Consider the following 138,278-nt stretch of genomic DNA (forward strand, 5'->3'; position numbering starts at 1 on the left):
TCTACCACTGAGCCACCTTCCCAGCCCCAGTCCTGTTGAGTTCTAAGGCCAAATAATGTACTCATCTATCAGGTTTGGGACTTACAGGGCAAGTTCTTTTTCTAGACTCAGTTATACCAACTCTAAATGTTTGGGTATATGGTGTTTTGTTTTTTTTTTTTTAAATCTCTCTGAAAGTCAAATGAATATTGCCTTTTAAACAAGTAGTTTAAACATACTATCCCAAACCAGTCCTTTGGGCTGATGCTAATTCATATGTGAAGGCAGATTTCCTCGCCTATTTCTATCCAGCACCCAGGCTGGTAAGTCATGATGGAGTCCCCATATAGCTCCATGCTTGGCATGTGTTTTTACCTCTTCCTGGAATGCTTTTTTTTTTTTTCTTACTGGTGTAACTCCCACTCATATTCAAAATTTAGCTCAAGCAACACCTTTTTTTTTTTTAATCCTACTCTTATGCCCCTACACATGCACATACTCACTGCATTCTCACAGGCTGTGTGAAGTTCCATTTGTTCATTCTGCCAACAGTCATTAAACAATTAATTTTTTCCTAACACATAGTAGGTTGCATTCAACAAATGTTTGTGGAATCCACAAATAAGGAAATGCTGACAAAGTAATAATTCACAAGCGGGGGAAATATGTGCTTTGAGAATCTAAGAGCAAAAAAAACAAAACAAAACAAAAACCAGGGAGTGTCTCTCCATCTTATGGGAAAGCTCTGCCTGCTAAGTGCAATCTCACCAGCCAATCACGAATGGTGTGATGTTCTTTAACTGTTACTCTGCTTCTGTGGGAAGTCATCGCTGTAGCTTTTAATGAAGATTCAGCTGGTCCCCAAGAGGCTAAAGATCCTATCATAATTTTGTGCTCCTGCAAATGAGCGCCTTGTAAGCTTTCAGTAACTATTAAATAGCACGACCTCTCTCACATCTTATTGTGTTGAGCTGAGGCCAGGGAGACAGTTTTCTTCATCTTTAGCTTGTCTGTTCCTTGGAAAGCCCTCGGCAGTTAGGGTAACTATGTCTTCCTAGACAAGCAGAAGTGAATAGAGAGAAATTGGTAGGTACTAGGTAGATCTAGACTCCTTTGGAGTCTACAGCCTCTAGTAGTTAGTAGGCTACTGTCAGGTGACAGAATAGTAGGAAGAGTCTCCAGGAGCAGTGTAGTGAGGTATGAAATTCCAAAACTGGCCACGTCAGTAGAGAACAACTGAACCACTTGGGGTTTGGATTTCCTCAAAGATCAGCAGAGGGTAAGGGAATTCTTTTTGATTATTTTTGTTGGAAGTCTTGGGGCTAGATGCTTTTGTGCAGAGTGAGCTCTGGGTATGTGCTGTGCATTGTACATTTTTCACATACTTGGGTTCTGCTAGTTTTCTGCACTCTTATGGCTAGCAGGTCTCCATCTATTTTATGTATGTGGTGGCTTTCCTTAAGGTTCTTAGACAGTCCTCCAAATGTATGCTTCTAGTAGCCAGTTATTAAGTGTCTTGAAAATATTCACTTCCATGTGTACATGCTTCTTATTTGTGCTGAATTTCTCCAGCTCAAATGCAGGATAGAGGAGATGCATTTTCCAGCTTCTTGCTTGTTCCTCAGAACAAGCAAGTCCACAGAACACAGCCATAAATGTAGGAGACTGTGGACTCTAATAAGACCAGTGTAATTGTGGAAACTGCTAAATTCCCAAATTAGCTTCTCCCTGTAGTAAGGGTATGTTACTGTATGATACCTGTTCTCTTCCTTGTGAGCCCTGACTCACCATTGAGGTTTTAGCTCTGGGAAAGAAGAGTGGATGAGATGAGGTGAAATGATCTGACTACATAGTTTGTAGAACTGAGTACCAGAGATTTGGTGGGATCAGTTCTCTAGCTAAATTTAATGAGGAGAAAGGGTACAAACACTGATCTCAAATTAACTTTTAATGTTGTCCAGTCAATGTGTCTACAACATTCATTTAACAAAGATTTATAGAACACATGTTCTGTAGAAGGTAGGGGACCACCCTCACTTTTCTCCTTCTTGTTCTCATTAAAAAAAAAAAAAAAAAAACAGGGGCTGGGAGGGTGGCTCAGTGTTAGAGCGCTTGCCTTGCATGCTTGAGGCCCTGGGTTCGATTCCTCAGCACCACATAAGCAGAAAAAAAAGCCAGATGTGGTTCAAGTGGTAGAGCGCTAGCCTTGAGCTGAAGAGCTGAGGGACAGCGCCCAGGTCCAGAGTTCAGGCCCCACGACCAGACCCCCAAAAAAAAAAAAACCAGATTCCTTTGTTCACCTGCAAAGCCCATTCCTTTTGGTTGTTTTCCCCTTTCCTCCACTTAGAGGTTTTTCTTTTAAATGTTTCTGCCTAGGAAAGCCCTCACAACCTCCAGAAAACCCATTTTAGTTGCTTTTGAGCTTTTCAAACAGCTGTCATTTCCATATCAAGAATCAGATTCAAGTGAGTCAATGTTCTTTACATTTGCCATGCTGCATGAGGAAATCCTGCCTGTTGGGAGGGTTGCTTCTCAGGCTCTCCACAGCCACAAATCTTTATAGACAATGCTTGGTGAGAGAGGTTCCCTAACTGCCTTTGCTGTCCTTATTTCTCCGCAGCTCCTGCTGTGAAACAAAACCTCTCTTTCCTCCCACTTCTTTGCCCTTGCATTTAAGCCCACTGCATTCTAAGCAGGTGTTCCACAGAGAATGGGTGTGTCTTGCACACACATTCCTAGCTGCCCACGTATGTCTCACTGCCTGACAAACACATCTAGATTGCTTTCTCTTAGTGAGACAAGATTCTGGTTGTTTCTGTTTTTTTCATTTCTTCCAGTTAATACAGTTGGATGTCCGTATTCTTCTTGATTCTTATTTTCCATCACCCGCTCCTGTCCCCAAGGTATTTTTCCTCTAAGCCTTCCCTCAAATTCTCGATATACCATTCCCAGGTCAACATCTTTTATATTGTTTTCGTTCTCATTAGAGAGGCAGAAAACCCAGTTTCCACCACCTACCAGCCAATGAAGTGGCCATTAAGAATAATTTGTAGGATCTTTGTAACTTGATTTCCTTTCAGCTTGCTCCTCTTCTTAGGACTTCTTCCAGCACAGGAGAGGCCAGCATTTTCTCCCCAGGCATTGTTTTAGCCACCACTAATCAGCACCACTTGTTTCTGTAGAAATTAGAGCTGATTATGTTAATTTCTCAAATACCACAGGTGCATAGCTTGAAGCTTTCAGCACACTCACTTTTAATCAAAGTGTCTTTCGTGTACGGGTTCAGTCATCTTCATTAAGCATTATGGTATTTAGTATCACTTTTAAGGTCTAATTCTGTTGTGTCTTCACAGTTTACAGTCAAACAAAGCTTTGTCAATTCCCATCAAAATGATGGGAAAGCAAAAAAAAAAGCAAATGGAAAAAATGACTGGAGGTCTTGTTTGGATATTGATAGTTCCTTTTTAGTGATTCTGCTCTACATACATATATATATATATATATATATATATATATATATATATATATATATATATATATATATTTTTTTTTTTTTTTTTTTTTTTTTTTTTTTTTTTTGGTCGGTCGTGGGGCTTGAATTCTGGGCCTGGGTGCTGTCCCTCAGCTCTTCAGCTCAAGGCTAGTGATCTACCACTTGAGCTACAGCACCACTTCCTGCTCTACATATTTTTGCCCTTAGAGGTACAAAGTGGTCCCAAAAATTGAAGCATCTCAAGCAAAAGTAATAGCAGTGCTCAAAGAGCCTGTGGTCAAAAGTAAAAAGTGTTGTCATGGGCTGTGAAGGTGGCTCAGTGGTAGAGTGCTTGCCTTGCATGCATGAGGCCCTGAGTTCAATTCCTCAGCACCACATAAGCAGGAATAAAAAGCCAGAAGTGGTGCTGTGGCTCACGTGGCAGAGCACTAGCCTTGAGCTGAAGAGCTGAGGGACAGCGTCAAGCCCAGAGTTCAGGCCCCATGACCGGCAAAAAAAAAAAAGTGTTGTCATTAAAAAATGTATATCTGGGGCTGGGAAGGTGGCTCAGTGGTAGAGCACTTGCCTTGCATGCATGAGGCTCTGGGTTTGATTCATCAGCACCACATAAGCAAAAAGCAAAAAGCCGGAAGTGGCTCAAGTGGTAGAGTGCTAGCCTTGAGCTGAAGAGCTGAGGGACAGCGCCCAGGCCCAGAGTTCAGGCCCCATGACTGGACCCAAAAAAAAAAAAATGTATATCTGTTTTTATATGTGTTTAATTGTTTTGCCAGTGAATGTCAGCTTCAGTCTTCATGGAAGTTACAGTCTTCATGGAAGTTCCTTTAAGGATAAACTCTGCAAACTATTGCAATGACTTCATTAACAATTGAGCTAGGTTAATGGCAATTCTTAGTCTCCTTTAAAGAGAATAATGGTACCCTCACAGTAAAGGGCTGAAGCAGGACTATTGTGTGTTGGGAGATTTCTGTGGTTCATGTACTGATACAGTATTAATGAGTGAGTTCACTTATAGAGTAAATCTCCTAAGTGGCTGAACTCTTGTTCAATAACTTTCATTATGTCATTTGAAAAGGTCCAAAAACATGCTGTTGCTCTGTTTTAGTGAATTGTTCTTGAAAAGATTTTTATTATGTGTATTCCAATACCTTCACGTAAGTCCTGAGCATTTTTTTTCTAACCTGTACTTTTTTTTTCTGATAACCATAAAAGTCTAATGACTGTTCCCTAAAATTGCTGATGTAATTTCTTGAGAAGAGTCTGCCTCCCCCCCCCCCACGCCCCCCCCCCCCCACAGTTATTTGGAGAGCTAGTCTTTTCTGAGTATCCTTGGAAACCAAGGGGATTCTTTCAAGTTTTGTTGTTTGTAGTCTGTTACACACACCATACACACATACACACACACACAATTTCTTTTCATATTTTCCTTCCAAATACCAATGGAATTGATATCCTTTCCTCCTAGAGTCTCTGATATAGACCCACCTACAACCTGCCTGAGGGTCCATCCAATTCACTGCTTGAGAATCATCGTCCTGGTCTTTGTGCTTTAAAATTTAATCAATGTTTTTCTTTTTATAGCTTGAGTGTTTTGTAGGTTATTCAGTAACTTCCTATTGAGATTATTTCTACCCTTTTAAAAAAAATTAGTGTATGCCCCACAGGTTAAAGAGGATCATCTTCTTATATAGAGTATATTTTCCTTCATTTCTTCCCTCCTTCCTTCTTTTCTCTCTCCTCTTGTTTCCTTTCTCTCCCTCTCCCTCTCCCTCCCCCTCTCCCTCTCTTCCTCCCCCTCTCCCTCCCCTTCTCCCTCTCTCTCCCTCCCCCCTCTCTCCCCCTTCCTCTCCCTCTCCCTCTCTCCCTCTCTCTCTCTCTCTCCCTCTCTCCCTCTCTCCCTCTCTCCCTCTCTCCCTCTCTCTCTCTCTCTCTCTCTCTCTCTCTCTCTCTCTCTCTCTCTCTCTCTCTCTCATCAGTCATGCAGCTTGAACTCTGGCCTGGGTGCTGTCCCTGACCTCCTTTTACTCAAGGCTAGCACTTTACCACTTTGAGCCACAGCACCACTTCTGGTTTTCTGGTGGTTAATTGGAGATAAGAGTCTCACAGACATTCCTGCCCAGGCTGGCTTTAAACTGCAATCCTCAGATCTCAGCCTCCTGAGTAGCTAGGATTACAGGCATGAGTCACTGACACCCAGCTTTCTTTCTTTTAACACAAATTTATTATCTTATAACTATTGGGGGTTCATAATCCTGCTGAAACTCAAGGTATCAGCAAAGCCACATAGCTTTCTAGAAGCTCCAGGGGTGAGTCTATTTCCCTTTGTTAGCTTCTAGAATCCATCTGCATTCCTTGACTCTTTTCAGAGCTAGCAATGGCCAGTCAGCTCTTCTATATATCTCATTAAAGAGCAGGATTTTTAGTCAGTGTTAGTAGTAATTTATCTCTGCTAGACTCTTGAACCACATTATACTCGTGTGTGTGTGTGTGTGTGTGTGTGTGTGTGTGTGTGTGTGTGTGGTACCAGGGCTTGAACTCAGGGATCCACTCTCATTTGGCTTTCTTGATCATAGCTGACACTCTACCACTTCAGCCATACTGCTAGTCTAGCATTTTGCTGGTTAACAGGAAATGGAGTCTCAGATTTCTTTGTCTAGGCTGACTTCAAATTAAGTTCCTACAGTTCTCAGCCTCCTGAGTAGCTAAGATTATAGGTGTGAGCCACTGGTGCCTGTCTTCAAACACATAGACTTTTAAGACAAATTTGAGTAAACAGTTCATCCTGCATAGTATCCAGTTAAGGCCAGAGTTTTCTTTCTACCTCTTTCTTTATACATGTCCATCTTTGAATCAAAAGAAAAAAATAATTCTTAAATTTAAAAAGTTATAAAGAGGGGCTGGGAAGGTGGCTCAGTGGTAGAGCGCTTGCCTTGCATGCCTGGGTTCGATTCCTCAGCACCACATAAGCAAAAAGAAAAGAAGCCGGAAGTGGCGCTGTGGCTCAAGTGGTAGAGCGCTAGCCTTGAGCTGAAGAGCTGAGGGACAGAGCCCAGGCCCAGAGTTCAGGCCCCACAACCGGACCCAAAAAAAAAAAGTTATAGAGTCTAAGGCTGGATTTTTTTAAATGCAGCTTTAAATCTATTCATACGGTCATTTTTAGAGAACCATTATGAAGATATTTTAATGAAACAAGATAGAAAATGGGGAACATGGGGCTGGGAAGGTGGCTCAGCGGTAGAGTGCATGCCTTGCAAGCATGAGGCCCTGGGTTCGATTCCTCAGCACCACATAAACAGAAAAAGCTGGAAGTGGTGCTGTGGCTCCAGTGGTAGAGCACTAGCCTTGAGCTGAAGAGCTGAGGGACAGCGCCCAGACCGAGTTCAGGCCCCATGACCCGCAAAAAAAATGGGGAACATCATATGTAGTAATAGTAGGATGGTTCAGTATACAGAATCATCAAATATTTTCTTATTCTAGGTTACAGTAAAGTGAAATTGAAAAGCAACAAGTAGCTCATACCCATAGTCCCAGCTATTTTTAAGGCTGGAATATTGCAGTCTAAAGTTGACTCACCAAAGTATGAGATACTATGCAAAAACAACAAAAAACTAAGTCAGGTGCCATTGGCTCATGCCTGTAATCCTAGCTACTGAGGAGGCTGAGATCTGAGGATTGCAGTTCAGAGCCAGCCCAAACAGAAAGGTTTATAAGACTCTTAATCTCCAATTAACCACCAGAATACCAGAAGTGGTAGAGTGGTAGAGTGCTAGTCTTGAGCAAAAGTAGCTCAGAGACAACACTCAGGCCAGAGTTCAAGCCTCAGGACCAGCAAAAACAACAATAGCAACAAAAACTAAAGCAAAAAGGACTGGGACATGTTTCAAGTGGTAGAATGCTTACCTAACCAGCACTAAGTCCTGAGTTTTACACCTAGTACTTTGCTGTCTATCATCCCCCCAAAAGAAAAATGTAAAAAAATGTATCATGTAAAGTATCTCAAGAAAACCTAATGGTTCTGGAAAATATAAGTGCTCATAATGAAAATATGCATTGAAAGACAGTGTTAGTCTTACATTCTCCCTCTTGGTATGCTTTGAGGACTTGTCTTCTTCCCTAACCATTGAACACAACCATTGTTCATGAGGCATCTGGACAATGTCTGGGGACTTTAGGCCCAGCCTCTTCAAGAACCCTCCAGTCCAAAGCTCCAGCAAAACTTTATCATACCATCTCCACTCCCTTCCCACCCTGGCTAGCTACCCTGATTAGGCCATGTGGACATATAAACAAACATGAGCATTCTAAATTCATAATAATATATTCTCTGAACAGAGTTTAACAGATACAAACCTGAAATTAAACAATAAAGCAATATGTTCTGAGTCACAAAACATCAGGTCCCAATCTAAAAAATATTACCAGTTGTCATATATACATACACAAAATAAATTAAAAGTATGTACATGCTTTCTACCACCTTCAAAAATTAGATCATAGAGCACTTTGGTAACTTCATGAATATGTTTTCATATTTTAAACATCTTTTTATAGCAGTAATTATACTTTAATGTTTTTGTTGTTTATTCTTTCCTCATACCATAATGTATTCTCATGTTGTCTAATATTTGTTTCTAATACAATGAAAGAAAAGGATTTTTAAATCTTAATGTATTATTAATTGCCCACTGAGGCATAACTTCCTAACTGTACAACAAATCTTTGCACTGGAAGGTAATTATTCAAAGTAAATATTCCTTAGTTACATACTTCAATTTTGTAAGCAAATTTACAAATGGAAGAGGTATGTCTTATTAGATAAATTTATAAATTAAAGAATATGGGTTTCAGTAGATGGCAGGGTAGAAATTTGTACTACTGTGGTGCTTATAAGCAATGATTATGGAAAGAACATGTTATTTTCATCAGGTATAACATATATTAAAGTTTTTGTAATTGTTATTATAAAGGTGATATACAAAGGGGTTACAGTTACAAAAGTCAGGTAAAGAATACATTTCTTGGGGGGTGGGGGAGATAGGAAGGGATGGGAAGGGGAAACAAAGGAGGAGGCAACAATGCTTGATAAGAAATGTACTCATTATCTTGCCCTGTAATTGCAACCCCTCTGTACAGTATTTTCACAATAAAAAAAGAATACATTTCTTTTTGGACAATGTGATCCCTTAAGGTTTTATTTTTAAAACTTAATCTCTACAATTAGTTAATTGTAAAATATTATTAAGTATCTGTTCTATTCTGGACACCTCAAGAAGCAGTAGAAATAGATGTTGTGTGAGGTAAAACAATCAAATAGGGGAAGCTGATATTGACTAGAAAATCATCCTTAAAATAAGTGATGATTCAGGTAAGTGCTCAAGAGCAGAAGAGTGTGCTATTGACTCCAGCCTGGACTGGAGTCGGCAGTGACTTCCCCTAGTTTGACAGATGAATAGGCACTAACGGGAAGGAAAGTTCAAAAGTCCCCAAAACAGGCGCATGCCAAGTAAAGACTGTGACAAAACTAATGTGTTGGAACACAGACAAAAGAAGGGAAACTGGACTTTGCAGGGCCTTACAAGCAAGTCATGGTAAAGATAAATTTGGGGAACTTTATCCTAAGAGCTGTAAGGAACCTGTAGAATAATCTGAAGCAAAAATAAGATGGCATCTGAATATCCCAGGGATATCCTTTTTTTTTTTTTTTTTGAATCCGGTCGTGGGGCCTGAACTCTGGGCCTGGGCGCTGTCCCTCAGCTCTTCAGCTCAAGGCTCTACCACTTCAGCCACAAAGCCACTTCCGGCTTTTTTTTTTCTTCTGCTTATGTGGTGCTGAGGAATCGAACCCAGGGCCTCATGCATGCAAGGCAAGCACTCTACCACTGAGCCACCTTCCCAGCCCCCGGCCAGGGATATCCTTAATACATTCAAAATCCAATTTAATTGTCTCTCAGTGTTTATTTCCTAATTTCTGAAACTGGCAGTACTATTCTTCTAGTCAATTTAAAACTGCCCTCTCTCCTTTTGTCATTTTGTTATCTAAAGTAATTATCATTTTATTTGTAAAATTCCTTAATTCTGTTTCCATGGTAACAAATCATTCCTGCTGTCATCATTTCATTTGAAACCCTCTACCTCTTGCCTGGGTATTAGAGTAGCCTTTAATTGTCTCTATCTCTCCTCTCACTATCACCTTTTCCCCAAAACAAATTGAAGGTAACTTCTCCCTTCCTCAGTATCCACTGTGACCCCTAATAATAAAGTCTCAGCCTCCTTTAGGTTCTTCCAGCATTTTGTTTGACTTCTTTGAATTCCGATTTTTAACAGCTTGAGTTGTGAGACAACTGTTCTCCTGTCTTCTGTTTCCTATGAAGAGTAGTTAGTGCCTTGCATATAAATAACACTGTTCAATAAGCCTTGATTGGGATGAATTGAGCAAAGCTAAATGGTCTCTGCTCTGCTTAGAACAAGCATTCACCAGCCAACTTGCACAGGTGGAGAGGACTAGAGTAACATTCCCTTTTCACATGTGAACAGTTAAAATCAGAAAAATCAAAGCTGAAAAAATGTAGTGACATTAGTGAAGTCTTAGAAAAGTTCTATGGAACGAGGTGCCAGAGGCTCAGGAGGCTGAGCTCTGAGGATTGTGATTCAAATCCAGCCCAGGCAAGAAAGTCCATGAGACTCATCGCCAGTTAACCACCAAAAAGCCAGAAATGGAGCTGTGGCTCAAGTGGTAAAGAGCTACCCTTGAGCAAAAAAGCTCAGGGACAGTACCCAAACTCTGACTTCAAACCCTAGGTCTGGCAACAAAAGAAAGAAAAAGACAGACAGAGACAGAAAGGAAAGAACGAAGGAAAAAAGAGAAAGAGGGAGGGAAAAAGGGAGAGAAAGAGAAAAGAAAGAGAAAGAAAGAGAAAGGAAGGAAGGAAGGAAGAGAAAGGCAAGAAGGAAGGAAGGGAGGGAGGGAGGGAGGGAGGAAAGAAGGAAGGAAGGAAGGAAGGAAGGAAGGAAGGAAGGAAGGAAGGAAGGAAGGAAGTTTGTAATAGGCCAGAGACCCACAAGGCGGCATAGGTACCTATTAGAGGAGACAAGAGGGCATGTAGGTATGTAGCCGTAGGCATGTAGCCTTAAGTACATGGTTAGAGGTGACAGAGTTTCTTGATTCCATGATTCATACTCTTCTAAAAATAGGGTTTTCTTCACTCTTGCTTTAAAAAGTAGCAGGCACTGGGCTGGGAATGTGGCTTAGTGGTAGAGTGCTTGCCTGACATGCATGAAACCTTGGGTCCAATTTCCCAGTACCACAGAAAAAGCCAGAAGTGACGTTGTGGCTGAAGTGGTAGAGTGCTAGCCTTGAGCAAAAGAAGCTTAGGGCCTGAGTTCAAGCCTCAGGACTGCCACAAAAAAAAAAAAAAAGTAGCAGGTGCCTAAGGAGAATCATCCCTGAATTGGCTGTACTACGTACTACTTACTGAAGGTGCTTCCCTTCAGTTGAAGGTCTAAAATGTGTTGATACAGGCTTGCTTTGAGCTTTGGGTCCTCTCATGGAGTAAAGGAGAAACGAGCTCTGAAGTCTTCAACTATTTCAAAATAACAGAGATCTTGGACTCCTGGACAAAATTGGCTTAGAATAAGAAGGCAAACAGATGCCATTTCACATATATAGAGGGCTTTGCACTGTTTTATGCTCTTTCCATTCCTGCCTCCCTTTCTTTTCTTCATCCCTCTCTCCCATTAATAGTCTTCACCTTGCCTTTTTGGTGAATGACTGAAACTGACAGGCCCAACTTGCTGGACCACTGGTTAAATCTGTGCTCTCTTCTTTTTGTCCACAGAGCCATGGGGGTGTTGATGTCCAAACGGCAGACAGTAGAGCAGGTACAAAAGGTGAGCCTGGCTGTGTCTGCCTTCAAGGATGGGCTGCGGGACAGGCCTTCCATTCGGCGCACGGGTGAGCTATCAGGGTCCCACCGTGGCACAATGGAAGGCTCTGTCCAGGAGGTACAGGAGGAGAAAGAAGCAGAGGCAGGCACCCCACTGGTCCAGGAAGAGAGCAGTGTCAAGCGTGCAGCCTGGGAGCGGCTCAGAGATGGGCGTGGAGTAGAGCCTGAAGAGTTTGATAGGACCAGTCGATTCACACCTCCTGCTTTTATCCGCCCCACCCGGAAGCTGGATGATGACAAGCCTGCAGACATCGTCTTGGAGCCCAGAGAGCCTGTGAGTGTATAGTTAGAGAAAAGACTTATACTCCTAGTCTTTCTAAGGATCAAGGAACAGGAGGACAAGGAGAGCTGATTGTGGTTGAGGTGAAATTCAAAAGTGGGAAGACAGAGTTGAATGCAGAACAGTCTTTAATTTTGTATTCACATACATGAGGAGGTTCACTGAGACATTTCTGCACATGTATGCCAATATACAGTGTATCCCAATAATCTTCAGTTTTTGTTTTCCAAAAGAGCAATGAGGATGTGGCCCCCAGGTAAAGTGCTTGCCTTGCATGTACAAGTACTGCAAAAACATTTCCATCAGAAGAGTATTATTTACATCTTGGATTAGTTATAGTGAAAGTCCCTTGGGGTGGTGGATAATTAAGAATGATAACATTTGCCAGGCATGGTGGCTCATGCCTGTAATCCTAGCTACTAAGGAAACTAAGATCTGAGGATTGCAGTTCAAAGCCAGCCCAGGCAGGAAAGTCCATGAGACTTTTATCTCCAATAAACCACCAAAAAACCAGAAGTGGCACTGTGGCTCAAGTGGTAGATCATTAGCCTTGAGCTGAAGAGCTGAGGGACAGTGCCCAGACCCAGAGTTCAAGCCCTACGACCAACAGAAAAAAAAAATGATAATGTGGTAGGTCTTCTGCTGACTTTCCCATGCATGGATGCTCAACTACAGATAGTTGAGGTGGTTGGAAATTTAAGAGGGAATTTAGGCAGGTCACAATGACTGGGGGTTCATATTGGTGCTAAGAAACTAGAAATGCTAAATGTACTACAATGCCTGAGATGCACTAGAAAGGCCTGAGCAGCTAGAAGAGCCATCTGGTTTATGTCCACTAGGAAGAAAACTGTCATTTTAAGATTACTTCAGTTGAAACTATTCCTCTAGGCTATTTCAGGGAGGTTCATTCCCATGTAAGTAGCTCTATGTTAACTGGCCATAGGTTCTTGTTGCCTGACTTTCCCATCCCTATTTACTTCTGCCATCTTTCACCAGGTTGTCAATGATGAAATGTGTGATATCTGCGAGGTCTGGACAGCTGAGAGCCTCTTTTCATGCAGAGTCTGCACCAGAGTTTTCCATGATGGCTGCCTACGCCGCATGGGCTATATCAAAGGAGACCGTGCAGCAGAGGTGACGGAGATGGCTCACACCGAAACAGGCTGGAGCTGCTACTATTGTGTGAGCCTGGACTTCAGGGACAGTGGGCTATTGCACAGCAGAGTACTTCTCACTTTTCTTGGAGGCCCAGTCTTATAACACCTGCTCTAATGTGTTCTAGGGCCCTAGAATTAAGATGGGTTTCTCAACTCAGTTCTATTGACATTTAGGTTTAGATAGATCTTTCTTCTGGGGGGCAAGGTGCATAACATGATGTTTAGCAGCATCTCTGGTCTTTATAATACTAGATGCCAATGCCAATATCACACACCCAGAAATGTCTCCAGATATTCCTAGATGAATTGTGGAGACAGAAAAATCATCCCCAGTTGAGAACCATGAAGTGAAGGGGGGGGGGGGGAGTACACTGGATAGAATGGGGCCTACTTGCTCAAAAGTAATTCTGCTTAGAACAGTGTTTTCTCTAACAGCCCTGTAGTTGTCATTCACTGTACTCAGCTGAGAAACCAACCTGAAGTCCAACCAACTTGCTTCAAATGGGAATAGAGTCCATCACAATAAAACTGCTTCATCCTGAGATCCCTACTTGACTTACTGCCTGACTTATTAGAAGCATTTGCTGTTTATCTCTGAAGTGATTTGTTGTTGTTGTTGTTCGTTAGTTAGTTAGTTAGTTACAGGGCTTGAACTCAGGGCCTGGGAGCTGTCCCTGGACTTTTCTGTTCAAGATTAGTGCTTTACCACTTTGGACCATTGCTCTACTACCTGTTTTCTGGTGGTTAATTGGAGATAAGAGTCTTACTGGATTTTCCTGTCCAGGCTAACTTTGAACCGTGATCCTCAGCTCTCAGCCTCCTGAATAGCAAGAATTACAGGCATGAGCCACCAGCACCCAGCTTCCTGAAGTGATCTTTAAGCTTTGATTCAGAACTTTTCAAATTATATATAAACACCTTCCAACTTTTTTTGTTTGTTTGTTTTTCATGGGGCCTGAACTCTGGGCCTGGGTGCTGTCCCTCAGCTCTTCAGCTCAAGGCTAGCACTCTACAACTTGAGCAACAGCACCAATTCCAGCTTTTTTTTTTTTTTCTGCTTATGTGGTGCTGAGGAATCAAACCCAGGGCCTCATGCATACAAGGCAAGCGCTCTACCACTGAGCCACCTTCCCAGCGCACCTTCCAACTTTTTTTTTTTGTCAGTTATGGGGCTTGAACTCTAGGCCTGGGTATTGTCCCTGAGCTCTTTAGCTCAAGACTAGCACACTACCACTTGAGCCACAGTGCCACTTCCAGGTTTTGTTTTGTTTTTTTTTTTTAACTGTTTATGTGGTGCTGAGGAATCGAACCCAGGGCCTCATGCATGCGAGGCAAGCACTCTACTGCTGAGCCACCTTCCCAGCCCCATCCTTCCAACTTTTAACAGAGGACAGAATCTAAGGTTTCATTGAAAGCCAGATACATAATCATTTCTTATCATACCTGAAGGAAATTTAGCTATTTTCTTTTGATCTATTATCGTGCATAGCTCTTCTGATTTCAGTATAAAGAGCATCTAATGACCTCCTTCTTCTTCCTTCTGTCTGCTAGAAAAACCCAGAAATTTACTACTTCCTAACTCTTTCCCTGTGGCTTGCCCATTAAAATGAAATCTAGAACAATTATTTTCAGATACTTAAACATTTCTTCCTAGAGTACACCACAGCAAATCCTGCTCTACAGATGACATTTTCTAGTATCAATCACCCCTTGTCCTGGGATGCCAACCTTTTATCTCACAGAAACTCTGCTCTTCAGTGTGCTACCATTGTGAGACTGAGTTACAGACATATCCTTCCTATCCCCTAGAAATACACTGTTCCCTCTGGGCTTCCTGCTAGAATCCTGCAGCTTTCCTACCACTCCACTAGGCTTTTTACAAAGGCTTCTTCCTTCCTTCTTTCCTTCCTTTCACAATCAGGCTGCTTCTACTGCTTCTTCTTTTTCACCTTTTTCTAGTTTGTTTTGTGCCAGTACTGGAAGCTTGAACTCAGGTCCTTCTGCTTTTGCTTAGATTTTGCCTCTCATGTGCTGGAGCTCTACCACCTGAGCTACACCTCCACTACTGGCTTCTTGCTATTGAATCAAAATAAAAGTCTTGGGGATTTGCTACCTGTGCTGGCTTCAGACTTCAACCCTCAGATCTGCATCTTCTGAGTAGCTATGATTATAGGCATGAGCTACCAGCAGTGTCCAGCTTAGAATTAATTTTTTAACTAAAATACTTTTTGAGCACCAAGACAGAAGCCAGGTACATAACAATGAATGAAGATGAAGTTGCCCTGGTTGATGGAGGAGTTTTACAACCTTGCCTACTCAGTAGTCCCTGTCCCCTGCAGCAGGTTCCTAAGGCACTTTCAAGCAATCCTTAGGCCAGAGACCCAGCAGTTGTCAGGATGTCTGAATTCTGGGCAAGATTCTGTCCCAAAGTTAGAAACAGGGACAAGTCTCTTCTCTTCTCTGGGGCCTAAGTCTCCTTGTTAGTGGGTGGGAGGCTGGGATCCAGTGATCTTGAGTAGCTTTTCCATTGAAATTTCCATGCCGGTTGATCCTTGGCTTTTCTTTCCTGTGTGACTCAGCTCTACTTTTTTTTTTTTTTTCCAGGACAATCTCAACCTGCTGCTTACTGAGGAGGAAATGTACAGCCTCACAGAGACCTTTCATCAGTGTAAAGTCATCCCTGGTAAGGCTGGCCAGTGCTACTAGGAGGGCAAGGGACCAGATTTTCCCCTCATCCTTTCAAGGATGAACATGAAAAGTATATTCTGAGATTTGGGGAGTATGGATAAATAAGTCTTTATTCTGGAGTTGTTGGCCATCAGTTACCCACCCACACCACAGTCAGAGCTACATTGGCTATATGACTAGAGATATGTATGTGGAAAGCACTGAGGGTGCCCCAGAGTTGGTACAGGTGCCCAGAGCTGAAGAAGGGTGGGCATGGCCAGCAAGGGTGATTTCCACAGATTGCTCCCTGATGCTGGAGGACTTTCTGCGCTACCGCCATCAAGCAGCAAAGCGGGGGGACAGTAACAGGGCCCTGAGTGATGAGCAAGAGGAGCAGGCAGCCCGCCAGTTTGCAGCTCTGGACCCTGAACATCGAGGCCACATAGAGTGGTCTGACTTCTTGTGCCATGAGTCCCTCCTACTTCTGCAGCAATTGCGTCCCCAGGTGAGGGGCAGCTGGGGTGAATGTCCATGGGTTACTGGGTGACAGAGGCCTGGGAAGCATGCTGGGCAGGTTGGTGGAGTCCTGGGAACTATATAAACAAGAGCAGGTATTAGGAATTGGGATTAAGTTCTACTCAGTGACAGATGATCAGTGCCCTGGCTGGGGAAATTGCCTGAGAAAGACTAGCTTGCACTGGACTCCCTTGAAAATGCTGGTGCTACCAAGAAGGCTCTGGGGACTTATGAGGGAGGTAGCAGTGGTTAGGTAAATAGAAGTCAGAGTCTCTAAAGCTTAACAGTTTACAAGATATTTTCACCTTTAAGATCTTAACTTCTGTCTTCTCCAGAATTCTCTGTTAAGGCTTCTGACAGTGAAGGAGCGGGAACGAGCCCGTGCCACCTTCCTGGCACAGAGCCGTGGAAATGCCATCAGTGAGGCAGAATGCCGCCGCGCCCAGCACTCTTGGTTCTGCAAACGTCCCACAAAAGCTCCTTCTTGCACTGTCAGGTCTGCTCCTTAGCAGTCCCTTCCCCACTCAGCCTTCCTCCTCCTGTTTGCATGCTGGTAATTCTGAGTGTGAAAGACGCCTTTGTGAACAGCCAGAAGATTCCTCCGTGCATCAGGCAGAAGACTATTCCTGTTAGCCAAGACATAAGACGGCCTCTACTCTAAATTCTGTTGCTCGGTATCAAAGTCCCTGAACACATATATTCAGAGCCATAGGTTCACTAAAATTTGGGAAGAGTTAAGCCTTTCATTGCCCTACTCCTAACCACATCTTTTGCCCAACAGCATCAGCCATGTGGGCCCCATAGCAGATAGCAGCCCAGCCAGCAGCAGTAAGCATCAAGATAAGGTCATGCTGCCTGCAGAACAGGAGTCCAGGTGAGTGGAACCTCCTTACCTGACTGGCTGTATCTTCTGTCTCCCTAACATACACTGATAATTAAGAGATGGACTCCTCCTCTGCACCTCCAAAATAGCAAGCACGCACTCCAAAATGTAGGCTCAAAAGGGCCAAGCCGCTGACCCACTGTCTTGGTAGCACGGTCAATAAGTCAGGCATGAACCAAGACTTCCTTGAGCTTTATCTAGGCCAAGTCTCACACTCTGCCTCACAAATGTGCTCTCTACTCCTGCAGGTCTGTGGACTGGCCCACCTTCCTGAGGGAGAATGTCATCTATATCTTAGCTGCTCGCCCCAACAGCGCAGCCATTCACCTGAAACCCCCAGGATAGCCTGGAGCAGAGAGGCTTGATTAAGGATGGTGGCATCTTCTCCCTTCTTTCCTTTCTTTCTTTCCTCTACCAACTTCTGGCACTGAGACTCATGGGGATGGGGCGCTGCCAGTATCTTAATTTGTCATTAAGTTTTATGGCATTGAATCACCATTCCCCTCACCACAGAGGCAGTAAGTACATTGCCACAGAGAGAAGCCTGAGGCCTGTGCAGCATCTGCTCTAGACCATCTCACTCTCCCCCACCCTCACATCACAGGCTAACTCTGCCACCACTCACCTACATGTGTGCACACACATGTCTGCATACATGCCTAGCTGCCTGTGACTTCCAAAGCCTGGTTCTTTTTAAGTTGAAAAAAAGGGCCAAAGTCCCTTTATGAAACTTCTGGTATAGATGAGGGGGTGGTTCTCTACTCATTCCTTCTATTGGCCAGTTCCAGTTTCAAATATATCAGATTCTGGCCAAGTGATTCTTAATAAAGGAGCATACCAGACTCACGTTCCTTCCTGGAAATACAGACAGGCCCCTCTGCCCACATTGAAAACCCCTCTGTGGCGAGCCACTGTTGGTGGTAAATGTATGCTCCTCTGATACGTTGTGGTGGGGAAAGAGTTGAAAAACCATCACTGCAGTTTAACTCATATTTAAATGCTAACTCCTAATGGCAGAAAAGGCAATAGCTTCCGGAATCCTAACTGGAAAAGAGAGAGGCAGCCTCACCCAGAGACCCACTTCTCAGCTCAGTCATCTTAAGTCCAAAAGTCTTTAGCAGAACAGTCAAAAACAAAGGTGAGCCTTCTTGGCCTGTTTTCCACGTGGTAGTTCATGGGTGAAAGCCCAAGGGACTTGAGTGGAATAAATACAGGGGCAGGAGTCGCAGCCCACTGTATTGAATGCTTCACTGAAGTCAGCCACCACAGAGCCAATCTAGGTAAGGTCTACATGAGAAGAAGAGAGGACAGGAATCATGCTTTTCGTGGTTCCAGCTCATCTCAGAAAAGGGTGTGAAAAACAGAGCCAGCCTCTTCCACAGCCCAAGAGAAAGCAGCTCTGCAGAAGCCTTAAGAAGGAACTCCTTTCAGTCATCCTGACAATGAGGCCAGGAGACAACTGGAGCTTAAGAAGAGGATTTGCATCTCAACAGCCTCACACAGAAGTCACAGTAAAGCCTCACAGAAAGAGGAAGGTTCTTTTCTCCCTGTCACTGAGATGTGGCCTCAGTTGCTGCTTCTCCCTTGCTGCTCACTACATATTCTTCCCCATCCATGCTGGGTGTAGCATGGGAGGACTTTGGGGTCAAGCTGAGGATGCCAAAAGTACACCAAGCTTGACCTGCAAGCCTCAGCTCTCCTCCAGTTCTCAAGTCAGTGCATGGTATGGGTATACCCTGACACCAGAGTCTACATTCTAGATTTCTGTCTCCAACTAAATGACTTGGACACAGCCAGATCTGACTAATAAGACTTACTAAAGAGGGCATTGGGCTCAGCCATGCAAAAGCTAACATATCTCCATTGCTCAAGGCACTTGCACTAAATTGAGTACTTACAGAACAAAGAGCATACCACTCAATGTTGAGATGTTCAGAGAAAACTAGGGAGTAAGAGCCCTATATAGTCTTCTTTAGGAACAGCCTGACCTAAAAGCAAGGTGATAAGCTGCTAGAGACGTTATATTTAGGACTGCAGTGAAGCACAGGAGACAAATGTGGGTCCATATGAAAGGCTCTGAACATTTTTAAATCACAGGGGTTTTTTCATTTGTCTTTGGTTTTTCTTATTGTTTTGTTTTGTGTGTGTGTGTATGTGTGTGTGTGCCAGTTCTGGGGCTTGAACTCAGGGCCTGGGCACTGTCCCTAAGCTTTTTTGCTCAAGAGTAACAATCTACCACTTGAACCACAGCTCCACCTCTGACTCCTTGGGAGTTAATTGGTGGATAATTAGACTTTCCTGCCCAGGTTGGCTTTGAACCATGATCCTCAGATCTTACTTAGCCTTCTAAGTAGCTAGATTTACAGGTATGAGCCACCAGCGCCTGGCTGCAGTTCTTTTTAAAACACTTCTCAGCCATGCTCCCAGGACTGATATGTGTGTGAATGTGTGTAGAGGAAGTGGAATTATTGAATCTAGTCAAAAAGAAAGGAAAAGAAAAAAGAAAGCTTATAGCACCTGGGTTTAAGGACTATATCTGAAGCAGCCAGGCTTGAGTTGTGTACTGAGAAGACTAAATCATGTTATATACCAGGGCTCTGGTATCACAGTCCTGATAAGTCTCCCTCCATACCAGTGACAATGGGGTCCTGGATCTCACAGACAAGACATTTTGAATACAGTCGATCTCTGGGCTTTGAGAGCTAAACAGGTCTTTTTTCCTGCCTTTACATCAGTCACAGGGACTAAAATCCTTCTTGCTCCTTGATACTTCATAGATCAAGGTGATGTCTATTGCTCTGGAACTGCTGCTTCTAGTTCTCTGAGGGTGAGTGGTGGTATCCTGTAGACTGAATCAGGCTGGCTGTGTCCCAAGCCCTGAAGAGCAGGCCCTGGAGTTCTTCAATAATGGGAGCAAGGCTACTTGGCATCACCTGTCTCCCTTACCAGTGCAGAAAGCTTCCTGGAGTGCTGCAAAAGGTTCAGGGGACACTGCCATCAGCAAAGAATGGAGTTCTCGATCCACAACAGTGCTAGACATCAGAAAAGCACAGAGGATCAGCCAGTCTCTTCTCTATAAACATTTAGCTTTTGTCAAAAGGAGGGCCATTGCTCCCCAGAGCTGCAGAAATACCACCTAACCCCTTTCCTAGAATTTCCCTTTGCCATGTCCTAACCCTGAAGCCCCTATGCAGTATTAATGGATATTCACTTTTGTCAGCCTAGTTGGGCCTATCCCTTTGTAAGCCTCTCCATCACTGTGTCTGTCTGAAATTCTGCCAAGTACAAAAATTAATGACTGGCTATAATAGATTATGAGAAAAATCTTCAGTCTTTTCCTCTTGGCTGCTGAAAATTGAGATCAGTGCTTTCCCAAGCACCACTTGCCTCAACCTCCAATCAATGAAGACTTGGGTTACACGTAGACTCCTCTCAAGACCTCTTACCATAAGCCTATTTTTTCATGCCCATCTTCTTCTCATTCAGATTAAATAAAGTGTATCTGCATGGCATGACAGATTGCAGGGACAGGGTCACTGAGGGAGCTGCTATGGCCACATTACTTCTCCAGGTCTGCTCCTTGGCTTCCTCTCCTGAGATCATCCTTCCCAACAGAACATTTGAGCAGTGGTCCCCATGGTACCCCAGTTTTCCCACTCCTAAGTACTGATCCAGCTCTCAAGTGCTCTTCTTTGAGGATAGCTATAGCAGAAGCCATGAAAATATTGCCTCTTTCTACCCTCCGCCCAAGCAATGGGCTGGCAGGGCAGACACCTGCTTATCTCTGGCCATGGTGCTCCCTATAGGAGGTCATCCTGGCCTAGGTTAAGTGGCCAAGTCTTGGGGTTCCCCCCACTTCTATTACCAATATAGAAAGCACAGAATCAAACTGCCTGGAAAGAGGGCACTTCTACTGGGGAGTAAGCCCCAAGAGTGTGTCTGTGCCTCTTAGCTCAAAGCACAACTTCAGCTGTTGCAGGCATCACAGTTAAATGGGACTGGTGCCAAGAAGCCCTGAAGCTAAGAGGTTCAGCAGAAGCCGTTGAGAAGGGACAAGGTCAGCCAGGACCACTCCAGAGCCAAGAATAACATAGGCAGCACAAAACTAGTAGCAAGCTCTAAGGTTCCTCCAGTTATGTCCCCCTCAGACCAGCAGGGTAGAGGCAGATACATAGTCGTGCACTACCTAATCTGTGATATAGTCTGAGAACTGTGTCATTAGGCAATTTCTTCATAGTTCAAATATCATAGCATGTAGTTACACAATACTAACACAGCTGTGGTGGGACTACCATCAAATTCGATCCATTGTTGGTTAAAATGTCATATGTCGTGCATGACAGGTCTGTACTTGGCACTGGAAGGCAGAACAGCCTTCATGCCAGAATTTCAGGACATCCTGTAATAATCGTCCCTTTTTAACCCACTAGTAACAGTGGAATAAAACTGGTACTTTCTCCTTGCCATTTAGTTTGAATTTGCCCAGGATATTTCTCTGGGCCACTGGCTAAGTCCAGAAAACATAGATTTCCTTGAGTGAATGTTACCAGTGTATCATGCTGATTCCTAACAGCCCAATCCTGAAATTAGATGAGGCTGGGCAGTTCTCCGCTGTTGCTTTCTTGCTACCCCTATTTTTGGCAACCCTGAAAAAAAAAATGAACAGGTTATAGACCAACACTAAGGAAAAGCTACTTCCTTCTGGGAGTGATGCAAAGCATGGAAAAGAGGGTCATTTCTCATCTGGACCAATGACTAATCAGCTCAATCATATTCCAGCTTGTATGTCTTTGGATTGGTCTTTCCATACCCAGGATGAACAAAGGCCTTCAGACTTAACTTCTAGTTGTTATGGGATAGCTATGACCTGTCTTCCAGTCAAGCACATGCTGGGGTAGGTGGAGCTGAGAATGCTCAAATAACAGGGAGAATCCACTGCCCTCTGGTCTGTCAGGCCCTTCCCATGTACTTTTCTGCAGAAGGTAAGGACAGAAAGCTGAGGGGAATGTCCCCAGGCCTGTCTCATCTACAGCTGCATGTTCCTCCCTGTGGCTCAGCCTTCACTGTACTCCAAGAAGGAGCTCCCAGAGGCTGGGCATAGCAGAAATCATAATAAAGAGATTGTGATGCTATTTCTGATTTTTCTGTGGTTTTCCTTCATTGGCTCATTTCTGGGTCTGCAGATAAGTCAGGCCACTGTGGCATCCAAGGACATAATGCAACTGTGGCTCTCTTTCTAGAACTTTCTTGACCCTGCCCTTCCTAAGAGTCAGGTGATAGCTGTGTCTAGGGGGTACCACACATACAGATAAAGTTTCAGCTATCTTTGTATCAACCACAGGTACAGAAAGTGAGGGGGCTCTTAAGGAAGGGGTCATAGCTGTTAAACTGAGGAAGAGGTTTCCCAGTGCATTTGCTATGTATTGTCCCTCTGCTCACCAAGGGCCAGATGGTTTTTTAAGTTTTAGCAAGGTTTTGTTTTAGTAAAACAGTTAAAGCATAGAGAAATAGAAACATTTTTTGCTCAGCATGCAGAAAATTGGAGTTAAAAGAATCCTTAGGAGCTGTTTTAGACACTTCTTCTGGTTCCTGATGAGCTGCAAAATAGGGACACTAGTGGACTTTTTTCTCCTAGTCTAGGAGTTCCTTAGCCTGAGAGTTTCCTCCCCATTTTTATAATTGTTTTACAATGATATAGTAGGTCTGGAAACTCATTTGGAGGACTATGAAATCCCCTTTCATGGCTTTATTTGATGAGAACAGCCAGACCCTGTAGCAGAAGCACTTCTAAGCTATAGATCTAGACCAGGGGTGTGGCACAAGAGGTAGAGCACCAGCCATGAGCAAGCAAACCAAGTAAAAGCACAAGTCCCTGAGTTCAAGGCCCAGTATAACACACACACACACACACACACACAGAATATGGACCTGACACAACCTCCAAAGTGACAGATGTCCCAAGTACAAGTAATTGTGAATATTTTGGAGCACTTATTATGCATTAAGAAGTCCTTAGTGCTTCATATAAATAAACTTCAACCCTAAGAGGAATCTTGAGGTGTAGCTCAGTTGTACAGCATGCACAAAGCCCTGGGTTCAAACTTTAACACTAAAAAACTGGAATGGAAAAACCTATCAGATTTGTATTACAGGTAAGAAAAGTAATCAAGGCTACATTCTTCGGGTGAGGAACAGATGCTGTATTTCCCAGTGCCACATCTTCACATCTAGAAAGGGAGGGAACTAGCTAGTTTGCCTTCAGCACCCATGTGCTTTGTCACATCATTGTGCTGCCTGTCAAAGTACACCTTAAGGGAACTGTTGCAGGTGGTCTAGCACCTCCCCTTCCACTTTGGGAAAAGACCTAAACAGGTGTTGAGGTCTGTAGTCATCCTAGATGATGTACTAAATGCACAACTTACCCCACTTGCTCCCTGAGATCCCAAAGCTCTCCTCCCTGGGGTTTTTTCATGTGGGTTGGGGAACCAATCAGACTCAGAGATAGCTCAATGACTTTACACTGGCCCTTTCTCCTTGTCTACAGGTTTAGTGCAGTGGGGTAGAAAACAGAGGCATGAATATTGAACCTTGGTGGACCAGAACAAGGTTTCCCTACCCTCAGCATCCTGACTGAAGCTTTAGTTTCTCCTAGCACCATTCCTTCCACCAACTACGATGTCCAGCAAAGCTAGCCTGGAGTCTCAGCTACACACACTTCCACACATTCTCTCCTTCCCTGGTTCAAGTGCATTCACTTTAGGGAAAATAATTCCCCAAAAGGAGGCAGTGGCTGCTAAATTTTCTAAAATGGAGACATTCATGTTCTCTCTCCACCCTGTTTATTTCAAGGCTTGCTTAGAGTTTGACCTTGCTGAACCTGTGTTTCATCCATAAAAATCTGAAGAACAATCCCTGTCCTGTTGAGTGAGGGTAGAATGAGACTGGTAAAAGGAGAAGGGAGGACCTGGGTGAGCAGCAAGATTTCTCTTTCTATCTGAAATTGTGTCATCTTTTACAATCCACAGTCGCAGGCTTTGCGGGGGGGTACCACCAAGTGGCCTCTGTCCACAGTGCTGAAGTCACAGGACAAGCCAGGAGGAGACTTTCAGTCCTTCTTTGTCTCTTTCTTATGTAAACATCAAGTGCAGAGATTTCCAAGCTTGCCCTAAAATTCAGATGGTATCATCAAAATGTTTTTCACTTAATTTATTTCAAATATTTTTTGTCTTTCAAAATTATAGCAGGTGATTTGGTAGTTCAGGAGAGAGAGAGAGGGAGGGAGCAGGAAAGAGAGGAGGGAGAGAGAGAGAGTTGTTTAAGTGAACTGCATGAGGTGGCTACCAGAAAGTGAATTGATGTAATCTGCGACTACAAGAAAAGAAGTTCAGCATCAGAGAAGAAAAGCAGTTTGTCTTGTTTATAGCTACACAAGCACTCCTGAGAAAAACTAGTGCCAGGCACCACAAACCAAAACCTGTCAAAGAAACATGATCCTAGTGGCTAGATTCAAATACAGCATTGGGGAAACTCATAAAGGCATGAATCCTGAGATCACAGGCATAAGGGATGCAAATGCCCAACATTTGGTAGATGAGGCTCATGAGGTTAATGTGTCCAGCACTAAGATGGAAGGTGGATACTATAGAAAGGCAGATTTCTGCCTAATGGAGCCAAAACAAACAAAAAACAAAAACTAGATGCCAAGGAGAGGTGTGAGGCTGTATATTCGTGTGACAGAACTGTTGAGTTGGAAATTAGATACATTACCAAATATTAAGTCTTCTTGAGATCTGAGATCCCAATCAACAATTAAGCACCTCCTCACCCATTTCTAGCCCTGAGCTGGTATAAGCTACAGGGAGAAAACCTATAGCTTTAGGAAACACATAGCCTGGCACTGGTGGCTCATGCCTGTAAGCCTAACTACTCAGGAGGCTAAGATCTGAGGATCACAGTTTAAAGCCTGCCCAGGCAAGAAACTCTGTGAGACTCTTATCTCCAATTAATCACCAGAAAACCAGAAGTGTCACCGTGGCTCAAAGCGGTAGAACACGAGCCTTGAGCAGAAAAGTTCTGGGACAGTGCCCAGGCTCTGAGTTCAAGCCCCACAACTGATAAAAGAAAAAGAAAATACATGACCCTGAGGTTTTGGCATTTAAAATTTGAGAACTTGAATTTCATTAGTTCACAGGTGAGTTTTTGGAAGTTTGCCCGTGGAACCTGATGTTGTTTGCCCTCTGCTGGTCATCCCTAGCACTGCTGTCTCATTCCAAAGCAAAAAGTAACCCCTTTAAATAAAATGGTTCTTGGGCTGGGAAGGTGGCTCAGTGATAGAGCGCTTGCCTTGGATGCATGAGGCCCTGGGTTCAATTCCTCAGCACCACATAAGCCGGGGGGAAAAAAGCCGGAAGTGGCACTGTGGCTCAAGTGGTAGAGCATTAGCCTTGAGCTGAAGAGCTGAGGGACAACGCCCAGGCCCAGAGTTCAGGCCCTCGACCGGACCCAAAAAAAAAAAAAAAAAGATAAAATGGTTCTAATTAGTGTAGGTTCAGAACATGGAAGAAGCCAACAAGTTAACAGTGAGTTAGACCCCTAGTCAGTACTCAGCCTGAAAATCAGAATTGAATCTTATGATGAATTCAAGGATCTGGTATCAACATCAGGGTTTAGTCATGACTAGGAAAAGGGGCTTAGGCTAAGGCTGAATTGGGGGAACCGTTTTGACCAGGAATCTAACCAGAGTCAGTGTCTCAATTGATGCCAAAGTTTGGACTCACTGTGGGACTAAATACTAGACTCAGATATCAGCATGAAGTATGTATCAGGTAAGATGCCAAGGGTCTGGCCATAGGAAGGAATCAGTCTGCATTCAAAGTAATAGGTTAACATAGCATTCCCAGGACTACATGGAAGTATCAGGTAATGAGCATCCAGTCACTGGAGAAATCAAACAGGAATACTGTCCAAGGAAGAAGTAGAAGGGATGAGGGGCAGAACAAGGAGTTGCTATTTCAAAATACCTGCTAACTTTAAAAGATGGCAATGGGCAGACTGAAGAACCCTTTTTCTCTTTATAAAGTAGATCTCAGTATTGTAGTTCTAGCTTCCTATTAAAGCCTCTTGGGTACTACCATATATAAATCATAGGTACAATTTGGGAAGAGAAGAGGCCAAAGAGCTAGCCAGTTGCTGCATAGAGCTAGCTGGCAGCTGTGGGGGTAGTCTTCCCTCCAGGATCCTGTTTCTACTGGCAACAGGGCCTGGCAGCCTCCCACACCCAGATCTTAGCAACCATGGGAGCCCCTGGCAACTGCTGCCATGGTGACAAGACAGGGAACTGAGAACAGGCTGGGGGAGAGCACTTCCTCAGGAGGCTTTGGGATGTGTGCAAGAGAGGAGCCTCCCCCTCCCATACACAGTCTGGGAGGGAACATGTGCTCCTGTCTAAACACCTCCTCACTGGCACCCACCCCCGCCCCTGCCCACAGGTTCCGGTTCTCTCAGGGTAAGGAAATGAGGGACACCTAGGGTTATGACGTCTCCATGGGAGGGAGGGTGAGTGGAGGTGTCTGGAGCTGACATGCTCATAGATGCGGGCATACACTGGCAAACATGATGTTAACATCTTAACAGACACACTATCAGCTCTTTGTCATGTAGACACATGCCTGCACAGCCATATAATCATACATGCATGCTGACACAAAATCACATACCTATGGCAAATGACACAGAATCAAGCTTACTACCATACAAGAATGATTATACAGATGCACTCTCTCACAAACTGAATCACAAATGCAACAGTATAAATAACTCCCAAACTCACACAGTTGTAGACACATTCATATACTCAGATATCTGTGAACACCAAGAGTTAACTTGGTTGAGTATTACCTACATGCCAAGCTTAGAACTAAGTATATTACATGTGTTAACTCACAACAACCCAATGAGGTATTGCTGTTGCCTATTCCCACCTACAAGGAGCAAAATGAGACACAGGTGTGGCAAGTAACCTCACAAGGTCAATAGACCGACTCTACATTCTAACAGACAATGCTACACTGTGCATCATGGTTCCTCACACATATGATGCCCAGCACAGTGAGACAGAGGGCTATGAACCCCTGAGGGTACAACCCTGGACCCCCAAAGGTCCAAGCCTACATTTTAGCATTAACAGGGGCCAGGTAAGGGATGGTGACTAAATTCTGCCTCTATGTTGGCACAGGCAAAGCTGGGGGACGCCAAAGCCAGAACTGCAATAGGAAGAAGCAGAGCCTCCCACAGCCCTTGTCCCAACTCAGGAGGAGGGGGAGTGAAACCCCCAGACCTGCGGAGCCAGCATCAGTTCTGGGCCCCTCAACACCTCCATGTCACACTATTCCATTCTATCACGGCCACTCTCTTCCCTTTTCATTCTTCCTGTCCCATGGCTTTGCTGCTCAGGCTACCTCCCCTTTACTCCTTGACCTCACTCTTCCTTTTCATCTCCTCATTCCCTCCCTCCTCTTTACCTCCCACCTTATTCCCTTTCTCTCTCCATTCCCCATCCCACCTCTCCACAGCCCCATATCCCCTTTACCTCCATGCTGATCACTCCATCTCCCCTCCCTCCTCAACCCTCTACCCCCCTTCTCATCATCTTCTTACCCTAATTCTCTTCCTTACTTTAAATTTGTAACTCTTAGAAGCCCTGTAGTGAGTACTGGAAAGGTGGTAGGTAATGAAGGATATGCAGACCCCAATCCCAGGACCCCTAAGCTCCTTTCCTGCTCTATGCTGTGGCCTAAATACTCCAAAGCCTCAGTTTACACCTCTGACCAGCTCACATGACCTCAACAGCATCTAAACTCTGAGAACCAGCAAAGAAGGAGGCAACTGAGAGCTTCTTCTCAGGCTTTTTCTGTCATCGAACCCCCTCCCCCTCTTCACCCCCAGATTACCCCCTCCCTACCCCCGTTCCCTCCAGCACAGATGGGCCTGGGAGACAGTAATGTGGGCGCCAGGCTCCGTGTCTGCTGGAGCGGCGGCTTCCGCTGGCAACCGCCTCCGCAGCCCTGCTTGCTCTGAGCATCAGGGACACTAGGGCTGAGATCTATTGATTTAATGACGAAGGGAGGGGCTGAAGGTGTTAAGAAAGGGGGTCATGAGTTGCCAAGATGAAGGGTTTAAGGGGAGCTATAATAAGGAGATCACAGATGTAGATGAAGGATTTAGGATGAGAGAGAATAATGGGGTACAGACAGGAGGCTATAGGAACAAGACAAAAGTGGAGAGACATTAGACAAAGGGAAAGAAGAGGATAAGACTGATTACAAGAGGGACCGGTAAATCACTGAGAGGAGGCTGCTCATTTGGAAGCTAGGATGACAGAATCATGTAGAGGAAAGAAAGAGGAGTTGGAAAGAATCATGGAGGTGCCAGGCCTGGGGACAGGTACCAGGTTACTGACAAGAAGACCACAAGGGTACTTAAAATTCTCCATCGAGCTATATTTTGAGATTTTTTAGGTCAAGTCAGGTCAACTCTAGCTCAAGGCAAAGTAAAACTAACTCAAGTCAGGTGTGGAAGTTGATTCACAATTGGATGGAAGAGCAGAAAGTAATATCCGGTGACCTTCTGGCTCTAGTCTTCTTTTCTCTCTGTCGTCTGTCTGTCTGTCTGTCTCTTCTCTCTCTCTCTCTCTCTCTCTCTCTCTCTCTCTCTCTCTCTCTCTCTCTCTCTCTCTCTCTCTCTCCATCCATCCATCCCTCTCTCTCTCCCTCTCGCTCTCTCTCCTTTCCTCTCTTACTCTCCAAAATGGAAAGAAATTCTAGTGTCACAGCCAACTGGTGGGCGCAGTTTTCCTTTAAGGCTGCCTTTGACGTTGCATGGGTTCCAGAAGGTTCTCCCTGGATTCAAGTGGTGGCCAGTACGTCCCACCTTCTCAAACCGCAGATTGGACTAATATAGTTGCCCCCGTCCCAGAGACGAACCAATAAAATCAAAGGGCGCGTGGTGTGGCCACCCTCTGCCCTTCTCACCAATCACACAGGGAGATGGCGAAGAGGTGTGGTTGATTGATCCCAAAGGGCACCAATCACACCCACACCAATCACTGCCCGGAATGTGAGCTGTGTGGCCGGGTGACAGGGGCGGAGAAGGGGCGGCTACCGCCGAGCCGCTCGTTGAAAAATGCCCAATCACAGTAGAGGCTGAGCTGAGTGACAGGCAGACAGTGCAATGGGCGGCGCCGAGGCGGAGTCGCGGGCGGGCTCCCGGTCCCGCTGTCTGCGGCCGGCGGGCAGGCGACTCCTGTCCCGAGTGAAGGCGGTGGAGCCGGAGCCGGGGGAGGGGGCAGCGGCTATCTGACGGACCGCGGCGACGCCCGCAGCTCCTCACCGGTGAGGGCGCCTAGCCAGGACTCAGGGGTCCCGGGAGCGGGGCGTCGAGAAGCCAGGGGTCTTGTCGGGGGTTGGGACACCGAGGGCCCCGTCGCCTTTTCTGCTGCCAGGGTGCGGGGGCTGGGGGACTCGGGGGCGGGAAGATGCTGGGTGTCCGCGGCCGGGCCGGGCTGTACCGGTTGCCGGCGTGTCAGCCGGGTCGGGTTGGGTCGGGTCGGGTCGGATCGGGTTGGGGCTGTCGTAGGCGTTTCTGAGCCGGTCGGCCAGTCAGCTCTGGTGACATCACCGACCCCCCTCCCCCGCCCAAGCCCCCTCCCCTCCCCTTCCCCTCTTCGCCTCTGCCCGCCGCGCCTTTTGTCCCGGCCCGGCTGGGTCTGCTCCGCCCCTCCCCTTCCCGCCCCTCTGCGGGGGAGGAGACTCCCCGTCAGTGACTTCATTGAGTAGCTTCTCGCGGATTGGGCTTGGGTCCTCCCCGGAGATTGGCGAGAGGAGCTCGGAGGCCCTCACAATCCCCCCTGTCACAGGTACACACACTGCCACTTACGAGCACACTCCCAGACTCCCTGTCACCTTGCCATACAGCCACGCACAGCCAGCCAGGCACGGCTGTACTGGAGAGCAGGTGGCCGCTGGACCCTCTCTCTCCCTTCACTCTCGGCACGTGGGGATCAGGTCCGGCTCCTGAGCTCCTGGAGCACCAGACAGGCCTTGCTGGGGCAAGGGCCTCTGAGAATCTGAGGAGGTGGCGTCCAGAACTGCAGCGTCCCAAGCAGGCTCCGCTGGAGCGATCAGAGGTGAGGGGCTTGGCTGGGCATGTTTAAGCGCACAGTGCTCTCCTGCCCACCCCCAGCAGCACCCCCACTACAGGCTCGAGGAGCTTTCCGGAGCTTCCCACACTTCTGGGGAGAAGACTTCTTAGCCAGCTTGATGTTTAAAATTCAGCTGGAGCCCTTAAAACTTCGAGCGTGGACGCTGAATGGGTTTGTAAAGTTTCGGTAAGTCCCTCTTGAGAAGGGCACTCATACCCATCCCAAGTCAATTTCTCCACCTCAGCTATGCCCTCCATTGTCTACTTGCTTCCTCCATCCCATCTTCATCTCATCAATTACATGCAAGCTCCACCCAGATACTTGAATGAATGGTACCCCTTATCATTCATCATTTCTCAAACCCTTTTTTCCACAAACATCTACAGTGTTCCAAATCCCTACAGTGCTCCCACTCCTCCCTTCAATAACTGGTTTTCCACCTCGGCCATTTACATTTGTCATCTCTCATCCTCTTCCATCAGCACCTCATTTTCTATATCAAGCATCTCCCCTGCCTGTTCTTCCGACAATTCCTCTTGCCATGTTGCCCTATTTTCCATTCCTGTCTTTACATTAGCATCCTCCTCATTCTTCATCAAAGGCAGTGCCATGCCATGGGGATCCTTTGTCATTCCACCACGTGGCTTGTAGGGAGGGAGGGAGGGTTGGAAAGGAGAAGGAGGAAAAAGAGGCAGGTCTGAAAGAGTTTGCCCTGTGTCTGTGGAGGCAAGAGAATTATGAGTTTATAATAGCTAGCAGGTGGGTGCAGGGAGGAAGCTGGCTGGGTGAAGAGGTAATGCAGGGTCAGCAAAAGAAGGCTGGGTAGACTGGTGAGCTGTTCCCCTTGTCTCTGCCTAGAAGCTGCTGGGGTTCACTAGGCATCCTGTTCGTATGCTAGGGTTCCTACCCAGTTCTTTGTGGGGGCAGAGACGGCAGACCACCCTAGCTCCCTCTCAGACAGCTTTTACTGCTGCTTCCGAAAATGGCTGCTCTCCCCCAGATGCTCTTTCTTCTTTGCCTCCCCCAACTCCAGTCTCCCCCACAGGCATGACATACTGGTGTGGGGAGATGGGGGAGTACCCGCCTTTATGGTACATTCTCTTCGTCAGAGTGAGGTGACTCCCAGTACCATGAGTCAACCTAGCCACCTGCAGCAGGCATTGTGGGAGCAGGAGCTAGGGTCATTGTCTCTACCTACCTAGGGCCTTAGAGGCAACCTCCTTAATAATCACAGATCTCACCCCTGCCAGAATACTCTACACCCAACTGCTGTGCAGCAGTCACAGGCAGAAAAGCAGGATCAGCTGTGGCTGCCAGCCCGGATATTGCTAGAAAGATTCTGGTTCTCCCAGCTTTGGAACAGAATTGCTATACCTCAGAAGGGCTAAAAAAGAAAAAAAAAATGGCTTCTGGCCATTTCCGGAAATTGGGCTGGATATAGGCAACATCCCCTTTCCTTCACATCCTGTACAATGCATTGATGAGAAGATTAGAGTGGAAGAATCTTTTTCATTTAACAGCTGCCCATCACCCCCCACTTAGAAGAGGTTATCAAGGGAGAGTGGGTCTAGCATTGGGACAGATCCTAATTCACAGGGGCAGAAAGGAAGGGACTTGCAGAGAAGATGTAGGAAATAATAGTAGTTAGTACCCAACTATCTCATAGCAACTAAAGTTGAATAAGGCACTAGCTCCCAGATGCTTTTATTCACTATACTGGTGCTTAGGCAGCAAAGACAAGTTCATACAATTTTGTGTGTAGACAGTGAGAAATGAGTAAAGGCAACTGTTGCCCTGGTTGAGGTAAAGACCAAGTCACCCCCTGCTAATGAGGGCGTTAAAAACAGCAGTTTCCAAAAAGTGAGTCATCCTGTGATCTGAGTCACATGTGAGGCTTAGCCTAGCCTGGGGGGTAGGGGCAGGGAGGCCTGGGGTCTCCAATCCAAAACAATCATACCCTGACTCAGCCTGGCTGGCTAAGACAGCTGGCCGAAGACCCAGGCCTGTGCCCAGTCCTGGGCCATTGCCCCAGCTGTCCTCAGCCTGGGCACCATGCCTGAGGTGTGGCGTAGGAGACCGCGAAGCTCAGGTGACCTCACCCAGCACACTGACCTTCTCCAGCTTCTGTACGTGAGTCTGTCAGTCCACAGTGCCACTTCACTAGGAAAGGCCTCTCGAGGGTCCTCAGTCTGGCCAAAGGGCCTGGGCCTCTGCCTAGCGCAGGGACTGAGCCACAGCCTTCAGCTTTCTGCTGAGAAATGCCCAGGAACTGAGGAAGGAATCTCTGAATCCTAAGATGTCAGAGCTGGAAATCATCTAGTCCAAAGCTTTCATTTTATAAATCAGAAGACAGAGACCCACAGAACAGGCATGGCCTGCTAACGATCACATCATTTAGGGAGTACAGGTTCAATAAGAACAGGGCTAGGTAGTAGAGGACAGGGGCACCAAGGATTGGCCCTGGGTTTCTTTCAGAAACAAGGAGACCAGCACCGGTCCAGTGGCTGTGATGGGAAAAGATTATTACAAGATTCTTGGGATCCCATCAGGGGCCAACGAGGATGAGATCAAGAAAGCCTACCGGAAGATGGCCTTGAAGTACCACCCAGACAAGAACAAAGAACCCAATGCTGAAGAGAAGTTTAAGGAGATTGCAGAGGCCTATGATGTGCTGAGTGACCCTAAGAAACGGAGCCTTTATGACCAGTACGGGGAGGAAGGTAAGAGGGCTGCAGTGCAGCTTCATCCGAGACCCCTGTGTTTGTCTGAAGCCCCGGGCAAACCAGTTCCCATAGAAAGAAACTGAGGCAGAGGAGGGGTGAGGGAGGCAAATGATCGTAGAAGAGACTACACACTACTTGGCTTACTTCTTCATATCCCCCTCAAGTTCAGGCCTTAGAGAGATTTGAAGCCAGAGCCAGAAGCCTTTCTCCTCCTCCTTTCCTTCTCAGCCTTATTAGTCCTGTCTTAAGTCCCTGCAGTTCCATTGGCTGATGGGAAAGGTTGATGAGAGGGAGCCTGTGGCTGAGGACAGAGCATTTACATTCATCAGCATAAAAGTCTGGCCCTTAAGCAGCCTGGGAATCAACCACCAGTGCTCTGAGTGGAAATGGTTGTCCTATTCCTTCCCCCATTCCTGTCCACTGAAGCCAGTAGAACAGAGGTGGAGTTTCACCTCCTAGAGGAAGTGGCAGGGATCCAAGAGAAGAATAGGAACTGCTGCTGGCACCTTACCCCCTCCCTGGGGCAGCAGTGGCCACGCACAAGGCAGGCAGCAGGAAAGGCCCAAATAAAGCCTCTTAAGAGGGTAGCCCCTCCCAGCACATCCCACGGGCATGATGTAGCTGCTAATTCTGGGCCTGCCCCTCAGGGCTGCCTGCCACCCGCCAGCTACAGGCACCTGTCAGGCTATATTAAGAGACATTGTCACAGCTGAGGACTCTCCTTCCTGGGAGAACTATCCTTCCTCCTCAGTGACATCTACCTTTCTTTCACATTCCTCTCTTCTTCATTCTCTCTACTCTATCCTCAAAATGAAATAGGCTAATGATATGTAATGTACCTGACACAAAGCAAAGCAGAACACATACAAAAAAATGTTCTTTCCTTTCTCCTCTCTGATTCTGTCCTCTGTTCGCCCCAGTCCTCCCACCTCCCTCTTCTTATTCTTCATGCTGGTAGCTGGATCCATTTTTCTCCCGCTGAGTCCTACACTTACTTGCCAACTCCCACACCAGGTAGCTGCTGGAATCCCCAGCATTCTCCAGCTAGGAAGTGTTTCTGTGATAGAAGAATGGGGAGTGTAGGGGTGGGGAAAAAGGGAAGCAATGCAGACACCAGGCCTCCATGTGACCTGTCTCAGAATTGCACTCATTCCGCCTCAGCCTCATCTTTGTTTAAAAAAGGGGATCCTGTCCCTTTTCCTTTTCCTCTGAAACTTCTCCCCTCCTTTCTGATCAAGCCTAAGTGAAAGGCAACACTTTAGACCTTTGGCCTGGACATTGTTATGTTTCAGATCCCTATCCCAAGAAGGCTCTAAGGATGCACCATGGACTTAGGAGTACCTCTAGAGCCTGGGGGAGAAAGAACAGCCTTGAAAATATTGCTTATATTTCTGTCCACCCTGCTCCCTCCTCAATAGCTAGCCAGAACAATTGTGCACAGACTATGTGCAACTCTGGTTTGGAACAAGCTGTTCCCAGCTTGGAAAGGGGGTGGTGGTAGAACAGGAATCCCCACAGTGAGAATTACTCCCTCTTGTCATTATCAGTTAACCTCCCTCCGTCCCTCTGAGAGTTCTTCCCAGCTTCCTGAACTTGCTTCATAATCAGCTCAATAGAGACAGAGAATATATGCTAAATCCTGAACAGTAAAGAAGCTACTGCCACCAGTCCTTAAACTGCCTGCCGCTTGACCTCTCTGATTAAACCTAAATCTTCCCTTTGGTCCCAGAAAATAAGAAACTAATTTAAACTCAGGCTTCTATGGCCAATTGAAATTCTAGATAAAATGTCTCAAGGCTAGAAATTATGGCTCAGTGTTAAGAATACTTGCCGAATATGTGTGAGGCGTGTGTGTGTGTGTGTGTGTGTGTGTGTGTGTGTGTGTGTGATATATATATAGCCTCACAAAGAAGAGTGCCCCTCCCTAGCATAGGCCCTATCCCAAGTCTGTGTATTCTGGATCAATTCTCAGTATTAATCTCTTCTCTACAACCCCTACTATTCCCATCATCACCACTACCACATTTGTTAAGGTATTATCCAGAATCTGAATTCCTTAATAGGACCTGACTCCAGAGAGAGCAACTGGGGTTACCACCTTAAGGTGCCAGACCATTGATACATAGAGGTTGCCTAACTTTAGGTGTGTGAGGTACAGGATGTAGCATTGTGTAACTCCAAGGAGCTTTAATCCCAGTAATGCTATAGTTAATATATAACTTAAAGAATGACACTTTCAGATAGTATAGAAATAAAGTTTTTGAAAACTTTTTCTAAAAAAAGCTGCTCCTTGGGGCTGGGAAGGTGGCTCAGTGGTAGAACACTTACCTTGCATGCATGAGGCCCTGGGTTGGATTCCTCAGCACCACATAAGCAGAAAAACTGGCAGTGGTGCTGTGGCTCAAGTGGTAGAGTACTAGCCTTGAGCTAAAGAGCTGAGGGACAGTGCCCAGGCCCAGAGTTCAGGCCCCATGACCAGACCCTCCCCACCCCCCCAAAATAAAAAAAACCTGCTCCTCATCTCCAAGTTAATGAGCTTTTCTGTTTTGTTTTTTTGTTTTTTAGTTCTTATGATTTCCCATTTGGGCAGTCAGGAAAAGAGTAAGCACTGCTGGGAGCAGAGTAAAAATGGGCTTCCTCATGGATAGTCTTCCTAGCTCCCTGTGTGGACAAATCATGTTTTGTTGTTGTTGTTGTTGTTTTGTTTGTTTTTATTTTGTCCAGTCGTAGGGGCCTGAACTCTGGGCATGGGCACTGTTGCTCAGCCGTTCGCTCAGCTGTTCAGCTCAAGGCTAGCACTCTACCACTTGAGCCACACCGCCACTTCTGGCTTTTTTTTTTTTCTGCTTATGTGGTGCTGAGGAATCGAACCCAGGACCTCATGCATGCAAGGCAAGCACTGTACCACTGAGCCACCTACCCAGCCCGACAAATCATGTTTGATTGCTCCTTGCCCTATGTGCCTTTGGAAATAGAGATTTGGGAGCCAGGTGTGACTTGTAATATGACACTAAGCTAGCCACTCAAGGCCTTATGAGACATGTCTAGGCCATGAGTAAGTGGAAACAATTACAAAACTGAAAATCACATCCTCTAGGATCTCTAGCCTTGGCTCTTCCACTTTATTGGGTAACCCAGCTTCTTTGAACCTCAACATGTACATGAATCTTGTTTTATTGTGTTGTATTGTAAGGGGGAGGGGTGTGTTGGGGGCTTGACAGTACTAGGGTTTCAACTCAGGCTTCATGATTGCTAGACTGATACCCTCCCACTTGAGCAATATCACCAGCTCTGTTTTGTTGGGTTTTTTTGTTGTTATTCTTTGTGTGTGCTGGAACTGGGGCTTAAATATCTCTTAGCTTTTTCTTTCAAGGCTGGCACTCTACCACATAAGCCACAGCTCCATTTCCTGCTTTTTGCTGGTTAATTGAAAATAAGAGGTTCATGGACTTTGCTGCTTGAGCTGGCTTTAAACCATAATTCTCAGATTTCAACCTCCTGAGTTGCTAGAATTACAGGTGTGAGCCACCAGTGCCTAGCTACCCTATTTTGATATATTTATTTTACTGGTTATTTTTTAGATAAGGTCTTATAAACTTTTTTGTCTGGGCTGGCATCCAACCACAATCTTTGTGCTCTCAGCCTCTCAAGTAGTGAGGATTACTGACATGAGCCACTAGTGTCCCAGCTGTATTGAGACACAGTCTCACTATATAGCCCAAGCTTGCCTTAAACTCACGATCCTCCTGTTTTAGCCTCAGTAACATGCCAATAGGTGTGTACTACCATGCCCAGCTACATTATTCCTTTTTTCTTTTCCTTTTTATTGTGCTGATCCTGGGGCTTGAACCCAAGATGTGGGTGCTGTCCCTAAGGTTTTTTTGCTCAAGGTTAGTGCTCTAACACTTGAGCCACAGCTCCACTTCTGGATTTTGGTGGTTAATTGGAGATAAGATTTTATGGACTTTCCTGCCCAGGCTGGCTTTGAACCATGATCCTCAGATCTCAGCCTTTTGAGTAGCTAGGATTACAGGTGAGAACCACCGGTACCCAGCTATATTATTCTTAAATAAATGATTAAGAGTAGAAATTAATCTTGCCAGAAGCCTTTCATACTATCATAGTCTGGCTCTCTGCAAGAGGTAAGGGCTGCTTCTTTCTCTAGGCCCATGAACTGAGCACTAGCTCAGTCAGGGGAGAGACTGGGATGGGGTCAGGATGTACCACACTGCCCTTAACTTCTCCTCCCCTCTAGGCCTGAAGACCGGCGGTGGTACATCAGGTGGCTCCAGTGGCTCCTTTCACTACACCTTTCATGGGGACCCTCATGCCACCTTTGCCTCCTTCTTCGGTGGCTCCAACCCCTTCGATATCTTCTTTGCCAGCAGCCGCTCCACTAGACCCTTCAGTGGCTTTGACCCTGATGACATGGATGTGGATGAAGATGAGGACCCATTTGGTGCCTTTGGCCGCTTTGGCTTCAATGGGCTGAGTAGAGGTCCAAGACGTGCTCCAGAACCACTGTACCCCCGGCGCAAGGTGCAGGACCCACCTGTGGTGCATGAACTACGGGTGTCACTGGAGGAGATCTACCATGGCTCCACCAAGCGTATGAAGATCACAAGGCGGCGCCTTAACCCTGATGGGCGAACTGTGCGTACTGAGGACAAAATCCTGCACATTGTCATTAAGCGTGGCTGGAAGGAAGGCACCAAGATCACTTTCCCCAAAGAAGGTGATGCCACACCCGACAACATCCCCGCTGACATTGTCTTTGTGCTCAAAGACAAGCCCCATGCACACTTTCGCCGAGATGGCACCAATGTGCTTTACAGTGCCCTGATCAGCCTCAAGGAGGTAGGGACCTGTTCAAGTGTTTTGTGTGTGTGTGTGTGTGAGAGAGAGAGTGTGTGTGTGTGTGTGTGTGTCCTTCCGTCTTGGTACTCCTTTCCCCCATTTCAGTCTTTTTCCTTCTTTTCCACTTTTCCTCACTCTCGGCCTCATTTTCTCCAGGCGCTGTGTGGCTGCACCGTAAACATTCCCACCATTGATGGCCGAGTGATACCATTGCCCTGCAATGATGTTATCAAGCCGGGCACCGTGAAGAGACTCCGTGGGGAGGGCCTTCCTTTCCCCAAGGTGCCTACTCAGCGGGGAGACCTCATTGTTGAGTTCAAAGTTCGATTTCCAGACAGATTAACACCACAGACACGACAGATCCTTAAGCAGCACTTACCCTGTTCCTAGGCTCTGCCCCTGCTAGTCCAGAGTCTACCACAGCAATACCCCCACACTTACCCCATCTCATGTACACCCAGTTTGATGTCCACTGGACACTGGCAACTTTCCCTAAAATGCAAAAGAAAAAAAAAAAGAAAAAAAGAAAAGAAAAGAAAAAAAAAAAGCCACTGGTTTTCAGGAAAAAGTTCCTGTCCCTGACCCCTTTCAGAGCTGGGCTGCTCTGGGGAAGTGGGAGGGAGGTGGGTAGAGCTAGCCCAGGCCAGGGGTCAATTTTCATGTCACTAGCTTTGAATCCAGTTCCCACTACAGTGGCTGGAGAGTGACTTGAGTGCTACTTGAAGATATAGTTTCCTTGTCCATGCCTGTAAATAGCATGTCCTCCTCCCCTCTCAGCCTTGCTAATACCTTTCATCTCCCCTCCCTTTGGCTTCCTTTCATTGGGGGAGGAAGAGGATGGAAAGGACACTGCTCTCCTACCCCTACCCCAGGTTCATAGTGTCCAAGGTTATTGCACATATATTCATACATATGAAGCACTCATCTAGAGCTGCCTGTGCCTCTCCAGGAGCTAGGAGGAGAGGAGATAGGATGGGAAGGTCCATAACCCATGAACAGGGCCATTGAGCACGAGACACTTTCATTTGGGGCAAGGAGGTGAACTGACCCTCAGCAGCCTCCCCAACAGCTGTCCAGCCTATATACACCATGGAGCTGGAGGTTCTGTCCTCCCTGCTGCGCTGAGGACTGAGGGAAGAGGGAAGGGAAGGGGAGCCTGAGGCATTGTGGCTAAGAGCTCGGGCAGGACTCATCTCCCAGCCTTCATCAGGGAGGGAAAGGGCTTTGGGGTCAGGTGGCAGCTATTCCCCACAAAGAGATTCAGGGTCACAGGTTTCTCCCCATACCTCTGAACTCAGGGCCTAGCCACCCCAAACTTCCAAATCCCATTTTTGTGGTATGTGAAACTACTTATTTCTTACCCTTCTTGGAGGCTGTGTGAGGATTTTTCAGCCCTTTTATGCCTGTGTGACTCCACCCCACTCCCTCAGTTGTACAAAAGTCAAATAGTAAAGGACCTGAGGGAAGACTGCTTCAGCTGGTCCTGGGGTGGTGTCTTTAGGTTTTCTCACTTTGACAAGCCCCTGAATGTTTTTATAGTAGTTTTTTTGTATTTTTTTGTAATGACAGTATTATGGAATAAAATAAAGTATTTTAAAAATATGGCATCTGAGCAGGAGCGATGAACCTGGGATGGGGGCAGGTATGTAGTGCCTCTGTCAACTTCTCTTCAGGATCCTGGCCACCTTTGAGAAGGCAAGCAGGCCCCCAATATAAGCTGAAATGGACTCTCACCTTTTTGAAGCTCAAGTCTCCTAGGAATTCCATAACACATACCCAAACCACAACAAAAAACACACCACTCAGCTATTGGAAGAAATCATTTGGAGCCAGGCTCCACCAGTAGCTCATACTTATAATCCTAGCTCCTCAAGAGGTTGAAGTCTGAGGATCAAGGTTTGAAGCCAGCCAGAGCAGGAAAATATCCTTCAGTTCATGCCCAGGACCAGCACCTCTAGTAGGAGATATACCCCCAAAGATAAAGCTTGAACAGCAAAAAGGGTACCTAGAAGTTCTTGGAGTCCTAGGCCCATTGCTGTCAGGGCCTGGCTGAGGACATGACTCCTTGGAAGGCATGGGACTAGTTTCTAGAATCTAGTTGCTAGTTTTCTTGAATCTCATTTTTTTCCTCTAGGATTCTGTCATACTATCTGGCCTGTCTGTCCCTGCTGTAACAAGCCTGGCCTTCAGAGCCTGAGTGACAATACACAGTGTGCCCTCATCCTTTTCTGTGAGTCTGGTTAAAGAGGAGCCCTGTGGTTGCAGGAATGCCTGTCTGTGGGCTGTCTGTGCCTGGCTGTCCTCCTGGGGCTGACTTTTCTCCCAGCATGACAGCCGTATGTCTGGAAATGGCCACAACTACCATACTCTCCTGAACTCTGTGTCCCCATTGCCATGAAGACTGCTGCCTTCAGCTGGACCTGGCTCCACACAGAAATGGGCACTGGCTTCACAGTGACCTTCCTGCCTCACCTTTCAACCTAGGATAGAGATACTAAAGCATTCATCCTCAACCTTTTACCTGAGGTACTTTTTTCAGGAGGCTGTCCCTCCTAGTGTCAAAACAGGGGTATTACAAGAATCAGTGGAAAGTAGAGCACAAAAGCTCAGGGACAGTGCCCAGCCCCTGAGGTTAAGCCCCAGAACTGGCACACACACCCCAAACCAACATGGAATATTCTCAAGCTAACCAAATATTAGGGTCTAAAACAATTATTAATGAACAGGGACTGAAATCATGAAATGTTCTCTGACCACCATGAAATGAAATTAGAAATAAGTATGAGAAGGGAGTTTAAGAAATACACCAGGCTTAGTGGTAAAATGCATGTCTAGCATCCATGGAGCCCTGGGTTCAATTCCTCAGTATCACATAAACAGAAAAAAACAAAAGTGGCTCTGTGGTAGAGTGCTAGCCTTGAACAAAAGAAGCTCAGGGACAGTACCTAGGCCTTGAGTTCAAGCCCCAAGACTAACAAAAATAAAAAAGAAAGAAATGCACCAACACATGAAAACTAAAGGAAACCATTGCTAAATAACCAATGGGTCAAAAAAAATCACAAGTAAAATTACAAAATATTTAGATGTGAATGAAGATGTAAATAAAACATACCAAATTTGTGGAATGCAACATAAGAAGTATATTTGTAACTGCCTACATTGGAAGAAAATGCAAGAAATGCAAGAAAAAGGAAGCATCTCAAATAAACAATTTTTATCTAAAAACAACAACTAGAAAATAAGCCTGGTGTCAGTAGCTCACACCTATAATCCTAGCTACTCAGGAGGCTGAGATCTGAAGATCATGTTTTGAAGCCAGCCCAGGAGGAAAGTCCAGGAGACTTATATCCAATTAACCACTAAAAACAAAACAAAAAAAAAAACAGAAGTGGAGCTGTGGCTGAAGTGGTAAGGTTCTAGCCTTGAGCAAAAAAGAGCTCAGGAACAGGGACAGTGCCCAGGCCTTTGGTTCAAGCTCCAGGATCAGCATGCATGCACACGAAAAAGAAGAGCAAAGTAAACCCTGAGAAAGGAGACAAAAGGAAGTAATTAAGACTAGCTAAGAAGGGAAGGGAGGGAAAGGGAAGTATGGAAAGATGGCCATTGGAAGCATCTACTTTTGACTCCATGAACAAGAAGATTCTGGTAACTGAAAAGACTAGAATCTCAAGAGAGAGGATCAGGAACCATGAAGGAGGTTGCATGAAGGCAACCACAAAGAAACCAAGCCAACAAAAGAAAAGCAGTGAGGAGAGTTCTAGGCCTGTGCCTAGGTCCTTAGGAGAAGATAGGGACACTGAAGACTCAAAATAGCCCTGGTAACAAATTACCAATTCAATCAGGCTTAATCCCAGTATGGGGATGGATGAGACAGCGATTACTATAGAGAAATTGTTGGTGAAGAAAGGCATTCTATCAGCTTCCCCAATCTGGGAAGGCAATAGTTAAGATGCCATCTTGACAGACTACCTATTATTGGAGAGTGAGTTTTACTGGGGAGTCTAAAAACAGGAATAATTAAGGCTCAAGGAATCTTGAGACAATTTGCCACAGTCTAGATGTAAGATGGTCATAAGAGATGGTTGAGAAGAAAGAAACTATCTGACAGGCCCCAGACTCACAGTTTGGAAACTGGAAGCCTAGGACATCAACAGTGCAGTTTGAGTGCTCAAAGCCCGGGAACCTACCGCTTAAGTGCCTGAAATTGGGGTGTCTGTGTTTGCGCACTGAAAGCAGCTCAATGGTGCTTAGGTGCCAGAGGTGGCTGCTCAAGACACTTGGCAGAGACACATGGTGGTGATCTGGAACACTCTGTAGAAGCACACGCACACTCTGGAGGCTTAGTAGTGATCTCCATTTGAGTTACTCTTAGGAAGTGAGTATTTATGGCTCACCTGATGGAGGCATCATTACAGGCCACTGAGGCACTCTGAAGGCTTGTATGCCAGAGGTCCTACCCTCCTTGACCAAGACTGACTCACAGCACCTGAGCCTGAGGCTTGTTAAATACTCAGCCTCCAAGGAATGAATTGATATATAGTATCCACATGATATATCAATAGACTGAAAGGGGAAAAACACATTTCAGTGGAAACAGAAACCGCATTTAATAGATCCAATCCTATCATGATTAAAAACTCATTTTGAAAACAGAACATTCTACAACATAATATGAAGTATTTTTAAATTCCCTTTTTAACCTGGATACTGGTAATTCTAGCTTCTCAAGAAGCTGAGATCCAGAGGGTTGTAGTTCAAGGTCAGTCTATAAAAACAACTAACAAACAGCAAGGCTGGCAGGGGTTGGGGGTGGCCTAAGTGGTAGAATACCAGCTAAGTAAAACAAGTTCAAACCCCAGGACCACCAAAATTAATAAATATACAAATAAAAAAAATTTTGAAATGTCTTTAAAAAAAAAAAAAAAGATGGGTACTAGTGACTTGAGCTCAGAGCCTAGGAACTATCCCTTAGCTTTCCTCCACTCAAGCATAATACTCTGCTATTTGAGCCACAGCTACACTTCTGGATCTTTTTGGTGGCTAATTATAGATAAGCGTCTCATAGACTTCCCTGCCCAGGCTGGCTTTGAACCATAAACCTGAGAGCTCAGCCTCCTGAGTAGCTAGGATTACAGGCGTGAGCCTGAGAGCTCAGCCTCCTGAGTAGCTAGGATTACAGGCGTGAGCCACCAGCGCCCGGCTTGCTGTTTTCATACTTGCTGACAATCTATTTGCATTATATTCATCCTCTTTCACCTTCATTAATTCAACCACATCTTGGTAGTACCCACACCCCCAACAGAATCTGTTTTCTTTGTCCTACAAAATGATGGTATTTGAAGCACTGAAAGTAAATGACTGCCAATTTAGATTAATCTACCCAGCCCAAAGTTGTCATTCATAGCTGAGAAATAAATAAAAATTTTTCATGATAAAAACAAAAGCAATATATGATACTAAACAAGCATTACAGAAAACACTCCAAGAATTTCTATGCAGAGACAAGATAAACATAACTATGACAAATAGGGAGAAAAATAAATACCATCAGATGAGTAGACAAGCAAATAAATGATGAATAGGAAAGAATCGAACACTGAAAACCAGCAAAATGGCAGGAAATACTAAGTATTTTTAATAATAACACTAAGTGGTGATGGACTCAATCCTCTAACCGAAAGAATAAAATGGCAAGATGGATTAAAGGACATGACCCACTGCCAGGCACTAGTGTTCAAGCCCCCAAGTCTAACTCCAGATAGTAAATTCACATCATCTTACACCGCCACCTAGTGGGCAAAAACAAAACAGACTGGTCATCTCTCAATACTAGGGATGGGCAAGGCAGAGACTGAGATTCTAGTTTCTGATTTCTTCCCTTGAGTTTCTCCTCACCAAGAATTTTGTTTGCTAAGAAAAATGGGTTCTAATAGCTGATATCCTCCTGGAAAGGAGAAATTAAGGTTAGCCCTTGACAGTGCTGAACTGAACAGGCTGGACTTACCTGTAAAATGCTCCCCCATTGCTCCTCTTCGCTCTGTATTGCTGCTGAAAGACAAGAAAAGAATGAGAGGCTGGGACCTAATTCTCATTCTCCTCTTTTCAGGCAAGTTGCAAGAATTCATTATATACAGATAATAAAGTTTCTACGTTGGATTAATGAATCTTGGTGTTCTTTTTCCCAAACATATTTAAAATGGATTAAATGTTTCCTTTTTCTTCTTTGAAAATCTTAGCTGGACCTGATGGCATGCACTTGTAGTCTCAGCTACTTAGAAGGCTGAGGCAAAAAGATCCAGAAGTTGAGGCCAGCTTGTCCTCAAACATAACAGACCCATATTAAAGAAAAAGAAAAAAAAGCTTGGGAATGGTGGTTTGCACCTGCAATACAATACAAAAATACAAATACTCAGCAAGCAAAAGCAGGAGGATTAAGAGTTTAAGAAGTGAGGGAAGGGGATAAGGCGTGCTGATATTCAACAGTAGCCATAGATATGATGTAGGTAGAAGGATCATGGTCCAAGGCCAGCCCCCAGGCAAAAAATACAAGACTAGGGTGGGTAGAAAGTGACTAAAGCACAAAATAGGGCTTAAATGGTAGAGCAACTGCCTAGCAAGCACCAGGCCCTAAGCTCAAATGCTAGTACAAAAAACTACAACTGGGGCTGGGAAGGTGGTTCAGTGGTAGAATGCTTGCCTTGCATGCATGAGGCCCTGGGTTTGATTCCTCAGCACCACATAAGCAGAAAAAGCTGGAAGTGTGGCTGAGGCTCAAGTGGTAGGGTATTAGTCTACAGCTGAAGAGCTGAGGGACAGCATCCAGGCCCAGAGTACAGGCCCCACAACCTACAAAAACAAAAACAAAACTACAACCAAAAAAAAACCCCACCAAGCCGGGCGCTGGTGGCTCACGCCACCAGCTACTCAGGAGGCTGAGATCTGAGGATCGTGGTTCAAAGCCAGACGAGGCAGGAGAGACTGTGAGACTCCTAACCACCAGAAAACCGGAAGTGGCACTGTAGAGCTCAAGTGGTAGAGCGCTCGCCTTGAGCTGAAGAGCTGAGGGACAGCGCCCAGGCCCAGAGTTCAAGCCCCACGACCAACCAAAAAAAAAAACCCACCAGCCTGAGTTCAGAATCAGCCTATGTAGAAAGACCTTACCTTAAAACAAAAATAAAAAGACGAGGGAGTCTTTACCCATTTCCTGCATAGGAAATAGGAAATGCTTCTTCTCTTACTCTATTAACTCTGTAAATCCTTGTTAAAACTTAAAAAAAAAAGTTTAATGTTTAGATCTGGGCAGCAGGAGCTCACACATATAATCCTAGCAACTCAGGAGGTTGAGACCTGAGAATTGTGGTTCAAAGCCAACCAGGAAGGAAAATCAATGAGGCTTTTATTTCCCATTAACACCACACACACACACACACACACACACACACACACACACACACGTGCGTGCGAGCACACATGCGCACGCCTGCGCGCGTGCGCGTCAGAAGCTGTAACACAAAAGCTCAAGGATAGTACCAAAGCTCTAAGTTCAAATTCCAGGACAAGAGACAGACAGAGACAGAGAGACAGAGGGAGAGAAATACAGAGACAGAAAGAGAGAGACATGGGGGGGTTTCAATGAAGTAGAATGTAAGTCAGTGGTAAAGTACTTGCCTAGCATGTATAAAGCTTTGTGTTCAAGGGCTGAGAAGGTGGCTCAGTGGTAGAGTGCTTGCCTCACATGCATGAGGCCCTCGTTTCAATTCCTCAGCACCACATAAACAGAATAAGCCAAAAGTGGCCCTGTGGTTCAAGTGGTAGAGAGCTGGCCTTGATCTGAAGAGCTGAGGGACAGTGCCCAAGCTGAGTTCAGGCCCCATGACCCACACACACACACACACACACACACACACAAATGGTTTTGCCGGGCGCTGATGGCTCACGCCTGCAATCCTAGCTACTCAGGAGGCTGAGATCTGAGGATCGCGGTTCAAAGCCAGCCCGGGCAGGAGAGACCGTGAGACTCCTATCTCCAATAAACCACCAGAAAACCGGAAGTGGCGCTGTAGCTCAAGTGGTAGAGCACTCACCTTAAGCTGAAGAGCAGAGGGACAGCGCCCAGGCCCAGAGTTCAAGCCCCACGACCGACAAAAAAAAAAAAAATGGTTTTGTGTTCAGTCCTCAGCACTAAAAGGAATACTGATTAAAAGCATACTATTGCCAGGCACCAAAGGCTCAAACTTGTAATCCTACACTGCTCAAGTAGCTGAGATCTGAGGATCACAGTTTGAGGCCAGCCCTGGCAGGAAAGTCTGTGAGACTTATCTCCAATTAATTACCATAAAAGCCAAAAGTAGCCAGGTGCCAGTGGCTCACACTTGTAATCCTAGCTACTCAGGAGGCTGAGATTTGAGGATCGCAATTCAAAGCCAGCCCAGGCAGGAAAGTCCGTGAGACTCTTATCTCCAATTAACTACCAAAAAACAGGAAGTGGCGCTGGGGCTCAAGTGGTAGAGTCCTCGCCTTGAGCTGAAGAACTGAGGGACAGTGCCCAGGCCCAAAAGAAAGGTGGGGGAGGGAAGGGGGGTGAAGAGGGGAGAGGAGGAGGAAGAAAAAGAAGGAAGGAAGGGAAGGAGGGAGAGAGGGAGCCAATAAAAATAAGGACTGCCAGTTCAAAGCCAATTGGGAAGAAAGAGAGAGAGAAAAAAGATGCTGTATGTAAGATGCTCGTAGAAAAAAAATGCTCTATGGAAGATGTCAGATAAGGGCACCTCATCGTGAGAGACTCAAAGATTTCCCAGAGGAATACTTTTCACTAACCATAGCAGAAAGGATGGGAGAGATAGAGAATTATAAAAGGATGACATTGATCAAGATGTATTATACTCAAGCTCACGCCTTAATCCTAGCTACTCAAGAGGCTGAGATCTGAGGATCATGGTTGGAAGGCAGCCCAAGCAAGAAACTGTGAAACTCCTATCTCCAATAAACTACTCAAAAAAGTCAGAAGTGGTGCTGTGGCTCAAGTGGCAAAGTGCTCAACTTAAGCAAAAGAAGCTCAGGGACAAACTGAGTTCAAGCCTTAGGACCAGCCAAAAAAAAAAAAGGGATACACCGACATGTTGATTGAACTGAAACACCTCGGTAAAACTACTTTAAAAAATGATAAATTTAGCACAAGGAAGAAGATATACAATGATATTTTATGTTTGCTTGTTTACTTGCTTTTCTTTTTTTTTGGCAGTAATGGGGTTTGAACTCAGGGCCTCTAACTTGAGCCATACCCAAGCCCTGTAACATTGTGTATTTTTTTGTTTTGTGTGTTTGTCAGTTCTAGGATTGAACTCAAAGGCCTGTGTGCTGTCCCTGAGCTTTTTTGCTCAATAAAAGCATTCTACCACTTGACTACTTCTGGCTGGTTCTGGTATTTAATTGGTGATAAGAGTCTCACTGAACCTTGATTCTCAGATCTCAGCTTCCTGAGTAGCTAGGATTACAGGTGTTATCCACCAGCGCCAGGTTTGCAATGGTTTTTGATAATGAAAAGTTTCATGTGATAGCTCTAGTTCCTCTTGAGAAGTGGCGATCTTCCACAAGTGCTGCGGTAGAGGAAATTAAGTTATGACAAGAAGATTTTAAAGTGATTTTGAATAGGATGGGTTTGCTAAGTAGAATAAATTTAGACAGAATAAATGACATAAGCTCCACGAGCAGGGAGCTTTGTCTATTTTGATTACTGATGTTTCCCAAGAACCTAGTAGTACCTAACACACAATGTGCACTTTTTAAATTTAAGAATGAATGCTTTTTTTTGGGGGGGGGGGGGTTAGTCGTGACGCTTGAACTCTGAGCCTGAGCGGGGTCCCTCAGCTCTTCAACTCAAGGCGAGTGCTCTATCATTTGAGCTACAGCACCACTTCCGGTTTTCTAGTGGTTGTGTATTTTTTTTTTTTTTTTGGGTCCGGTAGAGGGCCTGAACTCTGGGCCTGGGCACTGTCCCTCAGCTCTTCAGCTCAAGGATAATGCTCTACCACTTGAGGCACAGCGCCACTTCCGGCTTTTTTTTTTCGGCTTATGTGGTGCTGAGGAATCGAACCCAGGGCCTCATGCATGCAAGGCAAGCGCTCTACCACTGAGCTACCTTCCCAGCCCTCTAGTGGTTTATTGGAGATAGTTTCACAGACTTTCCTGCCAGGGCTGGCTTTGAACCGTGGTCCTCAGATCTCAGCCTCCTGAGTAACTAGGATTACAGGCGTGAGCCACCAGCGCCCAGCAAGAATGAATGCCTTTCAAGTGATGGGGAAGCTGACCACTATAATTGTAGACTATTAGTTTATGGTAGCACCAACTTATATGTGATATGATGTGTGTGGCGGGGGGGGGGGGGCAGGGGTACTAGGGTTTGAACTCAAGGACTTACATTTGTAAGGTGGACACTCTACCACTGAGCCAAACCTCTACCACCACCCTCTTTTTGCACTGGTTATTTTTGAGATAAGGTCTCACTTTCTGCCCCAGCGTGTACCTGGATCCACCCATTTACAATTCCTACTGAGTCAGGATGGGTACATACCACTATGATTAGCTATTGGTTGAGAAAGGGGTCTCTCAAACATTTTGCCTGCGCTGACCTCAAACTGACATCCTTCCTACCTCAGCCTCTCAAGTAGTGGGGATTATAGGCATGAGTCACCAGCACCCAGTTCATAGCAGTATGGCTAAGCTGCTTACTAAAGGGTAGATAAGGGGCTGGGAAGTTGGCTCAGTGGTAGAGCTCTTGCCTTGCATGCCTGAGGCCCTGGGTTCGATTCCTCAGCACCACATAAGCAAAAAGAAAAAAAGCCGGAAGTGGCACTGTGGCTCAGTGGTAGAGCGCTAGCCTTGAGCTGAAGAGCTGAGGGACAGCGCCCAGGCCCAGAGTTCAGGCCCCACAACCAGACCCTCCCCCCAAAAAAGAGTAGGTAAGGCAGAGACAGAGTTCAGATTTTACCAGATAGAATGATAAAAGGAGAATGAGATGAATGTGTTTAGGATGTGGACTATGTCATAAATTTGGCCCTTTTAAATCCTAGCAAGTGTGAGGCCCTAAGTTCAAACCCCAATACCCCAACACACCCACACACCCACACACACACAAGAAGAAAAAAAAGTTTAAGACCACACGCTGGACTTTATATGAAAAAGGAAAATTTTAATATAGCCTACAAAAAGCTCATATATTTTTTAATCCTTAAAACAACTTTATTTGGTAAGTGATAATATTTTGGTTTTGGGAGTAGAGATTGAATCCAGGACATCCCATTTGCTAAGTAAGTGCTCTATCACTTGAGCTCACCCCAGCCCTTTTTTTTCCCATTAACTTTATTGTTATTTTAAAGATGATGTACTGAGAGATTACTATTACGTAAGTCGGGTAATGAGTACCTTTCCATTCATACGGTGTCTTCCCTTCCCTCATCCTCCCCCAGTCCCTTCCCTCCTTCATTTTGTTTTTGATATGTCTCTCTACCTTTGCTCAGGCTGGCATATCTTGAACTCAAGATCAGCTTCTATCTCCAAATAGCTGGGATTACAGGTGTACACAATTATTTTCAACTAATTTATAGTATGTACCCAACTAACTTTATAATATACAATCACATAACTATATATAACTAATTATATGTAGTAAGTTTCCACTGTTAAGTAATATGACAACTATTTTATAGATAAGAAAAGTGAAGCACTGAAAGATTAAGTAGTTGGGGTTTCATAGGTAGGAAATAGCAGAAATAAGATACAGGTAGTTCAAGGCTATGCTAGGCTAAAAGGCTTAAAGAATATAATGACTAAAGAATAGTTTTGACCTCAGAAATGAAGACAATGGATTTCACTGTACAAAATGTATGTTATGAGAAAGGGCAACTTTTTTGGCCCTAAACTCAAGGAATAGGCTATTAGGCCTGGGTCTGTGTGGGGGAGGGGAGTTCTTTGTTCTGTGATGACCTCAGGATAAACTGCCACTGGGTAAAGAAAATGGAATGGCTGCTGGAGGATCTGCCTGGGACTGGAGGAGATATAGGACTTCCCTGGGGCCAGCTGACATACGTTCTGGCTTGCAGACACTGTGGCAGCAACACTTGCCTTCAGAGTCCAGGGGATCTGGTGATACTATTTTTGTTCATTGTTTGGCAGGTCCGAAGATGGTGGCAGCTTGGGAAGTGGCAACAGCTTCAGCCCTGGTGCTCTGGAGATATGATTCAAGGCAAGGTGGGTGACCAGTGAGCATGAATGTATAGTTGGATAAATGTGGACACTATAGGTATGGGATCATTGGCATAGATCTGGCCCCACATAGGTGACTAAGCTCTAGTTTTGAGGCTGTGTGTCTATATGATTTGAAACCAGGTAAGTGATCATTGTATCTAGACAGTTATGTGAAGAAATGGCTGGTCTCCAAATGAAGGCTGGGTAACCATTGGATGAAGATCTGGCTAAATGATTGATGACAACAGGTGAATCACTGTTCAATCCAGATGTACAGCAGAAACTGAGCAATTTGTGACATGCCATGTCTCTGAAAACTCTTCATGCCTGATAGTAGTGTTTTCTATTCTCCAGGGCCTACCATTTTTGTACCATTTGGCTTTCCTTAATTATTTGTGGAAGCAGAAATCAGAGGAGGAAGAGGAAGAGAGGGAAGGAGAGGAAGAATCATCTTTTGATCTACCGAAACTAAGTTCTCCTTCCAAAGAAGTTCCCAATGGAAAGCAAAGCACAATCCCACCCCAGCTGTCCTGTGGTTCTGAGAGCCTTCCCCAGGCCACAGAAACACCAGAGCGAATAACTACACAGTCCTCAAGCCCTTTTAGATCCTACCCTACCATCCAGATTCTGACCAACTTCCCAGTGAGGAACAAGACATCAGCAGGGAGCTACCTGCAGCAGAAAAGCCAGCTCTTCTGGGGTTTTCCCTCTCTGCATAGTGAGTCGTTGGAAACTATCTTCCTAAGCTCAGATGGTCCATCTCCCCTGAAGTTGTCTATTTGTCCTTCTGTTTTCTTCAACAAGCTTGCCTTCTTGCCTAAGTACAACTTGTCACTTCCCTATTATCACTCTCCAACCCAGTTTCCTACCCATGAAGCACATACTATGGAAGATCTGGAAGAAATGGCCCATAATTCTCAGCTAGTTTCATCTCCATCTACCCCAACATTATCTCTCCATAATTTTAAGCCCTTACCTATGGACCCCAAGAGGGTCCTATTTGGTGCTGAGGCAGACATACACTGGCTTATACAGCAGAAAGAGGTTTCTTGGGTCTCTGAGGATCAAGCCCTGCACCTAGAGCCTAAACTCCAAAGAATCATACCCTCTACACCTCTATCTTCATTTGAGGCTTACTGGAGTATACCACGGGACCCTAGCCTGCACCAAAACAATCCAGGATCACCTTCTGCCTCTCTGATGTATCCCTCTATCCCTCTGGGAACCCAGGCTAGGTTTGAGACCTCATGGAAGACCATAGGGCAAAATGAGCACCTGAAAATTTCTGAGCCAGCAATACTAGCACCCCCAGCTTCCCTACCAGAATTTCAGAGAGTCGATCCTAAAGAAAATATGTCTGTATCTAAGACCATCCAGGAAACCACAGAGCAAAAAGAGAAAACTCTGATCTTTGGGACCCCAATCCTGGCTCCTTGTCAACCCATAGTAGCCATGACAGAACCTCAAGGAACTAGCCCTCCTGTTTACAAAGCTCAGCTGGGAACCATGGGACCAACTAGTGAGAGCCCCCAAGTTTCTAAGCCCCTAACGCCCATCTCTTGCCAACCCCCAGTGTATCTGTCAGAATCCCAAAAAGCTAACCCTAGAGAACTTTCTGCTTCTAAAGACTTCTGGGAAACCATAGAATACCGAGAGAGCCCTCAGGTTTCTATGTCTCCAATACCAGCCCCAACCCTTCCTCTAGACTCTCTGTTAGAACTCCAGAAGAGTCTCCTAGAAGATCCATCTGGAGATGACCTTTGGTGGGAATGCAGAGAAAACTCAGGAACCCTCTGGACCTTTGAACCCCAAGCCTTGGATCTCAACACAAGTGTCTATGAAACTAGCCTTGTATGTGTCCCATCAGTATCTGCAACTTCACAGAAGGGAACACAGAGTAGAGAAAATGTTTGGGTCTCTGTAGAACCAGTTTCATCTACCAGCCTTCCTTCAGACTCTCTGTTGAAGTTTCTAGGAGTAGGTTCCCAGGAAGACCTGTCAGAGTCCAAAGCTTTGTGGAAGACCAAGGAGCAGAGAGAGAACCTCTGTGTGTATGACTTCACAGACTCTACCCAGAGAACACCTGTAGCCCCCTTTATAGAAACTAAATTGAAAGGTAATAAGCATTCCAGGAATTCCTGGGCTTCTGAATCCCCATCTCAGACACTCAGCCTACCATGTGCTCTTGCATTAGAGTCCCTCAGAGTTAGCCCCATGGTGATCCTGTTTGATTCTAATGCTAAGTATATGGATATACAAACAAGAACAAACTCCAGGGCCTCTAAGGTTCTAGCACACAGCTTACCCCAAGAGCTCTATGGAGCCAGCCACATAAGAGCTGGGTCTGACTCTGAGCCTGTTGGGAAAGATAAGGAACAGAGAGAAAACTATCATGTTCTTATGTCTCCCAACCAACCCTCAAATTCTATTTCAAAGTCCCACATAAGTGAGCCTTTTGGAGACCAGTCCAACTATAAACCTGAAGGGAACACAGTGAAGCAGACAAAGAACTGCTGGGCCACTGACCAACAAGCCCCCAGCTCACTGTCAGCAACTCCATTAAAGCTACACACTGACCGTAAGTTTGTGCAAGAAAGAGAGGTCCCCCAAGATCCCAGCCTCCCATTATTGAATAACTTGTGTTCAATATCCTGGCCTCCAACCCTAACCAAAGCTCTGAAGAGTGAGCCCACTGAGCTTGAAGTATGGAAAGGAAAGATATTCTCAGAAACTAAGGCAAAGGCCCTATCCTCCCAGGGAGAGGCTGTCCTAGAGGTGCTCACCCATCCTGGGATCCATGTCTGGCAATGGAGTAGAGAACTGGAGTGCAGGCTAAAGAGACTGCACCAGAGCCCTTTCAAATCTTCTAGCCCAAATCAGCCATGTTGCAGCTTCCCTACCCTGAGCTCCACTACTCCAGATTCTTCAGAATCCTCTTTCTATCACCCACAGATCAGGCGTCTTAATCTGCACTATTCGAGTTGTCATCCCCCCAAAATTCAGAGTACAGTACTTCAGCCTGTAGAAGTCCCCCATTGTCATCACTCCCACTCTTCCCAACTTCAGCTACAGGCTCCTGACCAGGGCAAAGCAAGAGTCTCAGAAAAAAGAATTAAAGGGAAGATGGTGACTCAAGTCCCAGCTCAGGGGCCAAGTGTTCACATAGAGGCTGATAAGAACAATCCAGGCCTGAGAGAGTCCTCTAACACTGGAGGTCCAGCCTCAGACAAAAGACAGAACCAAGTTTCAGCTCTATCTTTAGCCCAAAAGGCAGAGTTTCTCAGAAAACCTAAAGCAGGAGAATATGGAGGAGAGAAGGCAAGATTGGGCTTACGTAAAGTCATAGGGAAGAGTCACTCTTCCCAAGCCTGTAGGGTAACAGAGGCTCCTGAGAACAGATTTTCCCAAAGGTCTCAGCACAGAGATCAGGGCTCTCCTCACACTGCCCTGCCTCAGTATCTTGTCCTCAAGGATGCAAATCCCCAGAATAAGCGGAAGGCAGGTTTGGTAACTGGTGGTATCGAGAACTCTCACCACTGTAAGCATTGTCCTTGGGCCCACACAGAAAAGCATCTCCCAAGTTCCATATCCCAAGCTCCCCATACCAGGGGTTTCCAAAGTGTATTAGCCAAATTTCTGGGTATTCGTGGACCCCCGAGCCCAAATCCAGTCAGTAGAGAAAAGACTAGTAGTACTGGCACCTAGTATCACATGATTTGAGCTAAACCAGGTGAGGGATAAGAAACAGAAAAATTCCTAATAAAGAAGCTGAACCAGACAAATACAACTAGACCAGTGTCTTCTTTGGAGTCTAGGTACTAGGATATCAGTTCCCTATTAGCTTCTAACGATATCTCTTGAGGATCAAAGTGAGGCTCAGTGCTGCCCTTAAGAAGCAAAGACTTCATACCAAGTAACAGAAAAATGTCCACTCTGAACATCTAGTCTGGGTCTAGACAGCTATTCTTAGTCCTGGATATGATCTCCCTTCTTCATCCATTTGATCCACAAATCCTCCAATATCTTTCTGACCATTTCTTCTCAAGCCTGTTCTTTTTTCTCTGAGTTAGCTCATCCATCTCCAGTGCTTTTTCACTCACAGCCTTTACCAATTTTCCTACCGTAGTTTTAGATACTAAACTGTTGTTTAGAAACCACTGGAGTACTATAAAATAGTATGAATTTGTGGAACAGTTGACACATCTATGGAAAATGACTTATGTATATGGGAGGGGGAAAGTAAAGGAAAGGGTAAAATTGTCCAAACAAACAGGGAGAAATGTACTCATTACCTGACTTATGTAATGGTAAACCCCTCTGTACAACACATTAATAGTTAACATTAAAAACAAAGTTCCCCTAGCATCTGTTAGACCACACCTTGTAACTGATTCAACAGTGTGTACAATGATAAGCTTACAGACTGAAATGCTAAATGGACACTTCATTGTTATGCTGCTAGACTAACACTTTGTATTTAGCTGATAATTTGAAAAAGTTAATTTGTGATGCCTCTAATTTGTTGCCTCCACTTTTTTTTTTTGCCAGTACTGGGGCTTTAACTCAGGGCCTCAAGCTCTCACTTCTCCATTCAAGACTGGCACTCTACCACTTGAGCCACACCTCCACTTCTGGCTTTTTTTTTTTTGCAGATTAATTGGATAGTCTCTGCCTGGGTTGGCTCCAAACCAAGATCCTAGATCATCATAGTACTGACCCAGAAATACCCAAATGGTTTACTCTGATATACCTATTGAGTAGATTATCTATACATGTATTTGGACCAAACTACGCAAGTAGAGCTCTAGAGGTATAGCACAGTGGTGAAAGTGCTTGTCTAGGATGCACAAACCCTCAAATGTATCTTTTTGCAAGCCTAGTGGGCACCTTAATCTAGTCAGGGTTAAGAGAGCTCTATCTTAAAGTCTACATCAAACAAATAAAGGTGGAGTGACATATCTCTACATATACACCTACTACATGTATCAGGCTACAGCCCCCCACCCCCACCCCTCCACCAGTGACATTAAACATGGTGAGGCAATAGGAAATAATCATACTGACATTAATCAGTAGCATACGAAGGCTTAGCCTTACTTCCAAGACTTCAACTGGCAATGACAGGCAGCCCAAAGCCCTTCCCCCAAAAAGAAGCAGCAACAGTGGCCAGGACTCAGGCTCCATTTTGACCCAACGTTTATTGTCCTTTTACAACATGTCATTTTTTTTGGTTTAGAAACTGCTTGTGATTAGTTTTCCAACAGTAACTCAAAAGCATGTAAAATAAAATCAACCTACTCTCTATATAAACACCCAGCAACTGTGGGCCCTCACCCACCTACCCAGGTTGGCTAGGAGTAAGAGAGGGCTTGGGCAGCATTGAGTGAAGTGCAGATGCTTAACTGTAGGGTAGTGGCAGAGCCCTGGTTCACACCCCAAAGGTTGCCTGCACTGTCCCAAACTACAACAGAAATGGCATAGGCCCAAAGCCCAAATCCCTGGTAATTGGTAATTCACTCTCCGCTTCCCAAATGAAAATCACTTTTATTTTATCGCTTTTGTTTTGTTTTTGCAACAGAAACCCCCTGTCCAGAGTCTGACTATAGCTGAACTGTTCAGACTGTGGAATGAAGCAGGCCACGGGCACATCCCTGGTCCCTCCTGAGCAAGTGCCCCCACCCCCAGGGAACAAGGTCCAACTAGGCCAGCTTGCTACATGCTGGCTACCGTCACTTAGCCATACAGGTCATCGTCATTGTCTTCTGTGTATACACTGCCACCTGTGCCACCTCCACTGCCCTGACTGGGGCCAGCTCCACCTTGGTTTCCTGAAGGGAATCTGTATATATGAGAACAATCAAAAATGAAGGTTAGTCTCTATAAAATTTTCACAACTACCCCTTCTAGCCTTCTTAGGACTCACACCACCTTGTCTGTACCAACTGCCCATAGAAATTGCTCATTCATTGCCCCCAACTAAATTACCTGAAGCTGCCAAATCCTCGACTTTGCTGAAGAGTCTGAGCAAACATTTCATACTTCCGAATGTCATTGTCACTGACAGAACGGCGAGCAAAGCGCATGGCTTCCTCAAAGTGATCTCTGCGGATCTCTGGCACTGGATCATCCTCTTCTACTTCCTATAAAAATGGTGAGTACAGTCCACCAAACTAGTTAGGGTGCAATATGGACTCTTACTGGTTTACCCACTGTAGGTAGCTTCTGCCTCTCCAATCAGCCTAAGTAAAGGAAGTTGTCAGAATAAACTTTCAATCATTCAGTCACTGGTCTTTGCTTTAAAACTTGCCAGGACCTGGTGACTCATGCCTATAATCCTAGCTACTCAGGAGTTCAAAGCCAGCCCAGAAAAGTCCATGAGATCTCTTCTCTAATGAAACACACACAAAAAAAGGCTGATGTGGAGCTAAGGGTCTATCCTTGTGCAAAAAACTCACAGGGAAAACATTTAGGCCCTGAGTCCAAACCCTATGACCAACACACCCACACCCACACCACATACCCACACACCCACACCCACACACACACTCACAGGGACAACACCTAGGCCCTGAGTCCAAACCCTATGACCAACACACACACACACACACACACACATCACTTGTTCAATGTGTTCTTGCTGGGTGTCATCTGTAATCCTAGCCATTAGAAAGCTAATATAGGGAGGATCAGGGTACCAGTTCAGCCAGAGCAGAAAAGTCTGCTTCATCTCAATGGAAGAAGTTCAGCTTGGTGGCATACACCTGTCATTTTGGCTTCAGTGAAAAGCAAAAAATAAAACTGGCTAGGCACCAGTGGCTCACGCTTATAATCCTAGCTACTCAGAAAGCTGAGATCTGAGGATCAATGTCTGAAGCCAGACTGGGCAGTAAAGTCCCTGTGAGACTCTTATCTCCAATGAATCACTCAAAACTGGAATTGGCACTGTGGCTCAAGTGGTAGAACAAGCCTTGAGCAAAAGAGCTCAGGGACAATGGCCAGGCCCTAAGTTCAAGCCCCACAACTGACAAAAAAAAAAAAAAAAGGGAGAGAAAAAAAATTGTGCCGGGCGCCAGTGGTTCACATGTAATCCTAGCTCCTCAGGAGGCTGAGATCTGAGGATCACAGTTCACAGCCAGCCCAGGCAGGAAACTCCATTGAGACTCTTACCCCTAATAAACCACTAAAAAACCAAAAGTGGTCCTGTGGCTCAAGTGGTAGAGTGCTCAGCTTGAGCTGAAGAGTGCAGGGAAAGCACCCGGGCCCAGAGTTCAAGCCCCACGGCTGACAAAAAAAAAAAAAAAAGGAAAAAAAAATTGGGATCCGGGTACACATCTCAAGTGATATCTCAAAAATAACCTGAGCAAGCTGGGCATCAATGGCTTATGCCTATAAGCCTAATTATTCTGGAGGCTGAAATCTGAAGACTGAAGTTCAAAGCCAGACTGGACAACAAAGTCTGTGAGCCTCTCCATCTCTAATTAATCATCAAAAAGCTAGAAGTAGAGCTATGGCTCAATCTGCTAGAGTACTAGCCTTAAGCAAGTAAGTTCAGGGGGGACAGCACCAGAGCAGAGTTCAAGCCAAGGACCAGCACATACATAACACACACACATAACACACAAAGCAAAAGAGAACTGGAAGTAAGACTCAATGGTACAATACTTAACTACTGTCAGGAAGACAAACAAATGCAACCTGTCAATGCCTAATAGAAAAGGGAATACTATAGGTACAAGATTCAATTCACATCAGTGGTTGTCCCTGATGTGTTCCCAAGAAAGAGAGACGATTCTGACTACAGTGGTCTGAGGCAACTTTTGGAAACAATAGAATTTACTCTATCTCAATTTTAGAAGTAATCACAGAAATTCCATGGAAACAATTTTAAAAGGTGCATGGGCTGGGAAGGTGGCTCAGTGGTAGGGTGCTTGCCTCGCATGTATGAGGCCCTGGGTTCGGATTCCTCATCACTACATAAGCAGAAAAAGCCAGAAGTGGCACTGTGCCTCAAGTGGTAAAGCACTAGCCTTGAGGTTAAGAGCTGAGGGACAGTGCCCAGGCCCAGAGTTCAGGCCTCACAACCGACCAAAAAAAAAAAAAAAAGGTACATCACTGCACAATAATACCTCAATAAAGCCAAAAATTTAAGGGACAGCACCCAGGCCCAGAGTTCAGGCCCCACGACCGGACCCAAAAAAAAAAAAAAAAGACAGGGATATCACTATGTAGCCTAGGCTGGTCTAAATCATGCAATCATTATGCTTCAGCTTCCCAAGTGCTGGGATTACAGATGGGTATCATCTCACCTGGCTCACATATACTCTTCTGTTATTAGTAGTACTAGGGTTTAAACTCAAAAACCTAAGGCATAGGTAGGAGCTCTAGCACTTGAGCCAGGACTCCTACCCTTTTTATTTTTCGGATAGAATCTTGCATTTTTGCATGGAGCCAGCCTCAGAGAGCTATTCTCCAACTTCAGCTTCTTGGGATGACAGGCTTGTTGTACCATTACGCATGCATTACCATGGAGACAGGATCTCAAGGCCAGGTGGGCTAGCCTTGAACAGTGGTTTCCCCCAGGTCTCCACAATCAAGATGCTGAGGTAACAGGGTTGAGTCAGGCTTCCTACCCCATACATTCTTAAATCCACCCAACTCTTTTCCATTCCTACAAGGCTACTCACAGACCATATAACGGGAAAAGGGTACACAGACTTACCATGGCTGATGGGTTTGTCTGCCTTTCCCGCTCTCGCCTAATCTCACTCTCAATGGATTCACGAATGGCCAGTTTACAAGCACGTTGGCAAATCTCTGTCAGGTCAGCTCCAGAAAAGCCATTAGTCATTTTAGCCAAGAACTCCAAATCTACATCCTAAAAGAGGCACAAAAGCAACCTTATCATTTAGCGTTTTCTCCTCTGGAGTACTTTCATCTTTGGAGTACCCAAGCACTCCCAACTCCAGTTTCTTTTATCTACTGCCACTCCATATTGTTGTCTAGACAATTCTAATACTCCTAAATCTTCCATCTTCCTTCCATACCAGTCCCAGCCCCAAAAATCCCCAATGGGATCTAAGAACACTTCACATCAGCTTCGCAGAAGTCCCTAAATCCTAAGACTCTGCACCTGCCTTGGCAACTGGGGACTTGCGCAGGTTGGCCTTGAGGATGGCAACACGAGATTTCTCATCTGGAAGTGGGATATAGATGAGCTGATCAAGGCGGCCAGGTCTTAGGATGGCAGGATCAATGATGTCAGGCCGGTTGGTAGCGCCAATGATAAACACATTCTTTTTTGTAGACATGCCATCCATTTCTGTCAGAATTTGGTTGATGACTCGATCAGCAGCCCCACCACCATCTCCAATATTACCACCACGAGCCTTTGCAATGGAATCCAGTTCATCAAAGAAAAGCACACAAGGGGCAGCTTGGCGTGCCTATGAGACAGAAAAACTGATTCAAAAACGTAGCTAGATCTCTCAGGCCAAAATTTCAATGCCCAACTGTCAGCTGTCAGCAATAAGCTTTTGATTCTCCTACAGAAACAGCCTCTAGTCCCACCCAAGCATGTGAAAACATAGTGCAGCCTTTAGAGCTCACCTTGTCAAAGATTTCCCTGACATTGGCCTCAGACTCCCCAAACCACATGGTGAGTAGCTCAGGACCTTTGATGGAGATGAAGTTGGCCTGGCATTCATTAGCAATGGCTTTAGCCAGCAAAGTTTTTCCACAGCCAGGAGGTCCATAGAAAAGAACTCCTTTGGAGGGTGTCATACCAAACTTGAGGAATTTGTCTGGGTGCTCCACAGGATACTAGGAGGAAAAAAAAAAGGAAAATTTAAGGCTATCACCATATTTTAAAGTAAAACTTACCAATCAGAAACTTTCCTTCCTTCCACTACTTCATAGTTTTTCCTATGGTCTAGGTTCCAAGTCCTCTAAGCTCCCCAGTGACTCAAACTAGAAAACAGCAAACAGGCATCTGACTTGCATTCAGTGAGTATGTCAACACCAAGACCACCTAGGTCACTAGCAACACACTGCAGCAGTAACCTACCCTAGACTACATTAACCTACCTGGACCAACTCCTGAAGCTCCCGTTTGACATCTTCCAGGCCCCCAATGTCTTCCCAGGTTACTTGTGGCACCTCCACAACAGTTTCCCGCAGTGCTGATGGATTGCTCTGACTCAAAGCCCACTAAGAAAGAAAGAAATAACTGGAGATGAGACTTACTATAGAAGGAGGTCAAAGTGTGTTTGTACTTAAGTTGGTGTGGTCCTTACCCTGAAGTCATCCATAGTAACTGCCAGGGAGTTCATGACCTCAGCATCAATGGTCTCATCCTCTAAATCAATGAGATCCATCTTCTTGCGGATGGCCTGCAGAGCAGCCTCGGAGCACAGGGCTGCCAAGTCAGCACCCACATGCCCATGAGTCTCATTGGCTACCTGCAGAGAGAAGATCCACTTGCCTTGGGAAGCTCAGATGTAATAGAATCCTGGTCCCTTACTCTATTTTTGGGTCCTTCAATTGCTTTGAACACATATATTACACTGGCTATGGGATAAGTACTCAAACCTAGACTTGGGAGATGGAAATAAAGCTGTTCCAACAACATTGGTTTGTATTTTATATACCATCAACTGTGAAACAGGCTAAATTCCTGGATTCAGTCTAAGATTGCTTCCTTTTCCCTGCCCAAATGAACACCAATCTCCTTCCATCTTTTGCTTGGTTTTTAAATAATCTCTCACTATGTAACCACAAACTCAAGATCCCCTTTGCCCCATCCTCACAGAGTGCTGGGATTAGCAGCCCGGCTTCTGTCATCTTAAGCTTATATATCCCTAGCCAGGTCCATATCAAATTCCTGGAAATAGATATATACTAGTTCCTGGCCAGTCATCACCACTCCACCTGTTCCAGATCCACATCATCTGCCAACTTCATGTTCTTGGTATGGATCTGAAGAATTTCCAAGCGTCCTGTAGCATCAGGGATTCCAATATCTACTTCCCTGTCAAAGCGACCTGTAGAATAGTGTATGAATATAAGACGTGATTCATTCTCTGGTCCAGATAGCAAAAGGGGCATGACCAGCTATCTTAGGATTCCTCTAGTGTTAGCAGTTTAAAAGCTCCATGGCCTGAGAAACCCCTCAATTATTCTAGATAGAATGTTAAAGAAAAGGAAAAGAATCCCAGTGGCATATTACTGCAAAGCTTCAAGAAAACCTCAAGATTAAATTAGATAAAGGACCAAGGTGGGAATCAAGGATATTTAGTCCAGTATAACTATAATCTCCCATGAGTAAGGTGTGTGCTGAAAGAAATCAGGGGTTCTTACCAAATCGCCGTAGAGCTGGGTCAATGCTGTTGGGTCTGTTGGTTGCTGCCATAACTATTACATGTGCTCTCTGCTTTAGGCCATCCATGAGGGTCAGTAACTGTGATACAATACGTCGCTCCACCTCCCCGTGAGTCTGTCAGGACAGGGTATCTGCTTAGAAGCTAAGTCAGGACTTTTCAACCCCCCATTCATTCTCTCAGGTAAACTCCTACCTTTTCTCTTTTGGGAGCAATAGCATCAAGCTCATCAATGAAGATAATAGCAGGAGCATTCTTTTCAGCTTCCTCAAAGGCTTTACGAAGGTTGCTCTCAGACTCACCAGCCAACTTACTCATAATCTCAGGACCTGAAAGGATATGGAATAGAGACAATGACATAACTATATCTTTCCTGATCACAACAGAAATGTTATCTTGGTTGTTCAGTCCAGAGACAGGCCCTGGGTGAGAAGGTGGTAACCTCTGCTTCTCTCAACCTGTACCACTTATTGTCCCACTGGCAAGCCGGGCGCCAGTGACCCACGCCTATAATCATAGATACTCAGGAGGCTGAGATCTGAGGATCACGGTTCAAAGCCAGCCTGGGCAGAAAAGTCTGTGAGACTGTTATCAATAAACCACTAGAGGGGCTGGGAACGTGGCTCAGTGGTAGAGCGCTTGCCTTGCATGCATGAGGCCCTGGGTTCAATTCCCCAGCACCACATAAGCAAAAAGAAAAAAGCTGGAAGTGGCGCTGTGGCTCAAGTGGTAGAGCGCTAGCCTTGAGCTGAAGAGCTGAGGGACAGTGCCCAGGCCCAGAGTTCAGGCCCCAAGACCAGACCCAATAAATAAATAAATAAACCATTAGAAAACCAGAAGTGGCGCTGTGGCTCAAGCGGTAGCGCAAGGATTAGTGCCTAAGCACAGAGTTCAAGCCCCACGACCAACAACAACAACAACAACAAAAAAGCTACCAGGGCAGGACAGAAGCCAAGGGGCTTGGTATAATTTTCCCCCAGAGTTGAAATTGTAAGGATAAAAGCAGATTCCTTATGCCGGGCGCTGGTGGCTCACGCCTGTAATCCTAGCTACTCAGGAGACTGAGATCTGAGGATCATGGTTCAAAGCCAGCCTGGGCAGGGCAGGAGAGACCGTGAGACTCCTATCTCCAATAAACCACCAGAAAACCGGAAGTGGCGCTGTAGCTCAAGTGGTAGAGCGCTCGCCTTGAGCTGAAGGACAGCGCCCAGGCCCAGAGTTCAAGCCCCTCGACCGACAAAAAAAAAAAAAAAAAAAAAAAAAAGCAGATTCCTTGGGACTGCTGGCCATACCAGAAAGCAGAATATAACTGGACCTCTATCAGCTAAGTATTATTCCAAGAGCCAAATCATCTCAAACCATCATTCGTAAGCCCAAATTTTATTCTCAAATATAAAAATATGTACCTTTTGATTCCTCATTTCAATTTGCTCCCCCTACACAATCTTTATCACCATCTTTTTTCCACAATCTTTTTCAAGGAAGGGGAAATGGGACAAGAGAACACCAGTATAAAGTGTCTTCACCTTATTGCTATGTACTCTACCAGAAGATGGTAAAGTATATACAAAGACATGGATACAAATGGATGGGTCCATAAACTGCCCAGCTCAGAATTGGGTCTAGCAAGATACTAGACAGACCAGCTCTTACCATTGATCAGGAAGAAGAAGGCTCCAGTCTCATTTGCCACAGCTCGAGCAATCAGGGTCTTTCCTGTTCCAGGAGGTCCATAGAGCAAGATTCCTCGAGGAGGCTAAGGACCAACAGAGTATAGGCAAAAGGGCTGAAGTGGTAGAGTAAGCATAAGACCCTAAGCTCAAACCTCAGTACCACCAAAATAAATAAATAAATAAAATGCAGTGTGACTGGTTCTGAATCCCATATCCTCCCAATCCTACCTATCTCTAAAACAGCTTAGCTAAGCTCTAGAAAGGATGAGAATACAGGCTCAACCCTGACACCATTAAGAATGAGCTCTTAAGCCGGGCACTGGTGGCTCACACCTGTAATCCTAGCTACTCAGGAGGCTGAGATCTGAGAATCACATTCAAAGCCAGCTCAGGCAGGAAAGTGGGCAGGAAAAGTCCGTGAGACTCTTATCTCCAATAAAACCACTAGAAAACTGGAAGTGGCGCCATGGCTTAAGTGGTAGAGTGCTCACCTGGAGCTGAAGAGCTGAGGGACAGTGCCCAAGCCCAGAGTTCAAGCCCCATGACCCACCAAAAAAAAAAAAAGGAATGAGCTCTTGAGTTGGGTAAAAGTATCTCACAAAAGGCTGAGATTTGCAGAATCATGACCAGACTCTAGTCCAGATTTTGCTGTAAAAATTATTCTCCAAATTATCTAAATCAATCTGGGCAATAAGTATGGCTCTAGTGGTACAACAGCTGAATAAGCAAACCATGAAAATACCAGGCCTTAAGTCCAAACCCCAATACCAGAAAAAAAAAATCTAAAGGCTTGTACTTCTAGAATTGCATCCCTTCCTGTGCATCTTTATGCACAGGAAAAAAATCTATTTTCTTCATTGTTAGAGGTCCAATGATCATAATCTTTCAGAATTTTATTATCAGTTCTAAAAGCTTTTCCTTATAGTCACTCACAAGTTTTCCTATTTAAAGCTGTCATTTCTGTGGCTTCATCCACAGGCAGGACATTGAAACTCCCCACACAGAAGACTACTGTTTCATACTTACCAGGTAAAGTAGTAACTCCATATTCTGTGTCTCATGATACAGAAAGGATTAGTAAGCTATACTTTAGACTACCAGTTCTCAGATGTGTCAAGACTTACAACCCTAAGATTATTTGTTCCTCCAATCTGAGCCAAGTATAAAAACAGTCTAAAGGATTAAGTGCCTGAATAGTCATTAGTCACTACTAGAGACATACTACGGAGCTCACCTTTACACCAATTGCTTTAAAGAGTGCAGGATGTCTCAAAGGCAGCTCTACCATCTCCTTTATCTGAGCTAGCTGCTTCCTACAGCCACCAATGTCATCATATCCTACTTCATTCAAGGATTCTTCTTCATCCTGAATATGAAGGAAAAAAAGACAAGAACACTATGAGTAGGTCTTCTCCAAATCATTTTAATATCTGTTGTGGAAAAATCTGCTATATATGATTTTTTTAAAGGGACTTGCCTCAAAAAACTACTACAATGGGTACCAATGGCACATGCCTGCCATCCTAGCCACACAGGAATCTGAGATCTGAGAATTAGTCCAAAGCCAGCTCTAGCAGTAAAGTCTGTGAGTATCTACCTCCAATTAACCACCAAAAGCTAGAAGCAGAACAGTGGCTGTGACTCCAGTAATAGAGCGCTAGCTCTGAGCAAAAGAGATCAGGTCACCATCTAGGCCCTGTGTTCAAACCCCAAGACTGGCACAAACAACAATAACAAAAAAACCTACAAAAATCTTAAGGTCTAGCACAATCCTTCCATTTCACACAGTCCTGTCTTACTAGGAACTACGCCTCCCTGAAATCTACAACTGGAAACCCTGGAATGGACATAGAAGCCAGTATGCTATCATCAGCTTTACTTCAAAAATTTTCCCAGGGCTGGGAATGTAGCTTAGTGGTGGAGCACTTGCCTGGCATGCATGAAACCCTGGGTTCGATTCCTCAGTACCACATACACAGCAAAAACTGAAGGTGGCACTGTGACTCAAATGGTAAAGCACTAGCCTTGAGCAAAAAGAAGCTCAGAGACAGCACCCAGGCCCTGAGTTCAAGCTCAGAACAGGCCAAAAAAAAAAAAAAAAAAAATTTAAATCCCAGTATCAGCTAGGAGTAGTGGCACATGCCTGTAATTTAGCATTTGGAAGGCTAAAGTAGGAAGATAAGTAAGTCTGGAGCCATGCTAGCCTCCACAGCAAGTTCTGAGCCAGCCTAGGCTACACAGTAAGACCTTGTCTCAAAATACCAGAAGAGAAGAGGGACAGGGAAGAAGAGAAGGAAGTAGAGGAAAAGAAAGGCATGAGGAAAGCTGTGGAAAGCCTGTAATCCTAGCTATTCAGGAGACTGAGATCTTTCCTGGGCAGGCAAGTCCATAAGAATCTTATCTCCAACTAACCACCAGAAAACTTGGGAAGTAGCACTGTGGCTCAAAGTGGTAGAGTGCTAGATTACTTCAGCACAAAAGCTCAGGACAGTACCAGGCCCTGAGTTCAATCCCCACAAATGACAAAAAAAAAAAAGAAAAAAAATGGAGTAAGGAGTAAGGGAACAGACTTATCCCAATCACCTATATTTTGGTTCCAATTTAAAATTCCTAGTGTTGAGTTTTCTCAAGAAAACTCAGGCCCAGAAATAGCTGGAAGTTTTCTCACTTCCAAAAACAACTTAGTTCCAAAAAACACCAGTTCTGATCATTACTATATGAATGCCACATTGAGTAATAATGAAGTTAAGTACTGGGGTCAGGAAGAAACTCACCTCTCGTTTGATAGGTTCCCCTTCACAGTGGATCACTGTGTCTGGAGCAACAATACAGTAAGGGCTAGGATCTGTTTCTACTACTTTGAACTCCACAGCACGCATTCCACCCCGGACAAGGAAAATGTCTCCTATAAAAGCAAGCAGTACAAGTGCAATTAGATGTATCAAGCATAAAACCAAATCAGAATTCCTCATGAGATTCCAGGATCTACAAAATCAAGCTCACTAAATATTTTCCTCTCACTTAGGGTCTTACTAAGACCATGGTAAGAGTAAAAATTATTCAATTTAACAACCCTGTCGCTCAAGAATACAATGAAAAGAACCAAATGTTTTGACTTCTAAACCTAGGTAATCCAAGCTTTTACTCCAACCACCAATGGTAGAGTTATGCATTCTGAAGTGTAATACAGTAAAATGAACCACCTTCTTCAAAGATCCTAAGGATAGTTTACTCTTCTGGAGCAGAGAGAGACAGAGAGTCAGGAGAGACTATGAACATATGCGTAGGATGCATGTGTGAGCACGTGCGCACACACGCACACATATGAAAATGAGATGGAGTTGTTTCAGTCTTTACTCTTAAGTATCCCTATGTAACTATTTTTAGGCTTAGCTCAGTTCCTATAATTATATCTCACCTTTTCGAATGGGTCGATAAGCTTCCAGGAAGTACGGCTTAAGGTATACCTCAAAGAGATTGCCAGTGATGCCTTCCACCGTGTCATCGATGGGTAGCACATGGATGCGTTTGCCGTACTTCACATCAGGGCATGGCTGGATGCTGAGGATGACAAGCAGACTCCACATTACCAACCACACTGTAGTCCCAAGCACTGGGTGTCCGATAAGGCCTGGCACAGACAGCTGATGGCAAGCGAAAGAGAAAAGGCAGGATGGCTTTAGGTGAAGAGCAGAAGGAGAACAAGTTGGAGTGAAGGCAAAGGAACAGCCAAGCAGAACCAAGATAGATCACACTCAGGATGAGGTAATAGGAGAAGCCACTTGAAGAGACTGCTAGGGTAGTCCACTCCTCATCAATGAGCCAAAAATAAGAAAGACTTGCACAGCTCTATCACTGAGGTCTCAATAAACAATGGTCAAGAATGATCCCTTCTGGGCTGGGAATGTGGCTTAGTGGTAGAGTGCTTGCTTAGCATGCATGAAGTCCTGGGTTTGATTCCTCAGTACCACATAAACAGAAAAGGCCAAAAGTAGTGCTGTGGCTAAAGTGGTAGAGTGCTAGCCTTGAACAAAAGAAGCTCAGGGACAGTGCCCAGTCCTGCATTCAAGCCCTAGGACTGGCAAAAAAAAAAAAAGGATGATCCTTCCTAGCCAATATTGGTAACCCCAATATTACCTCCTGTAAGAAAAGGTCTTAGTTGGCTAAGACTAAGTTGGAAATAGAAATGGAAAAACAATCTCAGCCATGTGGTCAGAACACCTTGAGAAAGTCACATATTTTTGGGGGGAAAATGCACGATACATAAAACTCTATGAAAAAACAATCAGAAGTCTGAAATTCTACCAGTTTGGGAACGTCTCTTGTCTACAGTTATATTAAGAACAAGCAAAATCTGGCACTGGAATAATCTGTGATTTGGCTCCAACTACATTTATCTTCTAGTTTTACTTAAGATTCCTTAAAAGAACTGCCAGAAGTCCACCTTCCATCTTCACACTTTCACCTCATTCTAACCCTATCATAAAGCATTAATTGAACATGGTAGTTTATAGGAGTAATTACCACGTTCAGATATTATACCTTCAAATGGCACTTCAGTCATTTAGGCATGGCCAGTGGCTCATGCCTATAATCCTAGCTACTCAGGAGGCTGAGATCTGAGAGTCAAGATTCGAAGCCAGTCTGTACAGCCAAATCTGTGAGATTATTAACTAGAATTAGCTAGCAAAGAGCTGAGACTGGAAGTTTGGCTCAAGTGATTAAGCCTGGCTTTGAGTGAAAAAGCCCAGCAAGAGTTCAAGGTCTTGAGTTCAAGCACCAGTATTAGCATGCTTGCACATGTGTGCACACACATACTTCTGGTAGGAAAAAATATAGATATCAATAAAATTATAAGAATATTAACTTATCCCAAGGAGCATGTAAATGTAATAAAAAAGTCTATGGCAGAAATAAAACCTAAAGATAATCTGAATAGTGGCACTATGGCTCAAAGTGACAGAGCACTAGCTTTGAGCAAAAGAGCTCAGAGACAGTGCCTAGGCACAAATTCAAGCCCCCACAACCAAACAAAAAACAAAAAAGAAAGAGTAAGAGAAGCCAGGCACTGGTGGCTCACACCTGTAATCCTAGCTACTCAGGAGGCTGAGACCCAAGGATCACAGTTTAAATCCAGTCTGTGCAGGAAAGTCCATGAGACTCTTATCTTCAATTAACCCCCAGAAAACTGGAAATGGCACTGTGGCTCAAAGGGTAGAGTACTAGATTTGAGCAAAAAGAGGAACAGTGCCCAATACCTGAGTTCAAGCTCGATGGCCAATTAAAGAAAATAATAATAATAATCCTAAAGCTTGGGTTTTCACATGTCTGTCCTTCCAAGAATTTCATACTAGAGCAAGGGAGGGGGGACATTATCCAAAAGAAATATACTCATTACCTGACCTATGTAACTGTAATTTCATTGTACATCACCTTTATAATAACAATAAAAAAAAGTTAAAAAGAAAAATTGTAGGAAAAAAAAGTAGGTTTAATTGGAAAACAACAACCATTTCATCCTGGTTCTAATGCAGGAGGGGAGATTTCTGTACCTATAGCAGGCTATATACACACTTTATACACATACCTGATGACATCCCCTAGGCGTACTCGAAGGTTATTCCGAACAACTCTATTCATTCGAATCTTCTCATCAGAACATGTGTCATCAGAAAGCACAATGCACACAGCTTCCCGCCTCTTCTTTCCCTTCAGCAATACTGTGTCACCGCGGAACAACTGCAGTTCATCCATCTTGGGCTAAGGAAAAAATGGTTAAGAACCTTAAGGTTACTGGGCAGGCAGCAACCCTAGAGTTTAGAATTTCCAGGAAACCCCACTCTACAAAAATAAAAAAAACTAGGGAACTCCCTCAAACAAGTGCTAGATGGTAGACTCATCTTACCTGGGACAGGGACACCACACTGTTGTCCTCATTGATGGCTTCATCAACAATTAAACGGTTGGGACGGTTCTTCTGTTTGAGAATGGCTGTTGATAAGTCATCACCTTTTGAACTACAAGGTACAAATAAGTTAGGCCCACTAGATATTCTGGCCTCAGGGGCCCCACCAGTCTCTAAAACTCACACCTATTCCTACACCAAACAGCTCAGAAGAAAGAAATCCAGTCAATGTTACAAGGAACAATATCCAGCATGTATTACATTCACTGCTTTAGTAGCTCAGTATTCTGAGCACCTCAATTTCTGTTCTGGACCCCAAGTGATTACCAAAGACAAGAAACTATAAAAAATAATAGACATACAAATAGAAGCTAAATACCAACTATATGGGGGGGAAACAATGAAGCAGTAACATTGATAAAGATGCATTGCACTTAAAGTAGTCTCAAACTGTATAGAACAGCAGTTGGGAACAGAAGCTCTAGATCTACTAAATTTGAATCTAAATACTTTTGTGATTGTAATCTTGGACAAGTTAATCTCTCAGGATTGTTTAATCCCCCAACCTACCACAGAGGTTTATTGTTTTAAGTAAGAAGACGAACATAAACATAATATAATGCCTAACATATGGAATCACAACTACCTTCAAAGAACAAGTTCTGCTAAGCTTCTGAGGGAATAGAGTGACCCATACAACTTCCCCTAGGGCTCAAGGAGGTCCCCAAGTCCCAAAAAGAAATTCTTGGGACAAAGGAGAATTATTAAAACTACTCTACCCTTCTCACAAGATAAACCTGTTGAGTTTCAAGAGCGGCTCAAACCTATAATACTAGCTACTCAAGAGGCTGAGCTCTGAGGATCACGTTTCAAAGCCAGCCCAGGCAGGAAAGTCCTTGTGACTCTTATCTCTAATTAATCACCAAAAAGCTGGAAGTGGAGCTGTGCCTTAAGTGGTAGAGCACTAGCTTTGAGCAAAAACAAATAAAAATTCAGAGACAGGACACAGGACCTGAGTTTAAACCCCAGGATGGCATTAAAAAAAAAAAAAAAAAAAAGGCAAAACCAAAAAATGCTGAAACATGGGGGAAAAAAAATCAAATCCATCTCACTCAAATCAAAATTGCATCTAAACTAACTTTTTATTATTCCTAGAAGCTATTCGCTGGACAGTGACACCAATTTCTGATTTCTCAAGTTCAACCTCTGGCTTTTGCTTATTAACAGTTATTAAGTTCTCCCTTTGAAGAGCTACTTCCTCTTACCAAGGCTCAAGAAAATGTGAATATTAACTCAAACAGAGAAGCTAAACAATGGAAAGGAGTGGTCCAGGTGCTATAGGTGGCTCAAGCTTGTAATCCTAGCTACTCTGGAGGCAGAGATCTGAGGATGAAGGTGCAAAGCCAGTGGGAAAGTCTCTGAAACTAACTAGCAAAAAAGCATGAAGTGGAGCTCTGGCTCAAGTACTAGAGCACTAGCTTTGAATTCAAACTCCAGGATGGACACCAAAAATTAAAAAAAGGCAGGGGGGAAAAACAAGTATTTCTTCAACAAATTAATGTATGTCTATCAAGCATCAGGCACTACTCTAGGAGCTGGGCATAATTATCAAAACTAGACTATTGCCACTGATAATTTAATTATGTATGTAAGCTTCCTCACTCTCCCCCACATTGTGCTCTTACAAGTTTGCTGTATCTTTAACAGCTTTTAAACTAGTTTCCAAATGTAGTTGGTTTTCGAAGAGCTCCAGTGGCTCACATCTATAATCCTAGCTACTCAGGAAGCTGAGATCTGAGGATCACAGCTCAAAGCCAACCCAGGCAGAAAAAGTCCCCGAGACTCATCTCCAATTAACCACTCAAAAACCAGAAGTGGAGCTGTAGCTCAAAGTGGTAGAGAGCATTAGCCTTCAGCAAAAGAGCTCAGGGACAGCACCCAATCCCTGAGTTCAAGCCCTACAACTGATTAAAAAAAAAAAAGGAAGTTTGTTTTCTCATCTCTAACCTGTGACCCTCAGCCCAAGATTCACTGCCACTTGGGGCACAAGGCTGCAAGAAAAGGTGGATTCCTTCCAAGTTCACCAACATTCAATCATGGTCAATGTATGTAAGCCCTTCAATTGTTCTACCCCACTCAATCCATTAAAATACCCTTGCATTATTCATTGCCTTACTCATGTAACACCTCTCTGTAGAGCATCTTTACAATAAAATGAAATTTTTTAAAAAAATACCCTTGTAAAAGGTCTGTCCATCCTCCTGACTTACAAGACTAGGACTAGAGAAAAATGAAACACCAGATGCCCTAAATCATCAGTTTGTATTTTAATCCCAAAGTTCAACTTTAAGGAAACTAGTCTGGCTTACCTTCTTGACTGGCTCTATAGAGCGCTTATGTCCTTCTTCACCTAAGGTAAAGACTTCTAATTGCCCATCTATTTACAGTGATCAGACAGAAATGGCTTGAGTGAATTCAGCCTGATGATGGCAATCCTAGATGTTGAGAACATCTCCTATTGTCTTCTACATGACTCAGGCCCTTCCCAGAACCCCCAACAGACACAGGAGACTTGGAGGAGGTTCAGTAGGGCAATCAAGCCAACCTAGAAATTAGAAACTGCCAAGTTCCAAGATATTTCTTTTTCTTTTTTTGAACAAAGGTCTCACCTGATAGGTAGGCAGGCTGACCTAAAGTTAACGACCCTTATCTGCCTTTGTCTTCTCCAAAATGGGATTACAGAAATGGACCACCACACCAGGCTTAAATATTTTTAGTTTTGAAAACAAAGGATTGCACATTAGAGAAAGTATTTAAAGTATTAAATGGTACTTTCAACTAAGCAACTGAAGAATACTTCACACTAACATGAAATTAGAGAAATACCTTAAGAAACTAATCTTGTCAAAGCAGGAGAGTGATTTACATAGCAGAGTTTCTGTAGGCTGGTTGGACTTCCTTTTTTTTGCCCCTCCCCTTCTTTTTTAGCATCTAAAGCTCTAGATTCTAAACTGAACGTGTACTGGGGACCAGGTTTTATCTGATACGTGCTTTCCTGAGTGAGACTAGAAAAGTTCTGAGGCCCAGAGAATTCACCAATATATCTGTTTAAAAAGGGTGTGTGTGTGTTGAAGAGTTAAGGCACCGAAAGCTGAGATATAGGAAACAATAAAATTCTGAGACAGGAACTTCATAAAGGACCTAAAATAGTAAATTCCTTCACGCCCATCTCCTTATAATGTAAGAAAAACTAAAGTTTCCTTGTATTTACAACAGCTTAAAGTGGGGAGAGGGGGCCCAAAAGTGAAAATCAGGGTGTACTCTCTCTCAAGAGCCCCTTACCCCGAAGCCAGGTCGTCCCCACCTCCACACAGACCAGCAAGGGCTTCCTCGAGTTCGCCGGCCACCCCCTGGCCCGGCTTCCTCGGACCCAGCGTCAGCCAGGGTCCCAGGACTCTCGAGGCCTTCACGTGGCCCCAAGTCCACGCCCACCGGGCCCTGCTGGGGCTCTGGCTCGCCCGTCCTGCTCTCTTCGGAAACTTTAGGTCTCCCGCTAGTGGCCAGAAGATTTACAAATAGGGGTACCGGGGTCTCGGGGCTCTACTCCGACAGTGTATTCCCGAAGGCCTAGCTAGGCCGAGACGGCCGTTCCAAGAGAGCCAATCAGGTCGGCTGGGGCCTGCATGACACAGCACGATCTCGCCCAGGCTCCCACCCAGGCCCAACGCAAGCCCGACCTAAGGGGAGCGCGGGAGGGCGCAGCCTGGCCCCAAGGGCCCGCGTGCACCGCCTCCCTCGCCTTCCTTCGCCCTCCTTCCCCAGTCTCCACCTCGCAGACGCGCCCCCGAACAGGCCTCGCCGGGCCTACCCAGCGCGGCGGGTCTCGCGGCGCGCGCCGCCACAGCCGGCGGCGGGCACGCGCACACACTCACTCGGCTCCAGAAGCCATGGCGCGCGCCTCTCCTGGTCGGCGGCTGTGGCGGCCCGCGGGTAACGGCTACGAGAGTGGCAGGCGACCGACTTGGCCGGAACAGGACTCTCCCAGGAAAGGGACGAGCAACAGCGACAATCCCGCAGGCAGCCTCCCTCTTGTTTCCTCCCAGCAGCACCAGGGCGGTGGGCGTACGGACAGGAGACGCTGGCTCCTGATCCGCGAGGGGGGAAGCGGCAGCGACGACCCAGACCACGGCAGCAAACGCTTGGCTGAGACTGAGTCGAGAAGAGCCGAATCATCGGAAGGAAAGCTGCTGGCACCTCAGCCAATCAGAGGCTTGCTTTTGGACTTGTGCCCGCCTCTCCGTGCCTCTCCCCAGCAACCCACGGGACACAGCCAATCAGAAAATTCGTTTATGGCCTGGCTCCCGCCTCAGGGATGCAACACGCCTAGTAACGCCACGTCAATTGGCCACACGCTACGCTTCCTCGATGGATTGGGACTCTCGACCAACCAGAGGAAGGAATAGAGCCAGATCGACTGGTGAAAGGAGAACCCTATTCCTTGGAGGAGGACTCTCCCACTTGGCCCTAGTTCATTGGCTCTTAAGCTTTATATTCCCCTGAAAGAATCTGGCACAATGGACTGAACTCTTGTTATTAGGTTAGTACTCTGTAGTGATAACTCATACACTCACTTTCCCCCTAGATCCTCTTCGCCAGCCCTTTTTGCTCCAGACCCGGATGTTAGTGGCTCACACGGGTAAACCTAGCTACTCAGAAGTACGAGACCCGAGGATAATAGTCCCAAGCTAGTTTTGGCAGGAAAGTCTGTTAAACTCTTATCTCCAAGTGGAGCTGTGGCTCAATTGGGAGAATGCTAGCTTTCAGCAGAAAAAAAGATTAGGAACAGCGTCAAATCCCTGAGTTCAAGCCCCAGTTGTGGCACTAAAATAAACATAAATTTTAAAACACTGTGGCTCACAACTGAGATCTGAGGATCACAGTTCAAAGCCAGCCAAGTCAAAAAAGGAAAAGGAAAAGGAAAACCTGAAAGTGGAGCTGTGGCTCAAGTGGTAGAGCACTAGCCTTGTGCACAAAAAAAAAAAAAAAAAAAAAATCAGAGACAGCACCCAGGCCCTGAGTTCAAACCCCAGGACTAGCACTAAATACATACATACATACATCATACACTGGCTCCAGAACCTAGGATAGTGACTGCATACCTAGGATCCCAGCACTTGGGAGGGAAGCTGAATGAGCATGAAAGTAAGTTCAAAGCCAGCTTGGGCAACTAAGGGAGACTATGTGCCAAAATAAGATAAATCAGCTCCAGTGCTGGAGATAGTATTGCATGTCTGTAGCACCAGAAAGGGAGGAGGCCGAGGCTTAGGCAAGAGGATCACCAGTTCCAGGCCAGCCTAGCCTACTATTACAACCTTGTTTTAAAACACAGTGGGGCTCCAGTGGCTGTAATCCTAGCTTCTCAGGAGATCTGAGGATCACACTTCAAAGCCACTATGGAGCTATGGCTCAAGTGGTAGAGTTATCCTTGAGCAAAAGAGCTCAGGGACAGCACAAAGGCTCTGTGTTCAAGCACCAGCACCAGCACAAAAAAAGGGGGGAATTGGGGGAAGGAAGCTGAGTGGCATATACCTATAATCCTAGCTACACAAGATATCTGAGGATTTGGGTTTGAAGCAGGTTCAGGAAGAAAACCCTCAAGATTTTTTTTGTTTTTGTTTTTTGTCAGTCGTGGGGCTTGGGGCTTGAACTCTGAGCCTGGGTGCTGTCCCTCAGTTCTTCAGCTCAAGGTGAGTGCTCTACCACTTGAGCCATAGCACTACTTCCATCCTCAAGATTTCTATCTCCAAATGAGACCACATCTGTGACTTGGATCTGTTTTAACTATATATACCTTCTCACCTCCTGCCCTCCAACAACTTTCCGTATTTAACCTAAGGCAGTCTTTCTTTGCCCTATCTCCAAGACCGAAGATGTGGCTCAAGTGGTAGAATGTTATGAGAAAAAAAAATCTTTGTTCAAGCCAGGAAGGGGTGGGGGAGTAAAATAGATTGAAGATGTTGCTCAAGAGGTAGATCTGATCAGGCCTGTAATCCTAGCTACTTAGGAGGCTGAGATCTGAGGATCATAGTTCAAAGCCAGCATGTGCAGGAAAATCCAAGAGACTTATCTCCAATAAACTACTCAGAAAACCGGAAGTGGCCCTGTGGCTCAAGAGGTAGAGTGCTCGCCTTGAGCTGAAGAGCTGAGGGACAGCACCCAGGCTGAGTTCAAGCCCCACAACTGACAAAAAAAAAAGGTAGATCTGCCTAGCAAGAGCAAGACTCAGGGCTTAGAAGGTAGCTTAGTGGTAGAGTGCTTGCCTTGCATGCATGAGGCCCTGAGTTCGATTCCTCAGCACCACATAAACAGAAAAAGCCGAAAGTGGCTGTGGCTCAAGTGGTAGAGCAATAGCCTTGAGCTAAAGAGCTGACAGACAATGCCCAGGCCCAGAGTTCAGGCCCATGACCGACAAAAAAAAAAAAAGAGCAAGTCTCTTTTAAAACATCAGGGAGGGAGAGAAGGAAGGAAGGAAGGAAAAATTAGAGGTAGGGAAAAAAAAACCAAACTAGTGACTCTTGGTATCCCTTTACTCTGTAGCCTAGCTCTGCACTAGCACTTCAGTTCTTAATTCATGCTATTCTGTCACTGAACTCTCTTCTAACAGATCCCACAGGTTTTACTTTCCCAGGGTTTGGAGGAGAAAAGCTCCTCTCACCAGAGAAGACTAAGGGCCAGAAAGGACAAAGGATATACAGTAAACTCAATAGATAAAGCAGCAAAAAAAACTGCATGCTTGTACTAGAAACCCATGCAATTTTAGGACCAAAATGATAAGTTGACCCTAACTGCAGTTAACTGACAGCCCTTAGTAGCATGCTAATTTGTCTTTCCCCTCTACCCACAGAGATCCATTGAACTGAGATCCAGTTTCTAAAGTTTGTAATTAGGGAGGAAGGGGAGTCACTCGGAGAGACTCAGGGGTCTGTAGGTCTGTCTGTCCCTACTCTGTGTCAAGAAGTAGCTATGTAGTAGAATGCCAGACTTGAACAAAAAAGCCAAAGAACAGTATAGTACCCAGTCCCTGAGTTCAAGTGTAGGTCTGTCTGTCCCTACTCTGTGTCAAGAAGTAGATATGTAGTAGAATGCCAGACTTGAACAAAAAGCCAAAGAACAGTATAGTACCCAGTCCCTGAGTTCAAGTCCCATCACCCACACAAAAACAAAAATACTCAAATACTTAAAAGTATCAAATACTATCCCTTGCCTTGACAGGCCTGTCTATCTAGAGATTCTAACTCTAGCACGGGATCTGGGCTCTGGTTTTAGGCAGAAAGGACTAAGGCACTGCTTCCTAAATAGGAATTAGTATAGCTTTTTCCTCATAACTGCATCTCAGATTCAGAAGAGGAATGATGTTGGGATACTAGGACTCAATATGTAAGGCCCAATACAAGGAAGGAAGGAATGAACGAACAAAGGAAGGAACAAAGAAAGGATTTTAGACAATCAGCACTTGACTAGAAAGACCATGACTCTTCCCACTAAAGCATATATAATAGGCAAACCAGAGATAAATATGAGGTTTTACTCAAAGCAAGAAAAAAGGAAACATGAAAAAATGACTTGTTTGTGGCAGGGAATGCTTCCTCTGGAACCAGAATGGCAGTAAGTAGGCCAAGTTTCACAACACTACCACCAACTTCACCAGTACAGGAGTTATACAGGAATAGTCAGCTCGAGCCACATTTTACAAAGAAAGTAAAAAAAAAAATCCCTCCTCAGAGTCCAGAGGGGTCCCAGCTCTAGCTATTGGCAAGTGGCAACTATTGGTCATGTGGCTCCAGTAGCGATGTCCGAAATTCTTCAAGGAAGGTTTCACAATCAGTGGGATGGATCCAGCTTAAGTAGGTTTCTAGGTACAGAGGCAGTGACCTGGAGAGTAAGAAGAGTGATGCCTAAGATTGAAAGGAGATTGGGAAGCCTCTTTTCCCTTACATTTCCTTATCATCCCAGTAGGCCTGTGGACTCCAGGCTTCCAACTGTCCCTCAGCCTGAAGCCAACAAGACTAATCCTCACCGAGTAGCTTCTTTCTGTGTCAGCTCAGTTTGGGCTTCCAGCCTTTGCCACAGGGCAGTGGCATCATCCTTCCGATCCAGCCTCCTCAGAGTCTGAAGCAAGTAATAGGAAGCATCTCTACTGCCTGTAGACAAACCAAAGTACAAAGACTCAGACTTTGATACAGGCTTCATCATCATTTTATAAAAGATTGGGGAAGTGTTTGTCCTATACTCATATAAAACCAGGGGTGGATCATGCACAACCATTCCTACCCCACCGTGTACTAGCTGCCCTGAACAAAGGGCTCAGCTGGCTATCCCATACAACCCACTCTAACTCAGTCTGTGTTTAAGAACCCTAGCAAGATATAGAACTCTTGGGAGCATTATATACACCTGAATTTGTTGTAGATGAACACCTGATTATATCCTAGGTATGCATGCTGGATATCCACTTCTCTTGTCTGCGACCACCCTGCCCAAGAATATCTGCCTAATATATCTATATATAACTCATATCAAGCAAGTATTCATACCTGGGAATATCTGCACACTGAGGAGGAAGTCCTTTAGAGCTTTGGTATCTTGGTCGCTGGCCACCCATACCAGTCCACGACTAATCAGAGCTGCTACCCGAAGTTGTTGCAGTGCCACTTCTGAGCTACACCCCTGCTCATAGTTGAAACCTGCTCCTGGGGACCACCCCCAAAATCAAAAATATCTTCCCAGTCACACAGTCACCAAACTCCCAATCCCCCCTCTACCTATTCTGTGTCCAGAGTTCTCTAGTGGACTGGGACACTCAGAAGGGAACCCACTTCTAGGAGGTAAGAGAAACTGAATCTCTAAATCACCTTGTTCTTTGTCCTCAGGAGTAGTACAGAAGAGCAGCTCAAGACACCTGAAGTGGGACACAAAGCAGGAGAAAAGAAGAACCAACACAAAAATAAAGGTAAGTGAGTGAGAATGGAGTTTGCAAACCTTGGATCCAATACAAAAATCATCCTCACACCTCCCCAGGACTTTGGATACTTCCAGGGCTCACCGACTAAATTCACTAACTGCCTCTTTTGGGGCCTTTAGGTGTACCCAGGCCTGGCCCTGAAGCAGGTGGGTAGCAGAGACCCAGAGCTGGCAATATGGCAGTTCTTTGGATCCTTTTCTGGCTCCTTCCCGCAGCTGGGACATCTTGGGAAGTAAAGACGATGAACGGCTGAGAAGCTCTTCACATACAGTGAAAGCATCCTGGGCTCGGCCTGCCTGGATCAGTGCTGCTGCAGTCTCCAAGAACACCTCTGGCACACAGGGCCCTGGGGGGCAGGGGAGTAGGGAAAACTGGGGTGGGAAGAAGATACAGTGTCTTGAAGAGGCATGATCCACCATACCCAACCTCTCCATTGGGGTCTGGTACCATGCAAGAGTCTTGAGTCCCAAGAAAGGACAGAGAAGTAAAACAGAACATAATAGTTCCCTGCTCCAAAGGGGACCCAGACTCCACCCCTCCCACTTCATTGCAGAGAATGCTGAAGACACACCTACCCTTGGCTCTGAGCCATCCAATAACAGCGCCAATAGGTCCAAATAATGCTCTGCAGCATCTTCTTCCCTGGAGAATCATCGCTCACTTTAGGCCCTATCAGGGCCTAAATATATTCAGTAAGAATATTCTCTTAGCTAATGGAAGGATACTCAAGAGCCTTGAAGAGTAAAGGGGAGGGCAAGGTCTTGGGGCCTTGGCTCAATATGCATATCAGTTCTAGGATAAATTAAGGAGGAGATCTCAGCATTCTAAAGATAGAAGAGGCTATTATCTGTATGAAAAGCCCTCGGTTCCAGGCCTAGAAGACAGAAGACTAAGGAATGAAGACCTATGTCCTTCCCACTGTCTCATTTATCACCCAACTCATTAAAAACTAAAGCAGAGGGATAAAAACTAAAGCAGAGGGATGGTAGGGGGAAAAACAAAGGAGGAGGCAACAATGCTCAATAGGAAATGTCCTCATTACCTTGCTCAAGTAATTGTAATCCCTCTGTACAGCATTTTTAAAATTTAAAAAACGTACAAAAAAAAAAAAAAAAACTAAAGCAGAGGACCGGTACTAGTAGTTCATACCTATAATCCTAGATCCTCAGGAGGCTGAGATCTGGGGATAGCAGTTTAAGACCAACCTGGACATACATATCTGCAAGATTCTTACCTCCAACTAACCAGCAAAAAGCTGGAATTAGAGGTATGACTTAAGCAATTTAAGAGCTCCACCAGTGAGTGGAAAAGGCAAAAAGCTGGAATTAGAGGTATGACTTAAGCAATTAAGAGCTCCACCAGTGAGTGGAAAAGTCAAATGATAAAGCTGAGAGTACTGAAACTCCAGTAAAACTACAGCGCACGCGTGCATGTGTACACACACACACACACACACACACACACACACACACACACACACACACACACAAGCAGAGTCACCTCAGCAAGCTATCAGAAGTAGGAAAAGTTGCTCAAGTGAGCAAGGGAGAACCTCACCTCCCAATCTGTAGGCATCTGCTTGCTAGCAGGTGCTTGGCCTGGCTTGGTGTGACACAGTGAAGGGGAGAGGCTTGGTCAGGTTGTGGAAGTAGCAATTCTGCTTCAATCAACAGTTGGGGGGATCTAGAACTACGAGTAACACTCAAAGCCTAAAAGGAACAGAAAGAAGTGTATCTAATGCCTTTGAGAACCAAACTTGCTTATTCTTTTTTTTTTTTTTGTCGGTTGTGGGGCTTGAACTCTGGGCCTGGGCGCTGTCCCTCAGCTCTTCAGCTCAAAGCGAGCGCTCTACCACTTGAGCTACAGCACCACTTCCGGTTTTCTGATGGTTTATTGGAGATAGGAGTCTCACGGTCTCTCCTGCCCGGGCTGGCTTTGAACCGCGATCCTCAGATCTCAGCCTCCTGAGTAGCTAGGATTACAGGCGTGAGCCACCAGCGCCCGGCAAAACTTGCTTATTCTTATATCCATCTAACACAAGCACTTCAGCCACCCTATATCTTTGTTTTACCTCAACTAGCAGTTCCAGGCTCTCCAGCTCAGCTGATGTGTCTCCTAGTTGCCGATATAATCGAGACGCCTCCAGAAGTGGAAGACTACAGTCTGTGCCTACTTTCAGGGCTTCAATTAAGTACAGCAGTGCTCTCTGTGGATTTTCCTAAATGGGTAGGATACAAACTTCTGCTATCCTCACAAAGCAGTCCATATGATCATGTTTTCCCTAAGCCCCTTAAGGTTGCCTTTACCATCTTACGGAGACAGGTCCCCAGTGCTGTGTACACCTGGACCAAAACAGGTCGTGTACACAGACCTGAGGCTGCTTCATGCAGGTTTCTCAGTGCCCTTGGTAGACTTCCTGTGATCAGCTCCTGGAGGCCTGAGGGCAATCAGGGAATATGATGGGAAACAAAATCACAGGAAAACTCCATGGAGACAGAATAACATAATCCCAGAAGACCCCTTATGAAAGGGATGAGTCAGGTTGCTAGCTGACCTTGTTGGTAGGCAAATGCTGTCAAAAGTACAGCCCTCAAACTCTGGGCATTCTGCAGAGTCAATGGGCCATCTGATTTCTCAACTGGAGGGTTCCAACTTTTAAAAAGTAGCAACAGATCCTCAGAGGTCCTACCCTGGAGAAACAAGGGATAATCAGAGGCTCTAAGCCTGGTAGCTACCCCTGTTCTACTATCAATCTATCCTAACTGGACATATTGACCTCATAAGTTCTGATTTTTTGTTTGTTTATTTTTTGCCAGTCCCGTGGCTTGAACTCAGAGCTTAGGTGCTGTCCCTGAGCCTATTTATGCTCAAGGCTAACACTCTACCACTTCAGCCACAGCACCACTTCTGGCTTTTTCTGATTGGAGATAAGAGTCTCACAGACTTTTCTGCCCTGGTTGCTTCTAACTGCAATCCTCAGATCTCAGCCTCCTGAGTAGCTAGGATTATAGGCATGAACCACTGGTGCCCAATTGATTTCTATTTCCCCAATTCTAAAAGAAAAATAGGGGTCAGAGGCATGGCTCAGTTGGTATAGCACTAGCCAATGAGTAAAAGTGACAGGTACCAAGTTTGAGTCTCAGTGTTAGATGCCCCCCTCCCCCCAAAAAAATAGATATGGCGCAAGGATAAAGGGAAGCAGAAAAATCTGGAGCTGTGGAAACATATTCTAATGTGCCTTCTAATTCACAAGCAGCCCATAAAGACATATGGTAAGAACCATGCTTGAGTTATTGCTGAGAAGATGAAGGTTGGGAGGTGGCATCAGCAAAATCATGAGAACTCTCATTTTATCCAAATTGAGTAAATGTCCCTAAGAAAAATCTCCCCATTAGGGATTAACTAGAACAAGGTCACCCAAGAGTATCTGAGAAAAACGTAGGTTTTCTGGCCACCAACACAGTAGTCCTCCTAAAATATGATGTTCCTGCAGCTTGAGGAAAAGCAAAGAGGGCAGACACCTCATTTTCAGGTCACTTTCTCCCTTACCTGACTGCCATTCAGTGTCTGTAACAGCATGGCCAGGTCCCCAAGATGGTCAGTGCTCAGCCAAAGGGCTGCCTGTAGGCCAGCCAGGAGATGTAAGGCAGAAAGCAGCTCTGGCAGAAGAGAGGAAGCATGCAGAACAGAGTCCCACAGCTCCCTGAGACCCTGTTGCAACCTGGGCTCCAGATGCTCCTGGGTCTCCAGCACTATATAGTACACAAACACATAGCAAATGTGTATTCATCGTCCTATTCACCAACTCTCTGGCTTTCCTCTTCTGTAAGAGGTTAAGAACTGCAATACTTGGTCTGAGAAGGTGGCTCAGTGGTAGAGTGCTTGCCTTGCATGCATGAGGCCCTGGGTTCAATTCCTCATCACCACATAAGCAGAAAAAGCCGGAAGTAGGACTGAGGCTCAAGTGGTAGAGTGCTAGCCTTGAGCTGAAGAGCTGAGGGACAGCACCCAGGCCCAGAGTTCAGGCCCCACGACCAGAAAAAAAAAAAAAAAGGAATGCAATACTACCTCAGCCTGGTGTGAGGAGTACATGGGGGATTAAAGAAGGCAATCTCGGGGCTGGGAAGGTAGCTCAGTGGTAAAGCGCTTGCCTTGCATGCCTGAGGCCCTGGGTTCGATTCCTCAGCACCACATAAGCAAAAAGAAAAAAGCCAGAAGTGGCGCTGTGGCTCAAGTGGTAGAGCACTAGCCTTGAGCTGAAGAGCTGAGGGACAGCACCCAGGCCCAGAGTTCAGGCCCTACAACCGGATCGGAAAAAAAAAAAAAAAGAAGGCCATCTCTCCCTGGAGGTGACAAATTTAGTTGTTCCATACCTTTGAAAGACAAATTGAGACAGAAGTTGGCAAGAACGTGGAGGGAATTTCTGGTCCTTACCTCTCTTGAGACTCCGTTGGATATCCTGGGCTAGATCTTCAGTGAAACCCTGGGCCAAGCTCACCCTCAGGATAATGAAGTTACAGGTGACAGTCAGCTCCAAAGTGAGAACAGGAACAGTGGCAGGGAGCCCTGGAGCAACAGGTGCTGGTTTCATAGGCTCTCCCATGAAAAATGCCCCAAATAAGATGCTACCCCTGCTGGATGCCCACACCTATAATCCTAGCTACTCAAAAGGCTGATGATCTGTGGATCATGGTTCAAAGTCAGCCCAAGTAGGTAAGTCCAGGAGACTTTTTTGTTGTTGGTGGTGGTGGGGCTTGAACTCTGGGCCTGGGCATTGTTCCTCAGCTCTTCAGCTCAAGGCAAGAGCTCTACCACTTCAGCCACAGTATCACTTCTGGTTTTCTGGTAGTTTATTGGAGATAAGAGTCTCATGGATTTTCCTGCCCGGGCTGGCTTTGAACCACAATCCTCTGATCTCAGCCTCCTTAGCAGCTAGGATTATAGGTGTGAGCCACCAGTGCCTGGCTTCCAAGAGATTCTTTTTTTTTTTTTTTTTTTTTTTTTTTTGGGGGGGGGGGGGTCTGGTCCTGGGGCCTGAACTCTTGGCCTGGGCGCTGTCCCTCAGCTCTTCAGATCAAGACTAGCGCTCTACCACTTGAGCCACAGTGCCACTTCCGGCTTTTTTTCTTTCTGCTTATGTGGTGCTGAGGAGTCGAGGCCAGGGCCTCAGGCATGCAAGGCAAGTGCTCTACCACTGAGCCACCTTCCCAGTCCCCCAAGAGATTCTTATCTCCAATTAACCACCCAAAAGCTGGAAGTGGAGCTGTGGTTCAAGTGGTAGAGTGCTAGTCTTGAGCAAAAAATAGAGGAGGAGGGGCTGGGAAAGTGGCTCAGTGGGAGATTGCTGGCTTCAATTCCTCAGCACATAAACAGAAAAAGCTGGAAGTATCACTGTGGCTCAAGTGGTAGAGTGCTAGCTGAAGAGCTGAGGACAGCATCCAGGCAGAGTTCAAGCCCCACCACCGACAGAAAAAAAAAGTGGAGGAGGAAGAAGAGAGGAAAAAAAAGAGGGGAAGAGGAAGAAGCAGCAGCAGCAACAGCAGTAGCTTAGGAACAGAGCCCAGGCCTTGAGGATCAGCACAAACAACAAGTTGTCTAGATTAGACCATCCTGAAAACCACTTCTTCACATGTGCTGTGTAGTGAAAGAGGGAGGGAGAAAAGGAGGGAGAAAAAGAGAGAGAGAAATAAAAATGAATATTCCACTCCAGTCCCCTCTGTGTCTGGGCAGACACAATAATCATCTCAATCCCAGAAACACTTAAGAGGAACTGGTCTCCAGCCATAGTGGAAGGGAACTGACCCAGGGAGGACCATGCGTACCTTGCAGACCCCAAAGGAGCTTCCTGAGACCTTCTAGTGTGTCTTGCGCCAGCTGCTGTCGCCTCAGAGACAGCTGGGTGTCCTGAACCACCTGCCAAAGAGGAAGGGATGTCAATGAGGATCATTTCTTGCAGCAGTAAGGAGGGATACATTCTTCAATCACTTATGATTCTCAGGGCGGAAGGTCAATATCTGCTCCTCCGGGTTGGCTAGGATATTGGTGCTACACAATGAAGGTCTCAGCAACCGTGCCACCTTGGCCTGTCGAACGAGCTGGTCATTCTTTTCCCTCCACAAATCCAGGAAGCTGGTATGCGACACTGAGGAGCCTGCATGGATCTGCTGGGACATGGTCACAGAGCTCAGGCCCAACACCTGTAGCAGTCTTCTGTTGGGTACGGTTGGCCTCAATGAAGCTCAGACCCTAAGGAGAGAGAGACTGGAATTTTGGCACCCCGCCTGTCTCCCTTGCTCGCTTTGGGGTCCCCCCATACCAAGACCCACCTTTTCTAAGACAGACTCACCCCTCTCAACTCGCGGCCCACCTCTAGTTGGCCAGTTTGCAAACGGCTGCCGTAGGTCCTCTTTAAGAGATGGTTCCGCGGGAAACGGGAAAGAAACGAATCTGGCACACCGGCAGGCCATAGGCTAGAGAAAAGTTTGGCGGGACCAGTCCCGTAAAGCCGTGTTAGCTAGTCTTCCCCGTCTGGCCTCGTATCTTCTCAGTGGCTAGCCGGCCCGCGCGGTGCATAATGGGAGTTGTAGTTCCGCCGAGGAACGTACAGTACTTCCCTGGCAGAAAGTTCATGACCAGAAGCCCGAGCCCTCCCAATTTGTCTTATCCTTTCTTTGGACTTCTGTAAGCGGTACGCAAAACGAGGAGACAGAGGAAAGGGAAAAGGAAGAGGTGAGAGAAGAGAGGAATGGAGATGGGAGAGGGGAGGAGGAGAGGAGAGGAAAGAAGGCAGAGGGGAGAGATTATAGAAGTCAACCTAAATGGATCATAAATAAAAAATAAGATCCGAAAATATATAAATCTTGTAAGAATTTTCTTGCCGGGCGCCGGTGGCTCACGCTTGTAATCCTAACTACTCAGGAAGCTGACATCTGAGGATTATGGTTCAAAGCCAGCCCGGACAGTAAAGTCCGTGAGAATTACCTCCAATAAACCACAGAAAAATTGGAAGTGGTGCTGTGGCTCAAGTGGTAGAGCACTAGCCTTGAGCTGAAGAGCTAAGGGATAGCGCCCAGGCCCAGAGTTCAAGCCCCACAACCAGCAAAAAAAAAAGTTTTACATCACATAAACTATACAACGTTGTGGGTAGGATAGGAGGGAAAAACTGGAAGAGAGCAAGAAAAAGGGTGACATTATCCAAAAAGAAATGTATTCTTGGTGGGCACTGGTGGTTCATGCCTATAATCCTAGATGCTCAGGAGGTTGAGATCTGAGAATTGCAGTGTAAAGCCAGCCTGGGTAGGAAAGTCCATGAGACTCTTATCTCCAACTAACTACTAAAAAACCAGAAGTGATGCTGTGGTTCAATGTGGTAGGGACAACGTCCAGAGCCTGAGTTCAAGCCCCACAACGGACCAAAAAAAAAAAAAAAAAAACTTTTTCCTGACTTATGTAACTTGAGCCCCTCTGTACATCACCTTTATAATAACGAACATTAAAATTTTTAACTGCTGGACATCATCAGCTATTAGAAAAATGTAAAATCCTTAAAACCATGAACAAGTCAGCTGCCAGTGAGACTGAGACCTGGATGACCAAGGTTTAAAGTCAGTTCAGATGAAACTTCACCTCCAGTAGAATCATCAAAATGCTGGATTGTGATACGGGTCAAATGGTAGAGTGCCAGGACAAGAAACCTGAGCAAGAGCATGAGGCCCTGAGTTCAAGCCCCAGTACTAGAGGCTGGAAAATGTTAATCATAAATTTACCCTATTGTAATTGGAGTTTTAGACAACAGACCCATGTCAAGGGCTTCCAAAATGTCAGCTTCAGCCACTCAGCCCAATGCCAAAAGACAAATAGTGGTAAAAGACAGGAAAAGGATTTTTATTACACAGGTATACCTAAGCATCGCAGCCCATTTTCTGAAATCAGACATTAGCTTTAGTTTTAGTTTTAGTTTTAAATAAAGGAAGAATTGGAGCAGAAGAGAGATTTGCATAATTAAGCAGTTATAGGCAAAATGTGGCCTAGTTGATTATTATATCTCACTTCTGGTTCTGTGAGAGGGTTCAGAGTATAGAGTCATCACTTGAGGGCAACAATCTGATTCCCATGAGATGATGACCTCTGCTCTAGGGTAAAGCCTCATCATGATAGGCAGTTATCCTCATTTGGGTGGTGGCCTGTCCTTCAAGACTCTGAAGATCCTTTCCTTGGAAGTTCCAGTCCCTTGTGGTAGTTATGTTAAAGTTTCATTTTGTCCTTTCTGGAAGCCAAGGTGATTGCAGGAAAGACTCAGAATAAAGGGGATAGATGTAAAATGAAGGCAGAAATATCAAGCCTTCCTCCTGATTAGGCAATTCATGGGCCTAAATGAAAAGTGGGTGACTTTTAGCAAAAGCTGTTTTTAAGTACCTGTTATGGCACAGCTATTCCCACTTCAAGGAATCCTCCCAGGAGAAATGGAAACATATGTTCCCATTGAGAATTATATATGCAAATATTCATAGTAAATATAAATATTCCTAACAGTTAAAAATGTTCCCAATATTATGTCGAAAAATGAACTTTACAACTTTGGTGTGGGGGGAGGGGGGAGTAGCGGGGAGGATTGGGTGGTGGGGCAGGGGGAGGATGGGAAAGGATGGGAAGGGGAAACAAAAGAGGAGGCTACAATGCTTGATAAGAAATGTACTCATTATCTTGCCCATGTAATTGTAACCCCTTTGTATAGTATTTTCACAATAAAAAAATAAAAATTAAAAAAAATGTTCCCAATAAGCTGGATGTGGTAGCTGAAGCCAGGTAGTTGGGCAGAGATACAGAGATAGGGAATTGTGTGGGTAGAAGGAATTTCAGTTTGAAGCTAATCTGGGCATAAAATTCATGAGACTACATCTCAAACAATGGCTGAGTATACTAGCACTGTGCCTGTTACCAGGGGAAACATGAAGGCTGAGGGCAATGGCATGTGCCTGTCATCCTCAGTGACATGGAAACACAAGTAGAAGCATTGCAGTACAGGCATAAATTAATACTGCTCAGCTCAGGTATAAAGTGAGATCCTAACTCAAAAAAATGCCAATAAAGCTCAGTGGTAGTGGCTCACGCCTATGAGCTACTCAGGAGGCTTGAGATCTGAGAAACAATTCAAAGCCAAATCTGGGCAGGAAAGTCCATGTGACTCTTGATCTCCAATAAACTTCTAAAAAGTTGAAGTGGAACTGTGGCTCAAAGTGGTAGAGTACTCGCTAGTCTTGAGCAAAAAAAGCTCACAGACAGCACCCAGGCCAAGTTCAGTCCTCAAGACGGAAACACACTCTCTCTCTGTCCTCTCACTCTGTCCCCTCTCTCTCTCTTCTCTCTCTCTCTCACATACGCACACACACGCACGCACACACGCGCGCACACACACACACACACACACACACACACACATACATGCCAATATAAAGTAGGGAGGGACTGAAGGTGGAGCTCAAGTGGTAGAGTACCTGCCTAGCAAGTATGTAGTCCCCGAGTTCAATCCCTAGTACCAGCAAAAAAAGATTTTCACAAAGAGCTGGAGATATAGCCCAGTGGAAGAGTGCTTTCCTAGCATAAGCAAAGACCTGGTTTCAATTACAAATAAGTTTTGTTTTTTAATTAAAATGTTCACAGTAGCCCAAAAAAGTACTTTCAAAACAGGAAACAATATAAGATTTATCAGCTGGTCATAGCCAATGATTCAGCATTGAAAAGTTCACAACAGTAATGTATGCACAAAAGATAAACCTCAAAACAAAGTCAGACCAAAAGACCACATATTGCATGTCTATGAAATATCCTGAAAGGCAAATTGATAAGGACTAAAAACAGATCAGTGGCCAAGACAGGGACAGGAGGTTAGCTGTAAACAAAGTACAACTAATTGGAGATGATAAAAATGTTCTCTAACTAAGTCATGGTTTGTTATATGACACTTAAAAGTCCAACCAACTGGGCTGGGAAGGTGGCTCAGTGTTAGAGGCCCTGGGTTCAATTCCTCAGCCCCACATAAGCAGAAAAAACTGGAAGCGGTGCTCTGGCTCCAGTGGCAGAGCATTAGCCTTGAGATGAAGAGTTGAGGGACAGTGCCCAGACCCAGAGTTCAGGCCCCACGACCGACAAAACAAAAAGTCCAACCAACCAAAGGAAAACTAAGGTGAATTGGATTTTACCAAAAAACTTAAATGTGCAAAATTAAAAAACTGTGATGCTGTGAAATTTGGTCCTCATCACTATTTCTGGCTTCTAATTCCCTACCTAAGATGAGTCACAGAAATATTCTAGTTTTCCCCTACCTTTAGCTGAACACCAAGAAATCCTCTTACTCAACTTATCTGATGGAAGCTTATAAGACCCTCCTTATGTCAGGCGCTGGTGGCTCACGCCTGTAATCCTAGCTACTCAGGAGGCTGAGATCTGAGGATCGCGGTTCAAAGCCAGCCCGGGCAGGAGAGACCGTGAGACTCCTATCTCCAATAAACCACCAGAAAACCGGAAGTGGCGCTGTAACTCAAGTGGTAGAGCACTCGCCTTGAGCTGAAGAGCTGAGGGACAGCGCCCAGGCCCAGAGTTCAAGCCCCACAACCGACAAAAAAAAAAAAGACCCTCCTTATTTCACAGGGGTGTTTTTCCGTATCTGGGTGGGAGGAAGGAATGCTATATAGTCAAAAAAAAAATTGAACAAAGCCCAAGCAGTGTGATACATGCTTATACTTACAACAGTGGGGAGCCGGAGACAGGAAGGTCTTAAGTTCATGGCTAGGCTGGACTACATCCTGTTACAGACCTCAGATATCAAGATTCAATAGAATGAAATGACTATGACTAGACGGACCCTACTGGGTTCCCCTGTATTCCTCCCTGTCCCCCATGAGACTATTGGCAATGAATCTCCATAAACCCTCAAAAGGGCAGAGTTTGGAGTTTCCCAGTTCCTGAAAACATAGAGGTTTCCTATGTGCTTGGAGAAGACACTGAAGCTGTATCCTTCTTTCATATCTCCTTCTATGCATCTCCTTACCCTTAATGATAAACCACTAAACTTAAGTAAATGCTTCCTGGAGGTCTGTGAACTTTTCAAACAAACTTGCCCAAGAATACAATTGTGGGGAAAACTACTTCATAGCCTGTCAGTCAAAAGCACAAGTACAGCAACTTGAGACTTAAGTGGGGAGGGCAGTATTAAGAACTATTCCTGTATGTGGTGTCAGCACTGAACTGAAGTTGAGCATAGAGGTACAAACCTATAGACCCAGAACTAGGAAGGCAGAGACCGGATCAAAGTTCTAGGTCAGCAGGAGCAGAGTTAGTGAGACTCCATCTCAACAAAACAAACCAGGCATGGATGTGTGCCTAGAATTCCAGCTAATCAGGAAGCAAAGGTAAGGAAGACCTAGGTTCAAGACTGGCTCTAGGCAAAAAGACCCTGTATGAAAAATAACTAAAGCAAAAATGGGCTAGGTACATGGCACACAAATGGTAGAATGACTGCTTAGCAAGCATGGAGCTCTTGAGTTAAAACTCCAATACCCCCTTCCAAAAAAATAACTGAATGGAAATAGAGGATACTCAGCTGATATCAACTGCATAACTAATTGTTTGTTGTTGAGAAGAAATATCCCCTTTTAAGGTGATAGGCGTCTTCTGTGTTGATAGTGGTGTGAAAGCAGTTGAAAACAGTTTTCTGGCTTGTTTGTTTTTACTGAATCTCACTACAACTCACAAGATAGAGAAAATATTTGCAAATCTTATCTGTGACTTACACCTAGAATATAGAAAGAATGTCATGCACAATGGAAACCATTTTTTGTACAATTAATATATGCCATTAAAAGAATGTTTACAGGGGCTGGGAAGGTGGCTCAGAGGTAGAGTGCTTGCCTTGCATGCATGAGGCCCTGGGTTTGATTCCTCAGCACCACATAAGCAGAAAAATGTGGAAGTGGTGCTGTGGCTCAAGTGGTAGAGTGCTATCCTTGAGCTGAAAAGCTCAGAGACAGTGCCCAAATCCAGAGTTCAGGCCCCACAACCAACAACAACAACAAAAGAATGCTTATAAAAACACAACCCAATTAGAAAATAGGTAGGGGAATGAACAGTGGCACACAGTTGTAATTCCAGCACTCAAGAAGCTGATGTAGAAGGATAGTGAGTTTGAGGCCAGCCTGGGCTATATAGGAAGGCCTTATCTTAAAACGAAGCTAGTCAAGGCAGAATAGTCAAAGAAACCCTTACCTCCAATTAGCCAGCAAAAAGCTGGAAGTAGAGGTAGAACTGAAGTTGCAGAACACCAACCTTGAGTAAAATATCTAAGTGTAAGCATGATGCCTGAATTCAAGCCTAGTACTAGCACAGACAATAAAAAAGAAAAAAAAAACACATTATACATGAATGTTCATAACAGTATTGCTCATAACCAAAAGATGAAAACCGCAATGTCAATCAATAGGTAGAAGAATAAAATACAGACCAATGCAATTGAGTATTACGTGGCCATAGAAAGAACGAAGCTAATACATACTGCAACATGATTTATCAATTGTGGGACTTGACCTGAGAACCTGGGCACCGTCCCAGAGCTTTTTTTGCTCAAAGCTGGCATTCTACTACTTTGAGCCACAGCACCACTTCTCGTTTTTCTGGTGGTTAACTGGAGATAAGAGTCTCAGGGACTTTCCTGACAGGCTGGCTCTGAACGACGATCCTCATCTCTCAGCCTCCTGAGAAGCTAGGATTACAGGCTGAGCTACCAGTGCCCAGCTGCAACATGATTTTTGAAATGCTTAGTGAAAGAGGCCAGACAGAAAAGAATACATATTGCATGATTTTGTGTGTGTGTGTGTGGCACTGGAGATTGAACACAGGGACTTGAGTTATATCCCCAATTCTTAGTGATCTCATCTATATGAAATACTCAGAAAAACAAGTAAAGAGACAGAAAGCATACTGGTGGCAGCAGGGGTTGGAGAAGGAGAAAGTGAATGTTTTGGGGCACAGGGGTTTTTTTGGAGATGAAAATGTCATAGAATTGACCACTGTGATGGCTGCACAAGATTATGAATGTACTTTGGAATGGCAATTTTTTCAGGAGCAGCAGTACATGCCTGTAATCCCAACACTTGAGGCTATTCCAATCTGTGCCTGGTAGGAGAGGACACTGACCTTCCTCTCAGCCCTTTTAGGAATACTGGAAATTCTCCTACATCTCAGACACACATATTTACATTATTATTTTATTCCACTTTGGAAACCACCCCTGTAGTTTATCAGATGTATCCAAATCAGAACTTAGGGAAGAGGCTCCACTATGCTTCTGAATTATAAAATAATTAAGTCCCAAAGCCAGCAAACCCCTGGCTGCCTGATGGTAAGAGGCGTGGCTGAGGCTCCCTTGTGGATCATCTAGCACCTGTGTGGGCAAAGCTAGATTATTTTTCCATTCTTTCCACAGCCAGGTGCCAGTGTCCACAACCTGGGCTACCTCTGCTGGGCCAAAACTAGTTTTCTGAACCAGGAGCTCACAGCACCATCTACTCGCATCACCAAAGCTATGCCCAGTAAGAGTCCCACGCTGCTCACAATGAAGCCTATGGCTTCAAAAATGAACCTGCAAAGAAAGGTAGAGTACTTCAGAGGCTGATTGTAGGTCTTGGGTCTTTCCCACACAGAGGCTTTGTTTAATGTCTCTCCCTCTCCACCACCTGTCCTTCTCGAGCAAATCTACTCACTTGGGGGCAAACACCTTCCAGACCATAAGATGCCTGCGGAGGATGAAGGCTGCTAAGGCACAGGCCAGAATCTAAGGGAAGAGAAGAGGGCAGAATTAGTTTGCAAGTAGGGGATAGGGGCAAGAAAGTAGGAAAAAGGGAGAGTTGCTATATGAAAAATATGAAACAATGTAAAAATGAGAAAAGCTCAGTACTTTTATGATCTGCATTCTTCACTCACCTGAATACCAAGAACAAACAGGTACTTGAGGCCCAGCTGCAGCAGCGCTGCATGGAATTGGTGTGGTGCTTCCCGGAGACGCATCTCCATCAGTGGCTCCTCTTCCTCCTCTTCAGACCTGATTCTGGCTTCAACTTCACTCCCTGGAGACTGCCGCCTCTTCTTTGGCCCTTGACTCTCACACAGGAAGGGCCAGAGCAAGAGCAGGGGGCAACCTACTGTCTCAGGGGAAGGCAGGGATGGTATCAATAGAGGACAGGACAGTATCAATGGGACCAGTCCATCTTAGTCCCTAGCAACTCCAATTGGCTCAGGCTTTAATTAGCCTCAGCCAAGGGATGCCAAGGATCCAACAAAACTACGCATATCCAGGACTTTCCTCTTTCTACAAAAGCCAGAATAAAACAATGGAAGCTGGGAAGGGAAAGCAAGGAGGTACCTGCAAAGAGGAGGTGGGAGGCAAAGGTGTTGGCTCCCACTAGCAAAGCAGGCAGCCAAGTAGAGGATCCATGACCTTCTGGGAACCCTACAAAGGCTGCATGCCACTGAATGGCTGGAAAGACAGGTTGGTGGCCTGTGGAGTAGAAGGTCTGTGTAGCCATGAGGGTCCAAGCGGAAACTGCCTGCCATGGCACAGTGAAAGGGCCTAGAGGAAAAGATAAGTCTTTAAAATCTCATTTGTTAATGCAAGCCTTACTGCTCCAGAATCATAGGTTCCTCATATACATACATGCCCATCATCTTACTTCCTTGTCAGGACTCTGTAATTCTAGTTCTCTTGTTATACAAAGCCCTGTCATTCTAATCTGAAACCCACCCCCTTATGTTTAACCTTTCTTTAACACACACAGTTCATTATGCTGTATTTTCATAATTAGCCACTTATATTACTGGAAAATCAGAAAATATACTGAAAGGATGTAACATTTCCACAAGAAATGAGTCTAAAGGACTCCTTGTCTTCCCCCTCCATAACTGATAGTTTGAGGGAGGGATTAGATTGGTGATGGCAGATATAAGAGGGGACATCAAGTAGACCTTTTCTAATTGTGAGGGGCATGAAGCAACACTTCCCTGAAAAAAGGAAGCTGGACTCCACTGTCCTCAGGTCAATGAGGACTAAGATATGTATTTACCAGGAGTGATGATGGGAATCCCAGCAGCAAGTAGATGCAGGAGAAGGAAGCTCTGCAGAAACAGAAGCAGGAACACAAGGCTGATGCGTTCTGCATGCAATAGCAGAAGTGGGAAGGTCAACAGGGTGAGGGCTGTGACCATAGCAGCTGAGTAGACACTCCCCAACTGATAAGCAGCCACAGTCAAGGGAACCTGAGATTTGGTCTTTTCTAGACGGCCCCGGAACTCCTCCTGCATGTATCGGTAGATTTGAGGGACCACGTAATCCAGGTCAGCCTGAGAAGTAGGGGGTCCTGAGAAGGGAGTGAGGACAGTCCTGGTCCTTGAAGCACCGACCCCAGCCTTCACCAGCACTGCCACAGGCCTCCAGAGCAGCAGCATGAGCCCTGAAGCAGCCAGCCCCACCACAGCCCGCGGCAGCACAACTGATGCCCCAGAAACCAGGGCCCGGAGACGTGGTGGTGCTTCATCTGCTCCCGATGCCAATGCCCAATAGGCAGCGGTACCTAGAGCCATGAGAGGAAGCCCCCAGCGCACAAAGAGCACAGAAGGCTCAGGGCTCTTGAGGTTACCATAATGGCGAAGCCACAGACGCACAGCAACTAACAGGGCCACCAGTGACCCCACACAAGCTCCATACCACAAATTCTTGTCTCGACCACCCACTATGGATGCCAGAGGACTCAACCAGGGAGAGGAGTGGCAGGCAGGAGTCTCTTCAGGGCAGCGATGGAAAAGCCCAGCTAGCCTTGTACATAAAAGTAACCCAACTCCAAGCCACAGGGCATAGGTGCCAGTGTGCCGTGGGGGCACTGTTGGAGCAGAGGAGCTAAGGCGGGACATTGTGAGCAGCTTAGGTGGCAGCACTTGGCCTTCCCAGTGAAGCTGGGCAACTAGGAATAAGATGAGTGAGCCCAGAAGGAAGGGGGTAGCCCTGGCTTCAGCTACAACAAAACTATCAGAGAAAAAGGCAGCCAAGCGAATAAGCAGGAATAACAGGACAGGCCCAGGAATGGGAAGTAGAGTTGTTACAGGCCTCTTAGACCCCCAGCCAGTCCACGTTTTCCACAGAAAATAAAGGAGTGAGCCTGTTGCAGCCATAGCCCCTAGAAGCACTGGATCTAGCTTCATCCTAGTAACTGTCAAGAGTCCGACATACAGTATGGCCCCAGCAAGGCTCCAGGCTATAGGTATCAGCAGTAGGGAATGAAAGGGAAATCCTGGGGATGCTGCCCACTGGGATGCGAGCAGGCAGAGAAAGCAAGCAGCAGCCAAGATAGCAGCACCTCCTGCCATGCGGACCAGAGAGAAACGGGCCCAAGACTCAATGCACATGGCTCGAGCTCCTCGCAGGAACTGCTGCAGCTCTGCAATCAGAGTCTGTAGTGCTGTCTCAGCCCCTTGGGGACTCTGTAGAAGTCGATTGTAGTCAATAGAGGCCTTGATGAAGAGATTCTGTAGCTCATTAAGCTCCTTAACTTGGAGGTCCTGAGCAGCAGCTGAGTAGGCGCTCAGAAATCGGGACACCTAGCAGAAAAGATCACAGAGATCAGGAGACACAGGTCAGAGATATAAATCAGGGCAAAGGTAAACATAGGTATTACAAAAGACATTACACATTCTGTCCAGAATGGGGAAAGGGAGGGATAATAGAAAGGGAACCTGGCTATGGAAGGGAGATGACGACTGGACAAAAGACAATGAGTGCTTATTATGCTTTGATCACACTGAAGCCTCATCCCCTCACTTACCTGTTGGGCATTGAGATAGAGAGCTGAGGCCTGGGCTAGAGCAGAAGCATAAGGCTGGGAGTCCTTGCCACCTGAGAAAAGTTCAGTCATCACCTCTCCAATGTTCCCAAATGGAATGGGTATGCCTAGAAGCAGGGCCAGTGTAGGCACAAGGCTGATTTGAGGAATCACCTCTGGCTCCTAGAGGGATACAATAGAGTTCATCTCAAAGCTGAAGTCAGTATTTGGGAGGGAAAACATAGGGGCATAGGTAGAAATGGGAATGAGTAATACCCAGATTATGATTGTGACAGCCTACAATATAGGGATCCATGAGTATGCTGTAAACCCTATGTGAGCTAACTACAAGGAGGCCAGAAAAGGCACAATCCAGTCCTTACCTCTGGTGGAGTGCTGGAAAAGAGGGCCATGGGGCTGTATAGAAAGAGTGCAGCTGAGACCTCGAGATCACTGTCCCCTCCATGGTCTCCATTCATGGTCATCCCATGGTCCCCAGCCACCACCAGCAGTGTGTCATTCTCCAGACGCTCTACAAGTCCCCTGAGAGCCAAGAAATGTGGTAGGGTCAGCATAAAGATTCTTCTAGGCAGGCAGTGGTGCCTCACTCCTGTAATCCTATCTACTCAGAAGGCTGAGATCTGAGGAATGTGGTTCGAAGCCAGTCAGAGTGGAATTCTTTTTTTTGTCACTCCTGGGGCTTGAACTCAGCGCCTGAGCACTGTCCTTGAGCTTCTTTTGCTCAAGGCTAGCACTCTACCACTTGAGCCACAACTCCAATCTGGCTTATTCTGTTTATGTGGTACTGAGGAATAGAACCCAGGGCTTCATGCATGTTAGGCAAGCACTCTACCACTAAGCCACATTCCCAGCCTAGGCTGGAATTCTTATCTCCAGTTAACCACAAAAAGCTGGAAGTAGAGTTGTGGCTTAAGTAGTAGAGCTCCAGCCGTGAACAAAAGAAAAAATAAGAGCTCAGGGACAGCACCCAGGCCTTGAGTTCAAACCACAGAACCACAAAAATAAAAAAATAAATAAAATAGAAAAGATTCTTCTCAGAGGCCCATTCATCCCCAGCTATGACTTCCACTAATAGGGCCTAGACTGCTGGCGAAAAGATAGCTTTTCAGTCATAACCCTGCCTCCCAAAGCTACACACTGTGTTATTCAACATGGAGAATACCCCTAACTTTAGAAAAAGGTTTGAAGAAGATGAAATTCGGCTAGGAGAGCCTCAAAATAAAGACTTTTCCTCTTGGTACCAAATATCCTAAGATTCTCAAACACAAATCCATTCCCCAACCAATACCCCACACTCACTGGATCACCTGGTCCATCTGGCTAAGTTTCTTGGCCATTTCAGGGTGGTGAGGACCATGCTTGTGGCCACAATGATCCACACCCAGGAAGTGAGCAATCAGCACGTCCCATTCACCACTGTCCACTGTGAAGGGGAGAACACGGAGCACAGGGGACTAAGGTCCACTCTTCAATCCCAGCCAAGCTTTTGACATCCCTCCACCACTAAAGACAAAACCCCATGCTGTTGTATCCACAAAAGACCCAGGATTTTTAGACAAAAGCAGCTCTTCTCAGTCCCAGCCTTACTCAGCATCTAAGTGCCTTTAGCCCCATGCTCACTGGTGGGATAAAGGTGCTCTAGGATGCCATTGTCCACTGTGTGTAGGTCTCTGACATTGAAGGATGAAAAGAAGAAAGCTTGGGAAAAAGCTCCAGGGAAAAGGTCTTTCCAGGTATCATCTCCCATGAAAACTATACGCTTTCCTGCAGAGACAAGACAGGGGGTCAGAGTCTGAACAGAAGTCAGGTCAGAGGAGGAAACACTTTATTAAAGACTCATCAGAAATCCCAACCACACACTCTAAAGCACAGCAACTCCTTTTCTACTGGAACCTAAAATTTCCATCAGAGCTTTCTCTGGTGAACCACCTTATATCCAGATGTCTCATTTCAATTCCTACAAAATGACTAGCTAGTTCTCAATCTCTAGGTAGCTCTGTTGGCCTGTTTTTCCTGGGTATAACCTGTTATTTCCAAGTTATTAGGGAAACAAGCAGGGCCTCTAGTCTCTTCATTTATAAGCCAAGACCCTTCATTTCTCCCCTGCCTCTTTACTAACTTCCTCAAGAGTAAAGCCACATTCTGTGCAAATCAGAAATGTTGCCAAGGTTAAAGCTCTTTGTCCTTCAAACTGAGGACTTATACCCAAGGCCCTGCATTGGTCTCTTTCTCTTACTCAGTCCTCCTGTACCGCAGCCAACCATACAGCCAGGCATCCAAAGTTCTAGCATCCTGACTTCTAAAGAAACATAAATACTCAGGTATACCCGAGGCCCATACTGACCTGCACTGGTGAGCTGCTTAATGAGATTGTCTTCTACTATGGCGTGACTGGCAAAGTTACTGCCAGCATCAATAAAAGTAGGCAGTGAGCCAGTGGTGAGGGCTTTGAGGCGCTGCATGGTGGTAGTGGGAGGGTCAACTAGAGATTGGTACAGCCGGGCATGGTGGGGCTGAATCTCCAGGATCTTCTGCAAGGAGCCCAATTTTCCCAGAAAGGGCAAGGAGACAGGAGATTTCCCAGGCACATGTGAGCGCTGGGGTTGGGCAAAGTCAAATCGTAGTGCATCTATCAGCACCAACACAACCCTGGAGAAGTGGGAAGCCATCCAGCAGGCCCCAGGCTTCCCTTGGCTCCCCCAAGGCAGGGACCCAGGACCTGGGGGTTCATGACAGCTGCTTTGGTTGGTGAGCTCCAAACGTGTGAGAAGGAAGCCACTGGTGAAGAGAGCAATGCCAGCGTAGAAAAGGAAAGAGACCCAGGCCAGGAAGGCCAGCACAGAGACCTTCCGCATCCTGGTAGAGACAGGGGAGGGAATATCATGGTGAAGTAAAGCATATTCTGGTCCTTGACCATCCAACCAGCATCACTTCCTCTTAGCCAATCCAATAGTCCTCTCACCGAGGTACAAGTCTGTAGGTAGTAACCTTTAGCCTGTTAAAAATGTTTGCGGTGCTCTTCCTACGTCTACTGAATTAGGATGTTGGGGGTGGGGCATCAAATTTTCCAACCAGGGGATTTTGATGCTGCAAAACCATAGCCCACGAGGAAAACTTGATTCCAAGTGATAAGACTGCTTTCTAACAGGTTGTCTCAGACCTTATCCCCAACAGGCAAATCTCAACACTCCAGGGGGGTGGCCAGGGCTCTCAGCCGCCAGAGAATCTGGACCCAGTAAACGGCGCCGCCTGGCGGGGACCAAGAGGACAAGGAGGAGGAGTCACGCTCCGCTTCCGGGCCTTCCGGGTAACCAGAAAGCACGACCTTCCCGCCGGGCATCGCGACCGGAGCGCGGGTCCAAAGCCAGGGCGACTCGCCGAGACCCAGTCGTCCAGGCGGATCTGCCTCTTACCGTGGCTACCCAGTCTGCGCCTCGGCACTACGGCCCCGGAAATGAGGCACCGCTGGCAGCGAGCTGGGGCAGGGCCGATCACCCACACTTCAGATTGGGGGCAGTCGGAAGTTCTCAAGAGACCCAGCTTACCTGGATCCGTGCCCGGAAGTGCAGCGGCGGCGCCTGGGGCCCGGCACCATAGAGGTGCGCGCGCCAGAGAGAGCGCGCCCTACTGAGAGCCCGGTCGCCACCTACCGGTGCCTGGGTGGAAAGTCCACCAATGAAATTTGATTGGAAATTTTTTAAATTTAGAATTGTGGACCAGGACCTGAAGTAGAAGAGATGGAGGGAGAAGGTGAGGGGTGTATCTCAGTGGTGGAGCGCTTGCCTAATTTGCTCAAGGCTCTGAGATCCATCCCTAGCACCGGAAAAAAAAACAAAAAACACCAAGAGTTGAGAAAAATGTCCATTCTTGGTAATGACTATTTACAGGGCTTGAAGCCTAGCTCTTCCCTACCCCCCCCAAGACGCGACACACACACACACTCACTGTGATTATTGGATACTATAATCTGTAAAATATAACTAATTTTTTTGGGGAGGGGAGGGGAGGTCCGGTCGTGGGGCCTGAACTCTGGGCCTGGGCGCTGTCCCTCAGCTCTTCAGCTCAAGGCTAGCGCTCTACCACTTGAGCCACAGCGCCACTTCCGGCTTTTCTTTTTGCTTATGTGGTGCTGAGGAATCGAACCCAGGGCCTCATGCATGCAAGGCAAACGCTCTACCACTGAGCCACCTTCCCAGCCCAAGTAATTCTTTTTTTTTTTGGGGGGGGGGGGGGTCCGGTCGTGGGGCCTGAACTCTGGATGTGAGTGCTGTCCCTCAGCTCTTCAGCTCAAGGCTGGTGCTCTACCACTTGAGCCACAGCGCCACTTCCGGCTTTTTCTGCTTATGTGGTGCTGAGGAATTGAACCCAGGGCCTCAGGCATGCAAGGCAAGCGCTCTACCACTGAGCCACCTTCCCAGCCCCCAGCCCAAGTAATTCTTATTTCACCTTTTTGCTTAGCTGATGCCAACTGATAGACTTCATCATTCTTACCCTCAAAGCTTCTAAGTTGAATCTTTTATTAAAATAATAAAATCCCAAATATTCTGTTTAATTATGAGCAAAAGATCTGACCAGACAATTCTCATAAATAAGGTTTAAAACGGCCAAAAAATATGGAGATTCGCACCATGATTGGCCACTAGGAAGTTCAAGCCCCAGTACAAAAAAAAAAAAAGGAAATGGGCTGAAGTAGCTCAGTGAAACAGCAGTGACTCAGCATGTACAAGTCATGGGTTCAAGTCTATGGGTTCCATCCTCAGCATCCAAAAAAATTTTTTTAATTAATTTTAAAAAAGTATTAGCAAGGACATAGAAACTGGATCCTTCATACACTGCTGGTGGGATTGTAAGATGTTGCAGCAGCTTCAGAAAAGACAGTTCCTCAAATGGTAAAACAATTATCATGTGTTTCACTCCTGCTATGTCCCACCAGGCCCAGCTCTCAGTTGTTTTAGTACCTGTGTCTAACCCTGACCTTGACACATGGTAGACATCATTAAATATTCTCAAATTGAAGGAATGAAAAATGCTCTTAGAAGCTGTTTAGCAGTACAGCATATTCCTAGCAAACTCATGGCCTAGAGTTCAAAACCCAATAACCTAAAATAAAATAGAAACATCACTCAGTATTACCAGCCTGCACAAGTTTTTTTCCCTATAAAATCCCCAAATACCTGCTTCAAACATACTTAGGAGGGAGGCCACACTCCCCAGCTGGCAGTTCAGTAGACATGTTTATTCCTTTCAGTCATATTTTTCTGTTTGAATGCTGGTATTGGGACTACTCAGCTCAGGGGTATGGTCCCTTAGCTTTTTTGCTCAAAGCTGACACTACCTCAGCTCCACTTTCAGGTTTTTGTTGGTTAACTGGAAATGTCACAACTTTCTTTCCTGGGCTGGCTTTGAGCCAGATCCTCAGATCTCAGCCTCCTTAGCTAAGATTACAAGCATAAGGCTCCTGGCTCAAGAGTACATGGCTCACAGTTTCTCTTACAGAGAAAAAGGATGGTTTCACTATTTTTGAAATTCATTCTTGCTCATGGAAGCACCAGCTTAGAGGTGTTAACAGGGCTGGACGGTGGGAGTAAACATCCAAGGAAAATTCAGGTAACTTTCCCAATTTCATTCCCCAATCAAAGAAGACAGTTTCTGGTTTGCCACTGGGGAGTTTATTACATGATTAGTAAGTTCAAATAAAAAAATAAAAACCAAAATCTTGGCAGGGAGGCTAAGGCCAGAATCTGGGAGTACTTTTCCCAGTATCCAGACTCCCTGGCCAAGCCATCTCCATTAACTCAGCTTGACTCGATCCAATTCCTCAAGACTTGCATCTGTGCTCTGGACATTGCTACTCCCGCTGGAGACTGAGTTTTGGGCCCCTGGCACTGGGGCTTTGGTGAGGGCTCCATACACACCCATGGCCTGAGGAGAGGGACAGAGAGGCATGAGGACACCTGACAGAAGGCATAGCTCTTCCAATGACTAAAAGGAAAAAAGCTGTAGCTAGGACTACTGAACTTGTTTTCTCTTTTTTCTCTCTCTCTCTTCTCTCTTTTTCTATCTTTCTGACACAGGGAACTGAATTTAAGGATACTTAAGCCATGTTTCCCAGTCCTTTTGTTTTTGGTTTGTTTCAGATTAAGAGTCTCACTTTTGATTAGGCTGGCATCTGGAATAGCTGGGACATGGTGTACTACCATATCCACTTTGTTTCTGAAATAGTGTCACTAACTTTTGCTTAGTTTGGTCATGACCTTTCCCTAACTTTGCTACTTGCATGAAAGGGATTACAGACGTGCACCATCATACTTAGCTCTTTGGCATGTGTATGTGTGTGCATGGCTTGAACTCAGGCCAGAGTACTATCCCTTAGCTTTCTCCCCTCAAGAATGGAGCTCTACTATTTGAGCTACAGCTTCACTTCTGCCTTTTTGGTGGTTTACTGGTGGTAAAAAAAAAAAAAAAAGAAACTCACAGACTTTCCTGCCCAGGCTGCCTTGGAACTATGATCCTCAGATCTTTTTTTTTTTTTTGGGGTCCGGTCGTGGGCCTGAACTCTGGGCCTGAGCACTGTCCCTCAGCTCTTCAGCTCAAGGCTAGTGCTTTACCACTTGAGCCACAGCGCCACTTCCGGCTTTTTTCTTTTTGCTTATGTGGTGCTGAGGAATCGAACCCAGGGCCTCGAGCATGCAAGGCAAGCGCTCTACCACTGAGCCACCTTCCCAGCCCCATGATCCTCAGATCTTAACCTCTTGAAATAAGGATTATAGAGTCATCAGTGCCTAGCCTTTTAGGAATCTTATAAACCATCAGAATAGGGTTACTTAAAACACTGGCAATTATCTGGAGAAAGGAAGTTAGTTCAAGAGTGTTCTTTTGCTGGGGACATGGCTCAAGTGGTAGAGTACTTATCTAGCTTGCACAATCCCCATTATGCCCCTCCCCCACAAAAGTTTTATGTGCAGGGATAAATGAAACTGTCTCATTCTTAGAGATCCCTATTTTACAGGGAATGAAGGCAGGTCTAGGGCTGAAGTACTCTCTAAAAGACGTCTACAAGCTGGAAGCCAGTGGCTCATGCCTGTAATCCAAGCTATAGGAGGCCGATCTGAGGATTATGGCTCAAAGCCAGGTTGGGCAGGAAAGTCTGTGAGACTGTTATCTCCACTAAACTACCAAAAAAGAAGCTAGAAATGGAGCTGTGGCTCAAGTGGTAGAGCACTAGCTTTGAGCAAAAGAAGCTCAGGGACAGCGTCCAGACCCTGAGTTCAAGCCCCAGGACCAGCACCAAAAAAAAAAGACCTTTATAATGTAACAGTAGTTGTGGTGGTAGAAGTCTCTGTCCCTAGTATGATGCTATGTGGGGTCTTCAGAGAGCTCTAACCTGAGCCACCATACTGGTAACATCTCCAGGATTGGAGGGTAGTAGAATAGTGTTGGAGTCCTTGGCCAGTTTGGAGAATGCACTGACATACTGCTCGGCCACACTCAATGAAGCTGCTGCATCTCCATTCTGTGGTCAGAGAAGGATAAAATTAGAGATGACAGATTTGGGGAAGTATGGGAAAAATGGTCAGGTTTCTAGGAAAGGGGTGTACAGGTCCCAATACAAGAGTTCATATAATATGGCTTAAGGGAGTTCCTGCAATGGCAGGAACTCTCCCATGGGTAGATGGGACCACTTTCATTATAATTCTTGTCCCCAACTCCCACCCTTCCTTTGGTCTCTCACTTGTTGAGTCAGAGCTGCAGCCAAGATTCGAATAGCTTCAGCCTTAGCCTTAGCCTTGGCAAGAACTGCACTAGCTTCTCCTAGAAGAAAAGAGAGAGCATGACTCATCAAGTCAGAGTATCTCAAAGTTCCTATCCATGCCAGCCCTACACCGCTTTCACCTTCTCCCCTCTACTTACCTGCTGCCTGATTTATTTGCTCCGCCTTTTCTGCTTCGGAGGCCAGGATCTGGGCTTGTTTCTTCCCCTCTGCCACATTGATGGCTGACTCACGGGTCCCTTCAGACTCTAGAACTGTAGCCCGTTTCCGCCGCTCTGCCTCCACCTGGATGCCCCAAGTAACCACCATCAACAAGAAGCAAGAGGAAATTCTAACACATACCTACAGCTATACTTATTACAATAGAGAAGGAGTCCAGGTTCCCCCAGGACTAGAGTACTCCGAATCTTCTTCCCCACCTGCATTTGCATGGATTCTTTCACCCGTGGTGGCACATGGATATCCTTGATCTCATAACGGAGGCAAAGGATGCCCCAGCAGTCAGCAGCCTGGTTGATGGCATCCACAATACTGGCATTCAGGGACTCCCGTTCCTAGAGAATAGAGTTGTAAGCCCCACAGACTCCATACCTGTGAGGAGCCCAAGTCAAGGAGAGCCTGGGAGCCTGGTGCTAGTTGCTCATGCCTGTAATAATAGCTACTCAAGAGGCTGAGATCTGAGTACTGTGGTTCAAAACTAGCCTGGGGCAGAAAGGTGCATGTTTTTTGTTTTTGTTTTTTTTTTTGGTCATTTGTGGGGCTTGAACTCTGGGCATGGGCGCTGTCCCTAAGTTCTTCAGCTCAATGCTAGCACTCTATCACTTGAGCCACAGCAACACTTCTGGTTTTCTGAATGGAGATGAGAGTCTCACAGACTTTCCTGCCTAGACTGGCTTTAAACTGTGATCCTCATATCTCAGCCCCCTGAGTAGTTAGGATTATAGCATGAGATTCTTATCTCAATTAATAACCCCAAAACCAGAAGTGGAGCTGTGGCTCAAAGTGGTAGAGAGCTACCCTTGAGCACAAAATCTCAAGGATAGCGCCCAAGCCCTGAGTTCAAGCTCCATGACCAACAAAATACACAATGAGCATGCACACCCACCCACACATACACACACACACCACACACACACACACACACACACACACACACACACAGAGTCCGGGGCCAGGCACTGATAGCTCATGCTTGTAATACTAGCTTCTCTGGAAGCTGAGATCTGAGGATCATGGCTTGAAATCAGTGATAATTTTATCTCCAGTTCACAACCAAAAAGCCAGAAGTGGAGCTGTGGCTCAAGTGGTAGAGTACCAGCCTTGAGTGAACAAGCTAAGGAATAGCACTCAGGCCTGAGTTCAAGCCCCTGTATAAGGGAAGAAGAGCCTGGGACTGGAAAAATCTGACAGTGTAAGGCATGTGCCAGGTCCAGATCCACTTACCCGAAAGACTTTGTCCAGAGAGAGTTTTCCGAGTTCTGATCTCATGGTTGTCTGAGCTAGCTGAGTGACAGCGTACTCAGGGTCTTCCACACCATAACTTGCCTGAAAAGGAGCATCAACAGGATAAGCTTGTATGTTGGAATTTAGTGAGAAGGGCAACTCAGAAAGCTGGATAAAGCATGAAGCAGATACCTTGTAAGGATCCATAATGCGCAGGTATAGGACTCCATCTATTTGCAGAGTTACATTGTCTGCAGGAGCAGAAGCAGTAGAGAAAAGGAGGTCAGGCCTCCAGATCCCAACCAGCTTTTTCTCCTAAGTTCTGGATCTACAGCAACTACATCCGAATGGTCACAGAGCACCCGTGTCACCCTGTATCCCTCACCAAGAGTCACAGCCGACTGCTCAGGCACGTTGATGACAATTTCCTTGAGACTCTGCACATATCGGATCCGGTCTAACACAGGGATGAGGATGTTCAAGCCCTGGGAAGAGGAGTCATAGGTCCTCAGAAGAGGAATGCATTGAAATCTAGGCTAGGCCTGGATTAGGTAGAAAGTCACATACAGATTATGCCCAAAATGAAGCACCTTCCAAGAGATGGAGTGTCACTGGCAGAGGAACTTAAGGGCACAGACTAGACCTCTGAAATGGAGGAGTCAAGGAAACGAAGGCCAGCAGAATAGGCACCTCTAAGCAAACAGTTGAGGCTGAGACAGTGGATAGTACCAGCAAGGCCCACCAAAAGTAGAACCTGTAGGATGCTAGGGCAATAGGAAAAAGTGGCAAGATGGGACTGATGGTCATTACAACGAGCCCTGGTAGGGCTGGTGACCCTGGGAGTCAGAAGCCAAAGGGACATACAGGCCCCAAAGATGTCCCACATCGACACGTGAAGGACTAGGCATCGGGCTGACTGGAAATGAGAAAAAGAGGTTCTCACAGGCTCCAGGATCCGATGGAATCGGCCCATTCGCTCCACCACCCAGGCCTCCTGTTGCGGCACAAACAGAATCACAGTGTTTCGGGGCAATCCAGAGGAGGCGCGGTGCGGAGCACGGCGAGAAGCCTGCACAGAGCCCTGAAGGAAAGACCAGAGCAGGCTGAGACTCCACCCGGCCCCTCACCCCACCTCTCTCTCCCGAAGACATCTCCCCAAACCGCGACCCTCAAGGGATCTCGGGGAACGACTCACGTGGGGACCATGACCTCTGACCCCAGTTTTCTCCCAAAGTTGGAATCCCACTCCTTCCCAGCTGCGGACCCAGGTGGTCTCTGTCCTGACCCTTTGTATAAGACTGCCTCGTTCTCACCCTTAGCAAAAGGGCTCCAGTGCCTCGCGCCGCGCGCGCCAGCATTTCCCACAGCCGAAACGACCTCCGGAACCACCGAGACGCGGAGCAGAGCGGCCTCTCTAGAAAGCCGGACCTGAGCCTTTCCCCCCGGCCGCTCCACTCCCCCTGACGTACTTCCGCCGTCCCTGCCCCCATTCCGCCCTGATCCAATCCGCGGTGCTCCGCTGACGGCGCGTCAAGTTGTTCCCTTGGAAACGCAGACTGAAAAGAGGGCCCAGGGCTGCAGGCTTCTTTTTCTAGTTCTTGCTGTTAGAGCCCTAAATCCTTGATCCTGTGGTGAAAATGGGCTCTATTTTCCACATACAGCTGACTCAAAAACACCTCCCATCAAGTTCTTTACCCTCAACGGAGGGGGGGGGGGGGGGAAGGGGGCGGAGGTGTACATGGGTGCGCACAATCACACCCATCTGTCACAATAGTGTCCTTGGATTGAAGCTGATTCGTTGCCGTGGGTGCCATAGTGATATTTTCTTGTAGTCCTTCTGTTGTATCAAACCCTCCCACTGGGGACTGACCCCATTCACATTGCCATGGTAACTGGACCTAACTTTGCCTGATGACTGGGGACATTTTTCCATCCTCTTTTCTCCCAAGGTACCAACAGCTCTCCCACTTCTTCACAACCAGACTGTCAGGCCTCGTCCCTTTACATTCAGAGTCCAATAGCTTTAACCTTCAACTTTGTCTGTATAATCATATGTGTATAATCATAACCCTCACTTCATACACGAAAGCATACAAGTTCTGTGAGGCTAAAGTTATTAACAGAACCAGTCTAAGAATCCAACTTAACCACTTTCTCCAACAACCTTGTTATATGAAAATCACAAGACTATGCTCCAAAAATTAGAAGGAATATCCTAAGTTCCTGAGGGCTCAGGCCTGGTCACTCTTCTTTGGAAGAAAGCTGAGTTCTAGCTCTAATTAGGCCCTCTACTCTCCTCCACATCCTGTCTCCAACAGAAAAAAAGAAAGAAAGAAAGGCGTTCAAGTTTTCAAAGAAGAATTTATTCTATTTTTTTCTAAAAAAAAATGTACCAGGTACAGTTTTTCTTTTTTTTTTTTTTTTTCCTTCAAGTTTCAGCAAACACTTGTTCCCCTCAGCCAGGCCTCAGGATTTAAGAGCTGAGGCTGGGCCAGAATCTGGAGTGAAGAATGGGATAGTTGGGAACCACATGACTGAGTTTGAGGGGTATCCCTCACCCCAGCTGAGGTAGGTGGATCAGAGTCTGGCCAAGTGAGAGGAGGCACCCCAATCCTTAGCCCTGACTCTGCCCCTTTGACACCTTCCTCAGTCAGGACTCTAAAGCAAGGAGACACAAGCAAGAGGGCAGGAACAACTGAGTGTGAAGCCCTAGGTGATTGGTAGTTAACTCCTATGTGTGTGTGTCTGCATGCATGCTTTGTCTCATACATACATACCACACAAACACAAGCTTGTGTATGCGTGTATGCGTATACACACACACACACACACACACACAAATTAGACGTTTAGATGGGTCAAATGGTAGGGGAAATGAAGGTAATGGGGAAGGACAGGGGAAGCTGAGTCTTTGGCTAGTGACTCAGTCACTGTGGAATAAACTCTCTGTCCTTAACTGAGGGACAGCAATTCATCCCTGCCCCCACAACAGCCTCTCCAACTCCTGATGTTGGTGCAGTATCTGAGAGTGGGAAAGGAGAAGGGGTAATACCAATGATCAGGTCTGGGAGGTTACCAAGGCAATCCAATTTGAATAAATTATAAATTAAAAATAAATAAAGTAATAGGTGTCCCCTGCCCAGGACAGGGAGTTAACGCTGGCATGACTTGCCTGGGAACATGGGATAATCTCAGGGTGGCTCTGGTTCTTCCCTTCTACCTAAGCTGGCCTGAGAAACCCAAGGAGGCAGGCACATGGAAGTACCTGGAGTGGGGCAGGGTGTGGAAGGATCAGAAGGTTTAAACTCCCAAATAATCAATTTGGGTATGAGTGTGGCCAGGACTTTAATTTAAGCCTGAAGGGGCTCTTGCCATCTCTCCACATGTTTACCCTGTCCAGGATGGAGCAGTATGGCAGGCTTTTGGCCAACCTAGATTCAAGAGTGCTGGTAATCAGAGCAAAGGTGAATAACGTGGATTATGGGGGGCCTCAGTCACAGCCTGTAGTTCATAAGGGAGCCCTGTGTCCAGCTCCAGGCTCCGACGGGAAAATAGCAGGCGGATATCTCCATGCAGGCTTAAGCGGCCTGAGCGGGAGCTCCGGAACCTGTAGGAAGATAGTGGGATCCAAGTAAGAATCCAGATGACAGAAAAACAAGGAGAGATCCTATTCCAGGATATCTGGGCCTCCCAAGCTCTCTATGAGTCCTGTCTTTACCTGAGGTGCAGCAAATAGCAGAGGAGGCGGTGGGTGGGGCTAGTATTTCCCTCCTCACCCACAGGCACCAAAAAGAGGCGATGGCGCAAGAAGGTCATGTGGGCAGCAGGCATGTCCGAGAAGTCAAAGGTCACGAGGAACATCTTCACCACAGTCTGGTTGGGGTTAAATAAGGTCTAGGGGCAAGACACTGAAAGTTGTTAGGGCCTAGAGGCTGTTTTCCACTCTTCCCATACCCACTCTATTCCCTCAGGGAAAACTCACCACTTGGATGGTGCCCACCTTAGGCACACTGTAACCCTTCCTCCCCAGGGGGTTCAAGTCCACGACACCCTAAGAAGACCATAAACCATTAGCCAAAGTGGGAAATAGGAAAGCCCTGAGCCCTACGTATTGGTCTCTCCAAGATCTCACACCTTGGACTTGCCTCTGCCCCACACTAGAATTTCCCCCACCTGACCTTGACTCACTTCTAGTGGAAGAACATAGAAAGAATACCTTTTTACCCTCCCTCTGCCCCTGACCCCTCTGAGAAGCTAACTTGGGTTGGGGTCAGGTCATACCAGGAAGGGGGCCGGGGCATTTTGCTCAGAAACATCAAAGAAGGTGACAGTGACAGGCAGCGTGACATGCTGGGGGCAGTAAGACCCACTAGCTCCAATCTCTGCTGTGTAGCCCTCAATGTGGCCAGATGGTGCAAAGCGTCCTCGAAGCAATGATTCCTGGTGTTATGGTGGGGAAAATACATTGTGAGAAATGCCGATTCTTTTCCTTATGCGACTGAGCCACATTTCACTATCCCACTCCTCCCAAGTTTCCCCTAATCACAAAGTCCAAGAGAAGCTACCTCAAAGTTGCCCAGCAGGGTACGGCTGACAGCAGGGGTTGGAATGGGGGAGGCACTGGGGGAGCTCAGCAGGCCTGGCCCCTTCCGGAGACTTCGAAGGGAGCTCCTGGCATGGGAGGGGACACACAGTGAGTTGGCTTGACAGATTCTGGGACTCCACCCTTAACTACTATCTAGGGCTCCTGACCTGAGATCCCCTACTGTAGCATTCAGGGTCAGGGTAGAGGGAAAAGCTGGTCACTTACAGCTTCAGACGACGGGCACCTTTCAGCCTCCGTCCCATAGGACTGCAGTCTGTTGGGTCCTATAGAGAAGAAAGATTGGGAAAAGAGACTAGGTGAAGCCCAGATATATTCTGGGGTGGGGGCCCATCACAAGCTTGTATCCTGTAGGCTTCCACCTTTTCCCACACATACGCCCACTTAAAGAGTAGATAAGCTTAATTTAAGCTGGGTGTTGTTGTTTGTAATCCTAGCTACTCAAGAGGCTGAAACTCTTCTTTCCAATTAACCACTAGAAAACCAGAAAGAAGGGGAGCTGTGACTCCAAGTGGTAGAGCCCTAGCCTTGAGCAGAAAAGCCAGGGACAGCACCCAGGTCCTCAGTTCAAGCCCCACGACCAACCAAAAAACAATGACAAAAAAGAATATTTAAGCTTGCTGGATGCTCGTGACTCGTATCTATAATCCTAACTACTCAGGTGATTGAGATCTGAGTATTGCAGTTTGAAGCAGCCCTGGCAGAAAAGTCTGTAAGACTCTTATTTCCAATAAACTACTAAAAAAGTCATAAGTGGAGCTATGGCTCAAATGGTAGAGTGCTAGCCTTGAGCAAAACAGAAGCTCAGGAGCAGCATCCAAGTCCTGAGTTCAAGCCCCAAGACCAGCACACACACACAAAAAAGAGTAGATAAGCTCCTTTACTAGCTTACCAAAACAGGCTCCTTGGGCCCGGGCAGCAGGTGGCTCCAGAAGGGTGTGGCTTTGGCATCAGAACTGTTGGCAGCAAGAGTATGGCCCAGGGTTTCCCGGCGCCTCCGAGGGGCTGGCCCCTCATCCTCAGAGCTGATATCTGGGGCTTCTCCAGCAGGAAGCAGCCTTCGCTTGGTGGGGCAGGGGCCTGGAGGTCCAGGGCCAGGGGGTGTGTGCTCGGGACTGTGCCCATTGGCAGTGCCAGGGGACTCCCTGGGCCAAGGGTTGCCCCCATTTCTCACCCCAACCACTGGGCTCTTACCCCCTATTTGTGCAAGACTGTGCAAATCAGTGTCAAGTGTGTGCAGTTGGCCTGAAGGGGCTGTCCCTAGAGACTGCCCCAGGGACCCCTGTCCCCCTGGTTCAGGGGAAGCCCAGTCTCTGGTGTGCAAAGTATTGCAGGAAGCATTTGATGGGGACCTGGGAGGACTCCAGGCCCCTGAAGTCCAAGGTGAGGTGGCACTAACTCCCTGTTCCACAACACAGAGGCCATGATGGGAGAAATGTTGGCTGGCCACACCCAGTCCCAGCCCCAATCCCTCTAGGCCCAATAGTCCTACAGTAGATGGTTCTTCAGGGGGCAATCCCTCTCTGACCCCCAGCCCAGGGCCTCTTTTCAGCTCTCGTGGACCCTCAGTGGATGGGGCTGGCCGCTTCAGAGCCCTATGAGGTTCAGAGGCACCAGCTGGAGGGGAAAAGATGGATACCTGGTAGACCCCGGGGGATGTTACCCCCCCTGCTGGGCTGTAGCCCATGAGCAGGCCACCCTGGAGGGCCCCCTGTCTGACTGGAGGCTGTGAAGGGCCAGCCTCTGGTTCTGAGGATGGAGATGGCTCCGCCTGCACGTGGCGCATGAAGTCCCCCCTTGGGTCAGGGGGGCCCCCCCACACGGCCTTTATGCTGGGCCTGGGCTGGGGGGCCTGGGGACATCTGTGCAAGAGAAGAGAAAAAAAGATGGTCAGGGAAATCAATGACTCTTCCGTCTAGCTGCATTTCAGACCCTCACCTAGCTTAAAGAAATGACCTTGAGGGATTCCTGAAAGTGAAAGTGTCCAAATCCCTGGATGGATGAAGGGAAAGCAGAAGCTACTCTCAGAACTCTTGAGAGTGTAGCATTTTTAGTTCAGATTTTTCACTGGATCTATTGCTCTCTTCCTCTTCCTGGCACTTACCCCGATGAAGAGGTGTCAAGTCTAGCCGTATGTCCCCTCTTCCTGACTGATGCCTTGATCCCCTAGGTTGCAGTCTGGTCCATGCCCGCTGCACTGGCAAGGTGACTGCCACCATTCCGTGCAGCTCCTGGGCTCAGCTGGACCCTAAGGAGAGAAGAACAGACATAAACCAGGATCCCCAGAGTCAGTTGTAAGGCCTTTCCTGATCATGGGTTCATAGAGTATATACTTCAGGGCATCCTCCTCCCAAGTGACCATCTCTTCAAAAACAGAAGGGGCAGGCTCAGGATTCAGGGCTCAGGTGCTAAGAGCTGGGCAGCCTAAAGAGTCACAGAAAAACAGATCTTGGCTCAAGGGAGTAAGGATGTGAAAGGAAAGTTTAGGCAGGAGGCGCCCCTTGTCAGAGTCACCATCTTGGGAGATGAGATAACCTCAAGATCAAAGAGACCAGGCCAGATAGAAGGTGGCTGGGGCAATAATTCAGCTCTCTTACTCAAGGCCACAACTTCTTCCCAAATCTATCTCCAAAGGGACAAGTGCTACCCCAAAGTGCTAAGGGCAGAGATCTGGCAGACACACATCATACCCCATCACATTCTCCACAAAGGTACAAACCTCAGATCAGCTAAAAGCCAGCCCTTCAGCCTTGAACTCACAATAGCCCTCAGCAATCTGTCTTTTTAACAAGAGCCAACAAATCCAACCAAAAACAAGTGGGAGGAGACAGGGGCACTGCCAGACTCACTTTCCAGTGCCTCCCCTTCCCCCCACACCCTGCAAACTAGAGATAAGGAAGAAACTTGCAGTCAACTGGAAGCAAGTATCCCTCCATGTCCCTCCCCCAATGTACAACCAACACCCACAAAACCCAAACCACTGCTTTTCTGCTAAGACAAAATGGGCTTTGTGGACTATGTCACCCTTAGGAAGCAATACTAGGGGGAGGAGACTGTCAAGTTGGATGCCAACTGCCCTCAGGGTGTGCCTTCTCCTTTGGGCAATAACCTATGCTGCCTGCCATCCATAATGCCCTTAAATGGGTTAGGTGGTACACACTTGTAATCTCAGAACTCTGGGATTACAGTCTGCTTTCCACTCCAGAACAAAATATTGCACCCTCTGAAACCTCATCTATGTGAAGTATTGTTTAGTCCAGATCACAGGTGCCACTCCTCTATATATCTCCAAACATAGGAAAAAGTGCATAGTAGGACTCAAAAAAAAAATAGAATGAAAGCTCTGGGGAACTGGGTAACAGTGCAGATAAAAATTCCCCGGTTGGGAAAAGCAGAGAGATTAGTTCTACAGGGAAAATCAGCAACAACAGATGTGGGGGTAGGAGGCCAGGAGAAAGAGCACATTTACACTCAGGGACTGAAAAGCTCTCTTACGCCAATTATTCCCTTCATCACACACTCAGTTCACCATGTCTTCATTGGAATTAAAATCCCTAAGCAAATTCTGAACATTTTCAGTAGTTAGGATGGCTGGAAAGGACAAAGCACCAATGGCAATGTCACTATGCCTTCACTTTACCCTTCCTTTCCTCCATCCAAGTCATACAGGTTCAGGAAGGGCCTTTTCCTTAGTACCACTTCTGGGTCATCACAGCCACCCTCTTGAGCCCTTGCCTTGGGGCAGCCAGGTGATGACATGATGCCCTATATGACCCTAGCATGCCTAGCATCTACTTATTATCCTCAGTTCCTGCCCTGTCAACAAGACACTCTTAAGACTTCCCCTGCCACCCAGCCAGTCTGGCTTTAGACCATGGCTTCAAGCTGACTCATGGGGCAGGACTGGGGTGGGGGGCAGGGCAAGATAGGCCAAACCTCGCCCTCTGTCCAGGGGGTGGGCAGCAGTTGGCATCAAACAGCTGTGCCAGGCTGTAGCTGGCAAGGACTACAGTTCCCAACATGCCAGGTAGCAAGGCTAGCAAAAACAACAAGTCCCAGAATACAATGGGGTCTACCCTCAGATACTTGCTAGGCCTGGGCAGTAGGAGAAGTGAGTATAGGTAGAGCTACTAGGCTCATCCTTCCCTGCTCCTCAGTATAAAGGATACCCATTTTCACCCTGACAAAGGAGACTTAAAGAAATTCCTATCCATGTGCTTCCTACCTCATCCTGTGCAGCAGACAGTAGTAATACACTAGATGCTCTACATTTTGTCCCTATGCATGTCCACACATGCTAAGGTGGCTGTTCCCGCAGACCACCACCACCATGGGTAAAGTCAGGGTCTGCCCTCCTCAACTCTTTTGAGACCTCCTGTCCTATGGCTCTTCACTCCTAATAAGAGGGCGCAGACCCCAGCAACCCCTCCAAACTAAGCCCATCACACTCACCTTGGCGTCTGGATTCCTTGTTTTGGTTGATCCCCCACCCCCAGCTTAGCTTCCCAGGTCCTTTCCTCTTCACTGCCTGGGACAGGCCCCATATCCTACCGGGGCTTCAGAGTTCTACTATTTTCCTCTAGCACACACTCACCCCGCTCCCAAATTGGCTCCTCTGCGGTGGCCGCTGCTCCGGGCCCTTCCGTCCCGTCCCGGTCCCACCCCTCGGATCCCCAGTCCTCCCTGTCACGGGCCCCCCAACCCAGACAAAGGGTGGCTCAGGCTGAGAGCCCTGCTCTGCTAGGTTCTTCTCTGAACAGCTTCGTGTGCAACACTAGCGGGCCCTGGCGTCTGCAGCCCCCCGGCGGCTACTGCGCCCCTCCCCACTACGGTCCCTCCCCGGGGCCGCCCAGGCTCCGCGCCGCAGACTCGGCTGCCCCTCTGACTCACAGGCCATTTCCTACCAGCTGATGGGGCCGCCCGCCCCGCCCAGCGCCCCACCACCCCCGCCGCGGCAACCACGGCCGCCACGCCCCCCTCAGACCACACCCTCCTTGGGCAGCAACCATGCTCATTGGCTCAGAGCCGGCCGGCCTCCTTGCAGCGGCAAGTGTGAGTCACGCCCTCTCGAAGAGGTGCACGCCTATTGGCCCAGAAGGGGACAGGCCTGCCCAATATCGCCACGCCCATCTCCTTAACTCCACACCTGCCAGAGTCCAAGCAACTCTCCGCCTGGCCATTTAACTCCTTCAAAGGCATAAGCCTCCTATTTCTCAACCCTCCTCCCCCACTTGGAAGCCCTAGACACAATTCAACAGCCCTCAAAGTCAGCTTGCTTTTTTCATACCAGATTCAAACCCAAATGTCCCCACACTCATTCACCTCCTTACATTCCAGCCTAAGCTCCCAGCCAGCTGGATCCTAGGAAGTTTCCTTCATACCAGAGCAGCAGAAAAAAAGGCGAGGGTGTGACTCCATCTCTATTCATACTGAGAAATCATATTCTTCCTTTTCTTAATGGCTATTTGGTGTTCTTTTGTCTTTGTTAGAAGTGGTCCAAGGGCTCCTGAGGTAGGGATACATTTTAATTTCAGGGACTCTGGTATTATTCTTCAAAATTCTGAACTCCTATTCTGAGATCAAGGTGTCTCATTTCTTTTCCTAACACTCTTAATTCAAAGGCTTCTGTTCAAGGAGGCTGAGTACCTTAGGAAGTGGGATAGGAGGGCTTCTGCCTAGAGTGGGGGAAATGAGACCAACTATTGAGATGGAGCTGATTTTCATGACTCACAGCTCCCTCGAAACTCTCCACCCTCTCCCTGAGTCACTGGGCCCCAGGCCCAGCCCAGATACAGCTAAATCAAAAGGCAGCAGAACTAGCATCTCTAACTATTGTCATTCCATTTTTTTTTTTTTGGGTCCGGTCATGGGGCCTGAACTCTGGGCCTGGGCGCTGTCCCTCAGCTCTTCAGCTCAAGGCTAGCACTCTACCACTTGAGCCATAGTGCCACTTCCGGCTTTTTTTTGTTTTTGCTTATGTGGTGCTGAGGAATCGAACCCAGGGCCTCTGGCATGCAAGGCATGCGCTCTACCACTGAGCCACCTTCCCAGCCCTGTCATTCCATTTTTTAAATGACCATAATGATGGAATCTTCGCAATAACTGGGCATTTAAAGGCCCCTTTTCAGAGCAGCTGCTGTAGACATAACCTAAGAGAATGGGTGGCCTTGTCTACCTTGCTGTCTTGTCAGCATGTCAGGTTGTCTCCAAGTCAGATAACCAGGCTTCCCCCCCCCCCCCCCTTCTGACATTAACAGAAAGCAAGAGACAAACATCAGAACCAAGAGAATAATTCTTTCCATAATTTAGAGACCAATTAAGGAACTAGGTTCTTGTTTTGGCCTTGCCTATGTTGCAAGCCCCACCCACCCCCACCCCCAGGGGCATCAGGTGTCCATTGAAGAGCAAAAAGAGGCTTCCCTTCCGTATTTCCCCTTTGTGCTCCACACTTAGAAGAGACAAGCAATAGTTCCAGCTTTCCTTCTCCTCATCTCAGAAGAGGGAAAAAAGACAAAAAAGAACCCAGCCTTGGACTGACTTCATTGCTGATTTCTAATACTAAGGAACAAGATTGAGGAAATTCTCAACACCCAAAAGCAAAACTGCAGAATAGCAATATAAGAACCCATTTACCTTGGTAAACACTTACTAGAAAAACATGTAGAGAACCAGAATTCTATAGGAAAAGAATAACCCTCTAGTAACCCTATCTTGTATCTTTCTGCCATTACCATAGATCCAGGTCTTAGTTTCCTACCAGGGCCATGGGGACAATAGTAAAGCCAGGAGGATCAAACATGTTTCAGGCCTTAGTGTAGCCTGGGAAGGAAGCATGGTACAACTAAGAGGTTTTTGTTTATTTGTTTGTTTATTTATTTATTGAAACATATCCTAGGCTGGCTTTGAACTCAAAACTTATTGCCTCAGCATCCCAAGTGCTTGGGATTACAGCTACTGGGATTACACTCAGCTCAGATCAAGAGGTTTTACCTAACTCCTCCAGTGTTATCTTTTTATGGATTTTTCTTTCATTTTTCTTTACCAGGTTTTGCTAGGTGTCCCAGGCTAACCTCAAACTGAAAATCCCCCTTCCTCAGCTTCCTGAGTACTGGGATTATACACATGTTCCACCAGGCCTGACTCATCTTTTTAAAAAAATAGTTATCACCAGCTGACCAGTCCACTCCCCTTTCTCACAAACATACACACAATTTCTTTCTCCTCTGTTACAATGGAAGCTCCATGAGAGCAACAACTCTTTTCTTTCATGCTATATTCCCAGAGTCAACATCTTACAGAGCCTGGAACGTAATAGGCACTGAAAAAAATTTATAAAGAAAACAATGGGTCTTAGAGTGGTGAATAACAGTCTAGAGATCTGGATAGTCACTTCTGCTCTTTTACTTTGAAACCTGGGGAATTAGTTTCTTAAGCTATAGATTTCTGAATCTGTAAAATGTGAGTTTCCATATAAACAATGACCACTGAGGGCCTCCATGACACTGGCGTTATAATTTTCATAGTTTTTGTGCATTCATATGCATCTCTGAGGATGTGCGCAAGCATCTAAATGCTCAGTTGCCTGCACCAAAGCAGAAAAGCTATTATATACTTCAGCCTCTGCACAGCAAGGGCTACCTCTTAGGTCCCACCCACTCATACAAAATGCCCCAGTCCTGAGGAAGCTGATGTGTCTGCCCTAGGCCCTCCCTTTCTCAGACAGGAGACAGCGCTAGAAAGCAGTGTTACCATAGCAATCAGATCCTCTTCAAAAGGCTTCAGCCAGCCTTCCTTTACCCCACTCTACCCCAAGGCTTTGTGTGGCCTCAGTTACACCTCCCCCCCCCCTACTTCCCCAGGCAGTATCTAAGCTACTGGGTGAAGTGTGAGGAGGCTGGCTTGCGGCCCCTTTCAACAACACTGTGACCCTCATTCAGTAGGATAGCAGGGACTTCATCCTTCTCCCAGCCAGCCTAGAGAAAAAAAGAACTCTGAAACTACATTGAGTCCCCTTGGGGGATCAGAGACGCTCCCAAGGGGGACTATCTCCTATTCTCAATTTCTAAGCCTGAAATGTGGGGATCCACATTCTTCCCTCTTCCTTCTCAATCTGCAGCTGAACCTAATGTTCCTTCCCAGGTTCAGTTTAGAATAGTGGCCCACCTCTTAAAATATACACCAAAGAGTCTCAATACTTTCTCCTACTCTCCTTTCAGAAACCCCCAGAACTTTTGAATTCTATAGAATTCTCCAACCAGGGGGACATAAGGGGAGGGAAAACTAGTTTTTGACAAGTGATAAAATAGTTACTAGTCAGTTGAGTCTGTTGGCAAAGACCTCGGTGGTAGAAATGGGGTGGCTCAGAGGGTTAGTAGGGTCGTCTCTAACTATAGAGTCCAGAGTCCAGGACAGGGCACAGGTTCCCAGACAGGCAAGAACCAGGCCAGGCCCCTGGGTGAGGAAGGAAGTGGAAATGAGCACACCCATAGCACAGGGCAGGGCAAAGTGGGGGAGGAGGGGACAGAGACCAAGGCAGCCTTCTAGGAGGAACAGGAACTATCCTATCGGGGGGGTTGACAGGAACCCAGTGGCAGAAGGGTCCTTACTACCCTCAGGGACTTCAGTAAGGGGAAGAAACCCCAGTCTTAGCCAGACGGATTCAAAGTCAACTTAGGAGACAGTTAAGGAGACAAACTCTGGTGGCAAGCAGGGTCTGGCTGCTGTCTTGAGTAACCAAGCAGGAAGGTAGAGTTAGAAAGTGAGTAGCCAGGAGCACAACAGACTAACTTCTTCACCCACTAATTCCAGCACCCTCATAGAATACAAAACACAAATGTCTTCCCGGAGTCCTTACAATGCCCTTGACTGTTACCCAAATAACGAGGTTCTCTCTCTTAACCGGGTCCTATAACCCCCTGCCTATCACAAGGTACCCACCGTTACCTCTTACACAGTGGACCACAAAACTTCCATCACACAGCCCTCTTTCCCAAAGTGCCTCCAAATCCCCTCAAGTATCGCTTCCAACTCTCCACAGCACAAAGCACCCCACTCTCTAACGCTGCGCCCCTACCTCCACAGAGCGCTGCCACCCTTCCCCCTACCAGAGCCCCCAGAAAATGCACCTCTTCGCTCACACTTTGAGCCCCTAACTGCTTCCCCAACTCCTTGTCTCCTTTCTACAGCAGTCTCCACACCCTTTGCTCTACCGGTGCATCCCACCTCTCCTCGTCTTTCCCCAAGCGCACTCTCGTCCTGGCCCCTTCTTCCTCACCTCCCCGCCCCACACCTGCGGTTCCGTGAGTCCTGTAGCCCTTGAGGAGGTAATGGGTTGGGACAGTGACTGAGCAGCCCTAGTTCAAGCCTGGGCCTGCAAACCTCGCCCCTTTGGTCCGAGCCCCGCCCTCGCAACGCCCCGCCCCCCTCCTTGGTCCCAGCTCCCACCTTTTCTCCCGCTAGTCCCCTTTCCTCATTTCTTTAATCCCTCAGGCTCCTCCTCTGGAGCCCAAGCCACGCCCACCAGCGACTCCGCCCCTTTCGTTTTCTTTGCATTTCCCCAGGATCCTCCGCTTTCCCTAAGCCTCACCCCTTGACCCCCTCCGGTTTGTCTCCTCCCCCTCCCCCCACCTTCGCAAGGACCCGCCCCCTCGAATTCCAGCCTGGCAGAATGTTAGCCAAATCTTGTCCCCCTCCCCACACGCCCCCCTCCCATCCCAGAGGCTTTTCTTCTCTCCGCCCCTTCTCGCGGGGCCTCACCCGGACGCACTGGCTCCAGCCCCGATCCACTGGCTCTGATTGGTGGCGGTGGCCCCAATGGATGACGGAGGAGACAAAGTGTTAGCTGTAGGTCGCCTGAGGTCCCACCCCGGCCACGTGCGGCTTCTGTGATGACAGGTCGAGAAGGGCGGGGCCTTCGTTGGCCAGCTGCAAGGCCCAAACTGGCAGGATGGGGGAGGGGGGAAGAGGAGCTGGGCGCAAAGTGCAAGCCCAAGCCTGGCTAGTGTTCTTTCTAGATCACTCTGTCTCTGTCTGTCTGTCTCTCTCTCCCTCTCTCCTTTCTCTTCTCGTTTATCTCTTCTTTTCCTTCCTCTTACCTTTCTTCCTTTCTCTCTTCTCAGAGTTTTATTCAGGCTGTCCTCCAATTTGCGATTCTTCTGCCTCTACCTGCTAATCTCCCTGAGAGATTATGGAAGTGTGCCACCTTGCATGATTTCTTACTGCTATGAGATGCCTATGAAACTCGAAACTTTTCTTTGTAGGGACATCTGATTTAGCATTTGCCATAATGGGGCGAGGGCGGGGGCGGGAGGCGAGGTTTGCAAGGCTGAGCAAGGAATCTCAGGGATTTGTGAAAATGGAGGAATCGAGCACTGGGATTTCGGGTTTGTGGGTCTAAGAAGTTTCTAAAGCCTACTTCGTGCGGTAGGCTGTGGGTTCTGGAATAGACAATAAGAGCTATATCTATTCCAATTGGGGTGGGTCAGGGAAGAGAACTGTGATTTATTTTTATTTTTACTTTTTGCCTGTCCTGGGTCTGGGCACTGTTCCTGAGCTCCTTTTGCTCCAGGCTAGCGCTCTACCACTTCTGGCTATTTCTGTGATTAATTGGAGAGACGAGTCTCACGGACTTTTCTGCCCTGGGTGGCTTAGAGCCGCTATCCTCAGCTCTCAGCCTCCTGAGTAGATACGACTACAGGCATGAGCCACTGGCGCTTGGCAGAACTGTGAATTTTACACATACAAATATAGATACTGGGTGGTGGGGGGACTGAAAGTTCCAGAGAAAATTAGGTATTTTGGTTAGAATAGCTATATAGGTATATTGTGCACTATGTGACAAATATGTTTTGGTATTTGTGTGCTGTGGTGTGTGTGTGTGTGTATGTATGTACTGGGATTTGAACTGAGTCTGGAGCTTGGTGTTTTTGCTGAAGGTAAGTGCTTCACCACTTGAATCACAATTCAACTTCCAGATTTTTTTTTTTATTGTGAAAATACCATACAGAGGGGTTACAATTACATGGGCAAGATAACGAGTGCATTAAAAATATGGAATGCTTCACGAATTTGTGTGTCATCCTTGCACAGGGGCCATGCTAATCTTCTCTGTATTGTTCCAATTTTAGTATATGTGCTGCCGAAGCGAGCACCCAGATTTTTTTTTAATGGACAATTGGAGATAAATCTCATGGAGTTTTCTGCCTGTGCTGGTTTTGAGACACAGTCTTCAGATCTCATCTCCCCCAATAGCAGCTAACCACAAATGCACATCAGTGTTGTGCTATTAGTTCTTGACTCTCTGCCTCCCCCCCCCCCCCCCCACCCAGGAGATACAGTAGGGCTGTCCTTGCTTTGCAGATATCGGTAGATGGCAGTACAGGACACTTGCAGAATAAGTGAATTAAGATTCAGAATTTATGTGTGGCCTCTTAGAAAAGCAGATGAGATCGGTCCCCCTGAATCAAGCTCTTGAAGACTCAGATTCGTTACCCTCTGTGACCCTATATGAGTAGATACAATAAGCTAGTCAATACCAATAATATGTTAGTAAAAAAGAAAGAAAAAAGTTCTCTGTCCAGAAGGAATTAGTTTAGACAGATAAACATAGCTATATAATCCCAGATCAAGTCTTTAGAGTTCTGTTTGCTGGAAAAAAACACAAGGGTAAAACAAGCTGGTCTCTGAATTTTGGCTATTTACAAGCTGTAATGACAGTACTGGGAAGGCTGACACAGGAAGATGGGCAGTTGAAGTCCAGGCTGTCAGTAGCAGACACCATGTCCATCCACCCCACCCCCCAGAATACTTTAAATTTTGGAATTTTTTTTAGATTTACAGAAAATTTGTGAAGATAGTACAGAATTTCCAAGTGTACTCCACACCTAGTTTCCCCTATTATCAACATTTTACACTATGTCATTCATTTGGCCAATTTTGTGTGTGTGTGTGTGTGTGTGTGTGTGTGTGTATGTGTGTGCGCGCGCGCGCACGCGCACCAGTATAGGGCTTGAATTTAGGGCCTTGCACTCTTGCTTGGCTTTTTTGCTCAAAGCTGTCACTCTACCACTGTAGCTACACTTATGCTTCTGGCTTTTGGGTTAATTGGAGATAATAGTCTCTTGGATTTTCTGCCCAGGATGGTTTTGAACCATAATCCTCAAATCTCTACCTCCTGAGTAGCTAGGATTACAGGCATGAGCTACCAGCACCTGGCTCATTTGTTCAATTAATGAACCAATTTTGTCATTGACTAAAGTCCCACATTTTATACAGATTTCCTTATGTCTTTTTTGTTTTCTTTTTGTGCTGGTAATGGGGCTTGTACTCAGGGCCTAGACAATGTCCCTAAGCTCTTTTGTTAAAGGCAGGCACTCTACCACTTTAACCACAGTTCCATTTCTGGCTTTTTGTTGGTTAACTGGTGATAAGAGTCTCATTGACTTCCTGCCCAGGATTGCTTCAAATGGTGATTCTGGAATCTCGGCCTCCTGAATAGGATGGCAGGCATGAGCCACCATTGTCCATCCTTGTCTTTTTTTTTTTATGCTAGAATCTGACCCAGACTAGCATGTTAGACACAGTCATCATATTTTCCTTCTGTTGGTTATGACAGTCTCTCAAACTTTCTCTTTTTTTTGGGGGGGGGGTTGATGACCTTGACAGTTTTTCTTTTTAGACTTGGTCTCACTTTATAGTATAGATTATTACAGGTAGGCTCTAACTTCATTCTTTTGTCTTAGCTTCTGGAGTGCTGGGATTAGGGGATTGGGCCACCATATCCTGATTCTCAAATTCCTTGTTAAATAAATTAATATTTTAGCCAGTACTCAGGGGTCACACAAGTAATCCTAGCTACTGAAGGGGCTGAGATACAGAGGATTAAAGTTTGAGGCCAATCTGGACAGAAACTCTGTCTTCTAAATAACCATTAAAAAAAAGAAAAAGTAGCTGGGAGCTGGTGGCTTACACCTGTAATCCTAGCTACTCAGGAGGCTGAGATCTGAGGACTGAGGTTCAAAGTCAGCTCAGGCAGGAAAGTCCATGAGACTCTTATCTCCAATAAAAACCACTAGAAAACTGGAAGTGGTGCTGTGGCTCAAGCGGTAGAGTGCTCGCCTTGAGCTGAAGAGCACAGGGACAGCAGGAAACTTGGTTAGACTCTTATCTCAATAAACTACTCAGAAAAAGCTGGAAGTGACACTGTAGCTCAAGTGGTAGAGCACTAGCCTTGAGCACAAATAAGCTCAGGGACAGAGCCTAAGCCTTGAGTTCAAGCTCCAGGACTGACCCCCCCCCCCAAAAAAAAAAGAAGTGGAGTTAGAAGTGGTAGAGTAAACTGAAGGCCCTGAGTTCAAATCTTAGCACTGAAAAAACAAAACAAAACAAAAACAAACCAAAATAACAGCCAGGCACAGTGGTGCACCCTTGCTCCTCAGGAGACTGAGATCCAAGGATCATGGTTTGAAACCTGCCCAGGCAGGAAGGTCTATGAGACTCTAACTTCCAATTAACCACCAAAAAATCCTGAAGTGGAGCTGTGGCTGAAGTAGAGCTGTGGCTGAAGTGGTAAAGTGTGAACCTTAAGTGAGAAAGCTAAATGACAGCACTCAGACCCTGACTTCAAGCACCAGTACTGCTCCCTCCAATCTTTTTACACACACACACACACACACACACACAGAGTCTTTAGCTCCCACTTTTTGCATGAGTGCAGGAAATTTTTCTCTCCTTTTATTTCACACCTGTTATATTAAAAACAAATCCTTGCTTAAAAAAAAGAAATCAGTATTTCAGAGGAAATACTTAAGCCCTTATTAACTTCTTCCTAATCTCATTCTCTTCTTTCTTGACCATCTTTTCTGTTTCCAGAACTACTATAAAAGTTGATATTTATTTTTCAATGCATTCAAATTGTGTACATGTGTTTGGGACATACATCTAGGGGTAGAATTTCTGACTCACAGGGCATGTGTAAATTCAGCATCAGTAGATCTTGCCAACATGCTTTCTAAAATTTTTTAAATAGGTCCAACTCCTGTTGCAATATATGAGAGATCTAGTTTCTCTTGATGTCAATCTTTTTAATTTTAGCAATATTCTAGTATAGTTAGTACTGCATTGAGTTTTCTGTTGTACTCTTCTGATTTACTTTTTAAATTTTAATATTAATTTTTTTTGTTGGTCATAGGGCTTGAACTCTGGGCCTGGGTGCGGTCCCTGAGCTCTTCAGCTCAAAGCTAGCACTCTACCACTTGAGCCATGGCACCACTTCCAGCATTTTCTGTGTATGTGGTACTGAGGAATCGAACCCCAGGGCTTCATGCATGCTAGGCAAGCACTCTACCACTAGGCCATATTCCCAGCCCTACTCTTCTGATTTCTATTGAAATTGGTTACCTCCTTGGCGTGCTTTTAAATTCATGGTTTTCTTTTTGTGTGACTTGTCTGATTAGGCCCTTGACTCATTTCTTCCCTTTTGGTTTTCTTTTCTTTCTTTTTTTTCCTATTTGTAGCGAGCTTTTGTAGAGCTACATATGATTCTAGATATTGCAAATATCTTTTCCCACTCTGTGATTTGCCTTATTATTATTATTATTATCAGAAAAAAGTTCTCAGATTCACAATCCTCTTGCCTTATCTTCAAAGTGGACATTACAGATGTGTACCACAATATCTATCAGTATCAAATATAGGGCCTTGCACACAGTAGGCAACAGCTCTATAACTAGCCTACAACCCCAGTACCTTTAGTGGTATAATGTATACTTCCTTCCTTCCCTCTCTCCCTCCCTTCCTTCCTTCCTTCCCTCCTTTCCTCCCTTCCTCCTTTGTTCCCTTCCTTTCTTCCTTCCTTCCTCCCTCTCTCCATCCTTTCTCTTTTTCCCTTTTTCTTTTTGTGCTGGTCCTGGGACTTAAACAGTATCTGGGTGCTATCTCTGAACTTTTATGCACAAGCCTACTACTCTACCACTTGAGCCACAGCTCCACTGCTACCTTTTTGGTGGTTAATTGAAGATCAGTGTCTCATGGACTTTCCTGCCTAATCTGGCTTTGAACTTTGATCTTCAGATCACAGCCTCCCGAATAGCTAAAATTACAGGTGTGAGACAACTGGCATAGATCTTAACTCTATATATGTCTATGCCAAAGAGCTCTTCATGGTACCTTGATTATTGGGCAGTACTATGTTCCTCCTGTCTAACACTCTTTGTCTATTTCTTAACCTCCACTCCTACGTACACCCTAGTTGCTGTGTGTGTGTGTGTGTGTGTATGTGTGTGTGTGTGTGTGTGAAAGAGAGAAAGAATAGAGAGAGATTGTCTGTTTAGGGTAAGTTCCTCCTAGGCTGTGCCTCCCAAGTTCATACCATCACCATGCCCAATGATTTTTTTGTAGTTTTAACTCTTAGAACCAGCAATTATAAACTTATCTTCCTTCCTTCCCTCTTCCTTCCCTCTTCCTTCACTCCTTCCTTCCTCCTTTCCTTTCCTTTCCTTTTTTTCCTTTCCTTTCCTCTTTCCTTTCCTTTCCTGCAAGTACTGTAGCTTGAATTTTGGGCCTCATGCTCTCCCTTAGCTTTTTTGCTAAAGGTTGACACTCTACCATTTGAGCCATACCTCTACTTCTGATACATTTCATCATTTAAACCTTAAACTATCTTATGAAGTAGGTAGTATTATTATTCCCTGATATATGTAACTGATATATGTAACATATCCCTGAGATATTTAACTGCCTCAGTGTTACAGATGCCACAACTAGTTCATGAATCCTAGTATGGTAGGCAGATTTCTAAGATGCCTTTTTACTACCTACCTGGCTGTGTTCAGACACTTAAATCCTAGCTACTCAGGAAGCTGAGATCTGAGGATTTCAGTTTGAAGCCAGCCCAGGCAGGAAATTTCTTGAGGTTTTTTTTTTTTTTGGTCCAGTCATGGGCCTGAACTTTGGGCCTGGGTGCTGTCCCTCAACTCTTTACTTCAAGGCTAGCGCTCTACCACTTGAGCCACAGTGCCACTTCTGGCTTTTTTTTTTTTTTTTTCTGCTTATGTGGTGCTGAGGAATTGAACCCAGGGCCTCATGCATGCAAGGCAAGCGCTCTACCACTGAGCCGCCTTCCCAGCCCTTCTTGAGATTTTAATCTCCAATTAACCCCTCAAAAGCCAGAAGTGGAGATATGGTTCAAATGGTAGAGCACTAGCTTTGACCAAAAAAGCTCAGGGACATTGCCCAGGCCCTGAATTCAAACCTTAGGACTCTCTCTGTCTCTCTCTGTCTCTGTGTCTCTGTCTTTGTCTATGTCTGTCTCACTGTCTCTCTCTCTCTCTCACACACGCACACACAAATATGCCACTTATATAGTTAGGTTACAAAACATGGTAACTTCTATTTTGTCAGGAAACTTTATTGTTTTCTCAACTTGCATGCTTTGATAAAGCAAGCTGCCATGCTGGTTGGAGGGATACTCATTATAAGGAACTGAGGTAGCCAATAGCCAATAAGGAATGGAGGCTTTCTGTCCAATAGTCCTGGAGGAGTTATGTCCTGTCAATAATCACGAGTGAGCTTGGAAGTGAGCTTCCTCAATCAAGCAGGACTTGGATTGCATTTTATGATTAACTTTGATCCAGATTAACTCTGAATTGTGCATAGATTCCTGACCCACAGAAACTATGATTTAGCTGGCTCACATCTGTAATTGTACCTACTTGGGAAGCTGAGATCTGAGGATCCTGGTTTGAAACTAGCCCGGGCAGACAAATCTGAGAGACTGTTATCTCCAATTAATCATCAAATCACTGAAAGGGGAGATGTGACTCAAGCGGCAGAGTATCAGCCTTGAGTGAAAAAGTTAAAGGAAAGCTCTAGGCTCTGCTTCAGGCCCCCACTACTGGGCACAAGCAACAGCAACAAAAACAAAAACTCCACTTTTATTTTTTTCTTTTTGAGATTGAGCTTCACTATGTAACAAAAGTGGGTCTCAAATTTGTAATCCTCCTGCCTAGCCTCGTAAGTGTTGATAATATAGGCAAACACTATCAGGCCTGAGTAAATGTTGTTGTTTTAGGCTATTAACTTTTGGAGTAATTTATTGTATGATAATAGAGAAAATATATAGACAGACTGGATGCAGGCACTTGAATGGTGGAGGCAAGAAGTTCTTAAGCTGAAGGCCAATCTAGGCTACTTTATTTTTATTTAGCTATCTATTATTTTGTCAGTTGTGGGACTTGAACTCAGGGCCTGGGTGCTGTCTGAGCTCTTTTGCTCAAAGCTAGTGTCCCGTTCCCTTCCCTCCTCCCCCAGTCCTGGGGCTTAAACTCAGGGCCTGGACACTGTCCCTGAGTTTCTTTTGCTTAAGGTTAACACTCTACCACTTGAGCCACAACATCACTCCTGGCCTTTTCTGTTTGTATGGTACTGAAAAATCGAACCCAGGGCTTGATGGCATGCTAGGCAAGCACTCTACCACTAAACCACATTACCAGCCCCCTCAAGGCTAGTGTTTTAATACTTTGAGCCACAGCACCACTCCTAGTTTCTAGGATCCTAAGATCTCAGCCTCCTGAGGAGCTAAGATTACAGGTATGAGTCACTGGTGTCCATCTAGCTACTTTAGAGAGACTGTTAAAAGTAAAATACACCAGTAGTCCTAGCTACGTTTCTAGAAATGGCGCTGTGGCTCAAAGTGGTAGAACTCTAGCCTTGAGCAAAAAAGCTCAAAGGCGTGGCCCGTGTCCCAAGTTCAAGCCCCACAACTGATAAGAAAAAAAAAAAGAAGAAAAATATACACTAGCTGAATCTGATTAGCTCCAAGTTCACACTCTCCCCAATCACATTAGATTGTTTCTATAACTCTATAAGTCTCCAGGTACAAAGAGATGATGCGGTAGCTTGGTCTGATTTTGGAGGGCAAAGATTCTGTTAAATAGGGGCTGGGAAGGTGGCTCAGTGGTAGAGCGCTTGCCTTGCATGCTCGAGGCCCTGGGTTCGATTCCTCAGCACCACATAAGCAAAAAGAAAAAAGCCAGAAGTGGAGCTGTGGCTCAAGAGGTAGAGCGCTAGCCTTGAGCTGAAGAGCTTAGGGACAGCGCCCAGGCCCAGAGTTCAGGCCCCACGACCGGACCCAAAAAAAAAAAAAAGATTCTGTTAAATAGACCTTTCTTGAGTCTGGCAAGCAGAATCCCATGGAGCCAAGAACTTGTCAACACTGAATCCTGAGCTAATGAGGCCAACAAAATATCTACTCTAGTGGTGCTCAACTCTGGCAGTACATTAGAATCATCTGAAGAAGAATCCCACATGTTATTTCTAACTAATTAATAAAAAACCAAGTAATTTGGGAGTGGAAATGATAAATCTGTACACCGTACTACATATCTTCTTACTTTGTACCATCTGGCTTTTTCCAGTTCCTCACATGTGCATGCACCATTTTTCAAAACCACTGTGCGTAAAATGCTTCTTCTTCATCCTTCATTAACTAAATATGATCTGATTTTTATATACCAGGCATTATTTCAAACACAAACACAAAATGAGCATGAAAAAAGATGTGAGGTCTTCTGATATTAGACTTTAATAACTAAATTTAATCACTTGTTTAAATGATTGAAATTAAAACTTGGAGTGCTGTGTGTTGTGGTGTAATTCTGTAAATCCCAGCTTTTGGAAGGCCAGCAGGAGGATTAAGGGTTCCAGGTCATCCTGGACTACTGTTCAAAATCAAAACAAAACAAAGCAACATTCTACTGTGTGGTACGATCTTGTTAAATCATTTTGGAAGTAGCCAGTCAGCTTTAAGGGCTAGTCCCTTTCAGGAAGCCCAATAGGAATTCTTCAATGAAAAGAATCTGTTTTGGTGAGGAAACTTAACCCACGTGGGAGGAGCAAGGGGCTGCCAGCTTCACACAGGTGAGGGCAAGCCGCTCCCATCCCGGCTTTAAGCCTCCAAAGTGTAAGGGGACTCCACCTCTTACGTGCGCGTGAGTGAGGGGCGTGGTCTGAGGACTAGTCGCGATTTGATTGGCTGGAGGGAGGGAATCCACGGGTTGGCTCCGCCCAGGCGCTTGCACGGGTCTCCGGTTGGAGTGACGGGAGGGAGTCCCTTTTACTTCTGCCTCCCAGCTATGGCGCCGTGGTGCCGCACCCAGTCCCCAGCTGGCCGCCCGCTACTCGACGACGCTATCCCAAGTTCCCACAGAGGGTGAGGATTGGAGTAGGTACGCGGGAGCGGCGGGGCGCTGCCTGAGACCGGAACCATGAGGAGTTGCCGGACCTGTGGGGCGGTTAGCTGGAGCCGCCGCGGCACCTGCTGAGGAAAAGGGAGAGGCCGGCCGGTGAGGCGGCGGCGCGGTCGGGGCGCGGCGGAGGCTCGCCGGCTTCTCGGCCATGTCACTGCTCTGCGTGCGCGGTGAGTGTGCTGCTTGGGGCAGGGGAGGAGAGACGGGGGTCCCCGACTCATTGCCACTCGGCTCTAGGGTTCTACTGAGCGCCGTTACCACCTCACCCCAAACTTCACTTGCCATCCGTGCCTGGGGGGACAAATATGTTAAACAGCCGTTTCTACACCCTTGAAGATTTCTCCCACTCTTTCCCGAGTCCTCTCCGGTGCCGCTGGGGACGGTTGAAGACTCGAGAGTGTTGGGCGGCGGACTCAGGTCCTGTAAATCACGGGCAGGGTTCTCTAACCGGAGTGAATGAGAAAGGCGGCCGCGGGTAGTTGGCGCCAGTCAGTAGTGGCAGCTTCTCATTCTTTTCTTCTCCTTGCACGAGAAAACTATCGTTTGCTTGGTAGCAGGTGCTTTTCATCACTCTTGGAACGCGTTAGCGGTACAGCTGTCACACCCCTTCTGATAGTGTATTTCTTGGTTTTCATCTCTCACGATTGCTTGTCTTTGTCTTCGGTTCTTTTCTTGAACCTCAAGCCTTATAGTCGAGGCTAAAATTATTCTTATATCCGCTTGGAGAGGTGCATTGTTTTTTCTCCCAGGTTGGCCTTGTATTCGAGATCCTCCTGCTTCAGCCTCCCTAGATAGGGGATTATAAGCATTTTAAAACAAGAAAGAACTCTAGGATTTAAGATGAGGTATGGTTCATAGACTTGGCTCCATGTGAGTAGATTCCCCCCACCCCCCTTCCCCTTCCTTTCTACTTTCCTTCCTCCCTGCCTCCCTCTCTTTTTCTCTCCCCCTCCCTGTCTCGATTTTTTTTTTTTTAGTATGGTATTTCCCAGTGCCTGGCTTAATTGAAGCTCAATGCTGGTTTTAGGCTGATTACAAGGACTGTGATTTTTTATTTTTTTATTTTTTTGTAGAGAGATTAACTGATCAGAAAATGTAAGGTTTGGACTACTTCGCGAATTTGATCCTGACATTCAAGTTCCTGCCTAACATCGGTAGATGGGATAAGGTAGCTTGATTTTGATCTACTACAGTCTTCAGGAGCCTTTTCCTGGCACCCTTTACTGGATGGAGTTCATGTTTCTTTTGGCGGTACAGATTAGAAGCATTGTTGTTTGTGATCTCTCTGATACCAGTGTTTCTCCCAGCTGCTGCTGACAAATGGAACTGCTTTGCCCTGTTCTCCACTGTTTTGTTAAATCTGCATTAACCTCAAATGGGATTTGGTTATTTCCGGGGATTATGAGACACACAATTTTTCTTCTTTCATGGTTGATTTTTCATTAATGAGAATTTTGCTTTGGTTTCAGTGAGACATTTTCTTTGAGCATCTGGGAGTGTATTTATTCCTTTAGATCCCTGCTCTTGAGTAGCAGGATTTGGGAGAGATTGAGTTTTGCAATGTTGCTTGAATGGTTTAATTCTCTACTGCCACACTGTATTATGGGACTAGTTCTTATGAAAGATTCTTCAGGCAGTTGCATTTTTAAATCAGAAATTCCTATTTGATTAAACTTAAGTAACTTCAGAGAAGTAACTGCTGGCATTTCATTTATGACTCTGGCAGCTTTCATTATCTGGAAATTCTGCTATTCTATTTTTTTTGTTTTGTTTTGTTTTGTTTATGTCAGTTGTGGGGCCTGAACTCTGGGTCTGGGCGCTGTCCCTCAGCTCTTCAGCTTAAGGCTAGCGCTCTACCACTTGAACCACAGAGCTACTTCCAGCTTTTTCTGCTTATGTGGTACTGAGGAATCGAACCCAGGGCCTCATGCATGCAAGGCAAGCACTCTACCACTGAGCCATCCTCCCAGCCCCCCCATTTATTTATTGTTTATTGTAGTTTGGGGTTTGAACTCGGGGCTTTAAGCATATTAGGTGGGAGCTCTACCATTTGAGCCATGCCTTCAGCTCTGCTTTTTTGCTGGTTGCTTTGGAGATGGTATCTAGTACCATCTAATAGCCATGCCTCTAGCTTTCCTTTGAATTATAATCCTCCAGATATTAGCCTCCTAGCTACTGCTAGGATTGCATGTGTGTGCCACTGGTCTCTATTCTGTTCTTTCCCTTTTAATGTTAAATTGGTCGTTTTTCATCTTGTTTCCTACAGATTAAAGGCTCTCAATCTAATGACTGACTTTCCTTTTTGGCCTAATATTCTTGATACTCTGTTCAAGCATTGACTTTGTTCATTGCAGCATCTGCTTTGTTCTGTACTGATGCCCCTGAAATACTCTTTGATATTTTTTGCTTATCTAAAATGTATTCTTCCTTTTCCAGTTTAAAGTCTATTTTTTGTTTTATTTTGCTTTTGAAAACTTTAGTAGTCCACAGTGATCTTTCTTCTCCTTGAAACCCTTAAAGCACTTGTGGTCTTGGACAGTACTACTAATTTGGCAATGAATCATATACTGACTGGCACTGTTCTTGTACTGCTCGGCTTATGGTGACATAATAGCATTGGCCAGATCAGACCTGGGATTGTGTTTAGTTGAGGTATTTCCTTGTAAAAGGCACATTGAGAAATAATAACAAGAAGATTAAATTTTTTTTGAGGAGTTGATTGCTTAAGACTAATGAAAGGTATAGAGGTATTTAAAAAAACATGAGAAGTTCAATTGTGAGAAGGTTTAAAAGTAGAGAATCATAATGGTAAATGAAAAGAGTTTTAAAACTTAAGATTATTTTGTTGCTGTATGGAATAGTGGTCTGTGGTTTAAGGTAACAGAAAATCAGATTTGAGCTTAACATAAAGAACTTTGAGCAACAGGGTGGTTATGGTGGCTTAGTGCTAGAGCACTTGCGTAGGCCCTGGGTTCGATCCTTACAACTGAGGGGAAAAAGAAGAAAAGGACACAGTATCACTTGCATTATACAAACAAAATTTGTCATTAGTGATACTAGCTGGACCAAATTGATTTATGTTGTGACTTGCTGTTAAAATCTTTATCATGAATTATCATTACTAATCAGCCATCTAATTAATGGCAGTACTACCAAGAATCTCTTAGAAAGTGAATTTTGATAGCTCAAATATTTATAAGACATTCAGGATTGTGGGAGAATTCTACCCAGGGAGACTTATTAAGGTATATTTTGATTTATAGCTCCTGTGGCAAGTAGGAACTTGATTGTGCCTTGCCTTAGCCAGGTAGTAGTGAAGGGGCAAAGAACCAGTTGCCTCTGTTATGGCTGTTGTCATAAATAACTTTATTTTTTTTGGGTCCGGTCATGGGCCTGAACTCTGGGCCTGGGCACTGTCCCTCAGCTATTCAGCTCAAGGCTAGCACTCTACCACTTGAGCCATAGCGCCACTTCCGGCTTTTTTTTTTCTGGTTATGTGGTGCTGAGGAATCGCACCCAGGGCCTCATGCATGCAAGGCATGCGCTCTACCACTGAGCCACCTTCCCAGCCACATAAATAACTTTCTTATAAGCACTACCCCTTCTCCACCCCCTCCCTCCTGCCTCTCCCCTCAGACTATAGTCTGGCATTTTGCTGGTTAATTTGAGCTTGGACTTGATTGACCAGGCTGGCTTTGAACCTCAATCCTCAGATTTAAGGCTCCTGAATAGCTAGGATTACAGGTGTAAGCCACTGGAGCTTGAACTTGGCACCTGGATGCTGTCCTGAGTGTTTCTGCCCAAAGCTAGGTCTCTACCACTTGAACTTCAGCTCCATTTCTGGCTTTTTGGTGCTTAATTGGAGATAAGAATCTCACTTTCTTGGGTGGGGGGGGGGTGGAGGGAGGATGGGAAGGGATGGGAAGGGGAAACAAAGGAGGAGGCTACAATGCTTGATAAGAAATGTACTCATTATCTTACCCATGTAATTGTAACTCCTCTGTACAGTTTTTTCACAAAAAAAAAAAAAAAAAGGATAACAACAACAAAAAAAAGAATCTCACTTTCCTGTCTAGGCTGGCTTTGATCTGGGATCCTCAGTTCTGAGCCTCCTGAGTAGTTTACGATTACAGGAATGAGCCACCAGTGGCTGACTGAGAGCCTTATTCGTGGCAGACAACCTTTCTAACCCTAAGCCATATACTCAGCCTAATAAACTTTATTTTATTTTACTTTGTGTGTGTGTGTGTGTGTGTATTGGTACTGGGACTAGAATTCAATGCCAGGGTACTGTTGAACCTGTGATCTTCCGCGTCTCAGTCCTCTGAGTAGCTAAAATTACAGACTACTGAACTTGACTTTATGTATTTGTTTAGTTGGTCATGGGTGCTGTCCCTGAGCTCTTCAGCTCAAGACTAGTGGTCCACCACTTGAGCCACAGTACCATTTCCAGTTTTTTGATGGTTAATTGGAGATAAGAGTCTCACGGACTTTCCTGCCCAGGTTGGCTTTGAACCACGACCGTCAGATCTCAGCCTCCTGAGTAGGATTATAAGCATGAGCTACCAGTGCCTGGCTTTTTATTTCATATATTAAAAAAGGGGCTGGGTGCCGGTGGCTCACGCCTGTAATCCTAACTACCCAGGAAGCTGAGATCTGAGGATCTTAGTTCAAAGCTAGCCTGGGCAGGAAAGTCCATGAAACGCTTATCTCCAATAAACCACTAGAAAACCGGAAGTGGCAGAAGTGGTAGAGTGCTTGCCTTGAGCTGAAGAGCTGAGGGACAGTGCTCAAGTCCAGAGTTCAAGCCCCACGACCGACAAAATAAATAAATAAAAAAAAATGGGGGACTCACTTTGTAGTACAGGCTGGCCTCTGACTAATGATCTTCCTTCCCTAGATTATGGGTTTGTACCACCATGTTGAGCTATGTATATACTTTTTTTTTTTTAAAGATATTACTCTTGTTTAGGGTGATGTTCTTCCTGCCTCAACCTCCTCAGTAGCTTTAATGTTCAGTTTTGTCATATTTGAACTGTCATAGAAAAACTATGAAGCCCATTTTTCTAGAGTTGTTGAAGTTTATTTCCTTTTGCATATAATGCCTGGGTTGAACTGCTCTGCATGAGGAAGTTTATGAAGCTATTTTGCATTTCCTGCTTTGTTATGATCCTTTCTATGATTACTAGGAAGTAGAATAATAAAAATTTAAGCAAATGGTAAAATTTTATGTTCAGTTAATAAAGGAAATTTTATTTCCTCTTTCTGTTCTTCTCTAATGACAATGAAATGTTCTTTCTCAATTGTAATCTTCAAGAATGACTATCAGTTGAGAGACTCACATGGAATCATGAGGGCTTCTTAATGTGTTTTTGTTTTATCACTCCACAGTAATAAAAAGTAGAGTAAAAATATGACAGGATGGAGTTTGTGCTAGGAGGTATATATTCTAGCTGCTTTTTCCTAAAGAATCAGATAAATAGTGAAAGTCTTAGGTTTTAGAAATATGGATCTCCTAGTGGTGCTGTGACTCAAGTGGTAGAGCACTCACCTTGAGCTGAAGAGCTGAGGGACAGCGCCCAGGCCCAGAGTTCAGGCCCCATGACCAACAAAAAAAAAAAGCAAAAAAGAAGAATCAGTAATGCTTGCCGGGCGCCGGTGGCTCACGCCTGTAATCCTAGCTACTCAGGAGGCTGAGATCTGAGAATCATGGTTCAAAGCCAGCCCTGGCAGGAAAGTCTATGAAACTCTAATCTCCAATAACCACTAGAAAACTGGAAGTGGCACTGTGGCTCAAGTGGTAGAGTGCTCGCCTTGAGCTGAAGAGCACAGGGAGCGCGCAAGCCCTACGACTGACAAGAAAAAAAAAAAGAAATATGGATCTCCTAAAGAATCTGTTTTTCACCCTGCTGGCTGCTTCTATATTTCTGTATACTAAATACTTATTTGGTACTATATGGTCAGGACAGATATGTTGGGTTATTAATTTTCTCTAGCAACTGTTTGTTTTATTGATTTCTATAGTATTTCATTGTGAGTGATATTAAGAAGGAATTGGTAGGAGGGCAGTGAAGTGAGCAGATGTGCCTGGCAACCAAAGAGGAGCTGGCAATTGGACAGTGGGAAGATAATTGTTTGCATAGAATTTGAAGTATGTCAAAGATGAATTATAAGGCCAACATAATTTCTCTCTATTAGTTACGAGCCAAATTTATAGAAACTCTCATCCCGAAGTTAAAAGGAAGCCTGCTTAACAAAGAGAGGGTTGTCCTCAGTTCAGCCATCTATACCCATGATTATATCATAGAGCCTGTTGCTCCTTTGAATGATGCTCTGCTTTTCCTTCCTTCTTTCCTTCTTTCCTTCTTTCCTTCTTTCCTTCCTTCCTTCCTTCCTTCCTTCCTTCCTTCCTTCCTTCCTTCCTTCCTTCCTTCCTTCCTTCCTTCCTTCCTTCCTTCTTTCTTTCTTTGTTTCTTCTCTCTCTCTCTTTCTTTTTTTCTTCTGTCTGTTGTGGGGCTTGAACTCAGCTTGGATGCTGTCCCTGTGCTCTTCAGCTCAAGGCAAGCGCTCTACCACTTGAGCCACAGCACCACTTCCAGTTTTCTAGTGGTCTATTGGAGATAAAGAGTCTCATAGACTTTTCTACCCAGGCTGGCTTTGAGCCACAATCCTCAGAGCTCAGCCTCCTGAGTAGCTAGGATTACAGGCGTGAACCACTATTACCTGGCCTACTTATTTTTTCTTTCTTTCTTTTTTTTTTTGGGTCCGGTCGTGGGTCCGGTCGTGGGGCCTGAACTCTGGGCCTGAGCGCTGTCCCTCAGCTCTTCAGCTCAAGGCTAACGTTCTACCACTTGAGCCACAGTGCCACTAATGGCTTTTTTTCTTTTTGCTTATGTGGTGCTAAGGAATGGAACCTAGGGCCTCAGGCATACAAGGCAAGCACTCTACCACTGAGTCACCTTCCCAGCCCTGCTTTTGTTTTCTTTCTTTTTTTTTTTTTTTGGGTCCGCTCGTGGGGCCTGAACTCTGGGCCTGGGCGCTGTCCCTACTTGAGCCACAGTGCCACTTCCGCCTTTTTTCTTTTTGCTTATGTGGTGCTGAGGAATTGAACCCAGGGCCTCAGAGACAAGCAAGGCAAACGCTCTACCACTGAGCCATCTTCCCAGCCCCTGCTTTTGTTTTCTTAAACATCAACATCTATTTGGTCACTTCCTGTTTTCTGAGTGGTTTATTGGAGATAAGAGTCTCATGAACTTTTCTGCCTTTCCTGGCTTTGAACCTCAATCCCCAGATCTCAGCCTCTTGAATAGCTAGGATTATCTGCATGAGCCACTGGTGCCTGGCTAGCTTTACTCTTTCAATGGCCTTTCCACTATGAAATAGGGCTGATATTTTAGGCTTTTATTTTTTTATTTCAATTTTTTTTTGTTGGTCGTGGGGCTTGAACTCTGGGCCTGAGCACTGTCCCTCAGCTCTTCAGCTCAGGGCTAGTGCTCTACCACTTGAGTTTCAGTAGCATTTCCGGTTTTCTAGTGGTTTATTGGAGATAAGAGTTTCATAGACTTTCCTGCCCAGGTTGGTTTTGAATCACAATCCTTAGATCTTAGCCTCCTGAGTAGCTAGGATTACAGGCGTGAGCCACTGGGAGCCTGGCTATGGTTTGGTTCTAGTTAGGCCAGCTGTTCAGAAGGGCATAGGTAGGAGGATCACAGTCTGAAGTCAGGCAAAGATACAGGCCGGGCACTGGTGGCTCATGCATGTAATCTTATCTACTAAGGAGGCTGAGATTTGAAGATCCTTGTTGAGGTGAGCCCTGGCAGGAAAGTCTGTGAGACTGTATCTCCAATTAACCACCTGAAAACCAGAAGTGGAGCTGTGGCTCAAAGTGGTAGAGCACTATCCTTGAGCAAAACTGTCAGGGATGGTGCCCAGGACCTGAATTCAAGCCCTATGACACACACACACACACACACAGCCCCAAACACAAGAATTTACCTGATAAATAACTAAAGCAAAAAAGGGCTGGAGGTGGCTCAACTGGTAGAGTGCCTGCCCAGCAAGCACATGCCTTCAGTTAAAACTCTAGTAATAAATACATCAGTTATATATATATATATATATATAGAGAGAGAGAGAGAGAGAGAGAGAGCACATATGTTTATGTGTTGTAAATGTTATATGTGCTACATATATCTATATGATTATGTATACATCTCATATATTGAGTTGAATGTAACAGTCTCAATTCAGATGAGCCTTAAAATTAATACCTGAAAATTTGGTATTTAGTAGAGAAGTATGTCTTAAGGGATAACTATTTGAGAGTCGTAGATTTTTGTCAGTGAAGCCATTGGCTTCAGTACAAATGTCTGTAAATGATAAGAGAGGAGACAAAAGGGGCCTAATGCTGTGAGTGAAGGACTCCATGTGTAAAAGTGGACAGATTGACAGATGTGGTCAGAGCTACAGAAAAATGGAAGTATATGTCAGTGTCTCCTTCCTCCCAGAGTAGAGGGGAATTTCAAGAAGGAATGATCAGATGGTAGAGCTGAATGATACGGACTGAGGACTCAGAAAAAATAAAAGAGATCATTGCATCTGAAAAGTAGAGTAGTTTCATTATGGCAAGTTCAGCATCAAATTTGAATAGTTTATGAATATTTGGGACATGAAGAAGTATAATGAGTAAATTTAGGCTATTCATTTAGAAGTGTTGTAATGAAGACAAGAGTCATAGTGGTATTAATAAGAATTTTTTTTGGGGGGGGGGGGGTCTGGTTGTGGGCCTGAACTCGGGGCCTGGGCGCTGTCCCTCAGCTCTTCAGCTCAAGGCTAGCGTTCCACCACTTGAGCCACAGCGCCACTTCCGGCTTTTTTCTTTTTGCTTATGTGGTGCTAAGGAATCGAACCCAGGGCCTCGAGCATGCAAGGCAAGCACTCTACCACTGAGCCACCTTCCTAGCCCTTAATAAGAAATTTGACATGTAATTGTAACCCCTCTGTATGGTATTTTCACACACAAAAAAGGCAGGAGCTACTGCATCTAACTTCTAAGCAATTTTTCAATAAACCTTTATGTCTGAAAAAAAAAGAAAATAAAAAAATAAGAAGTTTGAGTTTCTAGAGCCTGAGGAGAAAGAATAGGAGAGGGAACTGATTTCCCTGTTAAGTGGATGCAAAATTATTGGTTGGATAGATAATGAGGTGATGATGATTTAGAGACCTTAAGGAGAGTGCTAAGGGTTTCATTCATCTAGATTTCAACAACTCTTGTGTTAGGCACTTAGAGCAGAATTGTATGAAAAATAAATCCTTTACCCTCTTTAGAGTTATACTACAGAATAATCAGAGTAGATATTAATCACAGAAGAATCATACAAATTAATATAAGCTTATAACTAGTAAGAATACAGCTGATACGTTATAAGAGGGTAGGTATTACTCTGAAAATATGTAATAGGGAATGTACTTACTTAGGTGAAAGAAGCCTTCCCTATAAAGTGAAAATTGAACCAAGAATTGGAAGAAGAGACACTTTTAACCAATTGACGGAAGAAGAAACTTGTAGGAGAGGAAATAGTATAAAGGCATTATGGTAAGAAGAAAGAGCTTAAAGAAGGCAAGGATAGTTGGCATACAAAAAGGAATAGAAAATATATATCAAGATGGGGCATGAAATACAGGAAAGGCCTAAGGCCTTTCGTTGAAGGCCAACGAAATACAGAAAGTTAGTAAAAAAAAAAAAAAAAAGACCAAGGAATAGGCAGAAGGACAGAAGTTGGTAAACTTGAGGATTTGTAGTTAGGTTTATTTAAATCTTGAACCACTGAAAACATTTGGCAAGCCACAGTCTAAAAATGGAAGTGATGACAAATCTGAGAGACTCTTACCTCCAGTTAACCAGCAGAAATCTGGATTTAGATGTGGAGGTTTAGATCAAATGCAAGAGAGCCAGGTTTGAGAAAAAAAAAAAAAAACAACCCTAAGAGTGCCCAGGCTGTGAATTTAACCATAGTATCAACACACACACACACACACACACACACACACACACACACACACACAAACACACACACACACATCTTTTATGGTTTAAGTGTACTTTGTAAAATTGATGAGATTCAAACTACATAAGGTCATGTTGTGATGGGAAGGGGAAACAAAGGAGGAGGCTACAATGCTTGATAAGAAATATACTCATTATCTTGCCCATGTAATTGTAACCCCTCTGTACAGTATTTTCACAATAAAAAAATAAAAATTAAAAAAAGAAATGTACTAATTATCTCATTGTAACCCCTCTGTATAGCATCTTTACAATAAAAAAAATTTTAAGAAAAAAAATAAGATCATGTTGTGAAATTCCTTTGGAAGTTACAATAACTTGCTCTTGGTACGGCCCCATTTTCTTAAGTATTTTGAAACATAC

General features: G+C 45.7%; 9 protein-coding genes and 1 non-coding gene across 34 annotated transcripts in view; 4 read left to right on the forward strand and 6 right to left on the reverse strand.

Annotated features, from left to right (window-relative positions):
- The first annotated feature begins 11,308 nt into the window (after positions 1–11,308).
- Positions 11,309–17,260, forward strand: Phf24 (PHD finger protein 24). Of its 2 annotated transcripts, XM_042698040.1 has the most exons (8): positions 11,309–11,356; positions 11,468–11,686; positions 12,689–12,874; positions 15,454–15,532; positions 15,816–16,021; positions 16,368–16,528; positions 16,814–16,906; positions 17,164–17,260. In XM_042698040.1, the coding sequence occupies exons 1-8, from the start codon at positions 11,309–11,311 to the stop codon at positions 17,258–17,260; spliced, it is 1,089 nt and encodes a 362-aa protein (XP_042553974.1). The 2 variants fall into 2 exon arrangements, with proteins under 2 accessions (XP_042553974.1, XP_042553964.1); XM_042698030.1 differs by having other exon boundaries at positions 11,309–11,686.
- An 11,930-nt stretch (positions 17,261–29,190) lies between these two features.
- Dnajb5 (DnaJ heat shock protein family (Hsp40) member B5) lies at positions 29,191–39,295 on the forward strand. Of its 5 annotated transcripts, none has more exons than XM_042697784.1 (5): positions 29,191–29,304; positions 29,829–30,098; positions 32,589–32,833; positions 37,092–37,693; positions 37,850–39,295. In XM_042697784.1, the coding sequence occupies exons 3-5, from the start codon at positions 32,623–32,625 to the stop codon at positions 38,081–38,083; spliced, it is 1,047 nt and encodes a 348-aa protein (XP_042553718.1). In that variant the 5' UTR covers positions 29,191–29,304; positions 29,829–30,098; positions 32,589–32,622; the 3' UTR covers positions 38,084–39,295. The 5 variants fall into 5 exon arrangements, with proteins under 5 accessions (XP_042553718.1, XP_042553723.1, XP_042553721.1 ...); XM_042697789.1 differs by having other exon boundaries at positions 29,887–30,098; XM_042697787.1 differs by having other exon boundaries at positions 29,977–30,098.
- A 9,625-nt stretch (positions 39,296–48,920) lies between these two features.
- Positions 48,921–53,638, forward strand: CUNH9orf131 (chromosome unknown C9orf131 homolog). Its single transcript, XM_042698597.1, has 3 exons — positions 48,921–49,936; positions 50,288–50,949; positions 51,388–53,638. The coding sequence occupies exons 1-3, from the start codon at positions 49,703–49,705 to the stop codon at positions 53,636–53,638; spliced, it is 3,147 nt and encodes a 1,048-aa protein (XP_042554531.1). The 5' UTR covers positions 48,921–49,702.
- A 1,474-nt stretch (positions 53,639–55,112) lies between these two features.
- LOC122123848 (valosin containing protein) lies at positions 55,113–73,171 on the reverse strand. Its single transcript, XM_042698377.1, has 17 exons — positions 72,819–73,171; positions 68,887–68,998; positions 68,569–68,741; positions 66,400–66,542; positions 65,756–65,886; positions 64,216–64,347; positions 62,962–63,064; positions 61,504–61,637; positions 61,289–61,424; positions 60,860–60,972; positions 60,226–60,390; positions 60,017–60,139; positions 59,540–59,752; positions 59,068–59,376; positions 58,653–58,808; positions 55,919–56,073; positions 55,113–55,772 (listed from the first exon to the last, which is right to left on the reverse strand). The coding sequence occupies exons 1-17, from the start codon at positions 72,833–72,835 to the stop codon at positions 55,667–55,669; spliced, it is 2,421 nt and encodes an 806-aa protein (XP_042554311.1). The 5' UTR covers positions 72,836–73,171; the 3' UTR covers positions 55,113–55,666.
- Positions 73,172–76,457: 3,286 nt separating this feature from the next.
- Positions 76,458–84,418, reverse strand: Fancg (FA complementation group G). 4 transcript variants are annotated; one of them, XM_042698087.1, is made up of 15 exons: positions 84,255–84,418; positions 83,986–84,154; positions 83,731–83,821; positions 82,343–82,474; positions 81,458–81,567; positions 80,463–80,598; positions 80,215–80,345; positions 79,980–80,126; positions 79,466–79,617; positions 78,484–78,550; positions 77,990–78,279; positions 77,799–77,845; positions 77,481–77,636; positions 76,964–77,087; positions 76,458–76,818 (listed from the first exon to the last, which is right to left on the reverse strand). In XM_042698087.1, exons 2-15 carry the CDS (start codon positions 84,079–84,081, stop codon positions 76,710–76,712), a joined length of 1,788 nt encoding a protein of 595 aa, XP_042554021.1. In that variant the 5' UTR covers positions 84,082–84,154; positions 84,255–84,418; the 3' UTR covers positions 76,458–76,709. The 4 variants fall into 4 exon arrangements, with proteins under 4 accessions (XP_042554021.1, XP_042554015.1, XP_042553999.1 ...); XM_042698081.1 differs by having other exon boundaries at positions 77,481–77,630; positions 81,458–81,660; XM_042698065.1 differs by having other exon boundaries at positions 81,458–81,660.
- A 6,356-nt stretch (positions 84,419–90,774) lies between these two features.
- On the reverse strand, positions 90,775–98,390 carry Pigo (phosphatidylinositol glycan anchor biosynthesis class O). Of its 7 annotated transcripts, XM_042696960.1 has the most exons (12): positions 98,334–98,390; positions 97,133–97,644; positions 96,409–96,552; positions 96,088–96,211; positions 95,151–95,310; positions 94,771–94,950; positions 94,322–94,546; positions 93,019–93,070; positions 92,322–92,528; positions 91,883–92,100; positions 91,663–91,733; positions 90,775–91,541 (listed from the first exon to the last, which is right to left on the reverse strand). In XM_042696960.1, the coding sequence occupies exons 1-12, from the start codon at positions 98,381–98,383 to the stop codon at positions 91,412–91,414; spliced, it is 2,073 nt and encodes a 690-aa protein (XP_042552894.1). In that variant the 5' UTR covers positions 98,384–98,390; the 3' UTR covers positions 90,775–91,411. The 7 variants fall into 7 exon arrangements, with proteins under 7 accessions (XP_042552894.1, XP_042552852.1, XP_042552842.1 ...); XM_042696918.1 differs by having other exon boundaries at positions 91,883–92,097; positions 93,019–94,546; XM_042696908.1 differs by having other exon boundaries at positions 93,019–94,546.
- A 2,044-nt stretch (positions 98,391–100,434) lies between these two features.
- On the reverse strand, positions 100,435–105,427 carry Stoml2 (stomatin like 2). The gene is made up of 10 exons (XM_042697637.1): positions 105,316–105,427; positions 104,946–105,083; positions 104,388–104,487; positions 104,195–104,253; positions 104,003–104,104; positions 102,979–103,113; positions 102,700–102,844; positions 102,521–102,600; positions 102,173–102,301; positions 100,435–100,710 (listed from the first exon to the last, which is right to left on the reverse strand). Exons 1-10 carry the CDS (start codon positions 105,358–105,360, stop codon positions 100,579–100,581), a joined length of 1,065 nt encoding a protein of 354 aa, XP_042553571.1. The 5' UTR covers positions 105,361–105,427; the 3' UTR covers positions 100,435–100,578.
- A 916-nt stretch (positions 105,428–106,343) lies between these two features.
- On the reverse strand, positions 106,344–118,476 carry Fam214b (family with sequence similarity 214 member B). 9 transcript variants are annotated; one of them, XM_042697125.1, is made up of 10 exons: positions 113,200–113,473; positions 110,710–110,853; positions 109,800–110,467; positions 109,498–109,685; positions 108,813–108,871; positions 108,568–108,673; positions 108,284–108,442; positions 107,985–108,053; positions 107,721–107,896; positions 106,344–107,609 (listed from the first exon to the last, which is right to left on the reverse strand). In XM_042697125.1, exons 3-10 carry the CDS (start codon positions 110,389–110,391, stop codon positions 107,456–107,458), a joined length of 1,503 nt encoding a protein of 500 aa, XP_042553059.1. In that variant the 5' UTR covers positions 110,392–110,467; positions 110,710–110,853; positions 113,200–113,473; the 3' UTR covers positions 106,344–107,455. The 9 variants fall into 9 exon arrangements, with proteins under 9 accessions (XP_042553059.1, XP_042553051.1, XP_042553033.1 ...); XM_042697117.1 differs by lacking the exon at positions 113,200–113,473 and adding an exon at positions 118,362–118,476 and having other exon boundaries at positions 109,498–110,467; XM_042697099.1 differs by lacking the exon at positions 113,200–113,473 and adding an exon at positions 117,895–117,962 and having other exon boundaries at positions 109,498–110,467.
- Positions 118,477–119,648: 1,172 nt separating this feature from the next.
- LOC122124263 lies at positions 119,649–119,755 on the reverse strand. The gene has a single exon (XR_006150511.1). It is a non-coding gene; the product is annotated as a U6 spliceosomal RNA (small nuclear RNA).
- Positions 119,756–127,736: 7,981 nt separating this feature from the next.
- Unc13b (unc-13 homolog B) overlaps positions 127,737–138,278 on the forward strand; it is a 171,666-nt gene continuing 161,124 nt past the window's right edge. For all 3 annotated transcript variants that reach the window (XM_042695951.1, XM_042695931.1, XM_042695958.1), the window contains exon 1: positions 127,737–128,019. In XM_042695951.1, the coding sequence (XP_042551885.1) occupies positions 127,998–128,019 (22 nt within the window). In that variant the 5' untranslated portion in view covers positions 127,737–127,997. The remainder of the gene's footprint in view (positions 128,020–138,278) is intronic.

The sequence above is a fragment of the Dipodomys spectabilis genome, unplaced genomic scaffold, assembly GCF_019054845.1.
Source record: "Dipodomys spectabilis isolate Male_0828 unplaced genomic scaffold, ASM1905484v1 ptg000006l, whole genome shotgun sequence".
NCBI classification, from domain to species: domain Eukaryota; kingdom Metazoa; phylum Chordata; class Mammalia; order Rodentia; family Heteromyidae; genus Dipodomys; species Dipodomys spectabilis.

Bases quoted from the DNA above. Each gene is read 5' to 3' on its own strand.
- LOC122123848 (XM_042698377.1), bottom strand. The intron at 59,377-59,539 runs GTGAGCTCTAAA...TCTGTCTCATAG, and splicing joins TCAGGGAAATCTTTGACAAG to GCACGCCAAGCTGCCCCTTG. The intron at 58,809-59,067 runs GCAGGTGCAGAG...TGCCTCTTTTAG, and splicing joins GCAAGTCCCCAGTTGCCAAG to GATGTAGATTTGGAGTTCTT.
- Stoml2 (XM_042697637.1), bottom strand. From the start codon at position 105,360: ATGCTGGCGCGCGCGGCGCGAGGCACTGGAGCCCTTTTGCTAAGG. The intron at 104,488-104,945 runs GTGAGAACCTCT...TCCTCTTCCCAG, and splicing joins TCCATCGGATCCTGGAGCCT to GGCTTGAACATCCTCATCCC. The intron at 102,601-102,699 runs GTAAGTAGAGGG...CTTTTCTTCTAG, and splicing joins GCAAATAAATCAGGCAGCAG to GAGAAGCTAGTGCAGTTCTT.
- CUNH9orf131 (XM_042698597.1), top strand. From the start codon at position 49,703: ATGGAATGGCTGCTGGAGGATCTGCCTGGGACTGGAGGAGATATAGGA. The intron at 49,937-50,287 runs GTGGGTGACCAG...TCTATTCTCCAG, and splicing joins GAGATATGATTCAAGGCAAG to GGCCTACCATTTTTGTACCA. The intron at 50,950-51,387 runs CATACACTGGCT...CATAGTAGCCAT, and splicing joins CTATTTGGTGCTGAGGCAGA to GACAGAACCTCAAGGAACTA.
- Phf24 (XM_042698030.1), top strand. From the start codon at position 11,309: ATGGGGGTGTTGATGTCCAAACGGCAGACAGTAGAGCAGGTACAAAAG. The intron at 11,687-12,688 runs GTGAGTGTATAG...ATCTTTCACCAG, and splicing joins TCTTGGAGCCCAGAGAGCCT to GTTGTCAATGATGAAATGTG. The intron at 16,022-16,367 runs GTGAGGGGCAGC...TGTCTTCTCCAG, and splicing joins TGCAGCAATTGCGTCCCCAG to AATTCTCTGTTAAGGCTTCT.
- Pigo (XM_042696908.1), bottom strand. From the start codon at position 98,383: ATGGTGCCGGGCCCCAGGCGCCGCCGCTGCACTTCCGGGCACGGATCC. The intron at 95,311-96,087 runs GTGAGTGTGGGG...CTTGGCTCTCAG, and splicing joins CAGATGGACCAGGTGATCCA to GGGACTTGTAGAGCGTCTGG. The intron at 94,547-94,770 runs GTAAGTGAGGGG...CTTTTCTGCTAG, and splicing joins TCTATCTCAATGCCCAACAG to GTGTCCCGATTTCTGAGCGC.
- Dnajb5 (XM_042697783.1), top strand. From the start codon at position 30,118: ATGTTTAAGCGCACAGTGCTCTCCTGCCCACCCCCAGCAGCACCCCCA. The intron at 30,300-32,588 runs GTAAGTCCCTCT...GGTTTCTTTCAG, and splicing joins AATGGGTTTGTAAAGTTTCG to AAACAAGGAGACCAGCACCG. The intron at 32,834-37,091 runs GTAAGAGGGCTG...CCTCCCCTCTAG, and splicing joins TGACCAGTACGGGGAGGAAG to GCCTGAAGACCGGCGGTGGT.
- Fancg (XM_042698065.1), bottom strand. From the start codon at position 84,081: ATGTCCCAGCAGATCCATGCAGGCTCCTCAGTGTCGCATACCAGCTTC. The intron at 79,618-79,979 runs GTAAAACAAAGA...TGTTCCTTTTAG, and splicing joins GCCTGGAACTGCTAGTTGAG to GCTTTGAGTGTTACTCGTAG. The intron at 77,846-77,989 runs GTGAGCCCTGGA...GTCCCACTTCAG, and splicing joins GCAGTTAGTGAATTTAGTCG to GTGTCTTGAGCTGCTCTTCT.
- Fam214b (XM_042697117.1), bottom strand. From the start codon at position 110,391: ATGCGCCACGTGCAGGCGGAGCCATCTCCATCCTCAGAACCAGAGGCT. The intron at 108,443-108,567 runs GTAGCTTCTCTT...CCATAACACCAG, and splicing joins CCCTGCTGGGCAACTTTGAG to GAATCATTGCTTCGAGGACG. The intron at 107,610-107,720 runs GTAAAGACAGGA...ATCTTCCTACAG, and splicing joins TGCTATTTGCTGCACCTCAG to GTTCCGGAGCTCCCGCTCAG.